General features: G+C 42.8%; 1 protein-coding gene across 8 annotated transcripts; it reads left to right on the plus strand.

The window, feature by feature from the left end:
* Positions 1–18596: 18596 nt before the first annotated feature.
* MBNL2 (muscleblind-like splicing regulator 2) lies at positions 18597–91276 on the plus strand. 8 transcript variants are annotated; one of them, XM_010578281.1, is made up of 9 exons: positions 18597–18882; positions 56095–56259; positions 59301–59501; positions 60679–60942; positions 67345–67398; positions 68043–68196; positions 71538–71573; positions 72996–73090; positions 88312–91276. In XM_010578281.1, the coding sequence occupies exons 1-9, from the start codon at positions 18709–18711 to the stop codon at positions 88324–88326; spliced, it is 1158 nt and encodes a 385-aa protein (XP_010576583.1). In that variant the 5' UTR covers positions 18597–18708; the 3' UTR covers positions 88327–91276. The 8 variants fall into 8 exon arrangements, with proteins under 8 accessions (XP_010576583.1, XP_010576585.1, XP_010576589.1 ...); XM_010578283.1 differs by lacking the exon at positions 71538–71573; XM_010578287.1 differs by lacking the exons at positions 71538–71573; positions 72996–73090 and having other exon boundaries at positions 60679–60786; positions 60862–60942.
* Positions 91277–113848: the final 22572 nt, after the last annotated feature.

The raw sequence follows: 113848 nt of genomic DNA on the forward strand, positions 1-113848 counted from the left end.
TTTTGTTTCTCCCCCCCCCCCCCCCCCAAATGCTCTGTTATATATGCTTCTAGGTCTACTAAATGGCTCAGCCCTCTGCCCCCCAATTTCCTGAACCTATCATGATTTTTGCACTTTATAGGTATTATGGGCAGTCTCCTGAACTTAGTCTAAAACCAAGCTTAAATTGCCAAGTGGCAAGGTTTCCGTTTATTTTCAAGCACTCGGATGATTTTCAATGCCGGGTTTCAGCGTGTTGGGTTTATGCCTTAACACTCTCCTCCGGCAGCTCTGTGCGGGAGACTCCTCCTGACATCGAGGTGGGGGCAGCCTTGCAGGATATCAAAGTGTAGTTTTAGTCCATTTTTATCTTTTTTTGGGTACTCCTTCCTACCTTTCAGACACTTTGGCCGTGCCTCTAGTGGGACGGGCAGGCCCATCACTGGCAGGAGCATACCTCTGCGCCCGGTTAACGAGTCCAGACTCCAGCACCGCCTTGCTTTTATTTATTTAAGAGGCTGCAATAACAGGTACGGGATTTCCCCGTCGCCTCTCTTCACCCGTGGCACAGCAGCCCCAGCTACAGCCCGTGACTGCCACGAGGAGACCCAGGCTGGCTCTCCCACCTTCGTCGCCTCTCCCCGCAGCCCAAAATCGGTGGGGACTGGGCCACCTCCTCTGGCTGGCGAGAGGCTTTTTCGGAGGAGGACGCCGGTGCGTGGGCTGCTCGTGCTAGGGATTGCAGTGCTGCAGTCCTTATTGGCATGCTGAACACGCGCCGGCAGCACGGTCTGCCACTGTCCTGGAGCTCTAGTGCTTGCGTTTAAAAACTTTTCACGTGGTTTTATTTTTTTTTTTTATTCCCCCCCCCCCCCCAATTCCTGTGTGTATTTTAGTTCCCCTCTGCTAATGCTGGGATGCACTTTGGGGCTGGATTGCTTTATTGCCATAATTCTAAACAAGGAGCAGGGGGAGCCAAAAAATCCCGAGATTTTCTTTGCCACAGTGGAGAAGGCATGAAAGGCTTTGAAAGTGGCTGCACTGATGTGTTTATAAAGGCAGTGCTTTTTTTTTTTCTGCCCCCTTTTTTTTTTAAAGACCTCATTTAATGCTCACGACTTTGTGTGGTGAGGCCACTTTCAAAGGCTTTGGTATCCACAGTAGCAGCCCTTTGAAGTGGAATCGCCAGCAGGGGACAAACCAGCAGCTTAATCCTTGGTGTAAAAGGTCCTAAGTGGTAAGAAGCCACAACATCCATCTCAAGGGGAGAAGCTGGAGAGCAAGACCTCGAACTAAATCCGTCTCCTGGACCCGGACCTCACTCGCAGAGCTGGAAATGGTTGGACACTTCTGTAGGATGTGGGGGATCAAGTCCCTCTTCTCTCTGTCTCTGGCTTCCCACTCTCTTTCTGTCCTCCCTTCTCTCTCCAGTCTCTTGAGGAGCAAGACGCAACCGCCAAAAGGCAAGGGAGCGAGGCCTGAGAACAAACATGTGTTTCTGTGAGGGTTTGTTTGCCTTCCCGAGTTGGTAAATTATCCCTCTGGAGTGCAGAGCAGGTGGCACAGTCTCCTCGTGTGGTCTGCCAGTCCTTGTGGGCGTCTGTCTGTCCGGTTAGGTCGGTGGCTTTGTGGTGGCCCCAGGAGATAAAGCTGTGCCTTCACGTTCTGAATAGTCCTTTGGAGGTGCCTGTCTCCCCTTTGGTGTGAGGATGATGGAGATTGTGCTTTTTGGTCACCCGCAATGCGCTTAAATGCCCAAAGATAGGCAGAACGAGTCCGCCATCTCTGAAACCCATTTGTTTGAAATAGGAGATGAAAGTGTTGAGTTTCTCATGGGAGGGCTCGAGGATCAGCGTGTCCCTATGGATCCGTAACCAGCCCTGGCTGCAGAATTAGGCTGCTTGTAAGGAGCTGCCATCCCGATGCGGAGAAGGCAAAAGGGTAAGCTGAGGACAGCAGTACGTACCTTGACTGCCGCATGACTCTAGCTGTTAGTCGCTGGGGTGAGAGGCTTTTTGAGGAGGACTTTCCTCCTCAACTGTTGAATTTAGTAGCCATTGGTGATTCTGACTATTTAAACAATCTGATTTTTAAGTTGAAAAGTCATTTTAAACTTGTTCGTATTTTTGACCTTCAGTACATCACCTGCCGTTTAATTTCGCACTCTAGCTGTTTGCCATATGCAAAGATAACTATCTTTTGTATGGTTTCCCAGCTGGTAAGTCACTGAGTGGCCCCTGCCTCATGGTCAAAATGTAGTGGTCCTCGTCATCATTCTGTTTGAATGTCACATTCTTCCTGTTGTCAAAAGCCTTGCTGTTGCCTCTTCGTATATGTAAGCCTTTCCATAGTGCTGATGGTGCTGTTGCTGTTCTCCCCATCTTTTCTAGCTCTGTGGTAATCTCTGAGATGGGGCGGGATGCGAACTTGATTTATCACTCAAAGTTACGTGCTCCATGACTATATGTAGTAGTGTAATTCTTTTCTGTTTTTCCTTTGATATTGCCAAATGTTCTGCTTGCTTTATACTTCATCAACTGCTATTTTGCTGAAGTTTTCATCAAATTGCCCATAATGTTCACAAGATCTTTCCTTTGTAGTAGTATCTTGTTTGAACCTAGTGTTGTGTGTGTACTGTTTTATTACTTTTCATTTTTTTTCCCCTCATCTGCATTATTTTGCCCATCTTTATGTTAAACTCTTATGTCATTTTATCATCCAGGTGTACTCATTGTCATGAGATCCTTTTGTAACTCTTCACAGTTGGCTTCAGGTATGACTTGGCAAAAATTTTGTGTTAACTGCAAACTATCTTTTATTGTTTATGGTTATGTAGCAAAGCAGAGGAGGATGACTCTGTTGGTAAACTTAATTATGAAAATTACAGTACACTATTAGAAGTAAAAGCATGATATTTAGCCATGTGAGTTTGTTGGGTTTGGGGGCTTTTGCAGAATTTGTTGACCCTGAACTTCTGTTCTGACTTCAGTCTTCATACCATCTGCAAATGCTTAGCACTTTTAGCTACCCTTTTAAATGAAATTTCTTTTAACATCCATAAGACTCATGTCATGAGAACTAGATTCCACAAAAATCATCAGGTTACAAAAGTGAGATGATTCATTTCATAGAATCATAGAGTGGTTTGGGTTGGAAGGGACCTTAAAGATCATAATTTGCTTTCATTTTGCTTAATTTTGAGCTTTTAGGATTAGTATTTTCTAGCTCTTTTCTACAGTTGTCAGAATTGTACTCTTTAATAAAAACTGACAGTTCCTTGTAAACATACTTGTAGGTGATAAGGCTTTACGAAATGCACTTGATGTTTTCAGGCTTCCAGTGAGATGGGCGAGAGGTAGCTGTGCTGCAGTAGGACTGTGTAGTGGGTCCTTAAACTTGAAGATTCTTGTCACAGGAATCAATATAGGGTTTTGGTGGGGGGTTTTTTTTGTTTTTTTTTACTTAGAGAAATGAAATTAAAACAGACTTAGTAGTAATGGTCTGCTTTGGTAAAGATATCTCAAAGATATCACCTGTATCTCAACTGTCTTGGCCTCCAGACCAAAATGTCAGCTGACCAAAATGTCAGCATACCTTTCACTTAGGGGAAAGGTAAATGTGATGGTTTTCATCTTTGGAGTGCTTCACTGGAAGGTAAAACTGATTGCCCTGAAATAGGACTTTAGAGACAGCAGGCAAGTTCTACTTTTCTAATTTAAAAATACTAAACTTTTTTCTTTGTGTGGCTGTATTGACTCCAGTGCTATGGTTATGAAATTTAGATTGCTTTGTGCCTTGTGCGGTAGGATTGTTCTTTAAATCTTTTCCTGGCAGACCTTGCTCATCTGGTGAATGTTTAGCAATAATGAAGCCAGAAAAAAATGGGACCTTAAATTGTGGATTTCCATCCAACTTTACAGAAACATAATAATTTAAATTTAAAAAATCCCAGCCCTCTTAATCTCTAAATTGAGTGAGAACTTTGTTCGTAAGAAATCCTAAAAGCATAAAACTAGAATACCACTACATCTTTTTAGTCTCTCACTTTTCTGTCTTTTCAGAGTATAATAGTGCTTTTTTTTGGTAGTGGACAGGCAGTTCTGCTCAGTTGCTATAAAGTGGCACCATGGTTACTACTATTTCAGATGATGGGCAGAGGGATAAATGTTGACAAGGGCCTTTCCAGCAGGTTTTCAAGATTTCTAGAGTCTATGCATTGTAATAAAGTGGGAATCTCTGTGAAAGCCAAATATTGGTAACGTATACTTTGCAGCCCATAAAGTTTCAGAGGATCACTGGAGGGCATAATTTTGACTGAGAGAGAGTTGGTTAATTTTTTAGGGTTTTTTTTTTTTTTTCTGGTCTGGTTTGATTTTTGTGTCTCACCTGCTTTGTCCTGGAAATATTGTATGAAATGGAAAGAAGTCCTATCAAGTGTCAGGGGCCGGTGTGTGTATATAGGCTGGAGGTTAGAAGATATAAAATCTGTTATTTACAAGCTAAGCAAATATTGCATTAAAATGAGGCACATTCAACAGAGAAATTTAAGTAATTTTTGCAAAGTTGTTTTTTGGAATAGAAGCGTGTGTAAGCATAACAGCACCAGTCCACTACTTATGTTTATACATGGACAATTTTTTACCTCTGAATATTGTTGCTGATGTTATTTATTTGACCAAATAAATATTTTTTTGTGCTGTTTATTGACTGTAACACAGAAAATTTGATATCTTCAAAAATAGTGGTTTCTGTCAAGGTGAGATATATACAGGGTTAAAGGAAGTTTTTGAATTACGATTTAGCACAGAAATTGTGCAAGGCAATACAAATTGTACAGTGCAAAACAAAATGTGGCTCTAAATACCCATTTGGGACTAAGCCTGAAGTACAACAAATGAATTAAACCTTTGAAAAGGACAAAACTGTCAAGACTTATTTTAACCAGTCCAAATTTTCCACTGCAATGTGAGCAGAAAACTCTGTCTTGCCAAATGCCAGTTGCTTGTACTCAGTGTTGCAAGCATATCCATTGCTCTGGAAGCACTGGTGAACACTGGGCTGTGCTTAGCAGTACTGCCGTCCCCAGCAGGAGGGAGAAACCTCTGTGGTTACAGGTAAGCAGACATAGTAGAAAAAGTCTGGAAAAGTGCTCTGTCAAAAGATTTCTGGGAAATGTATTCATTTTTGCACTGCAAAAATATTGCAATTCATTGTGTCAAAGGATGAAGGAACTCTTTCAACTTCTTTATTGAAACACAATTTACAATGTATTCCTGAATAATTGTGTGCTTATCCGTGATAACATTTAAGTTACGATAAAATGATTCAACCATGTGAAAATAAAGTGTCGAGGTGGAATTGTTGCAATATTGCTAAACTACTGCTACTTTCCCCCCAATATTTTTACCTTTCAGTCAGAGGAGGCATTGAGATGCTGAAATTTCCTCCAGGAAAGTTTTCAGCAAGACCTAGTGAGAGGAGGAGAAACTTTTTTTCCTGTTGCTCTCTTTCCATATTAAATAGCTGAGTTAAAATAGAGAGGAATTGTCATTTAAATATTGAGAAAATTTTTTATTTAAGGCAGAGACATGCCTGGGTCTGGGACCTAGGAGTACTGGACTAGTGCTGCCTAACCAGTGAGTATTGTTGCCTGAATCCATTCCCTTTTCAACTCTTAAGCTAACAGAAATGAAAAGGAAGGCTCTGTACATTAAAGTTGCTTTTACAAGATACTGGTGGGTTTGGTTTTTTCCTTCCAGAAATCTGAATGTAGTTTATGTCCCCTTTTACTGTTGAAGGCAACTGAACTACGCACGTGGCAGAAAAATGAGTATGAACTCATCCGATGTCCTTACTGTAGGCTAATAAACTTTCCGAGTTTGTTCCTGTGTATCTTCTCTGTGCATTAAGTACTTTGTCTCCTGTTACTTATTAAAAAAAAAAAAAAGAAGTTTATTTTCTAAAATGGAACTGGGTTAAAAAGTAACTTTCTTCAAGTGGCAACAGGTGGTGAACTTTTTGGACTGAGGGAGACGTGTTACACAAATTAAAACAACAGATCGATATGACCCATTTTTATTGGGCCAGTGCTTCTTAATAGGTGCAGAAGCAAAAAGGAAGGTCAGTAGCAGTACTGTACACCAAACCCAAAATTCATCATCCTAGAGATCAGGAATTAGTAAGTGTTTGCTCTGGTAGGCAGTATCTACAGACAGTAACTGTGTGCTCCTTCCAATTGTAACTCCATTATTTGCCTCAGGTTTAAATAGAAGTTTTCAAGATTTCCAGGAAAACAGAAATTCACCAGAACTTGCAAGTACTCTGAGAAAAGATCTTTGTTTCTCTGCCACCAGTTACAAAAACAACTTTAGAGGAAAAGCATTCTCTTTCTGAACTCATGATACCTATTTGACAACAGAATAATGGTTCACTAAATGCAAATTTATTTTATTGCAGGGAGAATAAATTTCCATTATGTATTGTCAAACACAACACAGGTAGCATCTGAAGTTTTAAATGTTGGTTGGTTGGGTTTTTTTGTTTGTTTTTGTGGACAAATAAATGGCCTGAATTTTGGAAAGAAAGTCTTTCACTGTCTTCTTCACTTTGAGCTTCATTTGATCTTTTCTTTATTTGCCTTGGAGGACCAAAGATAATCAGGCAGCAAGCAATCTCTCTGTTCAAAACACAGAAAGGCAACCTACCTTCAGAAGATACCAATAACCTGTTGTGAATACCACTCCTTTGTTTTTTCTTCCAGGGCTGTGGCAAAAAAACCCATTACTGGTTTCTCCTTGACCGGGAAGGGTCTTTGAAAAATGGCTTTTAGTGGAAGATTTCAGCTTCTGTTATATAAAACATTTGCTGTCTGAATGTTAGCATCAAAACGTTATTTTAAAAAAATTAAATTAAATTGCCTTTGAAGGTACTTGGTAACAACATGCTATTCCATAGGTGACTGTAAAATTAGGTTGCTGTTCCCTCTTTTTAACTGCTGTAAGCTACAAAGTATTCGAACATAGATGCTTGGTCTGGCTTTGCAGCAGCTCCTGTGAGAAACCTAAGAAGTAAAGCACTTGCGTGTGTTCTGCTTCATGAGGATTTCTCTAGTTTTGGAGGTAAATAAAACTGTTGTTAAAGTGCTATGTGCACACTACTAATGGAGAGAGAAAGGGGAATTGAATCCTTGCGATAAAATGGACGCTGATGAAGGTTTGCTTGGGCAGTCCTCTGAGAAGTAAAGACACTATTGAGGTTTTTGCTTTTCCTTGTTGGAAGTGCTTTCCCATTGTGATGAGTTGCTGCTTCCAAAATATGTTTGCGATGGCTGTGAAATGCTCTGGGTCTGGCAGAATGTGATTGGAGTGCCTCGCTTGGGCTCCTTTGGGCATGCTCTCGGGTTTTCCTCCTCCGTTGGATCTCTAAGAAAGCATTGCTTCTGGGAACGCTCCTGGGTGATGCAGCTTGGGGTGCGGAAGGAGGGATCTTGGTGTTTCTTCCTCTTCTGGTAGGTTTTAAAAGTGCTTTTCTCCAAGCTCCACTTTTACTGGAAGGAGAAGGTACATCCTCTCCTCTAGTTTAACCCACTCAGGGGTAATAAAAAGCCAGTAATAACACAGATTTACTTAAGGGGGTTTTGTAATCAGTCATCTCACTCCCCAGCTCCGTTTTGCTGCTTTCAAATTTTTGTAAATCTCCAAAGTCCTGAAGTGTTTCCTTCCATATCCACACTCCTCTCCTGAGAGTCCAGGCTTTTGTCAACAGTTGTGAAAACTAGTCAGGCTCCCTCTCGGTATCCTACTTTCCACGCACGTGATGAAAGACACTTCTGACAGAGCAGCGTTCAAAAAGAGAGTGGCCAAATCCATGGAAGAAAAATCTAGCGAGACCTGTTAAATGCAAAGACATCAGTTACAGGTTGCTGGGAGAAGATTCATGGAAATTATCACACTCTGTCTGCCCTGGTTTTGCACTCTCCTGTAGACATCTGGTATTGGCCATGGTTGGAGACTGGATATTGGGAGAGATGGACTTTTTGGCTGACCTGATAAAGTCATCCCTGTATACTTCGGTATCCTGTTCTCGGGTAAAATGCAAATGGAGAAAAGAGCAGAGAAATGCAGGTATTTTATTTCAGAGCAGCGATGCTGCTTGGATTTTGTGCTGGGAATCTGTTCAGCAGAATGGGTGTAGCACTTAAGAGGTGGTCGGAGTTAATAGCATTAGGTAGTGCTCTTGCTGCCCTCGCCTTGGGAGCTTTGTTTGGATGTGCCATGCAACTTCCCAGAACTGGGTAATTTGTTGGAGTATAGTATTAATAACGCTGTTGGCAGTCTTAAACATATTTTCAGCTTGTGAGTTCAACATATCTTAATTTACATGGAATCCTTGGTTTATTCAGACCTATCCTTGTCTTTCAGTGCAAAGAGATGCTGTTTGTCACATAAACAAATACCTCCGGAAGAGTTCTACCTTCTTGGCTTAGTGCGAAACCGAAGTAGAGAAAATAGAAAATTGACAACAGCCTGAGCTCTTTTAGATTGCGCTCCTGTGTAACAGCATGTTATCGGTCCTTTGGCAGGTGAGAACAGTCATTTGATCGCACATTCCCTCCATGCCAGTCTATAAAAATTTCACAGTACATAAGCACACTTTTCTATAAATATTTCTACAGTCCTAAAAAAAAATAAATACAGTGCATGTCTGCAGCTGGGTGTGAGTAGAAGCTCCTAATGCACTGGGGTACCCTTCCCTGGGGAATTGGGTTTGATTAATTGCTATTGCGTGGTGCACTCTGCCAAAAGCAAAACATTTGTGTCCGCAAGAGGCCAAGTGATAACGTCATTGCTGCCGGGGATGATTAACTCTGCTCGCAGAGGCACAGAAACAGAAATTGCTTTTGCCCTCTTGTCAAGGTGGGAGCAGAATTTTGTGTATGAAATTCATATACCTAGAGGATAAAATTGGGTTTGTTTGGACTTAGAAGCAAGAAGTGTTTAAGTTACAGACTGTGAGAGAACGTACAGACCAAGAGAGGAGCAGAAGGTTAAGTGGAGTGGGACGAATGTCATTGGGGAAGGGGGGGGAAGTTTCCTAGAAGAAGAAAAAACTATTTTCTGCAATTGCATTTTAACTGAAGCATAATGAGCATTAGTTTTATCAGCATGACTTTGAAGCACTTTGATGTTAGAAAATACTCTTGTGGGCTCCAGTCATCTACAGACTTAAAGTTCAGCAGAAATATTTCATGGTCTGTTAGCAAAGTACTGTACAGTAGATCACTGAAAAGGTCCCAGGCTGTGTCTCTTGTTTTGCAGTCAGTGATACACCTTCCTCCTCACCTGCTTGCTTGAGGACAAAGGACATTAGTGTTATTACATTGTAAAGCCACCTTCAAAGTGAACCAGCAGGTTTTAATAAGAAGCTCATTGCCGTTCTGTAAATAGTGTGGGACATACTAAAGAGCCTGAACCTGGCACATTAATGGTCTTGAAAGGGAGAATATGGCTCATTTAGCAAAACTGATACTTGGAGGTCATGCTCAGTTTAAATAAAACAGACTGGTGTTTTCTAGCCTGTCCCTGGACTTCTGTTGGCTTAACTAAAATAGTTAGGATCAACTCCGGGTAAAGTGTTCATTTGAATTACAGTTGACAAGTGTTCATCTCTGGTTGTATAACAGGCAAAGAGAGATGTTGCAATAGTTATCTATCTCCAAGTCAAGCAAATAAAATAAATAATGGTTCTTTTGTAAGTCAGAACACTTTTGACTTTGAGTTCAGTTCGAATTAATACAGGAACCGGGATTAGAATTTTAGTATCTTTGGCTCCCGGCCACCTGATCAAACTAGTGGGCTGCTTCTCTGATAGGGCAGTTCTGGCTTCTTCCTCATCTGAGCAACACTAGTTTGCTTGATGCCAAATGGAAGCTGCTTAACATATTAAAGTGGAAAAAAACCCTTAAAATGATTAAAGAAATGTTCATGAGTTTCATTTGAAATATGTAGAAGAAGATGCATTCGTCATATTCTACTATAACTGAATGTTTTTTCTTAAAAATGTTGTGGTGGCAGAAAAGTTTTTCATTCATATTTGCCATCAAAGAATGGATGGTGTTTCATGGAAGTCTGTCTTGTTTTCTCTTGTTTCTTGAATACAGGGAAATTATTTTTTGTGACTTCACAACAGTTCAGAAAAGAGCCAGAAGCCTGTTCTGGTTTTAATGCTGTAGTTTTATTGAACTATGCAAAGACATTATTAAGCTCTACTGTACATTGTCCAGTCTTACTAAACATCTAGTATTAGGTTACATGTCAAAAATATGAAAGTTAGAAATTGGTTCAAGAGAAGAATAAGAAGCTGGTGTAGTACTCACTGAGGAATGATATCTCTGTGCTGTTGCATCACTTTCTGGGCCTGTTTCCTAATCTGGTGGGATGATGGAGTGAGAAAAGCCTCTCTACCACATGAAAATCTCTTGCATGTTCTCTCTTTAAGAATGTAATTTATTCAAATGTGATTAACAAGCATGCTGACTGTCGCATTATTTTCTGTAAAACTACTACTTTTTTTTTTTATTCACGTTAGCATCTTTTGACATAAGATCCTCTCTGTATTGGTTAGCGGAGGATTTTGCACAGTGAGGCTTAAAGTAGCATGCGATGACTGAGTGTCAGCCCTGCTTTCCAGGGACAGGGAGGACCTCCCGTGGGATACAGGATTGTAATTACAGGAGCTTGCGACGAGGAGCCAGACCTGCCGCAGGTGGAGCGCAGGGGAAGGAGCGGGGCTGCAGCCTGTGCTGTCGTCCCATGTCGTGCCTGCTCTGCTCTTTACCCTTGTCAGGTGTGGGGCATGGGCAGGTGGGCGCGTCTTGGTTGAGTTGGCCAGCACGTGTGATGCGGGGTGCTTTATGCTGCTGCGTTGGCCTTATTCTGCACCTGGGGATGCAGATCGTAATGGATCCAGATTTAGCCTAGGATTAAGCTGCAGTCTTGCTTTCCTTGGCAGGGAGTCTGATGGAGGGCAAGAGAAAACAGCGTGGAGGAGTCAAGGATATGGCAGGTAGCTGGAATTGAAGGTGGTGCTGGAGTGTGCTTGTAGGGTCACTGTAGTCCTTTGGTAGGAGTTTCTTTTCGGTTTGGAGGCATTGAATGCTATTTAAAGCACAAACAATGGGGAAAAATGGCATTTAAAAGAATGTAACAGTGAGGTTTAGTTGAAAAACTGAAGCAAAGTCCCACCATCTTTTGGACTAAAGCACCTGCCAGTGTCTCCTAAACGTGTGGCTGTGTCCCGAGTGCTTTGAAAGTGGAGTCCACTGTGCAGCTGCAAACAAGAGGTACGACTTAGCAGAATTTGGATGCCTTTTCCTGGCCTTAAGGGTTGAGGGTTCAGTAGTTGTCAGTGTTTGAATATCTGTATTTCCACTGTGAATGTTCAAGATGCTTAACTTGATCTGGTTATAGAAGGATCCCTAGGTATTAGACTTACACAGGGCATCTTTCCACTAGGTTTTGGCTATGAACATAGTGAACTGCAAAGCAAGTTTCCTTTGCAAATGTGGTCAGCTGCTGAAGGAGTGGCAGCTTTCTGAAGGAACACAATGCGTGTCTGTAGTCTGAAGATGCATCTGCAGAGCGGGGCACATTGGTTAATCCTTGTGTTTGGATGTCATGGGTTGTCCTGGGACATCTGGGAATGGTTGTATTTTGTCCCACATTGCCTGACCGAGGTAAAATCACTGACTCGAAATTAGTAAGTCCAGGCTGAATGGAGTGGCTAAACCAAGGGTATTTTTTCTTATAGATTAGTTTATTTCCTGGACTAATAGGAATGTCATGAGAATGTGAGTTAAGGTTGTACATGGTTAAGACGTTGCTGGTTCATGAACTTGTATTGTGGAGCGTGAAGCCAGTGGTTAACTGTCTAAGGGTAGAGAGCCCATTTTCCACTGCTTACGACTTCCCGCCAGAGCTTAAAATTTCAACCTGAAATTCTGTGTGCCTGGTGTCTACTGCAGGGTCATTGTTTTGTTTCTTTGTTAAAAGATTACTGAAGTGAATTTAAGACTATGGAAGCAGGCAACATGAATTTGTGTTTACATGTAAGTGTACAAAAGTTGTAGCAGCAACCTGCTTTGGGGTCAACAGTTTAAAACTGGGCAGTACCATTTCCCTGGGATTAGAGATGTGGCTTTGGTCCTCTTGAAAGCGTTCCTATGTTTGGCAAAGCTAACAGTCTCTCTGCGAAGAGTTGCAGTATGTGCATGTTATGTTTGAAAACAAAGTTCTCAAGACATTCTCTTGGCATTGGAGTATCAAGCAGGTCAATTTTGGTGACTGTAGGTAGGTCCTGAAGGTGAGTTTTATCCCACCTGAGTTCAGGTGTTTAACTGAATTTGGGCAGCAATCTATTGTGACAGTCAACAGGTTTCTGCTCTGCTACTGACCTAAAGGAAGAACACCCTGCTTCCGCAGCATAGTGAGTCTTTGGGGTTTTGGTTGTTTGTTTTTCAATTCCTTATTTTTAAAACAGACCATTGTAAATGATCAAACTTGTAAAGCTAAGTATATTTAGCACATCTTTTCTGGCTTGTTGGGAAAGAAGAGTTTGTATACTTAAACCATACAATTTGTCTTAGGTACAACTGAGGGTTTTCCAACTTTTTAATTCTTGAGCTTCTGGTGTATATATAGAAGAAGTATATGGATCATGTTGATAAACTTTGGCAACAAATTGAGCCCCAGTCTTGACATTTCTTCCTGAAGATTTTAATGTGATGAATAATACAGAGTGCTTAATTCTCTAAGAGTAAAGTGAAAAACTGTTCTAATGCCTTTTGAGTTAACTTAGTGGTTCCACTAGAGATCTATGTTGGGACCATGTAGAGGACTCTGCTTCTTTACTGGAAGTCGTCACCTGTAGAGTTGGCTTTTTGAAGATGAGGTCTTTGCTCATTACTACATGTTATTGTGGTGGGTTGACGCTGGCTGAATGCCAGGTGCCCACCAAAGCTGCTCTATCACTCCCCTCCTCAGCTGGACAGGGGGGAGAAAATACAATGAAAGGCTCGTGGGTCGAGATAAGGATAGGGAGCGATCACTCACCGATTACCATCACGGGCAAAACAGATTCCACCTGGGGAAAAATTAATTTAATTTATTACCAATCAAATCAGAGTAGGGTAATGAGAAATAAGCCCAAATCTTAAAACACCTTCCCCCCATCCCTCCCTCCTTCCCGGCTCAATTTCAGTCACAATTTCTCTACCTCCTCCCTCCAGTGGTGCAGGGGGACAGGGAATGGGGGTTGGGGTCAGTCCGTCACATTTTGTCACTGCTGCTCCTTCCTCCTCAGGGCGAGGACTCCTCATTCTTCCCCTGCTCCAGTGTGGGAGTCCTCCCACGGGAGACAGTCCTCCACAAACTTCTCCAACATGGGTCCTTCCCATGGGCTGCAGTTCTTCGCAAACTGCTCCAGAATGGGTCCCTTCCACGGGCTGCAGTCCTTCAGGCACAGACTGCTCCAGCGTGGGTCCCCCGTGGGGTCACAAGTCCTGCCAGCAAACCTGCTCCAGCGTGGGCTCCTCTCTCCACAGGGCCACAGGTCCTGCCAGGAGCCTGCTCCAGTGTGGGCTTCCCACGGGGTCACAGCCTCCTTCGGGCACCCCCCTGCTCCAGCGTGGGGTCCTCCCCGGGCTGCAGGTGGAGATCTGCTCCCCCGTGGACCTCCCTGGACTGCAGGGGGACAGCCTGCCTCACCATGGTCTTCCCCACCATGGGCTGCCGGGGAATCTCTGCTCTGGCGCCTGGAGCACCTCCTCCTCTCTCTCCTTCACTGACCTGGGGGTCTGCAGGGCTGTTTCTCTCATTCTCAACTCCTCTCCGCCGGCTGCTCTTGCACAGCGGTTTTTTCCCCTTAAATCTGTTCTCCCAGAGGCACTACCACCGTCGCTGATGGGCTCAGCCTTGGCCAGCAGTGGGTCAGTCTCGGAGCCAGCTGGTGTTGGCTCTGTCAGACATGGGGGAAGCTTCCAGCAGCTTCTCACAGAAGCCACCCCTGTAACCCCCCCTGCTACCAAAACCTTGCCATACAAACCCGCTACAGTTATTTACTGAAGCATGAATACAACATGTCCAGGAAGACTCAGCTTCTCCATTAGACAGATACTACATAATCCATTGCCACATAATCTGTCTGATAAGTAAAACTACTGTACCAGAGCAGCCCATGCTTTGTATGTAGCAAGAGCTCCTATTTTCCAGCTGAGAGATCCTGGTGGTTTGTAACTGGGCAGGGCTTTGTGCTCACTTGCAACTCCTAAAGAGACTGGCTGCCTAGTGTTCCTCAGAATGAGAACCTTTTCTGAGGGCTCCTAGCACCTGTGTGCTTTGCCTTGTTTAATAATTAAAAGGATTATTTTTTTTTTACTGGGATTTTTTTTTTTTTTTTTTTTGCTTACTTGGAAAAGGAGAAATGATTTTGTGGTTTAGAACAGAAAGAAGGTCTGGAGCCTAACACAGGCTCTTTCCCGCTCTCTCAGGAGAACATGAGATTGGCAAAAGCCTCCTACTGTTCCATGCCTTGCTAGCTTCCCGCAAAAGGGAATTGATGCTTATCTGAGAAGAGGGGTCTAAAGCTAAATAGTTTTTACAAATACATGTGCATGATTTTATTTCGCTTTAGCATACAAAAAACTGCATTTGTAGATGTGTATTCTGGATCAATTCCATTGATCCAAGTGTGTGAGAGACTGAAAATAAACAGCAGTAGTTGTAAAAAACCAAACAAAATTAGTTCTTTTATACTTATTAAGTTGAGCGCTTTCTTCAGATTCCATAAGAACTTTTTTCGTCTCGGTTGTCAATGTGTAAGTTTTGGTAGTTTGTTTAGCTACAGTGGAGAGTGTAGGCTTGAGTTGGAATTGTTAATGACAATAATAAAACAACTCAACAAAACCCCCAAGCAAACTGAAAAGCAAACCTTCTGCCTGGATAAGGGACCCTGTTGGTGCTGAAGGCTCTAGGCTGGTGAGATCTGGTTGGTTTTGGCAGAACAGCTAACTTTGGCTGATACATTGCGACACAAACAGAAGTTAGAAGTAGTGGAAGTATCAGCAGAGTTCACCTTTGCTGGAGGCACTGGTGTTCTCTCCATATGGGTGGGTTTTGCAACACACAAAGTCAGGGTGGGCTGCGATGTTAGTAATGGTCTGTGGCCTGGGAGGCATTTTGTTAAGGATTATTATTATATTTTCTTCTGTAAATCCCATGTTTCTTTTCCCTCATTTACTTTCCTCTGTTTACCCAAACCACTAAATTTTCCCTTGTAACCATAGTCTCTTCTGCTTTCTGTCTAAAATTCCTTCTTGCTCTTCTCTCCCCAAGTGTTCACATCCTCCCTCCATCTTTCTTCCACACCCATCTTATTTTTTCCTCATTTCCCATGAAGCCTCTCCCTTCCTTCCTCTTCCACAACCAGCCATTTCACTTTCCTACCTTCCAGTCCCATTTTTTCCTTCTCTTCAGCTCTTTCCTCATATCTTGAACTCTACTTTCCTTGGTTCCTCCCATAATTTTTTTCCCCAGTTTGTCTTTCCTCTCCCTTCTCCCTGTATTGGTTCCCTCTCATGTTCAGGCGTTCCAGGTGGCATGTCTTCTTTCACCCTCCTGGAGCAGGTGATGGGTAGAGGAGGTATGGCAGCTGCCTAGGATGTGGCCGTGAATGCATAGGCCGTGTAAGTGGTAGGGATGAAGCACTCCAAATTCTTCTGGATCCACCATGTTTGCACCTGCCTCCTGCTGAAGGCACGGCCTCCTTCAGAACGGCTCTGTCTCTCCTAAGCCTGCACCAGTAGAAACTGCTGAAGCACTTGGTGCCTCTTGAGAAATCAGATCGTGTCATTATTTTTGAACAAGGCACAGATTTTTGAGACTATCTTTTCATGCTTCCCTTTCTTTAGAAAATCTTCATGTAGTAAGAAGGTAGGAAATAGGATGATGCTGTATTTCACTCCACTTCTACCCTTCTACCCCCAGCGCTTTTTGGTATTAATTCTTGCTGCAGTCTCATGAATCTCGTATGTGATTCTGTTGTGCATGTTTTTTTAAAACCATGGCTACTGCCATTTATATACTGTGTGCTGTTTGCTTTGCCGCCATGTGCAATGTCTGGTTTTCTTTAGTCTTAACACCTACTACTTGAGAAATGACTTTGTCAATTTTGGTAATATGCATCCCGGCAGAGTATTACTACTTGTGACTTTCAGCAGTGTGCGGTATAACATTTACCCTTTTCTTCAAATCTCCATCTGTCTCCTACATCTATTACTGAAACCCGTTACTGACATTTCTGAATTGGAATGGGTGGCTCTAGGGAGAATATTTCGTCTTTTACATTTAGCCAGCTAAATCGTCAGCCCAACAAGCTATCAGCTCAACAAGCTCTTGTGGAGAGGCCCTCCTTGTCTTTTCTCCTCTCTTTCCCTTTCATCAGTTTTGAGTATTTTCTCACCTCTTTGTACGTTTTCAGCTTAACCCTACTCTTCATAGATGCTGTGGGACAACATCGATGGAATATTTAATTTGAGGAATATTTAATTCATGTACTGTACTATACTACAATTGTACAGGATTATTTAAAAATATACTAATTCTCTTGCAACTCATTGTTCTTGATAACCAGGTAAAGCTAGCTAAGTATCATCCAGATCTATCTTACTGCATGTTGGACTTGCAACTGAATTTTTGAGCAATTAGCATTGTATTACCTTTATTCATCCTAGCAATAGCAAATTTTGGTGTAGGTATCAGTCACGTAGTAAAATCCGTTCTGGTAGCATTCCGAAGTAATAGAAAAGCCTTTTAATGTGAAGACCTGGAAGTCAGAACTGGAATCTGTTCCTGAAACTGTGTGTGAGTAATTCTTACTCACATTACTAACAATACTGACTTCAATTAAATCAGATGAATCCAAGCACAGAATGGTAATTATTCTGGCATGGGAAAGCTGACAGTGTTTTTAGAGCTATTTTTATTGATGCATTTTAAAACCTCGGTTATTCCAGTCCTTCCCCCTTTATTCTTGCACAAAAATAATCTGTCAACTGTTTCTGGCTGGTATCTGCGGAGTGAAAGCTGTGTTCCTTTGAAGCTGAATAGAAGGAAAGATCATGTCTGTGGTTTCGCTGTCTGTCTGCGTATAAAATATAGTCATTTATTAGAAAATATTTATAATATCTAACCCTTTGATTTTTCCGAGCTGTTTAGCTATAAAATATCCTAGGTATTTTATAGTCCCCAAATAGCTTAAGTTCCATATTTAAGTCTTAGATTTTGGTGCTGAACCATGTATTTGTAAAGGTACATGAAAGCTAATTTAATCAAAGGAAAATTTAGATAAAGATGTCTTCATATTAGAAAGAACTCATTAGGGGATGATGACTTAGTGCTGAGCCCTTTCATGAAGCCTTTATGAAACAGCCGTTAGCTTGACAGGGAAACTAACTCTATTTTCTGGATATGGAAGGCTTTTTCTCTCTGTAATTTTGGAATGACAATTTTTTGTTTTGTTTTTTTTTCCCTTGAGAAGCAGAGGGAGAGACAAAAAATCTGAACAGAATCCTACTGTCCTCATTTCTCAGGGAGAACAAATACCAAGTAACAGCTTATAATGTAGTAACACAATCTAAAGGGCCAAATGATAAATTAATGGAAACGGGTTCTTGTATATTGTTTTGGAGACTGAGCATATTAGATGGAATTGTTTCACAACCAGCATGCCTAATTATTGTGTCTGCCACATTCATCTATTTAAGTCATTCCCAACTGTTGGACTGTTGCCTAGAATATTACTGCAATACGTGTTTCAACTGGTTATTCCCTTGTCACGTGTAACTTCACGAAGGAGGCTGATTTTTGCCTGGAAAAAGCAACGCAAGTGAGCATTGGCAGTATGTTTATAATCTGATTAAAAGGGATGATAGGTTTCGTAATGTTGATTTGAATGAGTTGCACGTGAACTGATACTGTATTTGTTTTGTCAGGTCAGTGACTTAAAAAGTGCCTTTGTCAAGTCACTTTTATGAGCGAGGACTGCTAGGCCCGTGTTAATCCCGTCTTTGCCAGCCAGACATTGCCTTCACCCTATACCTGGCGGAAGATACCTCAGCTGTCTCCATTTGCCAATTAGTTGATGGGAAGCTGAAAGAAGAAAAAGAGGAAGAGGAATTATTATTATTGTTCCTGGGACAAGAACAAATGACTGCATTGCTTTTCTTGTGTAATCAATACCAGCAAGTAACCGTCAGAGAACTACTATTCTATCAAGGAGTGCCATTGCATTGAAGGACCTTGGCTTAAAACCAGTGCATCCGTGATACAATCAAGAAGCCCGCGTGTTTTACAGACAGAAATGCGACTGAGCATGTTTTTTCCCAGCCAAAAGTCTACAAGTGGGACTTAATGATTGATAGTGATTGCTGATAAACTTTCTCTGTTTATTCTGCTTTGCGTGCATTGGACATCAGTAATTGTCCCCCACTTTTTTAACTTTCTTTTCAGTTGGAATTGAATTTTTTTCCTGTTTTTTTTTGTGTGTGTGTGTGTTTTGGTTTTTGGGTTTTTTTTCTTTTTTTTCCCTCTCCTTTCCCTTCATCATTAGTTTTGGAAATTTCTTTGGCGTAATTCACTTGACAGAAATTTACAAATTCGAAATCAGCTTTTCATCATGGCTTTGAATGTTGCTCCCGTAAGAGATACAAAATGGCTAACGTTAGAAGTGTGCAGGCAATTTCAGAGGGGAACTTGTTCACGCTCTGATGAAGAATGCAAATTTGCACACCCCCCTAAAAGTTGCCAGGTTGAAAATGGAAGAGTTATTGCCTGCTTTGACTCCTTAAAGGTAAGAAAAAAAAAAATTTGCATGTGTAGTGAAAATGCTATTACATTGTACTGAAAGTAAAATGTGAAATGATGAGTTACAATTAAACCAGGTTGATCAGGAATTGATTTGTTCTTGGTAAGATGTATATTAATACAATTGTTATTTGTCATAACTTTTATTTATTGAAGCTTTGAAAAGACTTCTTTCTAAGGATTTTCTTTTCCAGTGTCAATATGTTGTTTAGAAAAATTGCATGTGACTGTAGGATACAGGATTGCTTACAGCTGGTGGGACAATTGTATTCTCCTGAGTACATTTTCTGATTTATCATTGTTTCATGGCAAATGAAACTACACAGTGGCACAGTACTAGGCCATTGCCAGAGTCCTGATGAAACAAATCCTATGGAAAGAGTGCAGATTCTTTCGTTTAAATCAGCAGAAGTAAGAAAAGTCTATCCATTACTTCAATTTTGACACCACAGGTTGTTTACCCTTGGTATTGGGGACTCTCAGATAAGTTAATAGCATTGATAATTACATGTATGGCTAGTGCAGATAGCAGCATTAGTTTAGAACAGACTGAAGGGATTCTCTCCTTTGAAGGATATTTAGCAATTATGTTGTTAGGCCATCAACTTCGTCTGACTTCCTAATGACATCAGGCACGCTTTAGAAAACCATTTTAAAAGTTCTGTGAAAATACTTTGTGTACTGTATAAAAGAATATTAATGACCCTGTGGGATTTGGGGAGTACACAGTGTTTTCTGTGATGATACATTTGTATTCTCATGTCAACAGAAGTAAAAAGCTTATTTCATATAAATAATTAAAGGAAAAAATTGAGCATTTCAGGTTTTGTTTTGAAAGTTTTAGTTGTGGCTTTGTCTTTTGGACATGGGAGAATGTCTTGGCTTGCTTTTTAAATTTAGCTCTGTAGATCAAAATTTCGGTTACACACCAAGAGCTCTCCTACTGTGAAAACATCAGTGTGAATGAGAAGAAAATTCAGTGTTATTTGAAAATGTTAATTCATTTGCATTATAACGGTTTTTTGGTGCAATGTGAGATACTGTACTAGGCATCTTTCTTCTAGGTTTTCTCGTTTCTTCTCTTCTTTTGAAGATTCAGAAGAAAGTAACTTGGGGAAAATGTTTGTGAGGGGGTTATGTTCTGTATATCCTGCAAGCCAGAACAGCACCTTTGGAGTCATGGCAGTTTGTCATCGAGTGCTATTAATGACCTTAATCCATGGATTACTGCACGATAAACTGTAACAGCTTCTTTGTAGATGTTCTTGTATATTGGTTGTCTGCCAATGGGATAATTTTTTTTTTTTTAAAAGGGCAGGCTAGTGTCTGCAGCAAATGGCAATAATCCTTTTACAAAAAATAAGCAAGTCAATAGAAGGTTTTTGTTTTTTTTTTTCATACAGTTTTTAACTATTGTGAAGACTCGGAGCTGTGGCTGGGAGGCTGGAGATGGGCAGCAGGGCTCGGTCACCCCTGGGCTGGCAGGGTGGTGGGTTTCCAGTGCAAGAGGTGGTGCTGCTGCTGCTGCATCCAGGCTGAAGTGGTGATGCGCCTGTCCTTGCTGCCCCAGGACAGCATTGCTCTCCCTGGCAGTGTAGGGAGCTTGCAGCAGAGGTGCCAGCTATTTGAGCTGGAGACTTTTGTGCAGGGGTGGTTATTGCCCATGAATTGAAACTGGAGTCACAGCCTAAGCTAATAATATCGTGGAGAGAAATCCCGAGGGATCGCTGTGGATAACTTACTGACAACCAGCATCATTGCTCAGGGGAGAGAAGTCCACAAACGTGTAAAAAATGTAGTTAAGGCAAGCAGGCGTGTTTTGTCCTAGTGTGGGAGGGCATCTGCTCCGAGGGGCCAGCTCACTCCAGCCCGGCTCTGGTGGCCGCTCCATCCCACTGCTCATCATCACCCTCTTCCCAGCTGGCAGAAGGGAGCATGCACCTGGGCTTCCCATCTTGCATTTTCTAGTTGAGTCTGTTGGGTTCAATTGCTGGTAAGGATGGAATTATACCAAGAAGCCAGACTGCGGCTTGAAGCAGCAGAGGTAGAGGTACGGGTTTCTTCCCCCCAACCCTGCTGCAGGCGGAGGGAGATCTGATAACGGGGCGACAACGTCTTCGATTGCAGCTCCTTGCCGCTGAGCACGAGTCGGAGCTTTCGGTGTTTCGGTGTGCCGCCTGACCCTGCAGTGCATAAAAAGCTGTTAGGGATCATTGCGAGTGCATGCCTCTTGGCTGTATCAGCCGGTATCCTCGCAGCCATTATCTCCGTTATTCAGAAGAGTGTTTGTAAATTGCCGTATGTATGGCAAGAATGTGCCTGGTTAGCTCAGTTTGTTTTTACTGCCGGCTGAGGGATTTATGTCATCAGTCGCATAAGTCCATTTGATGCGTAGCTTTCAGAAATACTGGTGTTAATCATACAGTTTCAGAATAAGGCTTTGGCACTCAACAAGCAGGATAACTTTTCATGTAAATAAACAAACAGAACAGTCTAGAATTATAGATAAAATCAGAATTTAATTAAACCAAGAGCTGTTTTCCTTGCTGAATGCTGAACTACACTTTAATGCAGGCAATTATTTAGAGTTTATTTACATAATATCTAGAGCTTTGGAGACTTAGCATTTTGACTGTCTTGCTTTGGTGTACCTGCTGTAAAAATAAATTATAGCGAGTACGTTTAGTCTCTTTCAATACACCTCTTCCTACTCAAAGACAGATAATTTTTTTTAGTCTCAGATTGAGGTATGTGTTACAGTTAGGTGGTGCCTGGTAGTTACAGCTGCTCCCTAAGAAGTCAGTCAAACACAAGATACAGCACAGGTTCTCCTTTACGTGCTGATTGATCAAAAGAACCACTGTTTCGGAAGGGACATCTACTCTCCTGCATGCCTGCCTTCTTTCCAGGGTGGACGAGGGACTGTGGTATCAGTATCTGCCAGCTGGATCAGACTGCCAAAGCACCAGTATGGAGCTATGGGAGAGAGTCCAGCAAAGGGCCACAAAGATGATGAAGGGTCTGGAGCATCTTTCTTATGAGGAGAGGCTGAGAGAGCTAGGACTGTTCAGCCTGGAGAAGAGAAAGCTTAGGGGGATCTCATCAGTGTATATAAATACCTGCAGGGAGGGTGCAAACGACAGAGCCAGGCTTTTTTCAGGGGTGCCCAGTGACAGGACCGGAGGCAATAGGCGCAAACTGAAACACGGGAGGTTCCCTCTGAACATCAGGAAACACTTTGTCACTGTGAGGGTGACTGAGCACCGGTGCAGGCTGACCAGGGAGGTTGTGGGGTCTCTGTTCCTGGAGGTGTTAAAAAGCCATCTGGACGTGATCCTTGGGCAACCAGCTCTAGGTGGCCCTGCTTGAGCAGGGGGTTGGACCAGATGACCTCCAGAGGACCCTTCCAACTTCAACCATCCTGTAACTGTGTGACCAGAAGCATCTTCGTGTTGCCTGTAGCCTCAGGGTTGTTCTAAGCTAGCAAAAGCTGGTGTTGGGACTGAAGGAAATAATGCCAGCCAGGGACACCTGCCTCCACGCAGTGCCACATCCTCCTTTGTGCTGCCACCACTGTTTTTGTGACTGTGCAGCGCACCAGGTTGGGAAATTGATTGTGGTTAAACCTAAGTCGTTGTAGTTGCTGCTGGCACAAGGGAGAGGGGCTGTGTGGCACCAGCAGAGCACTCAGTCACTTCTGCAGGTGACAGTACTGTGGCCTTAAGCCGGGCTTCTGGAGCAACATGATTGCATCAGAATCCAAATTTTCCTGTATCAAAGAAGTATATTTGTAGGTCTGTTGGTTCCAAGTAAAAGGTCAACAGAATTTAATGGACCCTGTTTGCTTTTAACTCAAAAGGGATTTTTGGCTCTGAATACCTGTCCTTGCAATACTTGACTTTAAACCCAGCGAAAGTTGCAACAGCAACCCATTGGACTGATTACAGTTTTGAGGATCCAAAATGCTCACTGTTGAAGACTGTTTGGGCTCTGAATAGCCTTCATCTGTGAGATGCTCCAGGCGAGACAGAAATAGCTGAAGACTAATGAGCCTGGTTCAGATTCAGGCCAGAAACTTGCTAATTTCAAGCCAGGTTCTGGTGCCTGGGCTTCTGAGATGTGGCTCAGCATTTTGTTTCTGGCTCTTTGGTGAAGGACAGAGCCTGGTCTGTTTTGAACAGGGCATTTTTGGGGTGTTAGGAGAATGTAGGTGGATCATTCCTGTGTACTGATGGAAGATCGATGCAGCAGTCAGCCAGATGTGTGCCCATTACCCAGTCAAAACATCGCCTCCAGTGATGGGGCTCCCTCCAGCAGAAGCTCCCCGTGACTTGGCCAGCCGGTGTGGCCACGTGGGCACACCTAAAACCCTACCGGGCAAGTGGCTTCAGTGAGCTTAATGTGAGGATGAAAGTGTCTCTGAGCTAATCTGGTTGACTGTGCCTGAGGTGAACGAAGGGATACTTGCCCTGCCGGTGGGCAGGAAAGTAGAGGATGCTGAGGAAGCACTGCCGGAGCATCGTCTGCCGCCTTAAACCCTCCTGAAACCTTTTTGGAGCCCTTACAGGCTCCCCTTTGGATGCTGCAGTATTTGTGCGATAGGAAGGGACTGTGGAGAAGCCTGTCTAACTGGGAAGTTTGAATTTCAGAACTGCCGTGTTTATATTTTTCAAGTAGCTGGGTTCAAGTAGCTTAATTTAAAAGTGAACAACCTGGATATATAACACTTAATATATCACATTTAGATCCCTCCAAGTTGGACACTATAAGCAAATCCATTTTCAAGGCTTTCTTGTCCTGCTAGTAGTAAAGAACAAAATCCTTTTAAAGGAATACTAATATATAATATAATGTCTGGGGACAAGAACAAGCCACGCTTTGCTGTACTTGAGCTGGAATTAAAAAAAAAAAAAATTAAAATGAATGGTGATGTCTAGGAGCGGTAGAGAGGGGAAAAGCTTTGCAGATAAGAAAATATGATCATGTGCATTTTGCTGGGAGTTGACTCATGTTTACAGGCAAGTCTGGGTTTTAAATTCTGGTGTTGCTTCTTGACTCAGATTTATACTCTTTCTGCAGGTCAGCTACTACTAGAAGGATATGTTGTCTAAGCTAATACAGATAACAGAGGACATATCTTGAAGATACTGTCATTGCAAGTTTTATGATGGTAACAAGAAAACGAAAGCTTCTGTAGGGCTACAGATGGCTTTTCCTGTATTTTTTTATCTATTTACTAGTGTCTAAACACTTCGAACTGCTCTGTTTATTGAGCCAGCAGACTAGTGAAACTGTTCATTTGCGTTTTCATGAAAGCCTTTTAAGAATATGCCTATCTAGTCTCATTTGGCACCACAGAATAAAAGGTAATTGAAAGCTGTACACAGAGACCTGTTTACCAAGTTAAAAGGGTTCCAGGAAAAAAAAAAAGAAATTTTAGGACCATCCACTTTGTTGAAATATCTGGAACTGTTTAAGATGGCCTTAGCAGAAAGAAAAGTCTTTGTAAAGTGAGCAGGCTGTTTGTAAGAGAGTGAGCTCAGGGTTGGGATGCAGTAGGTAGTCATTTGCCTTCCTGTGATTCTTTTGTGGGTCTCTAAATGCTTTACAAATGTCAAGAACTCAGGATCATCTCACACTTTGAAGTAGGTGATACTTGCTCTCACTTGGCAGGTGAGGCAGTCTGGATAAGCACCGTATGCAGAGGGGATTGGCTAGTTTTGTATATACTAGAAAACATTTAAATGGGTGTTTATAGTGTCCTAGCTGGCTGAATTTCTGCCCATCGCCTGGTTATGTAGTGTGACACCGTTCGAAGACAAGGTGAGTTCAAGGGCTGTGCCTACAGCTGGTGGGGAAGAATGACTGAAATGGGCAAACTCATTTATCCTGGGCGACAAGAGTGGCTTATGCCTTCTGGGCCCATGGATTTTGCCTGCTTTGCTGCACAGTGACCCAATTTCAGCAGGATGGGAGGGTATAGGCTGCCTTTCTCAGTAGTTGTGGGCTCTGGGGATGTGGAAGTTGCAGGCTGAAACCTTCCAAGTGGGGGATGCAGAATCCAGATCTCGCTCTTCCTGCAGAGCAACAAGTTCGGTCGCATCCTCTCTTTTTCGCCCACCTCTGTTTTTTCTTGTAAAAAGTCCAATAAACTACAGGTAGTCTGAGAACACCTGGCAGAAGCTTTCGTGTGTCTGAGTTGCTGCAAAGCGTGGGCATGAAGACAAAGTGTCAAATCAAGGCCAGTTTTAGATGACCGAGAATTAACTCTGCAGAGTCTGTCTGTATTCAGAACAGCAGTGGCCACCCTGGGTCAGACCAAAGCCCCATTTAGCCCAGTGACCCAATAATGGCCAGGAGTGGATATTTAGGAGGTGTTGTGCAAACGTGCAATGGCTTTCTGGAGTGCTCTCCTAGCTCCTGGTGGTGTGCTGCTCAGGGACACTGAGAGCCAGGCGTAATAGGGTTGTACTTAATGGCTCTCAGTGACAGTCTTCTGGATTTGTCACGCTGCTTTTTGAACTGTGTACACCTTCAGTACCCACAGCATGCCACAACGAGGACTTCCACAACTTCATTACGTATAGCGTGGAAACCAACTTCTGTTGTTCATTTTAAACCTCCTTGTCTCATGGATACCCCCAGTTCTTGTATTGAAAAAGCAGGAGAGAATCTCCTGTGAATTGTCCTAAGGATGAATCTGGGTGGGTTTTTCTTCCACTGAGTTCTCTCTGGAAGTGGTGTGTTTCTCCCCAGTGAGTTCAAAGGAAGTCTCATGAGAAAAGACTCATTGTTTTAAATCTACTCTGTGAAAATACTGTTCCCAGGACAGGTACAATTCTTGAAGGCACTGCTTTTTCATGCTCTTGAGATTTTTTTAGCTCAGAATAAAGTGCAGGGTGTCAGATGCTGCATGAAATTATGTCATCCTATTTCCTGAGACTATATTTCACCTTATACCTAACCCGTGCAACTGTGAGCTGCTGCTAAAAAGAGATGGTTACATCCAGTCCTGTGTCCTATCACAGCTAGCTCCCATTTTTTATTTCTGTTCAAGTGATCATGCAGCCGTGCAACTTGTTTCAATTGATCCAAAGCAAAGGGAAGAAGTGCATTAAATTTAAGATGAAACTATTAATTTAGGCAGCAACATCTAGCATAAATTGAGATACAATGGGGTTTAAAGGGAATCTCTTTCTCAAGACCCCCCCTTATCTCTGAGTTTAGGGACTCTTAGTATTCCCTGCATTGTCAATCACCTGTTTGTGTTTGTTTTCTGCAAAACCCTCTTATTTTTATTTTCAAGTGTTCTCCTGTAGTCCTCCCAGCATGCACAAGTTCCTTTAACACTTCCTTTTTCCTGTTTGCCTCTCTCCCTCTATTCGTGTAGCTGTCTCCATGCCAGCTCTTCTGGCTTAACTAAAGGTAGGGTTAAAAACCAGATAGCTAAACTGCTGGGCAGACACCCTTAAAAATCCATGAGCTTGGCTTAAATGGGTTAGGAGAGAACAGAACTGAAATAAGCCTTTAACGGTTGTGTTACGTGGTGTTTAGCTTTTATGTGAACATTTGCTTGCTGCAGAAGGGGCTGTACGGCTCTCTAGGATTTGTCCCTCTTTTGGGAGGGACATTTCTCATCTGTTTCAGAGCAAAGTCTGGAGGCACAGCTCAGCCCCGTCGCCTGCGGTGCTTAACCCGCAGGAGCTCCCGGCGGGCTGCCCCTGCAGCAGAGGGGCACTAGCCATCAAGTCAACTTGGAGGAGCAAGTCCTAACCTGCTGCCACTGTCTCTGCCCTCAAACTGAAACTAGGAAAAGCAGAGAAGTTGAACCAGTTGACATTCATTATGTAGGCTGTTAGAAAAGCAGGGTGTCTCCTTCAGGCCCTGTTTTCTTTCCTCATTTGTTTTTCTCAGCAGCAGCACTGACAGCACAAAGCTGTCCTGGCTGTCGCTAGTATCCCCTGTCACCACCTGACCTGTCAAACTTTAAACTTGTGCACCTCGATTTAAATTGATATAAGTTATTTTCTCAAAGAAGAACCCGGTTGGACACCTGATCACAGACCCTCCTTCCCTCTGAAGGTGTGGGAAGCCCCTCTTCCCAATCGCGCGGTTCGGTGGCAAAGCCTCGGGGTGGTCAGAGCAGATGCCTTTCAGAAGCAGGAGACCTGTCGCAACAGCTTATGCCTCCTTTGGCCCGTTAGGACCGTCCGATGTGAGTGAGCGGGTGTTTACCAGCAGTTTTCACTGTTTCAGTGTGGTAGAACTTGCTGAGCAGGTCACCTGGCCCCTGGCCTGGGGAGGAGGATGAGTGCTAGGAGCAGAAATGATTGAGAGAAAAAGCAGTTAAAGAACAGTCACTGAGGGACATAATACAAATATACCTTCTTGTTCACTGAATCGTGTTGTCCTGAGGGACTAAAAGAGTATTTAGTAGTTCCTGGGCAGTGGTCTTGCTGGGTTGAATTAACTCCTGGAGCTTGCTGCTTCCAGAAGCCCCAGTGGAGACTCGTGAAGAGCATTCCCAGGTAGTCTGCCATACCCCTTCATCTCCAACGCAGCTGCCACTCGGTTATCAGTCTAAGTCTCATTACATAAAGAGCAGCAGCTCGGCAGACTAGTTAGAGCTGCAGGAAACCTTGTGTGAAAGGGCACGGTGTTTGGGAGATGTTCTTCAGATTTTTGGGCACTTGGGGGTGCTTCATATACCCGTCGAGTCACTGTGTAGTTTTTGTTGCTGCACCAACCTGTGCTCCCCTAAGCTTTATAATAACCAGTCTGTGGGTGTAGTGAAGGCAAAATTCAGTCAGAGTCTCTGACTCATCCCGTCACTAGGATTTTGAACACAAGAGCAATTGCTCGCTGCCCACTCCTCCCCCACGCTCCCTATTAACTCAGGTCACTCACTGTTCCCACAGGCTTGCTCTCTCCAGGTCTCCCCACCTACTCCTTTATTTTTCTGGCAGGTGGTTCCTCTTTCATTCCAGGCTCTTTTTTTTCCCTTGGCCCTGCGTATGTAGCTTTCTCTCAGCTCAGGCATCAGCTGTTCTTCCCAAGCTGTTATACTTCAACTGCATCACCAATACAAAAGACAGGGTTGTGCTCAGATGCAGGGAGCTTCCTGATGTAAAAGCCTAGCAGAGACAAGACCCATGTTTCTATTAGTCCAGGTCATCCCCAGCACTGGAAAGATATTTTAAATCTAAAAAAAACCCAAACACAACAAGAATTGGAGAGTTTATTTGCAAGTCCGTTTGACAACCATACCCCTCTCCCAACTCGCATCTCCTCATATGAAGACTGGCACCTTGTTTTTGAGGAGGTGGATTGTATTGGAAACCCATTGCGATAAAAGGAAAGCTGTTGTGGTTTTAGAGATGTTGGAACATATCATTGAAAGCTTGCTGTGAGGTACCCGTCCCACAGCTGAAATGCAAGAGGAAATCATAAGCATCTGCTTTCTTCCGTTCCATTGATGTGTTTCTTGTGGCTGTGGGCATGCTGTGCCCCTCAGTATTAGATTCCTGCAGAGTCTCGACCACAATAAAGAAGAAAATAACAACGGGGAAAAGAAACTCTTCTCATCTGCTTTGTCAATGAGCTGTATGGCAAGGTGACTTGACTCAAGGGGCCAGCGGAGCCGTCCTGCTCCCTGTGGGCAGGTATAGCCCTGTGGGCTCACGCACTGCCCCGCAGCACGGCACTGCGTGGGGCCGTGCTCCTGGCTGAAAGATGACCTGGTGCAGCCGCCGTGGTGTAGACGTACCCTTTTTCATGAGGCATTACAAGTTCTCAGCCCGTGGTCCCTCCCGGGTTTGTCTGGCTTGAACGAGAGGGGATCTACGTTGCGTTGTGGCAGCTGCACGGATGGCCTGGGTCAGGTCCTGTCCACAGCAAATAAATACATATTAACGAGGTGGCCTAATCTAGAACGTGATCTGAGAAAAAAACCCCCAACATTATACATCTCTCGACTTTCACACGTTACATCTAGCTTAAAATGTTGCCATCTCACCTGCATGTCCCATAGGCCAGACACCTTTTAAACTTTGTAAAAATCTAATTAATTTACTTTTGTTTGAAATTCAATTTGGGCCTTGAGGGCTCTGCTGTGAAGCTGTACGTCTGACTGAACGGGTTCACGTACCATCTGGCATGTTGTCAGTAGAGGAGCTTACCAAGTGTCGGTCTGGTGGCACCTGTGAAGATACATGGTGGCTGTAAGAACAGTTCAGCTGTGATTCAGAAGCTAACTGAGCTGCTGCGACCTTCTCTGTTGGTTCACAGTGAGCCAAAAAAGAAAATCCAGCATGTCAGACGTGAGACCAAGCCCCACTGGCTGTTGTCAAACAGGCCCCTAGCCTTCGCCCCCAGCTGAGTTAAAAAAACTCAACAAAATACAACATTTTAAGCTAGATGTAACATGTGAAAGTCAAGAGATGTATAATGTTTGGTGTTTTTTTTTCCTCAGGTCACTTTCTAGATTAGGCCATCACTTTAATGTGTATTTATATGCTGTGGATAGGACCTGAATCTTTGGACCCGATTCAGTTGGCCAGAGGCATCTGATACTCTTTGAGATGCCCTAGAGTGCTCTTGATGGCTTTCTAGCGACATGTCAGAGGAGTGTGTCGTATCTGCTGGCACCATGCAGAGGTCCAGGATGTCCCAGGGTGCTCCAAATGGTCCTGCTGATTTCTCTATGGCAACGGAGTGAAGCCCTTCTCGGGAGGCAGCGTTAGCTCTTGTACTAACTGGAGACTCTGATGTCAACTGCTTTGAGTAAAAAGGTGGACAATGCATTTGCCACAGTGATGACCTGGCTCAGAGGAAAGCTGGGGTAGGGGCCAAACCCAGAAGAAACTGTCTTCTGTAGCAGAAGAATGCCCTTGCGGAGACCAAGAAGGGGATGAACATTTTCAGTGTGTACTTTGTAGTTCACCATGAGTAATGCTAACAGCTGATGTAAACTCATTAATTTGAAATAGTTGTGACCCATGTAACTGGGCTTGTCTTGCTACCTATGACAAGAAGGAAAATCTTTCTAGGCACAGGGATGCTATGACAGTGAACTTAGTCTATTTAAAAATAAAAAGATGGGCAACCTTTTGCAAATTTAAATTGAACAGCAGCCATAACTACCTCATCATGAAGATTTTAAAGCTAGAAATTAACCAGAATATGGTCTATGCATTTGAAAAACCATGAAAGTTACAACAAAGAAATCCTGTTCGCCTGAAGTATAATTCTCAATTACTTCATTTGCAGATGTGAACATATGTCAAGTGCCATCAAATATGCATGTAGTTGGTTTCTGATACAAAATGGGAAACAATATATGCTTTTCAAAGGGTATCTTAATGGTGATTTTCCTAAGGTAGTGGCTAATAATGAATGTCATGAAAATGCAGGCTACTCCCCAAACGCATTTTGCCCTACCTGTGTGCTTCCTAGCACTGGTCATACAATATATGTCAGTGTTACTAAAAATGGAGGCATGCACTTCGCATGTGCGGAGATGGAGGTGTGTGGATATAGCTATGGAGATACTGTGAGCATCTGTAAATTACAGTGTTGGTATGAAGGTGATTTTGTGCTTCATGCTGAACATGTTGATGCCGTTGAAGTTCCAGCCTGCGATAGTCCTCAGTATAAATCAATACAAATATTAATTTGCTGCAAAACTCTCATTACTTCAGTGAGAGCAGTGTTAGCTGATTAGTATGCATGAACCTGTTTGTGTTCGAAGTGCAGAAAAAGTCAACGGTTCTCTTTCTTTAATTGAACCTTCTGGCTATAATTGTTTTTAGCCTGGGTTCTTGAGGAAATAAGGCTTATGCAGTCAGGCTGCCTCTTTCCCTTCTCCCTGACTAACTTCTGAACGCACTGGCCAGTTTCAGCCAAGTTTGACAAAGAGATCATAGTCTCAAGGATAATTAAGTTCCTACAAGGTTTGTAAAAACAGGCAGCTAAATAGTAGGTTGGAGAAAGAGGGAGAGACCTATAAGCCCTCCCAAATGAAGGAGGAGGTTCTCGGAGAGCACAAGCAAGAGGAGATCCTTAAAACTCAGTTAACCACAAAGAGGCTGGGTTTGGGGATTTGCAAGCAAATGTGTAAAGCCCCTACCTTCATTTGTGTTGGTGCTTGCAGCACTACCTATCTAATGATACTGGCGGTCCTTCTGCTGAGCAGAGCTGCTGCAGAGGACTGCTTGCAATCATTCCTTCTTACCTTTAGCCTCTGCTTGCTTATTAAGTGTAGTTCTCATGATATTTTCCTTTTTCGACCTTTTCAAATAGCAGATTTATCTTACCGAGTTGTTCGTAGTTGGCTTTATTTCTTTTTCTTCAGGGAGAAAGAATTTTCCTGCATTAGGAATGCAGGTTTAGGTCTTATTTTAGATGGGTGGGCAAAGCAGTGAAAGGATCCTGGGGGATAGGTGGGGAAGGTGACACCCCTTGCTGAAGCTGACTGTTGTATAGAAAGCACCACAGAAATTGTAAAAGGCAGTAAGACAGAGCAAGAGAAGGTGTAACTCTCTAGAGTATGTGGTTAGAGCTCATCTGGAAGGAGGGAGTTTGCAGTTACCATCTCTGCTACTAGGTTTCTTGAGGCATTTTTTCTTTAGACAGCCACTTGATGAAAAAAATGAAAACTCTCCTGGCAGCAGAGGTGACTACATTTTATGTAAGAACCATATGCCATTTTGTCCTGAGCTCTTAGCATCTTATTTTGTTTTCAGGACAACAGCCCACAAGGCTCGTACTGTATTGCGGTGCGGGAATAAGCTGGTCTTTGGCATTACTCATGGCTGGCCTAAGAGATGTTTGCTCTTTCTTTTTTCCTTCCCCCAAACTTGACATTTTTGCACTGTAATTAAGTCCTCCACTGTTCCATGCATAGATGATCTTTTGAACAAGTACTACTACAAAAACCCTCACATTTAGCCAGCTTTCCCTAAAACACCAACAATACTATAAGCAGGTTTTCCTGTATTGGATATTTCAGCATGCCAGCTGTTACAATTTATGTAATGTGTTTAATGAGCAAGGGAGATTATTATTAGGTAATTGAAGAAGGCTGTTCTTTCTAATTAGTTATTTGCCTTTCACTCCTGGATGTTGCAAAAAGATCACTGTGGTCTGTGTCAGTTGTATCTTGATGTGTTTTGATTTGCTATAAAGCAGCTGTGCATCTCAGCGATGCACGTGAGAATCGGGGGGTGAAAGTAGCCAGAGAGTTTTTTATGTGAAATGAGAAATGTTATCACTGGCTAATTAAGTAGCAAGTGAAGCAATTAATTCATAACATATCTGTATACATGGCCAAATTCTACTTAGTGGGTTTACTTATTGATACAGATGTATTGGTACAGAAATATCAAATGGAAAAGTAGCGCAATAAGTTAATAATTGTGTAGCTTCTTTAGACGCCTTAAAAAAATGACGGCAAATTGGGTTTTGGTTCAGTTCAATGGAAGTTAATTAACTGATACACCTAACAGGTTTTGTTGATCCCAGCATGCGTGTGATCTCAGACTGCTTCGTCGCTTGAAACGAGATGCGAGCAGAGCAGCCCAAAGGAAGAGAGGGTGACACTGGTGAGGTAGCAGAGCCCAGTAGTAGACACCAGTGCCCTGCATCGCTGTGGTTGCCAGCAGGAGACCACAGAGAGGACAGCGCAGTTTGGGAAACGCTGCGCTGTTTTTTTCAGTGACATTTGTAAGAATAAAGCAGGCACGTAGAAAGGGGAAAGCTGCAGGCAGAACTATGTGCTGCTGTTGCACGTAACGTGAAGCAACCTTCTGTCTAAACTCACTGTTTTCTGGTATGATGATAAAAACTAGCAGGTACAGAGAGTATGGGAGTGCCAGTGTTGTTAAGAGGGTGTTTTAAATGGTATTGCATGTTCTCTGCCTTGGCTGTTTAATTCAGACTGGCTTGGAGAATGGTGTTATCAAATGGAATAAAAATTTGCTGTGCAACTATAGACAAAAGACCTTAAGTGATCTGAAGGGAGGGCTGAAACTTTCTGGTATGGCATCTGCAGGTTTGTTATTAAAATTGATTAGTTAGCTATTTTTTTGACTTTGCATTTCTTATGTGAATACTGTGTGCAGTTAAGACACCAGTTTAAACAGATAACCATAATTTATCAATATAAATATGCCCCATCCCTGGAAGCATTCAGGGCCAGGCTGGATGGGGCTTTGAGCAACCTGGTCTAGTGGAAGGTGTCCCTGCCCGTGGCAGGGGGGTTGGACTGGATGACCTTTAAGGTCCCTTCCAACCCAAACCATTCTATGATAAATACAGTAACTTTAACATGCTTTCTCTTCCCTGAAGAATGTGGAAAGAATGTGCTTAAATTTTATTTAATTACAGTTTCCTAAATGTGGTATATTTTTCTGTTTTCTTTATAAGGCTGCATTTGTCTGATGATGTAGTGCAGACCTCTTAAAAATCTGTGTAAAATTTATGGTATTTGTAAATATTTTCTTAGTTATAGATATGCTATGGGTATGGCTTTCTCTTATACCGATCTTAAAATTAGTGAGTGGTAAACCAGAAGATATCAATCTTTATATATATATTTAAGCATGCCTCTGCTTGCAAAATACTTGTATCTGCTTGTTTTGAGCTGAAATAGTAAGTCTTCAGTCTAGAAGTCATAGTAACCACTCATGTTGTAGCAGACCTCTATTGGATAACAAATAGATAACCTTGGATATTGGAAAATGTTTTTTATAAATGGTGGCTTTTGACATGATGTGCTGTGTTATTTCAAGCAAATTGTTTAATGTCTCTGTCCCTTTGTTTCCCCCTTTGTGAAAGGGATGTAAATCTGTTGGGGTTTTTTGTTTGGGTTTTTTTTTTTTTACTTATCCTCTCTTTTTCCTTTAGAAGCAGGAGAAATTAATAAGCTGTTAAAGGTTAGTAAAGAGAGACAATACTTTCTGTTAGACCTGCTGACATAGCTGGGAAAAAAAAAGACAAACTTTTGTGCTCACAAGCTCTTCTTTGGGTCATATTTATAGATAATTATAGAGTGTCTTGAAATACAGAGCATGCCTGTCAATACTTGCTTGTCAAAAAAACCCCCCATTTTAAAGTATCTGGAAGAGGCTGTGTCTGTAACACAACTTATTACTCACCTAGGAGTCCACGAATGCATAGACCACATACATAGAGAGAGACGCAGAATATTTAGCGTGTGCTGTGCACTAGAGTTGGTGGACCCAGAATGCATTGGACGTAGAGTCACTCCTGCAGTCCAATGGCAATTAGCCTGCAGGTTCCTGACACCCAAAAAATTGGTAGATCAGGGTGAAGCTGTAGAATTAAGAGGAATTAAGAGCACCGTACGTTGCTTCTGCAGCTCAGAGAAGAGATTCATACCCAAACTTACGGAGGGACATTTGTCCACCTCTAGCAGCTTGGTGGTTGAAGTGTAAGTTGGAATCCAGTGCTCAGGGGAAAAGCAGGTCATTAATTTAGGTCCCCTGGATGCAGTACCTAATGTCGGGTCTCTCCCTTTTGAGCTGTTAACTTCTGAGTGAGGAAGTGTGCTCTTTTGTCGAGGTTTTTCTCTAGTCATCAAAACTGACCTTTGAAAGGTACATGGTAACATCTGAACATACTCGTTCCTTGCCTTTTTTAATTTTTACCTGTAATGCAGCTCTTCAGTGTGAAATCGGAGGCTCAAAAATCCAGTGAGGTCGATTGTTAGTTTATTTTTAAATAGATATGATATATATGATATATATATATATATGTGGCATCTATTTTTTATATATGTATCTCTATGCTTCACCTCGCCTGCTGCTTAGCAAAGGTTTTCCCTTAAGCATCCTGCTGCAGTGTTTTACGCTCGGTGCTTTGCTGAGGCAGGAGGGACCTGAGCCCACTCAAGTGCTTCGCTTATTAGTGGTTTATTGAGCAAGGGCTTCTGAATCCCTGATACCATTCTGGTATGCTAGCAGATACCTTTTTTATTAATGACAGGTTAGAAAGATAGCTTTGAGGGGGTTGTGAAAGTCAGAGATTTCTATGCTGTTTTTTATCATGGGCAGCCACGTCACCTCCTCGCTAAAGTTATTTACTAATCTCCATACTTACCGTGGGTGGGGTTTTTTGGAAGGATTTTTTTTCTGCTTCCATCAGAAGACTTTCCTATAGCTTCACTTCTCATGTGCATTCTTCTCATTTCCAGCGTGGATTTATTCACCACCAGTTCACCTCCATTCAGCTGAATGCCACTGTTATTCTGCAGCTGAAGCAACCCCGTTCCCCCTTCCCACTACTGCTCCCTGCCACCCCAACTTCTCCTGGGACGTTCGCTGGAAACAGGCATACCCCTTCTCAGTCTTCGTTTTACTCAGCCAAAAAAACCCACCATGTTCTATTTCCCTGCTTGTAAGACAGGCTTTCCTTTCCTTGAGTCATCTTGGCAGCCCTCGCCCGTGCCTGCTCCAGGCTGAATCCGTCTTATTTGGATGTTGGTGACCAGAAGCATGCGCAGCATTGCAAGTAGAGATTCGCCGCAAGAGAAGAAGCCTTGCCGCGGCAGCTTGCTGCCTTTCCTAGACAATCCGTGCTTGATACATCCTTGGGGCTGGGATTGCCTTTTCTACGGTTTGTCACACTGGTGTCTCCGCTGTCAGTCAGTGGTTGATCAAAGCATCCCTGACGTTCTCCTCTGCCGCAGCCAGCTCCATCCCCAGGTTACAGGCGAACATCTTCCCGTCTGTCTCTGCACTGACGTGTGGGGCTAGAAATACTTTGTTCCTTCGTACTGGTCTTCGTTCTCCAGATTTCAAGGTCATCATCTTCTGTCATACCCTGATTCTTCTCTCTTCCCATTGCCACACGAGCTTGAGTCATCGGCACATTTCATCAGCTTATCTGGAGCTTCTGAGAAACACAGATCTGGTGTCCCGGAGATAGGAAGCTTAACGGTGTAATCAAAGCGGTTGGTTTCTGCATCTCTGACTTTACAGCCCCGCCAGCCTATGTCCCCATGGGTGACTTCTCCTGGGACTGATCCCATGTCCAGCTAAGCCAATTGTAAACCTCTAGTTGATCTCATGGAGCACTCCACTGTCCCGACATTTTCTGTACCTAAGTGCAGCCTATTTTGCCTGTTTCCAGTGTGGTGCCTTAATGGTTGTTCCCCTATCTGGGGAATTAAGTGCAACAGGCTTTCCCTCTGTCTGAGGTATATACTTTTTGAAGCTGTATTTATAAATCCATTCATTTAAATACTTTGGGAGCTCTCAGCTGTGATATCATGACATGAATCCCTACCTCTAGGTTTCCATGAGGACCCTTTCGCAAGAGAAAAGCCATTGACCCTCACAGTCAAGGGTTCTTAGAAATTATCTGGCCAGCAATGTGCATCGGTATGTGCTTCCACTGTTTCTGTGAATAGCAAGTGAGATTTTGGTTTTTTCTTGCTCCTGCAGGCTTCTTTTCAAAAAAAAAAAAAAAAGGAAATCTGCAAGATTTATCTTCCCCTTAGTTCTCTTTTTTATTTTGAGAGGAATGTTTCATGCTTTTGCAAAGGGGGTGTGTGTTGGACTCTTTGTTTTCTTTTGCTTTTTTCCCCTCTTCTGTCAAAATTCCATCTCTGTTTTCCATCAAGGATATGTGAAAAGTATTTTCAATATATATCATTAAATGGTTTCCTTGTTCTTATACTACTCCCAAGGCATCTGCTGCTGAATGCTTTTGGAAACAGGATACTGGGCCTGCATGGACCTTGGTCTAACACAGTACAGCTGGTTTTGTTTTCTTAAACGCTGAATCATCTGTCACAAAAAGTGATTTTTATTTATTTACTTGTATGCAGCTGCAGTGGCTCTGGAGAAGCAGAGTCTGCGGTTTGCTCTTCAGAATATGAAGACAAATTCAAAGGTGTACAACAGCTCATCTAAGTAATTACAGAAGTGTTCCTAATTGTAACCTTCTGCCGAGCACAGAGGCAGTAAGTGTGTGTTGCAATGAAGTGTGCAACTTGCAGAAAGTCTAGATGTTTGAGGAGAAGAGCCAGAGACCCCAACAGCAGGGAAAGAGGGAAGCTACCCCAGCTTGCACTCTGGAGGGGAAAAAAGTGGTGCCAGAGGGGAACAAAATCTGCCCAACTTGGTAGTTGTTGCTGCCGCTTCTCCGGAAGGGGAATCAGAGGGAATGGGGTGGGGGGCGTTCCAAATTCCATAGTACCTTATCAAAACTGTAGATGATAAATGTTTTATTAAATAGTCAGTTTAGCAAAACTTTAAGGGCCTGCAACTACAACCTTTCAAACCTTCTTTTTGAAAAGTCTGTTTTAACATTAATTTTTATACTTAAATATTTTCCCTTTTAATATGTATAATAATAAAAAGTTGCTGATTTTTTTTTAAGAAGCAGACATAGAAATGTGAGCTCTGTTGCCTTATAAAGTTTTTTTTTTTCGTATTCCTAATTCATATACCACTGAAGTCAGTAACAGGTTTGTGGTATGCTGCAGTGAGCCCAGACATGACTGGGAATCATAGAAAAGCTGTTATTAATGACACTGGACTAATAAAGATGGTCTTACAATGATAGCCTTGGAGTGAGGTCCTTTAAGATTCCTGGGCATTAATTTTACCTGTTTATGTGGCCATATGTAAAGGCAGAAGTTTTCTTGAGATTAGGATGTGTGTTCACAGAATTTCCAACCAATTTCTACATTTGGACATTGAAGTTAGACTTTTACTTTACTTTCACTGTACTTTTACCCATTTAATAATGAGAACTGATTTTGTAATTAAGTGCACTATCACCTGATTTAATTATTTTTCCCAAGGTTAGTGTTTTTCACTTACTGGTTTTTTTTAAATTTTATCGTTTGATGCATTCACTTTCTACCTGTATGTTCTTTTTTTTATATTTTTAAAAGGAGGCTAGAAATTTTGAAAACCTTGACCCTTATTTTTATGTTATAAATTGTCAGAGCATTTACACATACTGGGCTTTGTTGACTTGTTGCTCAGGGGTTAGTTAAAGTTGGCTGAATATCTGTCCTAAATACTTCCTGGCTGCGGTACTCGGAATAGCAGTTTTCGCTTCTCCGGTGGTGGTGAACTAGCCAACAGGCAATATATTTTTATCTGACTCTACTGTCCTTGAAGCACTTTCATTTTAAGGAATGCCAATGTGTATTTTTATTTTAGGTTTAAACAAAGAAAAGTTTAAGCTTCTGGAAAAGGAGTTTATTTTTTCTAACTGTAGGGCAGCTCAAGAGAGGTAGGAATATTAGTGTTAGCCCCTAATCTATTCATGAACATGAGCAAACCAAAGGACCGGGTGCAGTTTGGTTTATATGTTAAGTTACCTTTCCAAACAGAAGATGATGTTTATCTGAAGACCATTAAATAGGTGCTTATGTATAGGTAATTATTTGAACACATAAGCTTGGGCTTGCCCACCCCTTGTTTTGTGGGATCTGCCAGTGCTAAGGTGGGGGGGTTGGGTTGGCTTGGGTTGGCTTGGGTTGGATAGGGTTCTTTGTTGTCTTTTCTGCTGAATCCTCAGAGATGGGTGTTGACTCGTGGACAGCACCAGCAATCCCACACCTCCCAGTGCAGCTACCCAGAGCCATCCTGGATAATCCCTCTGTCTGTGTGGGAAGAGGCAATGGGAACTGGGGGTGCTGAATATTGCTGTGGAGTACGGCGTGGTGTCCAACAGCTGAGGGACTCCACCAGCCTCCGCAGACAGCTCGCTGCTTGGATCCATGAGCCGCGGTGCCTGCTTGGGCCATGCAGGGGCACGGAGAAATGTCGCAAAACAACTCTCTCATTCCCAGACTGGTGAATGCTCTGTTACCTGTACTCCCCTACAGCATCAGGGGGTTTGTGGGGTTTTTTTGAATGTTGGAGAGTAGTGGTAGCCATCAAGTTTCCATCATAGCAGGGTTGTCGTTGTCCTCGTAGCTGCAGAGAGATGTGAAAAATACTTCATTGTACATCTAAGGTCTAGTGTGTGTGTGAGTTTGTTTTTAATAGCAAGCATAAAAGGTAGATTTAAAGCATTAGAATTATGTCTTAGAGGTCTTCATAGGTTGTCAGCTCTTTGTGTGTCTGCAAGAAATACATGATAAATTGGCAGACAGGTGTTTGATGATATATAAATTGTTGTCTGGTACTCAAATAGCTTTAACGTTTTCCAACTGTAATCAGATGTATCTGAAATTGTTCAGCTTTACTCTGAGAGACCTTCAGTTCCTCATTAATTCTAGTACTCTGTGAGTAGTTAACAACTCTGTGTAAGGCTTTATATTTCCAAAGAGCCATGTTTAATTACCTAGTGATTGGCCTTTATGTTGGCCTTTATGTTGGGGTTTTTGTTAAATGCTGAGAAAAGTTCTTTGTATCAGACTTGCTGGTGTTTTTGCATTGTTTCCCTGTAGTCTCCAAACTGGTAATTCCACTTGTTAAACTGGGTTGGCTTTTGCAATCTCCTTTGTTGTGGGATTCTCCTTTGCTTTCCCCAGTACATTCCAGAAATTGTTTGCTTGCAGGCAACTCTATTTATAAGCTTGTTTCATTGCTGTTTGATGTTTGAAAAGGTTTTTCATAGCTCTTACCTTTTCTTTGGTTTTGCTATGATATGCTAATCAAATTTTCCTTAACTAGTTAAAACTGAACACTTTATTTGTTAAATACAACCAGCCAGCGGAATCCTTCAGGCGTGAATCCCCATTCTTTGCTGTCTCTCTATTGCATTGTTCTCAGGATTATAGCATGGGAAAACTAATAAAGCATGGCCTATAGTATGGTGGGTGGCTGTACAGATGATGAACCTTCTATTGAGGCCTCGATACCTTTAAAATGCACTTTCTTCTCAAAGCAGAGTTGACATTTAAAGCTAATTTGGCGTTCTCTATTCACTGAAACTTTGAGACTGGGACTACCGTTGCTGAGAAGAACTTGGATAAGTACTTGCTGATGAAACACTGGGCTTTCAGAGTGGGATGGCAAAGTAAAATAAATAAAAATCCCAGTGACATCTACTAGAGGAGACAATTTTTTAAAAAAATGTTAACAGCACTGCTGTAGTCTTAATGTCAATTTAAAATTCATTAAAATACGTTTTCCCCATTGGCAGTGTCTTCCTTTCTACTGAAGTTACTTGCCAAGGAAGATTAAGATTATTTACTGTATTCCACATGATGTGCTGTAGGAAGGCAAGATACTTCTAATCAGTCTGCTTTTAAGGTATCTAAAAATCTACAGAAACAAATGGAACTAAATAATTGTAAAGCTAATAATGACGTGCTTGGGGTGCATTCGTGTTTAACTCATCTCCAAAGCAATGTCTGCATCGGAGGCTGTATCTTTAGAGGTACAGAGGTGCCCTCATAAAAATCTCACATATTGTATGTGGTTGGTCTGCCTGTATGTATAATCCACATGTCCTGTAGCGTGTGGCTTGCCTACAAATGAGAGGAGATGACTGCAGTCCTTCCAACCTCCTGCATCTTTTACTTGTGTGTTTGTGATCTGTTTGGCAGCGCCTAGGGTCAGAGCTTTGCCCTCGTACGAAGATGCTCCATCTGGTTCATAGGTCTTCCAGAGGATCCCTAATGGGTTTCAGGTTCCCATACTGTGTTTGTTGGTACCCTGATACTTACCCCTACAGAGCAGCTTATGTGCCCCCAAGACTGGCCTGAAGATGTGAAAACATCTTTGAAAGTAGATCTTTCTGTTTGCTTTCATTGTTTTATTTATTTACTAAGTAGTATAGCATAGGGATTTAATAGCCTGAAGCATGAGGTTTTGTAGGCTGCCTTGTGAATGAGTGGTAGGAGGTAAATGATGGCTTGTATCAGGAGTTGTATCTTTTGGGCATGATTTTACATTACATTTGACGAAGAAAACCTAACTCTAGTCTTTGTCTTGCTAACATGGCAAAATAGCTCTTAGTGCTACATGTGCCAACCTTCATGTGGTCACTGCTGGTTGAGAGGCTCCTCTCTCTGCTGTGCTGGAAACTGATGGTAAATATTGCTAGGTACTACAGGATGGTTAAAATGTCTTAAAATGTTTTTAATATGTTAGTGTTAAATTTGTACAGTCGTCTGAACTCCCTCCTGCCCTTTCTCCATCCAGACACTGAATCCCAAATGATTAAACAAGGGAGTTGGTTAAACCCTGTCTAGATGCTGGTTAGTGACCTCATATTTTGACTATTTCTCCTGATGAATGGTACTCATCCATCACAATTTTTCTTCGCTGAAAAGCAGCAGGATAGGAAAAAACCACTGATTTGGCCATTTAAATACCTCTTTTCCAGACTGTCTGCAATTACAAAGGCTTTTTGAAAAATCTGAATCAAGATTGTTTCAATTATGATTAACGTTTCATACCAGACCACATTTTAACCTGAATGTCCTTCAGATTGAATTTGACGTGCCACAGCAATTGTAATAACTTTGATGTGCGTATCAGACAAATAAAAATAGAAACAAATACTTCATGGCTCCTGGCTGTGAAAGAGCCACTCTTGTGAAAAGCATGAGATCATTATGCATTTTTTTCTTCCATAAAACTTTGTTTTGATTTGTGGAGTTTTAGTTTAATATGTTCTTCAGCCTTGCGACATTTATAAAGAATATTTAAACCAAAGTCCTGCAATGTAGCTGTGATGAGTGATTCTCCTGGGAATGATGAAGACACGGTTCAGCCACGCTGCCAGCCCAGGTGATGAGCTGGATGCCTTCTTAAAGCCTGTGTGCAGTTTTGGGGACTTGGTGGTTGTGGTCTTCTCCTCCTTTCTGCTCCAGAGACGAAAGTTCTCAGCGCTTTTGTTCACTCCTGCTCGGGAGCAGAGAGGGAGACTGTCTGTGAAGCGCAGGTGGTGTAATCTTCACCTAGTTTCTTACTTGGTTGTTGTTACCACTTTGGCGTAAAAAGCAGTGATGGAAGCCTTGGCTGTGCCCTTGGCGTCTGACAGCATCCTGCCTCCTCCTCCTTGGCACCCCAATAAAGGGGAGCATTTGACAAAAAGACATCTGATGGGAATCGCCGTCTTGTGACTGCTGCTCAGATAAGATGCAGGCAGTGAAAACACTTTACCCACAAAAGAAAGTCATAAATTATGTGGCCCTTTGGTTCCTGTTTGGAGAACAGTATTTCAGACCCTGTGTTAGTTTCTCCGGAGAAACAGATGAGAGTGGTGCCAAACCTGTGAAGGCTTCCAGGAGACAGACACTGAAAGCAGTCAGTTTGTCACTGTTGCAGGGGAGCCTACTTGTCTCCTGTAGAAACTTTAAGGGGAAGGAAGAACAAGTCACAAAGGTACTTCCTTTATCCAAGTACGTTTGCACGTTTTACAGTAGGTCTTGTAATAGCCTGTCAATACTTGATGAACTTTCAGGGTGGGAGGGTATCACCTTCAAAATGCTGAAGAAAACAAATCAGAGAAGAAGTCCATGTTCAAGTCAAATGGTCATGACTTTTTTTCTTTCTGCATAGATCATGGGGCTTTGCTGTGACACTGGGAAGACTTGGTACACTAGTAAACGATCCCTTTCAATGCAATTTGAAGTATAACAAAGAGTTTGCCTTGAAATGACGTTTATATGCTTATAGGCGTTATTCTCCAAGATGCTGTTTGGTAACTCTTTATTCTGTCTGTGGAGTGCATCAGCTGGAACTGCTTGCATTGAAGTATTTCTGGACAAATGGTCCAGCAGATTTCATTTTTAATGTGTTACTGAATGTTTTGTTTACTGTCATTGTATTTAAATACTTTTATTTCTCTGTAAGTGCTTGGAGTTCCTGCGATCATTAGCCTTTGGTCGGGTGTGTTGATGAGGCATGCATGATTGTTTTATTACCAACAGTCTGCCATCATCATCACCTGGATTTAATCTTGCCCACCACTTTCCAAATAATATCCTCCTTTTCTGTGGTTTGTAAGCCTCTCAAAATGCAATTATCTGGGCTGAAACGTATGAGTGACTGACTTAGAGTGTTTATTTAAAGTTTCAGTGAAACACTTTAACCGTTTTTGAGAAACAGCGAGACGTAAATACCTTGGTTTTCCTTCTTAAGTGTTTCTTAGGAGTGGTTCAATAATAAACTTGATTTCTCATTGTTTACAGCTGAACCTTGAGATCTAGCAGCAGAAGGGTTGCTCTGATATCAGTAATTTCCCTTATGCTATTTTTATGAAATGTCACCCCGATTTGGTCATTTTGTAAGTGAAAACTCGCCACCTGCGCATGCCCAGCAAAGCCCATGTGCCGGCCGGCATGCCGATCAGACGGGCTACCGAGCCGGCTGCAGAGCGAGGACTCTCTCTGCCTTTGCTCCGTCTGGTGTCAGGCGTTGGTGCCGGGAGTGGGGAAGAGGCGATGCCAAAGGCGAGGAGAGGCAGAGGAAGAGGGAGAGCTGGGACAAGGTGGGAGTTCGCCCGGGTGAACTGGGTGGGAGCCAGGAGTTGAGGAAAACGCGTCGGAGATGTGCTGTCCAGGTAACGTTAGCGTGCGCTCTCTTCCAGCCTTGTATTTGACTCTGCCGGGGGGTGTGCACGTCAGAGACAGCTTTCTGGAGAGGGGATGGCATGGGGAGGGGGTCAGGTCTCCATCCAGAGGATGCTGGTGCAGCAAGCGAGGCGGGCAATGGCAGAGTTGGCAGGAGGTGGCCTCCTGGTCAGGCATTCACTGCTCCTCTGGAGACCAGCGAGTGAGTCCCCAAAACAGGCAGCTTCTCTGCTAGCCCTTAGGCGGTTGGACTCCCAAAACCCAAGAGGAGTAGGAGTCTAGTGGAGCACCTGCATGTCCCACGTGGATGCAACGGCAGAGTGGAAGGAGGGCAGAGATCTGCAGCCAAAAAATGCAGGCACTTCTCAGCTCTTTAACCATATTTGGTCTCAGTTTATTCAGTGTAGAGTGGGAGTAATGCTGTCTAGTCTCACAAGAAGACCAAGAAATCCATTAATAATTTTAATGGAGCCATTCCTAATGTGATCCTATAGAGCCAGCCCTATGGATAGGCCCCAAAGGAACTGAAGATCTTGTATTCAGGCCAGGAGATAGATGAATGTGCATTAGAGTACTACTGCCTGCTGACTGTCAGGGTTAAAAGAAGTACTATTCGACTGCCTATTTGCTGTCTGGGAAAGAAGGCTGTGTAAAATAGTAGATGCCGTCATGTAATTGAGGTTGGTATCACCGCGTCTTCTCGTGACACTGATGAACACAGCTAGCATGGACATTGGAATACACTGACAATGTCACCGCAGAGCAATAAATGGTAGGGAGTCCGATGTGTGCGCTCCCCTGAAAGTCATGGATATATGCCTTGGAAAACCCGGAGGCAGTATTTTAGTTTGAGATTAACCTAGAATTTTATTTAGTTGGTGCTGAATCTGTCTTAAGGAAGGAAATAATTATCTGCTCCTCCAACATAGTATTGAGAAGGTATAAGCACTTTCAAGACCACAATCACATATTCTAGTACTTAGACGAATATAGCATTCAAGGAACGTTATAAGACATCCTAATGTGTCTTATCTTTTCTCATAACCGTGATTTAGCTGCCTAATTCTGTAAGCTACCATTTGAGATAAATGTAACTGCGTTATACTTCTTGCTATTTTTGCTAGATCTTCTGGAAGCTTCCTAATACTGGGTGGAGGGGGACAGATAGCCCTTCGGCAAAAAGAAAAGGGTTTTTTGGAGTTACTGGGATGCCAGGGCTTCGTTCTTTCCTCTTGTTTGAATTTCTGGACCTCTTGCCACCCTTATCCCCCTGCTTTTTTTTAAGCTGATCTAGATTGTTGATTCTCTGGGTATTTCTCACTGATAACTCTCATATCCTGCTGCTTCGGGGCAGGGATCTCGCTGCCCCTCCTGCTAGTAGTGCTGGTTTCTCCGTTCCCTGAAGAGGGAAATCCGAGGTGTGTTGGACTGCAAGAAAAGATAGAAACTGAAACATCCCATTGATGTTAAAAAAACAATTCCCAGAAGAGGAGGAGTATGGAAAAGGCTAGGACAGCTTCCTGCTTACCTTTTGCTTTTCAGGTCAGGCACGCTTGGTTGCTCTCTGTAGGTGGTCCCGTAGTGATACGGTGTCTTTTCATCTCAACAATTTGTTTGCTGCTTCTCATGTGGTTATAGATAATACGAGGGATTTTACATGTGGTTCTTCTTTGGAAATGAAATATATTTTAATTTTTAGGATTTTTTTCTTTAATTTGTGCTTTTTAGTGCAGTTCCGCGTACGTGGAATTTCTAAAACACCGAGAAGTTTCTGTGTGATTTCAGCAACTTTCCAGTGAGTTGAGAGCTACTGTCAGATGCCAGCCCTCGCTGGCTCATCCTGGGAGCGAAGCCGATGATTTATTAATAACGCAGCTGCGGTTCCAGCGCTGCCACTGAGGGCGGGTGAACGCTCCTCCTCTGCAGAGGGACAAGACAGTGTACTTTTCACCTCTGCAATTACATAAGGTATCCTCAGCAATTTGAATATTTAACTCGGCCCTAGCTTTTTCCTTTTTTTTGTGACGCGATCAGCCAAGAAATCGCGAAATCCCTGACAGGGAAGAGACCCAGCAAGCCCCAGCCGGACTGGGAGCCCCGGCGCGTTGTTCGGTGCGGGCACAGGGTGGCCCGGTTGGGGTGAAAGCGTCCTTACAAAGTGTGACAGAGGGTCTCGCCGATGGCAGATCGGGTCACCCCCGTCCCGGTTCGTGGCTGCTGGGCATCCAGCTCCAGTGCTGGGAGCTGTGACACGCTGGTGGCCAAGGTGGTCGCTTGCTACCGGTCCTTTCGGTCCACCTCTCTCTGCAGCACACCAGTGGGGTACATAAGGGACTTGCTACATAGTGCTGATGACCTTTTCCATAGGGTGGGACTCTTTCAAATAATGGGCCTTTTCCAAATCTCTTTTGATTTCACCGCAACTCTCAAGTGAAGCTTCTTCTCAAGGCTCCTGTCCTGGTTTTGGCTGGGGTAGACTTGATTTTCTTTTTAGTAGCTGCTATAGTGTTTTGCAGCACTGTCCTCCCATTTCCTTCTGATCTGGTCAGCCAGGCTCCTCACTGCCAATGTATGTCTCCTGCTCCTTTTTGATGCCATGTAATTGATTTTATGGCTTTTTCTGAGGCATGTTAAGATTCACAATGTGTCGTTGAAGGAACCATTGTTAGCGTACCAGTCTATTGTCTGGTCCTTGCTGGTCTGCTCACCATTTGGGCTCATGGGCATCCCAGCAGCAAAGACCTGTCCTCACTACTCACTCTTTCTTTTCTGACCTGGTTATGGTGGAGGATGTGTGGTATGGACGTTGGAGGGTGTAGTCCATGTGCTGAGTCATGGTGGCTTTCCTTCATGGGCCACCCAGAGAGAAATAAGGTGTCTTCAGAGCTTGACTGTCAGTTCTGCAGTTATCTTTGGTTACCTTTTCACTGCAAAGTGGTGTTTCCAAGCCAAGGGAGTTTAATCTCAGTCCTGTTCATATGAGCAAGCTTGCATTAAAGTCAGCATACATCTGCTTGAAGGATTTTATGGGAACTGTAAAGGAGGTGAGGAAGGAGGTACATCAGGAAGCGATGCCGTGCCATGCCCATCTTCATGCTTGGTCTTCTGCAGTTTCTCTTGCCAGCCGACCTGGAGTCAAACAACTACCGTCCTTTACTGACATTACTTCTGGAATGGCTATTTTTGTCTGCTCTTGAGATACTGAGAAAAGTTGAAGAAAATTGCCTCTTTCCAAGCTCTTATCTTCTTTTATGGTTCAGTCAAGTTAAACTTAATGGTGGAGTATGTTGTTTACCAGCAAAAAAATCTGTGTCACCTTGAGTTACCGTGTGGTCCTACCTGCAATTTACACAGGCTGTCTTCCACAAAAACACTCGATCCTTGTGAAGAGTGGGTGCGTTAAAGCTGCCCAGCCATCAATTAAATGCGTGTAATGCTGTATTGTGAGACTCCATAAAGGTTTTAGACGTTCTTTCTGTCATGCATGAATCTGCAAATACGTTGACTTCTTTGAATGGGCAGAGTTGGAGGACTTAAATCACCACTCTGCTACCGCAACCCATCTTGAGTCGCATGGCAGGCTGCATCTGGTCCTTCCGAGGGAGGAGCTGTGTGTTTGGTAGAGCCCTGCACAAGGCGACTTCGCGTCCTGTGAAGAGTCGCACCACCCATGTAACTGAAATCAGACATTTGGGGAATTTTAACTAAACGAGGTCACGCTTCCCTCTGCTTTCTTTACGTTCGTTCCATAGGGGTCTTCCCCTATACTGTGCGTTGACTGCCTCTCGTTCCGTGAAAGTTCCCTCTGTGCATTAGAGTCAAGGTTTATTTCAAGGGTTGTCCACAGTTGCTTGTGATGTACTGATCGACGCTGGTAACCAAACATAAAGCTAAGATAAAAATAACTGAGGGGAAGAAATAAGCTTTATTTCCCTATTATTCTCAAATTATTTTCAAGGCAGTAAACACAGAAATAAAATAAATTGATATTAGTTTAAACTGTTGCTTCTTTGTCTGAATTTTCTTTGTCTTATTTGTTAGAGTAATATCGAAGATGTTTGTCAAATGACTTACAATTTCATAAGCATCTTTTTTTTTTTGGCATCTGCAATATCTGCATGAGTTCTTTCTCTTCTGAGCAATTTAATATCGAGTACACTTCCCTTGATATTGCAAGGCAAATTATTAAACCATTCTCTATAGCCATCCTTCTCAACATTTGTTTGAAAGAGCATCTTGAGAGACTTGGAGCTCTGTGTGCATTGCATATGTGCTCTCCAGTAGAACATTTTGTCTTTTTCCATTTAAATAAATATCTCCTATTAAGTCTTTAGTGTTAAGACTCTTACATCATTTAGACATTCCATCTTTTTGTAAGACCTCCATTTTTCTTCAATATTTCTCTATTTTTTCTGTCAGTTATGGGCAGTTCTTGTTCTCTAACTTTATGAATAAAATGATCATTTTTATTTTACCAGCTTTTAGTTTCTTACAAATAATTGAAATCATTAGAAGAGCAGCTGATGGCTTTCTTAGCTTGTTGGAAACAGAACCAAGCTGAAGTCACCTGAGAATTTTTTGCCTTTTCCTTTTCTACTTTAAGAAAGTGAATTTGCTTTCTACTTTTCCTTGAAACGGAAGAGTGTAGGTGCGTATAAATATGTATGCACACTCACTAACTATGGTGGGCGGACTTGCAAGGTGGCTTTGGAAATACAGAATTAATTTCTCAGTGAAGTTTCTAAGTTGGTTTTGTTGGTGTTTTTTGGGTTCTTCTCCAGGAAAACAGACCCAACAGCTGTAATATTTAAAGTGTAATAGAAGAGTTACTTGTGTTTTTTTGAAATACATTTTTTCCTTTAGGTCTTTGTGCCAGTAAGGTGTATGGGAACAAGTGAAGTTTGAGACATTTGAACTCTCCATCAAAAGCTTAATATTTCTGTTACTAGTACAGTTTGGTCCTTTTGAAATTATTTTTCTTTTCCTCAAATAGTTCAAGTATGTCTCATTTTCAAGATAAGGGATCTTATTCTGATCTCCATTTTTTTTCTATAAAATTAGATGTGATTCTGCTTAGGCTAAAGGACTCATGTTTTCATAAGCGTGCATATTTGCAAGTCAACCTACTCTGGATGTGAAATTATGCAAAATTCAAAAAAACGTTTGAAGCTTTTTTGTATACCTTAAGGAAGAAATAAAATGCTAAGTTACATTTTTAAAAATCTGTGACTAGTCATTCTTAAGGCTTAACTAAATCCCCTAAGTCCTTGCACATATGCTTAACTCTACAGGCATGTGTAGTCCTACAGATTGTGTGAGATGGTACATATTCACAGCAAGTGCAAAGGGAATACTTTAATGGAGGTGTGGTATCTGTTTTTTTACTTCCCGAGAGAAGTTAAGAAGCAGATAGGCCTGCATAGGAAAATTGAATTCCCACATTGTGATGGTAGATGGAAAATACTTTTTAACTCGGTTCAATCTGAACTCTAGTGGTTTTCCATGAGTGTTGAAAGTGCTGTTGGTGATTGAGCTCTCAAGTACTAAAATATATAGGGAAATGCATAAATGCAAGTCCTGTAGAACAAGAGGAATCATCCCTCTCTGCGTATGAATACTCAGTCAGTGTTTTCTTTAGTTTTTTTTTTCCTTTTTGGTATTTCTGCATTTGAAAATAACATTTGAACTGGATGTTTTGGGGTGGTAGAGTTAGTGTGGCTGTGTATGGACAAGAGCAGAAGCTTAAGTATCTCAAAATACCCTGCCCTCCTATTGACTGGGTCTATTTTTAGCCCCAGGGAGCTCAGGATTATTGGAATTGAGAAGTTCCTGATTTATGCATCAGTGAAATTGTTAAATTGATTGGGTGAGGCCGCACACATTCCCAACCAGAATTTTTTGAGGGGCATATGAGGAGGAATTCTAAAGCAGAAGAAAGACTTTCTGCTCTTGTCAGAAACTCTTCCAGAGGAGTATTTACGGCTTAGGTACCTCCACAGCTGCTGACACTGCTGTCTCTGTGGCTATTCTTGCTGTGTGCTGCCACAGCCCCAGACAGTGGCCTGTGCTAGCTTTTCCCCTGCCAAGGTTTGAACAGTATGTAATATCTTCAGGTATCTAATATCAATATGAAGCAGGTGATGTCTAGCTAACCAGCATGCCCACAGTTGCAAGCACATTAGTTTATTAAAATGTGATCTGATCTTTACAAGCATGTGCAAGTTTGATGGAGCTGCATGATACAGAAAATTGCAATTTTTTTTTTCCAGTAGAAGAGGTGGTTGTGGCATCAAGTCATTATTACTATTTTTAAAAAAAAATTTTTTTTTGGTGTGTCGTTTCTGACTCCAGCAAATGTTTGGATCTCAGAGTGTCTACCTGGAAACCAGAAAATCTTTTTGCCCTTGTAGAACCAGTTGCTCAGATGCCTTCTAAAACCATTTGTGTCTTGGAAGTCATATACTTTTCTTTTTTTTCCCATAAGACTGCATATTTAATCCTGAGAGATCATAGAATTTCATCTGCATTTGTTAGTTTTAGCTTGTTTTCTTAAGGAAACACGTTTTGCATAATTGCACTATCCATATTTTTGCCAGTATCATCCTCGCACTCCAGTAACTTTTGAACACCCTGGCCAATTTCAAGCTGCTAGAGGCAGACATCTCAAAGACACATCACAAAGTTCTTACCGGTTATGCAGAAATCAGTGTCTGGGTAGAACAGAGAGATTCAAATTACAACCCCGTTAAGGGAGAGCCTTGAGCTGTGCACTGAGCCGCTCGTGAGCGTGGTCTGCCAGTCACGTACACGTTTTGGCTGGTCCTTCAGGACGAGCGCGGCTTGAGCAAAATTATATTTATGGTGCGAGTTGTTTCTGGGTCTGTAGTTAGGAGAGGTGGGAGGGTGTTCTGGTGGAGAAGGAAGGAGGGAGGTGGGGGTTCAGGGAGGACAGAGGTGGTGGTGGGGAGCTGGAAGCACCCTGGGGAGCGAGGTTAGGAACAAGGGACAGACAGACGTCTGCAAGGAAGCAGGCCTCCCTGGTCCTGCTCCTCGTCGGATAACCTGTCTTTTAAAGGTGATGGGGTGTCCCGTGTCAGATGTTAGGCAGTGCTGTGAGGTGGGGGAGGCATGCTCTGTTCTTTCCCACTGGTAGTATCAATAAATGGCCTCAGTTAACTTCAGATTTGTACGCTCAGCTTCAAGCTGGACTTTACCCATTTCAGCTATTTAAGAAAAAATTAAATAATTTGGCTGGTTTGATGGTGGATAACACTGCTGCTTTGATAGGATGGCAGGTAACCATGGCTGCTGCCTTCCCAAATGTCCTGGTTTTGGCTGAGGTAGAGTTAATTTTCTTTCTAGTAGCTGCTATAGTGTTATGTTTTGGATTTAGTGTGAGAAGAATGTTGATAACACACTGATGTTTTCAGTTGTTGCTAAGTAGCGTTTAGACTAAGCCAAGGATTTTTCAGCTTCTGATGCCCAGCCAGCAAGAAGGCTGGAGGGGCACAAGAAGTTGGGAGGGGACACAGCCAGGACAGCTGACCCAAACTAGCCAAAGGGGTATTCCATACCATGGGACGTCATGTCCAGTATATAAACTGGGGGAGTTGGCCTGGGGGCAGATCACTTCTTGGGGTCAGGGAGTGGTGAGCAATTGCACTGTGCATCACTTGTTTTGTATATTCCAGTCCTTTTATTATTATTGTAATTTCCTTATTGTTATCATTATTATTTCTTCCTTTCTGTCCTGTTAAACTGTTCTTATCTCAACCCATGAGTTCTGCTTTTCTTTTCCCTGATTCTCTCCCCCATCCCACTGGGTGGAGAGAAAATGAGCGAGCAGCTGCGTGGTGCTTGGTTGCTGCCTGGGGTTAAACCACGACACCAAAGTATGAGGTAAAGCGTAGAGGGAGTCTTAATTTAGCTGGTATGGTTTAAAAAAACCTAACATGTATCCCTCAGGGCTTAAACCTGAGGCAGGCACACTAACAGAAGACAACATGACAACGTTGCATGGGGATGCTCCTCCTGTAATGGCAACCTTCGAGGACAAGGAGGTTGTCCAAAGGTGCAGCACAGCTCCTCACAGCTGTGCACGGTGGGAAGACACGAGGCAGCTGGCGTCAGCCCAAACTAGACAGGTTCAGACTGAACATAAGGAAAATCATCTTCATCATGAGGACAGCCAAGCAGTAGATCAGATTGCTCAGAGAGGTTGTGCAGGCTCCAGCCGTGGAGTTTTCCAAGACCCACCTGGAGCAACCTGGGCTGACCCCAGGGCTGACCCTGCTCTGAGCAGATTGGACTGGGAATCTCTCGAGGTCCCTTCCAACCTGAATTAGCCTCTCCTTTTGCCAAAAAAACCCCACCACATTGCGCTGCAGAGAAGTGTCTTACAACTATTTTGGATTGACTGTATAGATTGGGGCTGTTAAATTTATTAGTGGCACTTTTATGATAAGCATGCTAAGAAAGTGTATTGACCCCCATCTTAAAAGCAGAATTCAGTACCTGAGCGAAATGATTGTGGATGTGTTAGTTGATTCTCAGCTTAAGAGATAACAGATAAAAGAAACATTGTTTTGCCTTTTTTTTTTTAATTCAAACATCTTATTTGTATGAAAGATAAAGGTAATTTTAGTAAAAACTAACTCATTATTATGCATAAGCTGTTCCTAGCCTGCGCCTGGATGAATTGTTATTACTGTTGTTAATATTAGAGCAATACTAAAATACTGAAGAAAGCTGTGGATTTGTAAAATATTCAAGACAGAGATGTGGCTGTACAACTTGTAGACAGGAAATGGGTTCTTAGTATTTTAATATGCAAAGTTACGGGATGTTACTTCTGCACTCGCCTCATTTTGCTTATTTTAAAATTATAATTCTTAGCACATACCTAGCTTTTTAATGTGCTCCAGTCTGTGGGCTGTCTTGTGCTATTGATTTTAGGCAAACTACCTATTGTTCTTAACAGGGAAATCTATTGATTTAAAAAAAAAAAAAAAGTCAATGGTGTGACATGGCTTGTTAAGGGATGTGGTTTTGATATTAAGCCAGTCAGGTAGCAGCTCCCAAGACCATTGCCCTCGCGGAAGCGGAGCCACTCGTTGCTGTGCCTGGGTGATGGGCACTGGAGTCCTTTGAGTTCCCAGCTCCTTGGTGCACCCTTTCCCTCTCCCATTTCTTTACTGGAATGAAGCCTGTGGCGCACCCCCAACACGAGCCACGGCATGTTCCCAGTCTGGATAATTAGCAGTAGAAAAGTAGGTTTTCTGCTAAAACTTTCCATTACCTGCCTGAAATGTGGCCGTATGCATTAGGCTAGGCTAGTTGTAGAGGACAAAGGCAGAGAAGTGAAAGGTCAGAGGTAGGTACCATCCTTGTAGGATGAGGAGAGTAACAGTGCTGGGAATTTAATCTGATGTTTGTTTGTTGTTAGTATCTATTTCAGGTAAGGAAACAGCTTATTGAAAGTGATTTTTTCGGGTGAACTCGCATGGGAAGTGCAGAACAGCTTCTGATGTTCTTGTTGATAACCTTCGCTTCACGGGTGGCAGGAGTTTCTAGGGACCAAGTTTCAAACCAATCTGTTTGTGCCCTCAGTTTCAGGACTCTGACTCATATGTGGGAGCAGGTTAAAAATTGTATGAAGCAATTACTTTCCCCGCTGCCTGCCTCATCCTACTGACAGAGTTTGTGCTGCCATGCACTGGTGGGGACTGAATATCTGTGGAGCAGCTCCTGAACTACTGTGGTTTTAAGAGTTGTGGTGAACCCAGCCTCGCTCCAGAGGCTTGATACTGATGCATCCTAAAGTTAAAGCACTCAATTTTGTCTCTGTACGTGTTACGAGGTGGCCAGCTAGCACAGTAGTTTTTTGCAAGAATCCAAAGTGGAGTCTTATTGTAGACGTTGAGCCAACCAACGTGTTGAATACCCCTGCATGTTGTGTACAGTTGCCCGTTCTGCTGTTTGGTTGATTTGTGCTGTCATCTCAGTTGGACTTCGTATTTGGCTTTTTAATAAAGAAAATAACAGGGTCCCGTTTGATGGAGATAACACTACAAGTTTGAATTTTTGTTCTTGCAATGATTGGTAGTTGGGAATCAGCCCTGTTCCTCTCTGAAACTAATCTTTTGTCAGGAGTTCACAGGGACATGGAGCATTTGTTAAAAAAGGAATGAAAAGTTGCTTATAGGCATTTCCTTGCAACCATTCTAGGTCCAAAAAGTGGAAGCGGGTCTCAGAATTTATTTAATTTTTGTAGCTAGGGCTGGATTAATCTGCTCACTATTTTCAGTGCTCATTCCACTGCGGTTTATTTTGGGTCATTTAATTTCAACAAGGCTTGATCTGTTTACAACGCTTTCTATAGTAGCGTGACAGGGCCACACAGCTCTTTTATAGTACGTTCATTGCTAACCAGGAGCTCAAAAAACTAGTAAATGAGGCACAGACATGAATAAGTTTAGAGAGGACAGTACATTTTTGTATGGTTGGATTATTTTGGAAAGTTTTCTGAAATAACCGATCTTTTGTGCGCTGTGGGTTGCTTTGCAGAGCTTGAAGTGATGGTATATAGTAGCCGTGTGCTTTCAGAGGCGAGTGTGGAGGGCTGGCTGAAGGCACTCTTCAGGCTTAAGGTACTTCAGAAGCCACTGTGGTTGAGAGTTGCTCTCAGTCCTTATTTGAGGAGCTCTTTTGTTTCCACAGGTAGATACCTCCATCAGGTAGTTTGATTTGATTTTGCTGCTTTAATTTTCAGATTTGCTCTATGAACCGTTCATATACAAAAGAGATTAAGGTTAAATAGATCTCAGTTAAAAAGGTCTTAATCAGTTGGCCTCATCAGCTAACACAAGCGCATGCTCATTGCCCATGCTCCAATTTAACATTATGAAGGCGATGGCCTTGTTCCCCCCAAATGGAAGAGCCCGCCTTCTTCTGTGTCCATCAAATCGTGACTATTTCTGGTTCTGCTCATGCCAGCTGACGAAGTAACACCCCTTTTGTGTACTTTATTAAATGAGGCAGCATTAGTGACTCGCACAACAGAAGTCAGAAGGAAGGCGTGATGTCCTGAAAATGGCTGCATGGTTGAAACAGCACCAAGAAGTGTTCCTGAGCGCCGAGACCATTTTTTTTTTCTTAAATTTTTAGCTTTCTTGAACTCTTCTGGCCTCTGCCCTTTAGCATACTCCTGAGCAGTGGCCAGGCGCCGTTCAGGAAAGGGCTGTTCTCAATAGTTTAATAGTGTGGAAATAGCTGTTTGCATTCCTGTCAGCCTCGGTGCAGGAGAACCTTCCTGAACATGTTTAACTCACTCCTGTGTAGGTAGTTACTACATCCTTATAGTGGATTAGAGGCAGAATCAGCAGTGTTCCGCTGTCTGAGTAAAAAGTGTAGCATTAACGCTGTTGTTCTGGGCCATTGGAAGCGTATTGAAGGTTTTGTAGCAGTGTGTGTGTGTGTTGTACACTGACTCTGTCTATGCAATGTGTACTGTGTGATGTTCTTGCATAGGGATCTTAATCTTTTCTTGGCTATAGGATATTCCCGCTTGGCTACAAATCGTAAAGCCCTTATGCCAGTGACTGGAAAGTTTAAAAAGCACTTTTTAAAAACATCTCAATTTGGAAACTTACCTTTTACAAGTTGAGTGTGTCGAATGCAGTTTGACTAGTGCTCTAGGTCCTCTGGTCACAGCTTTTAAAATTTTGTGACTGTTTGTGAGCTGTGTCATCAAGGAGCTTCTGATCTCAGCAGGTCCTGCCCTGCAGCTGCACAACCTGCTGGTGCACCCCACGATTTCTCTTTCTGGGGGAAAATGTATCAGCACGTCTTACGCTGCTCTGCCTACGTTTTGGTCAGCACGCAGTGCTTGTAGAGGTGTGCTCCATGCCCACCTCCTCCAGCACAAGCCACCTCATAGGTGACTGCCCACCCATATTTTTATTGTCTCATAACTGTCTAAAAATTGCTTTCAGGTTGATCAGGAGCTCTCCTATTGCTGTGTACCTTCAGATTTAGCTCCACGCACTGCTTCTAAATTTAGGCTGCAAAAGTACCAGCTTGACTTCTGTTCTTTTATACTTGAATGGAAATAGTTCAAAGTTGTGCTGATGTAATAAAAACAGGAGGCCAGAAGGCAGTGAACTGGAATAAGGATGAATGTATGAGAGAACACAAGCAGAGGGTGGCCATTTAGATCCTTACTGCCGTGAACACACAATTATTTTTAATATAATATACTTAAAAGCTGCATTTCTCTTAAAGAAGGTTTAAATTTGGTATTCATAAAGTAATGCCATTTATAAAGAACATTTATGTTATGGTAACACCAGATACTCTAGCCAAGATAGCATGAGAGGCAGTTCAGGCAGTCTGGATAATACTCAGAGTATTAATTGTATAGCAGTGATCTGTACTTAACAGTGAAAATGCTGTTTCAAAGTCTTTCTCTTTTTTTTGTGACTAACAGCCTTAACAATCAATCAGAGGTAGTGGGATGAGGCAGAGCTCAAGGCCATCAGCTCCTCCCAGCCTGCTACATAGTTCCCAGGAACCACCCTGTATTTCATTAGTTCTTGCTTAGCTTATCATGTAATATTTTGCTTGAAGGCATTAAACTATCATCAAAAGCAGCAGACCAATTAGTGTGGCTTCTTTTTCCAGGGTCGTTGTACAAGGGAGAACTGCAAGTACCTTCATCCACCAACACATTTAAAAACTCAACTGGAAATCAATGGCAGGAACAACTTAATCCAACAAAAAACTGCAGCAGCAATGCTCGCCCAGCAAATGCAGTTCATGTTTCCAGGGACACCGCTACAGCCAGTGGTAAGTATATTTCTCTGATGGTGTTAATGGTAAGTAAAGTTGAAGACCATATTGACTTGCAAAAGTTCTCTAAACTAGTATCAATAAAAATAGTCCCCTTCTGTTGACTTAAGGAATTGCCGGGATGCTAGAGATATGTTCGTTTATATTTGCATTTGAAGATATAATGGAGTGTTGCTGTAGATTTGATATATTTTTTTTTTCCCCAAAAAATTTTCATTTTTTTTCCTTTTTTTTTTTTTTTTTAACTTTCATTCAGTTCATGTCAGGTTTAGTCTAGATTTGCAAGATTTTTACCTATAATCCTTCTGGAGGTGAAAATTTGTGTAATAAATAATTTGCTAGTAAGCTATTTGAGTAGGAATGCAAAGTTTCTCAGGAGTTTATGGGTTTGAAGGGCTTTAAATAGTGTTTAATCCCAGTACCAGGAACAAAGGTTAATGTCATTCTGGGTAGCATTTTCTTACATTCTTGAAATCTGAAGTGTCCCGGAATAAGACAGAGAATTGCTGGTGCGTGCACTTTACAAACTCAGCGTTTTATCTTAAGGTGATGCATATGGTGCCTGGGACACTTCAAATCCAGGAGGTGACATAAAACTAGAGTCTTGCATGCATGAGCAGCATCTTTGGATATGCATTAAAATGATCAGTTTGCTCTGGGCTGCCTTTGCAGTTGAGCTCATCGTTGTACCAGACTTCCAAAGCATGGTTAGGCAAGTAATCTGAATTAAACTTTTCACACATGGCTGCTAATGATGTTTTCTCAATCTGAATGCCTACTGTAAGGCATCCCACTGGAGTGGATTTCTTTCTCTAACTTGAGGCATCTGGAGCGTTGGCATCAACTTCTGCGTTGAGCTCCCAAGGTCTGTTTATAGTTTATCAATAAAGACCTGGGCACTTCTGGTTACTATTCACTTGGCTTGTTTCAGACGTCTGCATTTGGATTAGATGATTTGGTTTTTTAACTGCCTCTGCCCTTCCACGGGCTATCATAGGAGCCGAGTGTAAGCATCTCAGAGGAAGACATCTGTATTTGATCACAAGAAGCTCACCTCAGATGCCTTTTTCAAATGTGTTTTTACACTTGAAATATCTGCTGTAAGGTGGGAGGCATGAACAAAAATTGGGTGTCAGGAGTCCCTGAATTTCTGGTAGATGTTCATCAAAATGTATCTTGGTATATTGCCATAATGCGTTTTGATATTTCCTGGTTTTTTTACTGCTTGAGTGTTCACCAAAAAAAGTTTTGATGAAGTAATAGATTCTACCTCTTAGTATTATGAGAAAAATTGAAGTGGCAAAATTATACTTTTTTCTACTCACGCATTTCATCATTTGAACTTTACAATTTCATGATGTAATGCCTTCTGTACTGATTGCTCTGATAGAAGTGCCGGGTTTTATTTCTCTGTTTCACACAAATTGCCAGATTAAGATGACTCAGCCTTGACCAAATGGATGAAAAGTGAAAGAAAATTCCACAGAAGTCATTTGACATGTGGATTTATTCTTAAGATTATATCTGATACAAAGCTGTTATTTATATTTTACATAACACATATTGTCCTCAACATAATTGAACCATTGTTTCATATAAATGTTCATTACTATGCTCTAAAGAATTTAGCTCACACTTGACATATAAACTGGGCTGATCTCTGATAAAAACAGAGCATCATGCACTTTTAATTCTCTAGGGCAGGTAGATGCCATTTCCGTACAGCTGGGTATCCTGGCTAATCTGCTGTTCAAAGCATTTTCTTGGTACTAACTCACATTCATTTATAATTTAGTAACTGGTTCCAAAGACAAAAAAAACCCACAAACAACAAACCAAAACAGAAATAAACCTTCTAGCTCCTATGCTTTCTCTTGCATATTTTCTACATACTGTGCGTGGCTGGCTTCCCTTCTCCAACACAGACCGTGCAGACCACCTTGATGAGAAAGACACTCCTCCTTCGTTAAGTGTTTTTAAGTCTTTCCTTAGTGTTCTGCTGTTGTGTGGTTCATTTCTAGCTGCCGGCTTATTTGGGAACTTAATTTCTGACAAAGCTGATCTGAGATGTGTCCTGTTTTTCCGCATAGTTCTTCCTCATTTATAATTATAGTTTCACTCTCTGGGGTAAACGTCAGCTCTGCAGAACTAAACCACTTTCCGGGTCTGACCGTGGTCTGACCACGGTGATGTTCTGCCTCCATCCCCCATGGAGCTGGTGGTAACAAACCCACCATTCTGCCTTGGAAAGGCTGCGTTTTAGCATCACACAAGTGCTCTTTCTTCTGGTCATGACTTCACTGACTCGCTGTAGGAAGGCATGAAACAGATTTTTAGACGTATCGTTTCTTCCAATCAAATTTTTTCGTAAGATGAACTCTGGCTAAGCCTGAATAATCCCTTTCTAAATATTGTGTCCAGCTGAGATTATAATATTTATTCTGCTTGCCACTGGTGACAGCTGAGCACACAAACATTTGCAAAGGTGAGGTTTTTCGATGTGTGAGCCATAGCAACATATAATTGCAGGAGGTGGCAATATACAGCATGCAAACAGATGGAAGTTACATGCCAAAGAGCTCATTATATATACTCCTATTAGAAATATGGCTTTAATATAGTTAATCACGCTTCACCTATGAAATCTGGTGCTTTGAAAAATAGCCTGTTTTCCCAAGGAAAACGGGTATTGAGAAAAAGCAATAAAGTCTATGTCTATGTTATTTCTACTTTTAGATGTGTAAATAAGCCTGCAATGTAAACTGGACCTCCATAGAGATTCAGGTTCAAAGTAAGACTTCCTTTGCATCGGCAACCTCTTTTCCAATAATAGAGCTACAAAGGCGGTTCTTCGACTGTTACTGGAATGTGTTACGTGATTAAAAGAAGAGAGTATGCCGTGTGTTTTGCCAGCTGTTTGAAATTTTTTCATTAAGAAAATGAATCAGTGCCAGAAAGAACATGCAGAAGACAACTAGTAAGCTCTTGATTAAAGGGTTGGGCTTTTTTTCATCTTGGTCTGTGTTTTCCTTTTGCAGCCCACGTTTCCAGTGGGTCCCACAATAGGAACGAACACGGCTATTAGCTTTGCTCCTTACCTAACGCCAGTAACACCGGGAGTTGGCTTAGTCCCGACTGAGATCCTGCCCACGCCGCCTGTCATTGTTCCTGGAAGTCCACCGGTTTCAGTCCCCGGTTCAACTGCTACCCAGAAACTCCTCAGGACTGATAAACTGGAGGTACTGTAGACACCGTCGTGACTAGAAATACAATCCTCTGTTAGGCTGTGTGAAAGATCCTGGAGGGAGAAACTCTGTTAGAAAGGATGCTTAAATTTAGTTGCTACAAATAAAGACCTTGTAACCAGGTAGGATTTCTACACTTGCAGCCAGTGGTAACTAAACACTGTTATTTTTAAGGTAGTACTTCATTCAGATTTGATACACAGACATGGACAGGAATTTTCATGTTTTGTAAAGTTCATCTCCTCCAAAATACCTCGAGTATACATGCCTGTAAATGTATGCCTCGATGAAATATCTAACAAGCACATTCTTACTGCAGTATTAATTCTGTCCTGGTTTTTATGCACTGATGTTAGGGGAATTTTGTAGCCTTATGGATCGCTATTAGGGGAATGGTATAGCCCTTCAGGCTTGAGTTACTAATGGAGATGTCGAATTTTACCAACCCTGCAGCAGACTGAAGGGGCAAGCCCCCAGCTATGTGCAGAGCCTCCCTGGTGTTGATGGATCTCCGCCTGGCTGGGCTCGGTGGAATCTGTGTTCCAAGTACACGAGAAGGCCAAATGGCTCTTGCAGAAATGAATGGCCTTTCCCAAAAGCCTAAGCAGTAGTATCTAGAGTATGTTTCTTCCTAGGAAAATCCGCATGTTCGTTCTGCCCATTTTTGAAAATTATTTTTAAGGATGCTTTCCATTTTGTTTGTAGATTCCATAAAAACTGCAGCGCATCTGATGCATATCTTCCCCAGGTCTCAGCAAGAGCTCTTCCTTCCCTACCAGCGGAGCTGCAAGAATACAAAGTGTAGTCAGGAAGGGACTGAATATTTTGTGATTCCCAGCTAGTTTTGCAGGGGCAGTTACTTCAGTGAGGATCCTTCCCAGGTGTTTTCTAGACAGGAAAAAGGAAAGGCATTTGGGAATGCTTCTGTTGCATGTCAAGTTCCTTTAGCCGCTGTGCCGCAGAGCTACCTGAGGACCCGAGCATGTAAGGGTAAAATAGATGCATTTCCCTCTCCCAGAAGAAGACGAAGCGTTTATTAAATTGAATTGGCCGAAAAACTTGAACTGACCGGGGAAGGGGGCAGGTCTGTCTTTTGGGGGCGCAGGGCTCTCCCTGCCCTTTGGCGTTGCGCCGAGCTTTTCCCCTGCAACGCGTCTTGTTTTGCGTGTAGGTGTGCAGGGAGTTCCAGCGGGGAAACTGTGCGCGTGGAGAGACTGATTGCCGCTTTGCGCATCCAGCAGACAGCACAATGATTGACACAAACGACAACACCGTAACCGTGTGTATGGATTACATAAAAGGTCGTTGCATGAGGGAGAAATGCAAGTATTTTCACCCTCCTGCACATTTGCAGGCCAAAATCAAAGCGGCGCAACACCAAGCCAACCAGGCTGCGGTGGCAGCCCAGGCAGCTGCGGCAGCTGCGACTGTGATGGTAAGTGCTGGCATATATGGCTGCCTTTTTTTGACAGAAGCTCTTTGATGCCTATTTTGCTTCAATTTGATGCTGTTTGCTTATACTTTCTTTTCTCTTTTGCCTCTTTTTTTTTTTTTTGGTAAAAGATAAGAATTTATAAAATTATTACTATTGCTTGATGGGAGGAAGCACTTTTTTTCTTTATGCCCTTATTTTAATGCTGTATTTCTAGCCAAGAAAGTGAAGCAAATGACACTCTATACCACTTCTGTTCTCTGCCTTGATGATATGTTAAATTTGCCCCTAGTATCTTCAAACAGAAACAAAACTGATAAGCCTCAGCGTCCCCTGGAAAACAGGGGCACATACACTGTTTTAGCTCTTTGATGACAGATACCCATGTGGAAATTTGGAAGAAAAGGAAGAAAAGCAAAGAGCGAGCTCTTCCCTCAGAGATTGGTGGTAGAAAAGAAACCTATATTAAGATTCCACTCACCCCACCTTAGATTTTGGACAGCTAGATATCTGAGCCTAGCCTAGCCACCTTGGTCTCACTTTATACGTAGTGGAGAAAAACCAGCACATTCATCTGATCTACCATTAGTGCCTGTCTGAGGATGAGAAGGAACTGCCCTCTGTAGGTACACATCTTTCCCCACTGACTAAAAAGCGTTGACTATATCTTTTTGAACTTTGGTTGGATGAATCTCACACCTAGAGACTTTTCTTGCCTCTCCTACTGTCATGGGCAAGTTACTTGAATCACAGGGTTTAAAAGTAGTAAACTAAAATGGGAATCATTAAGAAAAAAACATAGTACGTACAGTCAGAAGAAGAGATTGAGAGCTTTCTATTTTCAGATATTTCAAGCTCTTACTTAAAACTGTTCAGACAAGTCAGCCTATCCATTTACCAGTATTGGATCTCTCTTACGGTTGCTACCAGGAAAGTTGATAAATTTAAATAGAGTGGTATTGATAAAGTTAAATAAATCAAGCATGCAGGATCTGACTTGGGAGACAAAATTGCTGGCAGCAAATCAAAGAATCATTGTCTTCGTTGCTGGCATTGGACGAATAATTAAGCAGATGTGGTTTGTGGACTTGTGGGCAGTGCATACAATAGTTATAGACAATACAGTTATTCTCTGGGTAAAAAGCCTACCAGAAACACAATACAGTACAGTATATAACTACCCCAAGCTATTGGATTTAGCAAATTAGCAAAGACCAGACTTTCTGAGGGACAAAGGGTAAGTTATGCAAGAAAGTAAACCTCCAAACAGAAGAACATTTCTTGAGTTTTAATATTCTTTCCCTTACAGTATCCCCAGTCTCTGTTTCAAATTGGATGACTTTTAGTTAAACTTCCCTGTGCTTGCAGAAATTGAATACCATCTGGAAATTAAAGCAAAGGAGATTATTTTTTTTTATTCTAATTAGCTTCTATTGTGCAATATTCATTGTCAGTTTAGAGAATGTAGTATTTCTAGGCAGTATACTAAAGAAGAAAGGAGAGAGATGAGGGGATTCATTTTTTGCACTTCAGTAATGGTTGAATATATATCCTGTGATTTTAAATAAGCTGTCATTGAAGTTGCATTAGCCTCAAAGCAAGATGGAGGAGCATCTTTGGAAACACAGAATTGAAATGTTAGCATTCTTATGTCCCTGGAGAAGGCGGCAGGGACCTGTAATTCAGGGTGACTTTTTGCAGAAAAATATGTACAAAATAATGTGTTTTAATGGCATATTTAGACTATTAAACAGAAAAGATTCTTTACAATCCAACTATTTTTTGTTTAATATAGATTTGAAACAATCAGGGCGAATGAAAAATCACCAGAATGGCAATAACAACAAAAAAGTGGTAGAAAAGACACATGCCTGCAAGGCCACCCAAGAACGACCAGGAATACTCAGTTGGATCTAGAGAGCAAAAGTAAGGCAGAAATACAAATGCTTACCTGTAGGGTTCACTTGCAGGTTGCTCCCAGGTTGAAATTGTGTCTGAGAGGTTTTTCTTCCTGGGGGAGCTGGCTGCATGGCTCTGGTCCAGAGGGTGCTTGTGGATAGGGTTAGAGCACTGTAGGCAAAGCTTATAAGACCATTGAAGGTCAATGAATTCTGCTGTCTGGGACCTTGCGGAAAATGCCCTGTCTGTATTTCTGTACACTGAAGTTTAGGAATTTTTACTTGGATATCTTAGGTGACCTAATCGTCTGAAGTAAAAAGAAAGGGGAAAGACACTGTGAAGGATACACTGTGTAGACCGTGTACAGCTTAAATGTAAAGTGCATTAGAAGACACTGTCATCTGTCATTGTACTTGGGGAGCTCAAAATACTTATATGGTGCATCAGAGAGCATAAAAAGTCACTGAAGGATGTACAGCCTAATTTAAAATGTGAGTTCATAGTTGGTGTTGCAAGGTACCTCCGGAGATCGTCTAGTGCAATCCCTCTGCTCAAGCAGGGTGAGCTAGAGCAGATTGCCCAGGACATGCCTGCTCCATGGTTAAATCATGCTTATAGTAAAAAAAAAAAATTTCTTATATTTAAATGGAATTTCTTGCATTTACATTTGTTCCCACTGCCTCTTGTACTGTCACTGGGCACTGCTGAGAAGAGTCTGGCTCCGTCTTTACTCCCCTGTCAGGTATTTGTATACACTGATGAGGTCCCCCTGCATCTTCTCCAGGCTGAACAGTCCCACTTCTGTCAGCCTTTCCTCATATCAGAGGTGCTCCAGTTCCTTAATGGTCTCTGGGGCCCTTTATGGGACTGTTTTCTAGTATGTCCGTGTCTTTCTTGCACTGGGTTGCCCAGACCTGGTCGTAGCGCTCCATATGCGGCCTCACCAGTGCCGAGTAGAGGGGAAGGATCACCTCCCTCAACCTGCTGGTGATGCTCTTCCTAATGCAGCCCAGGACGCTGTCGGCTGCCTTTGCTGTGAAGGCACATTGCTGGCTCATGTGCAACTTGGTGTCCACCAGGACCCTGAAGGCCTTTTCTGCCAAGCCTTGGTGGCCCCCAGCAGGTACCAGTGCCTGGGGTTGTTCCTCCCCAGGTGCAGGGCTTGGTATTTCTCTTCATTGAACTTAGTGAGGTTCCTCTGTGCCTCTTTCTCCAGCCTTTCCTGGTCCCTCTGAGCAGCAGCACATCTATTTTGTGTATCAACCACTCACCACTAGTCACTGGCTTCCAGCTGGACTTTGTGTTGCTGATCACAACCCTTTGAGCCTGGCAGTTGAGCCAATTTTCAGTCCACCTCACTGTTTCCCATTTAGCGTGTACTAAATAAGTTTGTCTATGAGGATGAAATGGGAGACAGCGTTGAAAACCTTCCTAAGTCAAGAGAAACAACACCCATTGCTCTCCCCTCACCCACTAAGCCAGTCTCATCGTAGAAGGCTGTCAGGTTGGTTAAGCACAATTTCCCCATCATAACTCTATGCTGACTACTCCCTGTCACCTTCTTGGCTTTCGTGTGTTTGGAAATGGTTTTCAGGAAGAATTACTTGATTGCTTTCCCAGGGACTGAGGTAACATTGACCAACCTGTAATTCCTCAGACTTTCCTTCCTGCCCTTTTGAAGATAGGAGTGTCATTTACTTTCTTGCAATCTTCAGGAACTTCCCTCGGTCACAGGGACCTTTCAAAGATAATTAAAAGTGGCCTTGCAGCGATATTGGCCAGCTCCCTCAGCACCCGTCGGTGCATCCTTTCAGGTCCTTTGGGTTTGTGTACATCCAGTTTGTTTAAAGGTTCCCTGGCCTGATCTTCCTGCTCCCAGGGTAAATCTTCTTCACTTCAGACTTCCCCACTGGTCTCCACTGACCTGAACACCAGTCTTACCAGTAAAGACTGAGGTGGAGAAGGTGTTCAGTACCTCAGCGTTCTCCATGTCCTCTGTCACCACGTCGCCTGCCCCATTCAGCCATGGGCCCACATTTTCCCTGGTCTTCCTTTTGTTGCTGATACACTTGGAGAAGCCCTTCTTGTTGTCCTTCACATCCCTTGCCAGATTCAACTCCAGGTGGTCTTTGGCTCTCCTAACCCATCCCTGCATGCTCAGGCTGTGTCCCTATTCCTCCTGGGCCATCCATCCCTGCTTCCACCTCTTATGTTTGAGTTTAGCCAGGAGCTCCTTGCACATCTGTGCAGGCCTCCGCTGCGTGGATCTTGCTCGTATTCCAGGAGACATTATAGCGTACCAACGTGACGTATGGCAGACAAATACTATGCCTTAGTATGCTTGATCATTTTTATTATTATCTTTATTTCCTTTCCATAGCCTTTTCGTCTCCAGTCTGTAGCTATTGATATTTTTCATAGTTAGTTATGTAGGAGATCAAATGTTGAGCAGGAGATAACCTGATGAACAGAAAAAGGCAAAGGAGGTTTTACTATCAGGACAAAATGAAAGAAAAGATGAAGGTGGGAGAGAAAAATGGTCGGTCTGAAAGCCTGAAAAGAGGGAGAGACTGCATGGAAACAAGGTTGATGAGTAGGTCTAGAAACAGATCAAGTTAAGCCTTCATGCTGGGAAGACTGTGAGACTGAACTTGCTATGGAAGATGAGGGGAAAGCCAGCAAAAAGCTTCCAAATAAGGAGGTGAGGTTAAGAAGAGCATGGAGAAGAAGTGGAGAAAGGCAATCACAAACACAGAGATAATAAGTTAACAAGTGAGATCAGATAAGATCTGCATTTGGATAATAAAGGTAATTAACTGAAACACTTTACTCTTAACGATGTTGATTTGAATTTGTGGACTTCATCATCGCGTAATGCTGAAATTAGTCGTAATGCTTCACCTCTGTGTAGACTTCCATCCGTGGTGGATGCAGAGTGGATCTGAGGCTGTGCCCTCTGCGGACAGAGTGAAGTACTCCACGGGGGTACCCATGGGGGATACCACATGTTGGCTGCACTGTGCTTGGACACAAGAAAGCTCTCCAGATCCTCACTTTGCACCGGGTATTTCTTGTTATGTCTGAGTCTTGGACCCAGGCAGATGAGCAGATCCTGTAGATCAGGGTATGTAATCCAGAAACGTGCTGAAGGAGAGATGGGGACGGTGTTGGGAAGCCTCACGCAACGTAGGTGCAACAGAGCCAGGAACAAGGAGTAGGCAAAGTGAGGGCTCTCCTGCAAAATACCCTGTTGGCACTAGGTAATCCTGTGACCATAAGCTGCTTGTAGGCATTTTGTGCCTTGTCCTCTTTGGTTTTTTCCACTTTTGTTCCTCATTTCCACATACTGATGTCAAGATAGACATAATCTGTATATCCTAAAAAGAGCTAAATATCAGCCTGTGTTTAAAAAACAAAAGTAAAAATTCTGATTTCTAAGTCAATCTTCCTTTCCTTTCTAAAGGTTTGTAAGAATTATTTGTACTATAAAACTTGGAAGTAACATTTTATATGAGAAGACTTTTTACAGAATGCCATCATATCAGCCATAAGTTCGATCTTATTATGGAAGTATACATAAATGTATATGCCTATGTACTATGCTTAAATACTTTCTTTTAAAGAAAATTAATAATGCTGGACGAGTATCGTAACTCATACGTTAATGTTCGCTTACGCACCGAGAGCAGTATTTTTACTCCCTGCTCCTGAAGCTAGAACTGAAGGTTGTAGGAAAATCTAGAAAATGTTTTAAATTCTGAAAGACTTTTTTCCCTCTCAATGTAATGTGGTAAGTTACAAGGAGAAAAAAATTCTACAAAAATGACCCAGCTGTAGGGGGAAAAATAAAAGGAATTAATGATAAGTTAGTGTAACTAGACCTATTATTTATTCTGCTTTGTATTGAAAAAGAGGAACCTCTCATTTTGAACCCCAAATCTATTGAATGATGCACTTCTCTTAATTAAAAGACCCTCACTTTGCAAGCACTGATATTAATAGCATTTGTAATGCATTACAACTTTCACTAGTGCTTTGTATTTGAAAATGCAGCCTTCCAAATTGATGTTTCCGCTTTAAAATGTGACTTAACTAACTTATCAGGAATTCTTATAGGCGTATCCTTAAACTTTCTGCATCTCTGTGAAGTGTTTATACGATGCTTAATAGTGTCTGCAAGCTGCTGTTTTACTCAACTTTCCTGAATTTCAAACATCTATATTTTACTCTCTTATATGCTTTTAACTAAGGTATAGTAGATGCATTTTTGCTTCGGTACTAATTCGAAATGTAATATTCATTTCTTTAGAAGACATTTTTGTTGTTGTGCATGCCTAGTGTTTTGTATGTTGTATATTGCATTCAGAATATTTTTTTCCTTCTCACCTATCCACAAATGCAATGCCGTTCCCATGATGCACCTCTGCTTGCTGTTTACCTGTATGTTAATTCGCTTGAATCCCATTGGCCCACTGCCATCATGTGCTCGCTGCCTGTTATTAAAAGACTCAGTCGACTGCCAAAGCAATGAAGCGACCTCTCGAAGCAACTGTAGACCTGGTACTTTGACCTTTCACCTTTTGCTTTGCATGTAGCTTTTTTTTTTTTTTCAGAGAAGCAACTAATGAAATTTGTATCGCTTTACTTTTGAACATCAACCGGAAATGATTTCACATACTCGTTAATTTACCAGAAACTCTATTTATCCATCTCATTCTCATACGTAATAAATGCAGACGATTTAGTTTGGTTCCTAACATGGTTTCATTTTTTAAATATCCTCTCATGAGAAGTCGAATTGAGATAAAACTGCTTCTGTAATTGAAAACGCTTAACGTAATCCATTAATCTGTATAATAATAGGAAACGATATTTAAATTGAAAAAAGAAAATACTTGGCAATGAAACACAAGTGGTTTTTTCTCCCTATAATATTTGAAAACCTACTTAAAGGCAATGCCATTTTCGTTGCTTTAAAGGCCTTTCTTTTCAGTAGTTGTGCTGCTACAGTTTTAGGTTAATAGTACCATGCTTTTGCTATCAATAACAAAATTTCACTCATTTTACATTGCTGTGCTTTGAGTTAATATGCATGGCGAGGCATCTTTAGCCGCTTTAAAAAATAATAAGTTTTTGTATTTATGTATATGTTACGGACAACGTCTTAAAAATGACGCCATTTTAACTAACTTATTTATTTACAGGCCTTTCCTCCCGGTGTTCTTCACCCTTTACCAAAGAGACAAGCACTTGAAAAAAGCAATGGTGCCAGTGCCGTTTTCAATCCCAGTGTCTTGCACTATCAACAGGCTCTTGCCAATGCTCAGTTGCAGCAGCATGCAGCGTTTATCCCAACAGGTATGTTGTACCCACGCTGAACTGATTTTGTGTTCCTTAGGTAGCCTCCGTGTCAGGCAGTTGCACTTAACAGAAGGTTTTATTACGCTCCCTGCCCTACTTGAGGTGAAGTCTGCACAGATATTTACACGTTATTTTAATTCTTCCTGCGAAAGTATGAGAATTCAAGCAGAAATTTCAGTGTGCTGTTAGGCTGCTTTTCACATTCATAGCCTCGTTCATCATTGTCCGGAGTTTGCCCCTTTTTTTCCCTACCTCAGATTGGCTGTATTTTGACTTTTATCTGCCAGCGCTCTCCTAGGAGACGAGAGGGCAAAGTTCCGCTAACAAAAATGCTGGGAAAAGCGTCGCCCTTCAGCGATGCCACGGGAAGCGTGCCGTGGCCGAGGCGCATCCTCCCGCTCCCTCGGCCGTGGGGATCACCCCCACCGCGCACGAGTGGGGCGAGGAGGGGAGCTCCGGCCATAACCTTCCCGTCGGTACCTCTGCGGGAGCGCTGGGAAAACACATCGCTCCCCGCAGCTGCGCTCATGGGGCTTCGAGGCATCGGGCGCCTTGTCGTGGTTTTCGTTTTGGAACGCCACCGGAACTTTTCCTAGCATTTGCGGCTAATAGCTGGGGTTATAATTCTTCGTAGGGGTGATCCGAAGACAAGGGAACGCGATTTGCATTTCAGTGCTTGGAGCTCTGTGCAAAACAGAGAGCGTTGAGAGATGGCTCGAACTGCACCGTGGCTGGTGGCTGGGCTTCTCTTTAACGCTGCGAGAGAAAGAATGTGCTAGGTGCTCGTGTAAACCATAACAACGTAACCCTCTAAATTAGGTCAGTCGCCCCTACTCCAAACTTCCCAAAGGTAAATATCCTGCCTAATGAATTCTGTGATTTCATTTGTAATTAACAAATTACGTATTTTAGTATCAGAATGTTATTGAGTGTGAGCTTCCAGAATCGTTTAAAACGACGTGTTTGCGAATGCGCTTGACATTTCAGCGATGTTATTTTAGTTTATAGAAATAATGTCGGTTAAACAAGGAATGAAACGCAACACACGATGATTTCCCAATCTATCAGCATTCCCATATGTTTTTAAAGATAAAAACAAACACAGATGGCTTTGACTTCATGGAATTTTGCTATAAGGCCTGAGTAACAACCTTGGAGCCTGCCCCTGTATTTATAATAGTAAGTTATAGCATGCCGTATTTTTAGCACATTGGAGCACCAGAATATCTGTGGCAGAAAACATGCTGACGTTTATGGGAGTGTTTGAAAAAAAAAAAAAAATTGTGAGACTGCCTATTGGGACGTGAATGGAAGACTGCCCTGTGCTTACGAACATACAGAAATTTCCACAAATTTATTTTACATTGTAACCCTGAGAATTTGCAGTATGATATGCATTGTTCCTTCCCTTAAGCACTGCCTTTCAGGGCTTACCGCTATTATTTGCAATTGCTAAGGATTTTAAATTAACTATGGAAAACACAGTAGTTTAAACCTGTTTCAGTGAAATAGCATTTGGATATTTTCCAGACTTTTGGAGTGCTCATGCTTCCTTAAGTAGCTCATTCTTGGTGCTTTTTATTGTCCATCCCTCTTTTCAACTAATGGTTGTAATTATAGTTTTATCTTACAAATTTCTGATGGTAGGAAGGGTGGATCTTAGAACCAAACCTTAAGGGCCAGGCTGTTGGCAAGCCCCAAAACAAGTGCATGAAAAAAGAAGAAATAAAGGGGTAACATAGCAGATGGAGCCCAAGCCCAGAGCAGAAAACCTTTCTCAAAGTGCTGAACCTCTTGCTCTTTGCGAACGTCATCAGCACCTAGAAAGGATGTTAGAGAGAGGAGTGGGGTGTGGGAGGAGGTTAGGAAGGGGAAACCCCCTCTATGTGAGTGGGTGTCACGAGCTTTTCGTTAAAGATGCTATGTCTGATAATCCCACGTTTCCTGGGAAGGCTGGATTTGGTGGGTGTAAGGGCTGTCATGCCACCCAGGTCTGAGGAGCAATGCATGACATTATGTGTTGGATTTTCAATGATTATGTGATATTTTCTGAACTGGTATAATTTTCAAATGTGTTCCTTGTGTGTGTGTGTGTGTGTTAAGTTAAGTTAAAATTATAGACAAGTTTTGCTGCTGGAATATATATAAAACTTAATTGTTTTATATAACTTCTCTGCTTTCTTAACCACTTGCTCCCCTAACAAAAAGTGTGGGGCTTGACTTAGCATGGCTTACCTCCAAAGTTCTGCACTTTGTTTGTTTTACATCAGTTTGATTGCTTTGTCACCTTCTCCTTATTGTTTGGTGAATGATCTTAAAAACAACAGATCTTTTCTCTCTTCCCATTGCTGTTTGTGAGTGTTTCTGTAGCCTCTAGAGGAGGAACTTTGTGTATTCTCTGGGGACTGTTCTTGGGTAAGGTCATTCATAGTTACACTGCTACTGTGATGGTCCGATAAGGGGCTGCGGTAGTAACGAAGCAGAAATACAGGAACCATATTTGACTTTGTATCAAATATGCATGTACCTGGGACTAGTCTCCTTACCTGTTCGCCTTCACCAGCTTGCTATATGCAATTTTCTACTGAAAATACACTGGTTTGTTTTCTTTTTTTTTTTTTTTTTTTTTAATTTGGTCTTCCCAGAAAGGTTAAAGGTGGACTAGGCACCAAAACTAAACTGCATGGCAGGCGAGCAGTCCTTCAGAGCATCTTTGAGGTACACTAGGAGCCTTTTGCTGGAACGTTACACGCTTTCAGGTGTTTAGCTTGGGGAATTGTCACAGTAGTGTTTTCTTCAGTCAGAAGCACCTCTCCACCTCTGGTGTTGTATTAAGAACAAGTACATTAACATCAAACGCAAATTTGGCAAAGCCCCTGCAGAACAATATCAGCTAATTCCTTTTTAACTTCTTTCTCTGCTGCATATCAAAGAGTTGGTGAATGTTGATCCGTGCAACATTGAGCTGTCTGAATTACGCAATGAGTTCTAAAATTCCCCAATAATGTGATATTTAACCAAAGATGTTTCTATAAACAAAAACCTGTTGCTGCAAAAGCACTAAGTGAAAGGATAAAAGTACTAAATAAAAAAGTTTATGAAGTAACTTGTGGATACACAGAAACGTGCCAAAAGTCACACAGTATACTCAGGAGTTTAGTAAGAACATAATCACCTTTTTTGTGTTAAAGCAAAACTATGAATGACCTTACAGTTTCATTTAACTAACTTACTTCTCTGTGGTTATGCTTGAATCTCACTTTGAATGTTAACTCTAAACGGCTAACCTGTTTCTTCCCTTTATCCACTTTTTTCACCTATCATTGCATGACACGCAGGGTCAGTTTTGTGCATGACACCCGCTACCAGTATTGGTAGGTTCCAAATTTCTTTATTGATCTCTTTTTATACTGTATATGATGTATATTCACTTGTTTCAAGAATCCTAGGCAAGATGTAGACACTGACTAGAATGAAAGGTTCGCTTGTCTTTTGGTTGACTTTGCAGAGTGTTTAGATCTGTAGATGAAAGCTGCAGTTTAGATGTGATATCACCTGCTATAACAACTACACTGCAAAAGCATAATACCATGAATTCCAGTCTGCTTTTCAGTTTTCAAAGTTTTATTTCTCTTTATATTTTATAATGTCTAGTACTATAAAATCATAAAATACTGGAAAAAGCCAGCAAATTTCATCAGTGTTTTAAAGTTTCATAGTGGTGTGCCTATTTCTCCTTTTTGCTGTGTGTTAGAAAGTTTTATCAGCGTTTCCCAGAAATGCCTACTTTGATCCACAGAGGTTCTGTTGAAACCCGTAATCTGAATCTCACTCCTCCTTCAAATATATTTGCAGCTTGGAATTAACATTTTGGGCATGCAAAATGGAAGTCCAGTGCAACAGCCTCTAAGATGGAAAAGCAATCTTTCTTTTATTCTATAGCCCTATCCCAGTGATATTTTTTTTTGTGGTACTACTCAGATAAGCAGTTAAAATATCAAGCCTTTAAAACGTCAAGTTAATAATTCTCCTCCCATGAAGATGCTGATTAAAATTCATTCTTAAAATGAGCAAAAGCAGCAACTTCCACAAAATCGACCTTGCTTTTTTGGATCAAACAAAGTAGTATTTAAATCAGGAAAATTATTATCATCCTTCTCCTGACTTTTGCCTCAAAGCAGATGGTGATTTAACTCTGATAAAGTCTAACAGTTATGCAGTGCTAGTGGAAAAAAAATGCATAAACTGGATTATAAAGGAAGCCAGCGAGTATCTGGCTTACTTCAAAATGAAGATACATGAAAATAATTCATTTTTAAATTGTGCTTAAAAATGAAGATAAACGTTTATCAGTTTCCTTCCCAGTGCAAACCACTGTATTTTTATTATTTCTTTTTTAGTAGAATTTTATTTTGGAGTGCTTTATATCAATACTGGGGGAAAACAAATTGTCCATGTAATAATTCTCAGGTTATTTTGGTGGAGACCTCGTTTGCGCAAGTAATCATCTTCTTAGAGATAACACCCATGTTTTCAATGGTCCTTGCTCTTTTTTCTGGGAATCGCCGATTGTGTTGACAACCTTCCTTTAATTGTACTTGTAATAAGCTATTTTCCCTTTTTTTTTATTTCTCCGCCACGCTTTCTCGCTTTGCACTGTGATTGCATGCCATCTGCCGGTTTAACCCATGACGATGGCTTGCCGCTCTTGATATTCACCATGCCAAAAATACCACTTCTCTTACCATAATGCTGCACCCTCCTGTTCATTGCTTCCATGGTTCCCCTCCTGAAAGTACCCATGATGCACAACGCTACGGCCGCCACTGTCTCTGCAGCAACAACTCCTGCAACAAGTGTTCCCTTCGCCGCAACAGCCACAGCAAATCAGGTTTGCTCCTTTTAAAGCTTTCTTTCACAAGATCCCGAACTCTAAATGAGTGCTGAGATTTTTATTTTAATTTTTTTTTTTTAACAAAAAAAATTCTCCCGGAGAATTTTTTTTTTTCTGTGTTTACCCCATCAAATTTTACTTTTATTTTTAAGTCGTTTATAGCAAGTGTTTGTGGGACAGGTTGCACTTATTTAGAGTTAACATTTGTTGCAAATAATGATGTAGCTGTGTTTTGTGTTGCGATGTTTGTACCTAATTATTGTGTAATTAACCCAGCTGGAGTTAGAGTCACCATAGTACTGAACTACTTACAAAAAGTCTATTATTAACTCCTAAGTTCAAGAGGAAGATCATCACAGGTTTCAAACGTTCAGGTGTGTTAATGTAGCCTTCTCCATGCCGTGTGTGGAAGTGACTAATTTGTAAGCATGGAAGCTGTCTAAAATCACAAGCGGGACCAGGCAGCTGAAAAAAGAAAAAAAATAGAGAGAAACAAAATTGAATCTTTCCTGTAAATGCTAGTGATCAAAACAGCACTTGAGATATTTATGACTATGCCTGCTTTATGTTTCAAAGTGTATCTCTAACCTGGGAATTATATTTCCCTAAGGAAGGACGTTGTTACAAAGAACCCCCAGGGTTATTGGCAGAGGCAGGCTAGGAAAGATGATGCTTTCTCCTTTTCTTCTGTGGTTTGTTATGTTAATGGCAGTTTTCATTTTGGTGGGGTTTCCCCCTCCTCCTGTAGGACTTGATTCCCAGGGAAGACGTATCTATTGCAGCTCAGAGCACGTGGCTTTGACTCCTCCACTGGGGCTGTGGAGATTCCCACCCCGATGTGCCCGGCATCCAGGAGAGGAGTTTGCCCAGCAGTTGGGTCGCTCTGGCTTTTCTGTTCCTTTGGGACCATGGTGGGGCACTTCCACCCAAGAGCTGTTTCCCCTCAGGTTTTGAGAAGTCAAACTGAGGAGGAAGCAAGCAGATTTCCTCACCAAGAGAAAGCGAAGGGCTATGTCCCCGTCACCTTTCCTTGTGTTGCTCCTGGCCAGACCAACAAGCTGTTGCAGACCTAGTAGAAACGTTTGCCCATGGATTCATTTCCCACCACCTGCCAAGGAATTACAAAGAGATCAGTGAAAATATTTTGCTTAATAACGTTATACCAGCAGATTTATCTTTTTTTAACTGTCGGTCCAAAACTATTTAAGTATCCCATGGAAAAAAAAACAGAAGTTGCCACAAGAGTTTATTTATAATAATTTAGGAAAAATATACTACCTCTGAAATACACCCTACTTTCTTAAAGAAACACAAACCAGTCCGTTTTCTATATTTTTTTTGAAAGGCTTGTTTGCCAACATTGTGGTGTTTGTGCTTCTAGTATTTTCACCAAAAGAGGGTTGTCGTTTTGTGCGTTGTTTTCTGAGAGCTAGCTTGTTTTAACGAAAAATATGCTTGGGACGAGGAGGAAACCGCAGCAGACAAATGGTGCATTCCACTGTCCTTCCCAGAACAGTGTCTGCAGCAGAAAATCGTTTGGTGGTATCCAGTGTAGTTTTGTGATCCCGAAGTGGTGACAGAGGGAGTTGAAGATGCCGAGGGACTATGAGAAAACGGGGCGGTTTGGGGAGGGGGTCAGCTGGGGACCCTCTCCAGCACGGGAACACACCCGGGGCAGCCCCACCACCCGCACTCCTGAGCACCAGAGGGGCTGACTGTAGCTGAAGCAGAATAAATACATGTACACCTACAAAAGGACCAGTAAGCAGTCTTTTTTTTTTTTTTTTTAGTTAATGGGAATATATGTGTAACTAGTGCCATTGGGGAGACAGAGGTGTGCCTTAATGCGCTTTCACATCTAGCAGGTCAGCAGGGAGAGCCCCTCCTTTCCCAGTACTGATTTTATTTGCGTTGGAGGATTAGAGCATTTTAAATATAAGAGGAGTTGTAAAAAGTGTCTGTCTGTATTTATTTAGTTTGCTATATACTTGTGTGTGTGTATACGTAAAACTCCATGCTGAAATTAAAGGGTGGTTTGACACGGGGATGGGTTTCCACTTGTTTAACTTCAGCCATTAGGGTCCTGCCTCTTTCTCTTGCCTGTGGAAGGAGCGTAGGTGCGTAACCAAAGCTCGGCACCGCTGCACGTGGAGGAGATGACTCCCACCCCAGCAGCTTTTCTCGTTGGCTTCTGTAGTGTGTGCCATCACTGTCTTTTTCTTCTCACGCCTGTCTTTGTTTTAGTCATCGCGAATCTTTAAAAGCTGCTGTAGAAAACTGTGTATTTGAAAGTAAGGAAAGTAGTAGTAGCTACTTCTTTTTAAGAGGCAAATCTCTAAGTTTGCTATTCATTTCCAACCTCTTAAGAGTCGGAGACAAAGGTACAACACTGGGAAAGGTCCCATAGTAACTCTGTGGTCCTAAGTCTCAGTATTTCTTTAGCCCAAGAAACACAGAAGAAGCAGGTAATTAACTTGGGTTCATGGTCATAACGTCCTTTGTTTGTGTCCTCTTCTATGGATTTAAACTCTCCTGTGTATTTCAGAAAAGGACTTTTTTATTCCCATGTAGATAAAATTTCCTTTCCTGGTCTGTGCCACACTGCTTTACATATCTGTGGGATACGGTTTCCTCTTTCCAGTGTCTCTACTGCACTTTTTTAATCAACCTGCAGCCTTCAGCCCATCCCATTTTGGCTCCTATGGCTTCTCCTTACAATGCCAGGCATGAAAAGACAATTGGAGCAGGGCTTAATCATTCAGCTCAATATCATTTGGCTTAATATTCTGGCCTGGGGAAAGATTGCTGGACTTCCATGGGTTGAATGTGATGATCCTGGTGTCCTTGAAGCACCAGTGGAAGGAAAAGTCAACATCCCAAAAGTTACAGAGTCTCAGCTGACGGCTAAAAAAACCTAACAACTCTGTTGGGTCCAGTAAATTATTTAGTATGTGCTGTCAGCTTGTATTTTGGAAAAAGATGAACTATGTCTCATGTCTTCTGTATGTCCTTTCTTTCTGCCAATAACATGAGTAACAGCTCAAAATGTGCCTGCATTGACGCGTGCACAGCTGGTCATGCTTGGCCAGCAACTCTGCACCTTGTGTGTTCAATGTATGGCACGAAGCATGTGAGAAGATTGTGTAGGGTTAAGGGCTATACCACAGGACCTCCATGCAGGGTGACACCAGTTAAGAATATATGGAAACTTGGAAGTCTCTTGCTTTTCCTGACTTACAGAAGTTAGGTTTTAAAACGAAAATAATTTTCTGGCAGTGTACTTCAGAGGGGAGAAGAATCGCTTTTGCTCAGTGCAATGAAAACAGGATGCAGCAAAAGTGCTTTAGCAAACCCTGTTTTACAAATCCCGATTAAAAAGTGACTCGGCCAATACAAGAGCTGGTGGCGTTGCCATTTGTTCACTGCGTGTGGACATCTTGTGAGGGGCTGTCCCCACTGACCCTAGCTGCCAGGCTGTGATGAGAGGGTATGGAGGTGGGCACTTCAGCTTGGGATTGCCAGTGAAAGGCAGGTGGACTTCCAAAGGTACGTGAGGAGTCCAGGAGCGTGACGGGTCAGAGGTGAGAGGTCCTTCCCCTTCTCCTCTTCCCCCCTTCACAACTGCTCCAGCCGTTCCACCAGAGCGGGGCTGGAAGCTGCAGCTGCTTAACCTCGCTTCAGGGTTAGATCCTTCATGAACTTAGGTTCAGTCGTCTGGGAATGCTGACAACGTTTTCTTGGAGGTTGGAACCAGCAAAATTCCAAGTAGTGTGAAATGACGGTGAGAAGCAGCGTTAAGGGATGTATACGGAGGGCTTGGTCCTAGCTCCCTCTAGTGCATGCATGTGGGCAGAGGTATGTAAAACATCTTATTTAAAATATTAATATGGTAACTGTGTGTAAATATATACTTCAGAGATCTTTAACAAAGCTTTTAATTACCACTCCTGTAGCTAGTGGACTAGCAGTACTCGACCAAGCAAGGAAACTGTTACCTGCTCAGCTTCACTCAGAGGCAGCCAGAGGATTTCACAGAGGATGATCTATCTTAACGTTATTTTAGAGAGGTGTTATTCTGAATTCTGGGACTGAGTTTTGATTTGGAACAATGCCAACACCTGCTTTGGGGGGCTTTAAATTTCTAATTACTAAATGTCTTTAAATTTTCTTCTCACTTCTTTGAATTTCTTCTTACTACTGCTTCATTTACATATATGCATTGGTGAGTCCTACAAGGATTAAAAGGACTCAGCCTGAAATTAAGACACCTAAGTGTTGGTGTCTGAGTGTGGGTGCCTACATGCAAGCTAGCAGTTGAAGTACCCATTGTAGACCGTGAAGGTTATTAGCACAGTCAGATGAAGTCTGGAGAATAGTCTGATTCATCCTTCAAAAGTCACGCAGGGCTTGGTTCAGTTGCCTAAACATGTGTCTACTGACGTTTAAGATTGCCCTAAGATAACCTTGGATGTCTAGGTTATCCGAGACATTTTGACGAGCTTGGTAGATGCAATACAGGACCTACAGACAAATCTGCACACTTCTGAACTGGCAGCTGGATGACGGGCAGGAGACCTTAGCCCAAATGGTCCTACAAGCCTGGTGAGCAAATGACCTGAGCCTGCAGTGGGTGATCACATGAAGGCTCCGTTGGCTTCCTCACTAGGTTGTATCACCCCACTGACTGCGACGGGAGGTTGAGACACCGGGATTTCTGTGTCTTAATCTGTGTCCTCAAGCTCAGTGGGTGCTTCCTTAGTTCTTGGTTATTACAGGGCAATTACCAAATTCCAAATGATTTTAAAGAAAATAGTCTTGCTCACATTACTTCAGTACAGAACAGTACATGGCTTTATTTTCTCTAGCGGTGAAAATGGGCCGAAGACTGACAGTATAAAAATAGCATTACAGAGAATGCTGCTTAAAGATGTTATTTAGTGGCAACATTATTCTACTGGTTATATGACCTTTAACCAAGAAGGAAAAATTAAAAGGCATGTCAGAAAAATGAAATACTCATAGGCCATGTCTGAAAAGAAGCATAAGATCAACAGGCTGTCTCATGCTAAGGCTTGTGATTATCTAGCACAGCTGTCTGAAGTTATGCATCAGTGTTCGCACTAAATTAGGTGGCAATTATGCAGATATTAATTAAGAAATCATTCAGTAGCCTTCAGTTTTGTCAAAATCTGTAAAAATACAATGAAGTGAAAATAAAAATAGTTATGTTACATTTGAGTGCCACAAACAAAAGGACAATTAAAACGTTTGCCCCAGAATTCAAAAAGTAGTTGACATTAACGTAAAATACAAACGTGCCAAATGTTCAACGGGGATTTGAGACTCCGTGCGTGGCAGCTCCCTCGGGAGGGAGCGGAGCCGGGACGTGCAGCAACAGAGCGCTTCTCCTTGCCAAGGCGCCCGCAAAGGCAGCCGCCGCTCCCAAAGGAGGCAGATTCTCCTTAGACCGAAATGTCCTGTGGCACCTACTCGAGCTAATTTCTCCTTCTGCAGAAAGCAGAAGCACCAGTTGCTCCCTCTTGCAAATATTCCTTGGTGTCCTCAAAAAGGGCTTCCTCTCCAGTCTACCCATCTAAGCCCGGGAAGCCGAGGGCTGAACTCAGTGCTGCTGACCAGACTTCTTCTGTCTCACGTTCCCTGTCTTCCTTGTGGAAACCTTCCGGATTTGTAAACGGGGAGAAAAGTAGCAATATACCAAGAAAATTAATTGAAAAATCTGGAAGGTAATAGGAAACGGCCTTTTTTGTTGGTTGAAAGCAAGCTTTTGAGAAGGAAGGTGGGAAGGGGAAACAAATGTTATTTACATCTTTAGTGCCAGAATACAACAATGTTACAAATAAAAGCCTATCCAAAATTCTTGTTAGTGATTTGAAAAGCTTTAGTTGCAGTTTCTAAGGGAATGGAGGAACAGGTAGGAAAGCGCTTCTGCTGTGAATAATAAGTATCTAAACAATTTCTGTGGGGTTTTTTGACTGAAAGTCTTGGTCTAAAAATTCCATAAAGTCCCAAGTTAAATACTGCTGTAGGAAATTCTGTTCTAACAACAGAAAGGGCGATTTGAATCTGACATGAAAAAAATCAAAAAAAGGGGACAGAGGAACAGTTTCTTTTTTCAGACACGTCATCAGAGGGGATGCTTGCAGGGAGCGAGCCCTGAGCAGAACAGTGTTGGGCATCTAGCGAGCCCACGTACGGTGCCACGCTGCTCCACGTAGAGGTGCCGGCGAGCCTTGGCATCTGGGATTGCAGGACTGGGCATCTCGCCTTGTACCTGCACCAGGCTGGAAAAACTAACCTAAACGATCCTTGATCATAAAGAGTCATTTCTCTAGAGAAGGTATTTGAATAGCAACAGCTTGTCACTGTAGGAAAGGCAAACTTAAACCACTTGCTGCCTCTTTCATGCTAGACACCCAAGAATCGCAAACCTCAATTCAGTCAAGTTACCGTGTCTGAAGACACCGAGTTACATATAAGTAGCTGTAACTTTCAGAATTAACAGTTTACAGGCTCAAGAAGTGAGAGTTTCCAATGTTAAAGCCCACAACAAATCTCAAGCAGTGTCAAGAAAAGACCCTTTGAATTGCCTTGAAACAACTGACGTTACAGAAGACATGGCAAAACTTCTTTTTCTTAAACCGTAAGGCAGCAAGGAAGCAGAGCCAAAAGATTACCCTGGGAAATGTAAAGGAACTCTATCTCATGCAAACTTTAACCAAGTCTTTGTTTTACTTTTAGTAACATCTTTTGGTCTCTTAAGATAGCGTGTTGTTTCTGTGTAGATGATGAAGACTTCTGGCAGGCTTGCATACAGAGTTTTAGAAGAAGCGGAAAATCTGTGTTTTGGGGTTTTTTGGGTTTTTTTTAGAAATTCTCCCCTCACACCCCCCTGCCCCTGTAGAGGACTGAAACCTGACTTCCTCCGATAGCCGGCTAGATGGCACTATCACATAATGTGAGCAGTAAGCAAAGGCAAACGCTCTATTTCTTTTATATAACAAAAATCAAGACATATTTCCTTTCCTGTTATAGACAGGTTGAGCTTTCATGTCATTGCAATTAAAAAAATATATTTATGTTTGATATGATAACTTCCTTTTGTGTTCTTGCTTTTAATTATTCAACAAATTATACTTTGACAAGTTGAGTAAAAGTCTTTTGGGGCATATATTTATTATTTAAACATAGGAAAATTTTTCTGAGGTCAGCTCATATTGTAGGCATTTGGGGAAAAATGAGTTTGTTTCATTGTGCTTAGCATGTACGCACAGCTCATGTGAGTCTGGTTTTTTCCGTCATAAAATTTTAACAACACATTGCAGTGCAGAGCAGAGCTGCAGATGTACTTGTTTGGGATTCTGTTCTTTGAAATAATTGCATCTGGACATCCCTAGCTGCTCCAACTGTTTTCCCTTGAATTAAACGAATATCATATTTTTATCTCAGTGTATGATTTATTGCCCACCAGAAATGCCAGTCTTCGGCTTTGAGCGTGCAGGAGGCTGCCCACGTAACAGCAGTGGAAACATCTATTTATTTATTTATTTGTTTGCTTGTTGTACCTGTCGTGACTTTCAGCTTGAGGCAGAGATTTGTTAACTTTGACTGACTTCATTTTTAGCGCAATATTATCTGCAGTGACACACGATAGTATGTATGTCTGTTTATGTGAGAGTATTCAGACAAGAAGAAAATTAAGGAAGCGGTAAGCAGTCAAAAGTCAGGAACATTAAGATTTCCTCAGAGAAGTTGGAAGTATAGTGAGTTTTATAACACTGACCCAAGTGTTGTAAGTGTGGTGTCTGATGAGTAACCTCGATGAACGTAAGTTTGGTACCTTTCCTGGTTTGAGTTTAGTTCTGGGTGTTGCAGTGGACCATCTCTTGCTTGGAAGGGAGTCTGAACTAGAGCGCCAGGTTTTGGGAGAGGAGGGGTTTCAGAGCGTGGTCGCAGCGTAAGCGCTAGCCGTGCTCTGCGTGCAGTGGCCGTGTTTGCCTAAGAGGGATGCCATGCGCGTAGTGGCAGCCTCGTCTTGCATGATTTGGGCATGCATGATGTGTAAGAGGAAAATATAAAGCAGGTTTTGTTAAAAAAAAAAAAAGCTAGGTGAGGACCTAAGAAAATGCAGGGTTGGAGAAGTAACACCCCTACAAGAGGAATATGGGCACTTTCACAGGTAATGCACAACTTGCGCTTGGCCTTTCACTCCTTTGTGCTCTCAGTTCCTCTGCATAAGCCTATTCTGGCGGTTTCTAAAATTCAAGAAGAGAAGGAAAATGACCTGAAAGTAGGAAGCGAAAAACACAGATGATTGCAGTAGCTCAGACCTGCTAAAAGGTAAAATTGAGTGGCTATTCAAAACAATTGCTGTATGATTGCTCCTAAAATACTACAGCAGTGGTTTTCTCATTTCTCTGTAGTCTGTCTGCTGCCTGTGCAATTAGTTAAAAATAGGTTTTGGTAGAATGTATTAGAGTATGTTATGATAAATTTTTAGTACTGCATTATTTATTACTTTAAAGAGGAATAAATAAAGGTGGATGGCTTTCATTTTTAAAACAACTACTCCTGTTTCTTCAGAGTGAGTAAATACCTATTAAGTTGAACTTAAATATTATACATTATTACTTGAGTAAATACCTATTGAAGCTCATAAGCATGCTAAGGAGTTGGCAGCACAAGTGGCTTTGGACTCTCTTTCAGGACCTTGTGAATATTAAATGAGAAGAATGATGCTGTTGAACCCTTGAGCCCTTTGGGATGCAGTAGTTGCCTTGATCTTTTCTTTAGATCATCAGGAAGAGCTGGATCCAGACAAAGTCTTTGTCAGCTTTATGACACCCTGATGGCCAACAGCTTGTGCCTGATGGAATGAAAATGTGCTAGCAGATGTGTCCACATCAGCATGGACATTCCGACCCTCAGCCATTTCCAGAGGCGTATTATCAACATATGGGACAGGCAGAACTGCGCACGCTCAGATTTAGGGAAGAAAAGAGAGGATGGAGCATGGCACCAAAATTACCACGTCAGGGGATGGGCTGTGAGAAAGCCAAGCTAGTAGGACCTCCACCCCTCAGGAAACACCTGATGCCCCCGGTATTAGTCACCGTATGGGCAGGCAACCAAGGAGATCATCTGTGGCCTAGACATCTCACCCTTTGTATGCAAATCAGGGGTCATCTTATCAATGAGCAAAGTAGGCAAATGTATTGGGGAAGCATTGGGTTAATGGAGAAGCAATAAGATAAAAATCCTCCTTCACCCCTGAATTGAGGAGAGGTCCACAGTTAGTGAGAAAAACGAAGCACATATACATTAAATCATAATATGCTGGAAATGAGAATGAGGTTTCTGGCCATGAAGGGAGGAGGAGTAGCAAAGGGAAGAAGCCAGCGACGCAAGGTGGAGCTCCGTGTGTTTGTGAGAAGTGATGAAGTGTTCGGCAGTGGTAGCAGAGGTAACAAATTGCTTTCAGCAGGTCCCTCCAACCCTATTGGTAGTTCCTTCAGGTTTTGTCTGGGGATACGTTTATTCTTTTTTTTTTTCTTTTCAGTGTTTGCAGACGGCCCTGTAGAAAGATGCTAGTCTGACACTAGTTCTACAGGGGTACCAACTGGTGACCGTGAATTTTGAAAGCGGAAAGGGACAAATGAGGGAGGCAGGCAAACTTACTCGGTAGAGACGAAGAAGGGAGGCTCTTGCAGCCGTGACGAGACCTGCGATGTAGCGCAGACAGTAGGTCAGGAGGGACTTCCAGCGGGGGATTACAGCCGGGGCAGGACCAGGAAAGAGGGCAGGACCACAGCTAAGGTGGGAGAGATGAGGCGTGGGTACCCGAGCATCTTTCCGCCCTGGGCGCTGGGAGTGGGCAGGCGGCTTTTAATGCAAGTGAGAGGTGGAGCTGGCTCAGCTGTTAGCCAGCTGAGGACAGGGGCAAATCCCATCCCTTGGGGGAATGTCGGCGGGAGTCCTGGGGTGGGGGACTGGAAAGCTCAGGTTGGTGCTCCGGGGAGGTGCTGCTGCCGAAGCCGTGGAGAAATAGGAGGTGAAATAGTCCATCTGTAAGGCTGTGTAAAAATTAAGTAAGACCAAGCGCAACTGATGTGATAGTGATTACTCTCAGTAAATGTCTGAATATTTACTCATCCTTTTCCACTTCTGATTAAAAAAAAAAAAAAGACTGTTTCATTTTGAAGAAAAAGAACAAGGTGCATGCCACAGAAGAGCATTCTAAGAGAAAATGAAAAATAAAGAGATGGAGGCATTTCCCAAAGGCATGGAGAAATATAAATAGTCTTGGGTTTCATGTCAAAGGGAAGAAATACTTGGTGTTAGTGTTATTTTTAGAAAACAGGCGAAGTTATGAGACAGCCTGATATGAGTTGGCTGTCTGAAAATATCTGTCGTTTTTAATGTATACCCTAGATGTATCTGACCAGTCTGCTACTCGTGTGAAAAACATTAAAACAGAAAATGTCACTGTGGTAGGATTCATCTGTCCTGACACAGGTGTCTAAAAGTTAAATACCTCAGTGTGAACTATTTGCCACAGACTCTTACATTTGGTGGAGGCGAAAAAAGCATCATGAGTTGATAATCAGTCTCATGCTAAAATAAGTTGCCAGAGGTAGGCTAGTAAGATGTAAAATAGGGTGACCAGCTGAGGTGTACGTGTCTGAAATCATCTGAGATGAATCTTGCCTACAAGAAACTCCTATTTCTACATTGCTTTTAAAATGAAAGGCTGAGCGGTCTAAAATGTTTACTGCGTATGAGTTCATGTTTGGAGGGATAAGTGCTTTGCAATGGGGAGGTCAAATATGATCTTAATGCCCCCTTAAAATGTATTAATGCTTATAGAGCAAAGTGTGGTTTGGAGAAATAATTTCAAAACTTCTGAAAGAGAAAAATGTCAGACGTAGATGCAAAGTCATGTTTTCCAGCTGATCCACTGTGACAGGTCTTTAGTTGAACAAGAGTTCATGTACACTGAATTCATGCAGAATGGTAAATTTTCTGTATTCATCGTTGTATAATAAATCTGGGACTGGAAACAGAATTTGACACAGAGAGAATAAAGAAGCTTTATGAGTTGTAGCTTCAAAACAGAAAAACTCAAGCCAAACGGTGTTCTTGAAATTCCTAGTACCCAGTCATGGTTCTAGGTAATTTGGTTAATTCTGTGAACTCTGTCAGGTAAAGCAGTGCACATAGTAACCTGGGTGTCAGTGAAGAGTTCACAAAGGTGGAATTTCCACCTCAATTTAAAAGAGATTCTCAATTTTACTTTTTAAGTCTTGAGACAATAACCGAGCACAGCTGCCTTTGCTGGGTCTGAGGAAATCCCAGGCTGATGTCGATTTGTCTGCTGCGTACCACGCGTTGGTAGTTCGGTGAGAAGCTGAAACCATTGGCAGTAACGTCTCTCTTGGTTGTCATTCCTGTGGATGACGCTGCAGAACGGTATCACCATTAGGAGCAACTCTGGCTGAATTTAGGGATATTCTATGTTGCACGGGGCCCTTAATGACCACTGTGGTCAGTCAGAGGTCCTGAAGGTAAAGGTCTAAAAGAGCCGTGCTCTGATAGAAAAGAGAGACAGTCTTGGCATTTGGGAGCTGAAAATGTCACCTCTAGAGAGCTGGAAAATTTGGAAAAGCAAATGCTTCTTGGCGGTTAGAACGTAGTTTGCAGAAATTTAGGTTCACTGTGTATTACTAATTTCAGTGAGGTCTAGTAACTAACATTGGCACAATTTCAGTGATTTTAGTCTGAAAGGTAGCCAGCTTTCTGGCACTTCAAACGGGTACCAAGGAAGAAGGCAATGGAGAGGGTACCTCTGTCTGTGATTGCCTCCAAAAAACCACCCTTTGCTGTTATTAAATCTTCCGTGCATTACTACCCCAGACTGTAAGTGCCAGGCCATTCTGGTTATGCTAGAAATAGTGTTCGTATTAGATCTCTTACTGCAGCAGCAGCAGGTGTGTGTTCTGGCACGTCTGTATCCACACCTGTGGATCTTACCCACGCAGAGCATGAGAAAGCGCTTTCCCGTGCTTGACCTGTAGACCTTTGTACGTGGGACAATGCACACTCATTGTAGAGTCTTATTTTTCAGGTTTTTTATGCTTATATATACACTACCGTAAAAGCGTCAGTACATTGTATCAAGTTGCTGCGAAGTATAACGATGTAATAGTACCACTGCAAATACGAGAAGTCATATATACGTACACTTGAGATGTAATTCTTCAAACAGTAGTGAACATGAAGGTTGTTGGACCTATGTACAAGTAACGAGGGAGCGCAGACTCTGTCGTAAGTGTTTGCAGGGATGTTCCTTCGTCGGTATGTTCTGCACAGCTGCTCCTTTTTCAGCATGCAGGCCATGGAGCAATTAGCAGCGATGCAGACTTAGATAGCCTCCGTCTTCCATCACAGTTTATTACTTTGTTTGTAGATTAAACAGAAGAGCTTCACAGTGTGTTTTCCATGCAAAGTAGTTCAGCATTTTATGTTTCTCTCTGTCAGACACAGTGAAACAAACAGTTGCAGAAGCTGGTACATGTGTATGTAGCTATGGCAGAGTTGTGATATCTTTTGAGAAATAGGGTGTGAACATATAATTAAAGACTACGGGATATGTTTTGCACTTTGTGGCTAAGGTTAAAAAAAAAAACGTAGCTCCTCAGTTCTGCATCTTCGCACTGGAGAAGCTTGTTCTGAAGGAGAGACTTGAGAGTTTGGGTTTTTTTTTTCCTTAGAAGGACCCCTACGTGTACTAGAAATAGCCGGGGTGCCACATGCCCTAGTTGCGTGCCTGGCACGAGTGGCGGCGCGGCGAGGACGACGTGGTGGGCGCAGTCCGGCTCCGCGGCCGCCGGCAGCGGGAGAAGCGTAAACAGGACGTGCTGGTGCACAAAAGGAAAGCGTTCGCATTGTCTTCGCCTTCCTGAGTTGCGAGAGGAGGGGAAAAACGAGAGGAGAAACAGCAGGAACGGGGCCGGGGCGGTGGAGGTCCTCACCTGGGCTCTGCTGCTCGCCGGAGCGGGACAAAGAAGGGGTCCCTGCTCTTCCACGCCGCCCAGGACCCCTCCATCCTGCCTGGCCGGCGGCAGGGTGACTTGCCCTTGGGTTAGTCGAAGCACTGGGGATAGTCCTACCCTTTTGCCAAGAAGCAGCCTGAGATTAGGCCGCCTGCCTTCTCTGTCGCACGTTTTGGGGGAATTGGGAGCATCAGTCTTGTAGGGCTGTCTGACCTTTTAGGATGTCTCGGCATGAGGGGCAGTGATCCGTCTCCCTGTACGGGGAGAAGAAAGCTACAGGAGAATGCAAGTTTATCCCCTCAAAAGTTGGCAGGCGATGTAGGCAGCTGCAGTGTCTGAAATTCTGGTTTTCTTACACTGAGTAGATTTCAGGTTGTGTCCCATTAAATCAGACCTTAGGAACCCTTAAATACACTTCCGTGATTATGGCTAACGCAGTATAGCTAAAGCTGCTTTATTAATTACATTGACATGTTGGGTTGTAACATGCTAAATATATCAGTGCTGATAATCTCGGTCACTTCTTATTTTCAGCCCAGCTACATTCTTCATATGTACTGTCAAGTCACCGTGCTGTAGATGGACCAGGGTTATCACAGGCAGGGCTTTATAACTTCAGCAAAGGTATTTCTTTGTTATTTCAATAGGAAACAGAAGATAGGCGATAAGCTAACAAACTCACAATGGGTGGAAGTTCATTAAAAATATATGTCCTTGTTGTATGTATGATGTATTTAGATGTTAAGCCCTTTGGAGCAGCAGGTGTTTGTACAGTGTCGTTACAATGGGGCCTCGCGTGTCACCAGATTTTCAGTGCTGATGGTAGTCAAAGGTGACTTTTTGGCACGCTGGCAAGTGAGGTGGGGTCAGGGAGCTGGTCGGTGCATGCAGAGAGCAAGGCAGGTACGGTTGTGAGGTGTGTTAAAATGGGACTGGGCAGGGGACTAGAACAAGCGCCTTCCACGCAGAGGCGAGCGTGTTTCTTTTTGGCAATCTGTATGTCAGAGGTAGTATGTTGCTGAAGTTATTTTCAAAACACTTTTTTTTCTTCTCCTTTTAAAATAAATATTGCATTAAGCAGCAGTCTAGTAATACACAAGTAGGTCAATGTGCTGTCATGACTGTCTTGCATACCACCCAAAAATACAGTTTAAAAATACGTCAAGTGCCAAATTAAGCAGGAAGAACAGGCGATGCACTCTAATTCCTTGACTTGTGCTCAAGTCTGGTGCACAGATTAGCAGTGGCGTGATAAAATATCACACCCCTAGCTTTTGACATCGCTTCCACTGACAGCCATTTCAGGCAGGGGATGGAAATCTGGACTGTTTTCCAATACTGTGAGCAGGTTGAGTCGGTTGCTGGGCACGTGGTGCATTTAACCTTCACCGTATTGGAAGCGCGAGAGTTTGCATCTGTAAAACGGTTGCTTCACCCTCAGTTTGAGACAGCGCGGAGGTAAAGCAGCAAGGTTAGTGAGTAGCTAGGCACGCAGAGGTACCATTATCATCATCCCCCTGGATCTCCTGACATAAGGAAGCGTGAAAAAACCTCTCAAGTTCGCTGACCTGCAGATAATTTTTTTTAGGAAACAAGCAGCTGCTAGAAGCGCATTTAAAAGACACTTGAGCTTCTTGAAAACACCCAGCCCACTACATCTTTTTGCTTGTTAGTGGCGAGGGGCCCTGCCTCCACCGTTTCCCCTGGTCGTTCCTGATTTTGTGGGAACAGGGTGGGAGCTGGAGCATCGCACCAGGCACCGATGCGCTTTTGAGCTTCCTCGGGAGGTGCGAGGCTGCTTCCCCCTCCGCTGACAGCCCCCCGGGGCGATGAGGGTGCTTACCCCGCCGACGGCCAGGCCCTTCCTTCGTGGCTTCGGTGCCATCTCCGGTATTTTAACACATAAAATACCCCCCCTCTGCATGTTCTCATGCACGTGAGGACGTGTGTGCGGGAGGAAGACCACCAGGTTTGTGAAATGCAAACGCCTCCCGGGGCAGCGTGGGGATATACGGGATGCTGTCCCCTACGGGATGCTGTCCCCTACGAGCTGCACCGGAGCTTAGTTAGTCCAGCGCCGGCCGCCTGGGCAAACTGCTCTCCCCGCGTCACCTAAAAGCGCGATCACGCTTTCCTTTCTCTTAACAGATAATCCTGAAATAGCCGGCAGGAGCGGAACGGAGTGTCACGAAGCCTCCCTGCGGACGGCCAAGCACGGCTACTGTACATACTACCCCGTCTCCTCCTCTCTAGAGTTGCCACAAACTGCATGCTAAGTCAAGAATTTGTTCTTACGGACAAATCACAAACTCGAAAAAGCTAGTGCTGCTATGTCATATATGAATATTAAATATGGTATGCTTACTATACTCCAACCTAAAATAGTTAACTACCTGATACCAGCTGTGATGTTTCAAGACATAAAGGGTAACATTTAGTTTTAAAGATTTTCTAAGCATAGTTTAATTCTTGCAAATATTGTCTTTTCTCCATAACTATACCTAACGGAAATGGTCCAGTTAAGTTAGTCTCATGAGATTCAGTGTTTATGAATCTTTCGAGCTCAGCAATAATTAAGTTGTATTGGCTAAAAACTTATCCCAGTTGCAGGTTTAATTTTCACCCAAACTATGATTGGGGTTTTTCTTCTCGGTTAAAAAAAAAAAAAAAAAAATCTTGGTTTTGCTCCCCTAGAGAGTTGATTCCAAGAGAGAGGAAGTGAAACGCAGCCCAGTGTCCTGCACATCACCCTGCCAATCTGAATATTTTTAGCCAGAAGTCCAAAGTAAAGCACAAATTCTTTAGATGCACATGGTTGGTGTTTGACTTGTATGGAGAAGTTGCATTTGAATCATAGCAGAATAGCAGAAGAAAATTTTAAAATTTTGCACAGTATGAACTTCATACCCCTTTCAATCCCCAAAAGAACAAAGTCTTGAGAATATTATTTTACGAGTATATTTATAATGTTTTTAAAAAAAGACTTTGCAGAAGTGCCTAAATTTTGTCACATCAGACTTGATGAAAGTGAGCCTGATGCCAACCATCAAATCTCACCGGAAGCAAATAATCTTTCAAACTCATAGTCAGGTTACCAAAAAGATCCAAGCTGTTAAGAAGTAAGTTCTAGAAGTGTAAAATCAAACAAACAAACAAAAAAGACCAAACTAACAAAAGACAAGGTGAAAAAGAAGGCTGTAGATGAAGAGATTTGTATGATACTCTTAATTTAATTAAAATTCAGTTGAGTCACTGAAACTTCATAGGTGACTTTAATCTAGACTATTAACTGAACGCTAAGAATGTAGAATGAGATTCAGTTTAATAAATCATTACTGTATTTGCATTTTTTTAATTGGATTGTAAGATTGTAACCAGATTAGAGTGGAGAAAAAAATTAGTTCTTTTAATTGTTTTTCTTTAAAAACATATTTTATGTCACAAAAGTATGAAGATATCTTTAATACAATTATATACATGTTATATATACATACATGCATATATATGGATGAAGCAGATTTTAATGTTGTTTACTTTTTTAAATACTTTGTTGATTTACAAGGTAATTATATATGTATAATTAAAATTTCATTTGTTTGATTTGAGATTTGTTTCAAGCACTATTGTACCAAATATTTCATATTTCACATTTTATATGTTGCACATGTATCACATAAATGACATAGTTTTTAAATTATTGTTTAAAAAAACAAGACAGCTGTTATAAGTGGATATTATGTATAATTGTTTGCAGCATAAGTTTTCTATGTGGACATTATTAGTGATTGCAGTATTTTAACTTAACCTCTTCAGATTGATTGTAAACTATTTTAAACTTTGGCAGCACTGCCTGTTCTGAACGACTGAAGGCACTAACCATATAATTATTTGTCTAGGAAATTATTTTCCAGGCTAAATCTTGTTTGTCCGATGTCTAATTACTATCTATTTATATATAAAGCTGGAGATTTGATCATCCGAAAGAAAAAAAAAATCACGATTCGATTGTAAAATTAACATAGTGCTTGTAACGTTGCGTTAGTTTTAATTTGTGGAAAAATAATGTATCTTAACTTGTTACTTAGCAGTTAAGGTATCACCATTATATACTATTAAAACACTAATATTTGTAGACTTTCTCAGTCATTATAACTAGGTAGTTGACACTGCAACTTGCCTATATCTGTCAAAGTTGTTTTTATTTTTTTATAATAGTTAATTTAGGCATTTGGGTAGCTTATTGTATAATACTAAATGGTAAATTATCCATGTTGTTTAAATATTTTATGTAGATAACTCTTCAAGACATTGTTCTGTGTGAACTTTTTATGTTTCGAAATAACTGTTATTCTATGTTTTTTACAATTAATCCAATACTACTATTTTTTGCCCATGGATGACGAAGCTTCAGATACATCAGGTCTTTCATCCAGATAAACTGACAGACAAAAAGAGAAAATGTATTTTTAATAAGAGATCCACTTTCCGACTTTATGACTTTGTAATATTCCTGAAAACTGTACAAGTACAAACCTATGCTAACAGTAAGGAGGCAATTACAGAGATGTGCAAATACGTGTACAACAGATTCTGCATTTTATTTATTTATAAAGTAATTTTATAGACTATTTCAAAATTTGGGAAGATCTAAAACTATTTTTCTGTATAAATATTATTTGCCAAAACTTTGTTTATATTTTAAAAAAGAAAAAAGGTCTAATGAAAATGATTAAATTTTAAATGCTTTGTTTAATTAAAAAAAACCCAACAAATAAACCCCCCTAAAAGAACCATGAGATGGGCCAACACAGAGACAGTGAATACTGTAGCCGAGACATGGTTTCAAGTGACTTGAGATGTCTCAGTGTTTATTTTCTTCAAAGGATACAGCACTTCACCAAAATACCTTTTTGTTTGCCTCTCTCATCCAGCATAATTGACGACGCGTACGATGAATATTTCGGTAACAGTTAAAAGAAACCCCTCCATTCACTCTTTTTCCGCATATAACGACTAGTGGTCTGTTAAATAGCCATTCTATTTCTGTTGTGACGTTAAATTCATTCACCCAATGTACAACCACTGAAATAAAAAGAAGCATTTTAAAATGAGAGCGGAGTCGGGGCGATCCTTTCTTGTGGCGCGGCTCTGGGGAGAGGGGCCTAGGGTAACAAAAACAGCCAAAAGGAAGCGGAGGAGTCTTTAAAAAGTATATGTTTTGTTTTGGTGTTTTGTTTTGTTTTTTCCTTAATTGCGTGTTCAAGTAACAAACCCTTCAGTGCAACCCCCGGGTGCGGGACGCACGCAGCTCTGAGGTTTCTTCACACCATCTTCTCCGATCTGTTTTTTTAAATGCTTTAATGAAAGGAAATAGAATTCCTGCAGGTCCGAGGTCACGAGTGACGTGGAAAACCACCCAGTCAACCAGTCGATTTGGATGCGTCACAAACGTACTGGGGCAGGAGCCCGCCGAGAGCGAGCGTGTGGGATGGAGAGGAGATACGGGGATGACTTGCAGGGAGAGAGAAGGTCCAGAACGTTAGAGGGCTGCGAAGGCATCGTAGAGCAGAAGCAGCAAACAATTCAAATTAAACTAATGCTTCGGGAGCAGAAACCCTCTCTGTTCGCACTTTCTCGTGTTAAACCCTACCCTGGACAGTTGTCAGCTGCCAAGAAGGGTCGGGACGCGTCGATGTTCGTGCCTGGAAGGTGCTTTGTTTCTTGTCAACTTTGGCACTTTCTCGGCAGCGGAGAAGCGCTCGTGGGAGCCATGAGCTTTCGGGAGCCGCACCAAACCCATGATCCTCCTATGCCTCTGCACGGGGCGTACCCCTGTCAGGTCCTGTCAGTGCTTCCAAAACGAAGTGAGATACTTGTAGAGAAGTGGCTTTGGAAACCTTTGGTATTCCCACCGCCACATGTGTCCTGAGGGACGGACAGTGTCCCCCCGCAGGGAGCAAGCGTATCTCTTCTGGCCCCCACATGGTGTAGCCCATGACCATAAGGCGTCATTATTATTATTTTCGGTATGTTTTGCTTGGTTTTCAGTTCAAAGGTCTGAAGTAATCTGAGGGCTGGGGTTTTTTTGCAGCCCACTGGAATTAATAGCATGAAACAAAAGGGGATGTGACATTTGAGGGGTTAGAGCCTGCTGGGATAGCTTTGCGTGTTTGTATACAGTGAAGGAAGCCAAAACTGGTTCAGCCTTGTCTGTGCTGTATTTTGGGAGTGTCTGTTGAGCAAATTACTGAAACAGCAGCTGGGTTTTGTTTGAGGAAGAGTTGTTTCACTCCAGAAGAGAGCCTAGGAGCAAGCCAACGTTTCTGTACTGTGGGTGATGATGGAAAAAAGGACTTGTGGGCAAGGCTGCTTGACGGTGTGGGCATTGAGTCTTCGGCTAGTGGCATTTATTGTATGAATTCGTGGGACCCTCAAAAACGCCTTGCCTGGAATTGCTGAAAACCTTCCTTCGCATCTGATCATACACAGACCACGCTTTTCATGCCTGCGATCATTTCTTTAGCCAAGGCTTTTGTCAAGTAACCTGCCTTTTTAATGTCATCTTATTGACAGTTCTGGAGGGTTTTTTCTCGGGACAAAATGATTTTTATTGCTGGAGTGGGTGGGTGTGTGAGGGCAATACCGTCTCAGCTGTTGCATTAAAGCAGTTAATATTGCTGGTATATAATGCATGCGAGCAAATAGTGATAGGTATAGAAGAAATAGTTAGATTATCTGTGAAAAAAAGAAATTGCAGAAGCATCTTTTAAATTCTTATTCTTCTAATTCTGTAATTCTAGAAACCTTAGAAATTGTAGAAAATGAATTATGTGTGTCATTACACAAAAATACCTTCTCCTGTAGCAGGGGAAAAAACCCACCAAGAAATGTGAAAGGAAGATAATGGTGTGAGCTGTTTATGCAATGTTGTGTTGCAGTTGCATTATTTCCACCAAAGCTCCTTACAGAGTGAGGAAAATACACTTGGGCTTTATGATTTAGGAAAATCACTACAGGAACGACGCCCTGCTCCTCTCATCTTCAAAGCGCTGGATCTGGATGCTACTTTTAAGGAAAACAAATTCTGGTGAGTGTCCTCCTTAGCCTAATCGTCAGAAAACAGTCCGGGTGTAGCCGGCGTGGTGGGTGGTTCCTCAGTGGGTCACCGGACCAGAGGTGCCGGGACGTGGTGGTGACGAGGGTGACCGCAACAGTGTAAGGTTCACCTTGTAGGAACAGCCACGAACGCCTCTCCTTTTCACGGAGGGGTAGAGGGAGGAAATGCTTTTATTTCCTTGTTTTATGGTTGTAGTCGCCACACTTGAATGCCAGCGGAGTGCATTTGGAGATGCTAAAGCTGGTAGCTGACGGCACGGCTCAGGACTGCGAGCAAGCAAGTTTTTCACACTTGGAAAGCTGTTAGGGTGGGATTCTGCTTTCTCTCTCTGTAGCTGTCAAGTATCATTTCAGACACTGCAGGGTACCCGCTTGGCCTAAAGCTGCTGCTGTGGAGGAGGACAGGTCTGGATGGATATCCGAAGTCTGCCAGCCCCATGCAGGTGTCTCAGATACTCTACAACACCTCAGATGAGTTCAGTCCATGAATCCCACCTGTTTTCACAAGGGACTGTCAATCGTAACAGTGGTTTTCGTGGGTTTTAAAACACCGTCACGCACAAGAAATCACAAAATCGTGAGATTGGTTTAAATGGCCTGATAGTTAAAAATCCTTGTTGTTCTCTGTAGGTATTTGAAGTACATTCAGCTTGCATATTTAAGCTTTTTCTTTCCTACCATGATGCCTAGAAATGTTTTTCATGTCACCTAACGTGCCCATGTGATCATGGAGGTAAAGAGCAGCTCATAAAATTTGTGAGAAAGTAATGAAAATTGACAACACAAATTTTGCAGATTTGGTGAACTCAAGATGTTCTTGTCTCTTACCGTGTTATAGGGAGGAATGAAGAACTATGGTAACCCTTTGGCATGTAATATAATTTCTTCAGGCTTAATCTTCACATGGGCTTTATTCAATTATTATTATGCCAGTGAAGGAGTGATGTTATAACTTGGTCTGAATGCAATTGCAAGGGGAGATGGACTGTCCCTGTATGCAAATATATCATTGTTTAAATGTTTCATATGAAGCAATTATACCCTACTCTATCCTATGTAGTTACATTGCTTCAATTTCTCTGTCTGTAAGGCTTGATAACAAGCTGTCCTCGGACAGCTGTTAGGTAGAGCCTGCACATTCATTTCCAGGTTTAAGATAAATGGTGAAAGGCAAGAGTCCTGTTCTGTGTCCTTCCTCAAGCCAAATGTGCTCAAAAGAAAAGCTACGTAAGCAAGTACAAGTAAACGAGGACTCACATGGAAAAAAAGCGGTCAGCATTGAGAAGGTATCAGTAGGCTTTCTAACTACAGGATGTGATAGGAAGCATTTTCCCTCTCTATTGACCTTAAAAGTGATTACTTTATACCCATTCTAGAGGCAATAAATGAGGTTGAACTCTTCTAATAGAGAATCAGTGCCCTCCTCCATGAGCGTGAACTTTCCATGACCAGTCGCTGGAGAAGTCCCTGGGCTGGCGGCACTGCCCATTCCTCAGCTGTCGTCTCGGAGTCCATGGTAAGTGCTTGTGGGCGGCAGTAGAAGCACACTGGCAACTCCTCCTGTGGCCTGTGGACTTTTCGTTTTATTTCCTTTTAATTGGATGATGGGAGAAGCTGAACTTCAAGTCTAATTTTATTTGGAGCTGCAGGTAGGTGTGGGATTTTTGTTTGGTGTTTTTCTCCCCGACTTACTTGTTAGTTTGATCATGCGTCCTTTGTAGCTTTCAAGGGCCAGGCTACTTATATTTCAAGTTTGCTTCAGTCATCTTTAAATGCACATTTCAGATGTGCTCGTTTGTCATCTAGATCAGTTCCTCTTATTCTTCACAGAACTTGCTCTGCAGCAAGGTATTTCAAATATTCTGCTTAATGAAGTACAATCTAAAAAATAATTTATAACAACATACAGATCCTCCTAGAATCTATACTAAGGCACATGGAGGACAGGGAGGTGATTCGAGACAGCCAGCATGGCTTCACCAAGGGCAAGTCTTGCCTGACCAACCTAGTGACCTTCTGTGATGGAGTGACTGCATCACTGGACAAGGGAAGAGCTACAGATGTCATCTATCTGGACTTCTGTAAGGCCTTTGACATGGTCCCCCAAAACATCCTTCTCTCCAAATTGGAGAGAGAGAGAGATTTGATGGGTGAACTGTTTGATGGACGAGGAATTGGTTGGATGGTTGCATCCAGAGAGTAGTGGTCAATGGCTCGATGTCCGGATGGAGATTGGTGGCAAGTGGTGTCCCTCAGGGGTCCGTATTGGGACCAGTATTGTTTAATATCTTCATCGGTGACATAGTGGGATTGAGTGCACCCTCAGCAAGTTTGCAGATGACACCAAGCTGAGTGGTGCGGTTGACACATCTGAGGGACAGGATGCCATCCAGAGGGACCTGGACAAGTTTCAGAAGTGGGCCTACGTGAATCTCATGAGGTTCAACAAGGCCAAGTGCGAGGTCCTGCACCTGGGTTCGAGCAGCCTCCAGTATCTATACAGGATTGGGGATGAGGAGATTGAGAGCAGCCCTGCAGAGAAGGACTTGGGGGTACTGGTGGATGAAAAGCTGGACATGAGCCGGCAGTGTGTGCTCGCAGCCCAGAAAGCCAACCGTATCCTGGGCTGCATCAAAAGCAGCGTGGCCAGCAGGTTGAGGGAGGGGATTCTGCCCCTCTACTCCGCTCTGGCGAGACCCCACCTGCAGTACTGTGTCCAGCTCTGGGGTCCTCAGTATGGGAGAGACATGGACCTGTTGGAGCGGGTCCAGAGGAAGGGCATAAAAATGGTCAGAGGGCTGGAACACCTCTGCTGTGAGGACAGGCTGAGAGAGTTGGGGTTGTTCAGCCTGCAGAGGAGAAGGCTCCAGGGAGACCTTATAGCAGCCTTTCCATACGTAAAAGGGGCTTAGAAGAAAGATGGGGACAGACCTTTTAGTAGGGCCTGTAGCAATGGAACAAGGGGGTGATGGTTTTAAACTAAACGAGGGTAGATTCAGACTAGATATAAGGAAGAAATTTTTTTACGATGAAGGTGGTGAGGGACAGGCACAGGTCGCCCAGAGAGGTGGTCGATGCCCCATCCCTGGAAACATTCAAGGCCAGGTTGGACGGAGCTCTGAGCAACCTGATCTAGTTGAAGATGTCCCTGCTCATTGCAGGATGGTTGGACTAGATGACCTTTAAAAGTCCCTTCCAACCCAAACCATTCTATGATTCTATACAGAGAGCCTATAAGGCAAATGAAACCGAATTACATCAAATTGTCAGCCAACTCTGCACTTTCTTACTTGCAGCCACTTTATTTGCCAGATGTAGCACAGTATTTATATGGATTGCCTAAACAGTGGCAATAGTTTTCTTCTGAGCATCCTTTTCTGTGTGCAGGCAGAACAGAACAGAAGTATGCTTTTACCACACAAAATTCAGGCCTTCTGCATTCAGCCCCAGGCTTCCTGTATGAGCAAATGGCGAGAGATCGACCGAGGCTTTGCCAGAGGGCAACAACATTCCACTTGTAGGCAGGATTCCTCTTCTGCAGCCTTCCCAGCCTGGCTGCCTGCGCAGATGCCGAGGGTGACCCCCTCCTCCTTCGAGCTGGGGCACACGGCGAGGTGCTGGGCACCCCGCTCCTGTCCCCAGAGAGCCGTATCCTTCTTGCTGTGGCTTTCAGCCGAGCTTCTCTTCTGAGCATCCGTCCACCACAGGAACACCATGCTGCCTGCCAGCTTCTGCGCCTTTATTTTTGTCTGACGGTGGTTGCTTTTTTAAGGCGTCTTGTTCCTCTTTTCTTCCTTTCATTCTAGAAATGACGTAGGCTTTTCTACCGTCATGTGGTTGAGGAGCACGTTTTGGTTCTTGCACCATCGCAGCACTTTCAGAGGTCATTTAGGCCCATTAGTTGCAATGAATTGATTTCTCATGCCAGCACAGATTGAGCATGCTGCCTGAAAGGCAAGGAGATGGTTTGTAAATGAGTGACCAGTTCTGCAGCAATCAAATACCTTTCCCCACTGCTACGCATGCACATTATTACGAATCCTTTACTGCTTAGAGAAGCTTCAGGAGGAAAATGTTCTCTTGCTACTTTTGAGAAGTATTAGCCACTCCTGTTTTAATCCATGCACGGAGGCTTTTATCTTCACCCACTTGATTCTGCTGGCCTGCCTTAGGAGACCCTTGGATCCAAATTAAAAGCCACGCTGCTCTTGACCACACAGAGAAGTTTCTTGCAAGCTCACAAAAGCCCACATGAAAGTCACTTCCAGTAGCACTGACCAGTCTTCATTTTCATAACTAAAGCGGGAAACCACAACAGCCTGAGCATTTAAAGTGTCGTTTAATTACGTATTTGCTCTGTGTGGAAGGTAGAGTGGTCTAAACCTCCCTGGAGAGGATCCGACTTTCATGCAGGCAGTGCCTCACCTGCTCCGTCCAATGTTTTAAGGTCAGGGAGAAGATGGAGAGGACAGGCTGCAATCCAGGCTGGCTGCAAACAGACCCTGCTTCAGCAGCAGAAGCAGCTCTCTGCTTGGAATTAGCTGGCCAGAGAAATTTTCCAGTCTTCCACAGCGGATGCTGTCCACAAGAAAGGTTTTGATGAGAGCTCGTGGGTGTGGTGGAAACCCAGTGGAAAGCAGAAGCTGTAGAGCAGTGTGGGGACATCATACGGCGAGGAGCCAGTAGGGATTCCTTTTCAAGTGGAAACCAAGTGCAGCATAATTATTCTCTTACTTGCCTCTCGCCACCGTCTACATTAGATGTTTGCTCTAAAAGACATTTTGCCACTTCTTGGTGGAAAGGACTTCTTTTGGACCTGACATTTGGGAGTTTTATGTCCTTTCTTGTTGTTCGCTCTCCCTTTGCTTTAATTTTAGCCGTAATGCAGATGATCCTCTGTGATATGAGACCAGCCTTCAGGCTTTGGTGAATGCAGCAGATACATTCCTCTTCAGGAGTAATTATCAGAGGAACTGCTTTCAAATCCAGGTTTCCTGTGCAATATAGTTATTCCTATTTAAATAAAGGACTCCGGCAGTGCTACTCAGCAGCACCTCTCTATACAAAGTGAGGGTTGTTTCCTCTTGACACAGATTTCCTTCTGCTGTTCTCAGAAAATGACTTTGTTAGAATCAAACGTTAGTCCGTCAAAGTGCCTAAAATAAATGATCATTTTATATTCAATTGAATCCTTACTTTTTAAAAAATATCACAATGAAACTGCTGTATTTTACTTCCCTTTATTGTTACTATTATTACCTTACAAATACTGCAGAACGAAACAGCTGCCTCTCCTTTATTTTTCAGTTTCTTTCTAAGACGTAGCTGGATGTGGCTTCATGCTCCAGGAGTCCATACACTTGAGCCAATTTGCAATAAAACTGATAAAGAAAACAGACCTGATAACACGTGGTATTTGTAGAACTCGCATTTAGCCTGCTCAGCGATGGAAACATGTCACAATATGAATTTTATCTAGAAACGCGTGCCGCAGGGTCGTGGTGTCAGGAGCTGCCGTTCGTGGGGCTGATGCTCATTGAACCAGATGGAGCTTGTGGTGGGGCTCCTCAGCAGCAAGACCTGCAGTGGCTGGGCTTTGCCGGGATTAGAAACTTGTAACTGGAGCTGGATGCGCAGCTGAAACGAGTAAACTTGGGCTGGGTTACTCGAGCAGGGTTTTAGGACATGCTGGTGCATGGATTTTTTTTTTGGAGGCTGCCCGTGTGCTCGTGCTCTGCAGGAGCTGTGGGTTGCTGCTCTGCGGTGAAAAGTGCCCTGGCTGTTGGAACTGGAAGCGAGTATCTCATCTTTCTAAGTGTAATGTTTTTTTTCAGGATCTCAAGGTGCCTGTCTGTGGCAGTCAGCACATGGATAACCAGGTGGGCTGTGAACAAGCCATAGGAGGTCTCCTCGGGTGCCTGAGGAAAAAAGCAGCTTTTTCCACCAGCCCGATTACTAGATTTACTAGAGGAATGTCCTCCAGCCTCCTGGCAGGGTTGGAGTCAATGGGCTGGCCCAGAGTAGAGGACTCAGGGGCACAGCCCAGGGGATGTGTCTTCATCCCGAGCAGCCTGGCACATCCCCGTGGCAGAATCCTAACGGCCTCACCAGCTCCCCTGTTCCTGCACACGCAAAATAATATCAATGTTTAAAATAAAACCCAAAGTCCCCTAACCCTTGGTGTCAGCAGTGGCACGACCCCTCTAAGAAGCTAGTAAGCATGAAGAAGGAAAGTCTGTGGCCTCTGCAGTAAGTCCTGTGGCTTCTCCTCATTGAGATTTCTTCTGCCAAATCTCTGGTGGATGCCAGCGCTGGCTGCCCTGGAGCCATCCCCTTCTGCCGTGTTTCCTTCTTGCAAACCATGGGGCAATTGGAGCACATGCAAAGACAGAAACGTAGAAATGTCTATCTCTACCACACTTGGAAAATGCCCTTGTTGGGGAGCGGGTGGATTTTACAGGACCCGTTCAGCCAGCCGAGTTATGAGGGAGTCTCCTCAGCTGCAGCCCCTTAAGGAGCCTGAGACTATTTTTATATCAGTAAAATTAAGAAGGTTGGGGGCCTGGGGGGTTTGTTAGCTCCCATGGGGCACCTACAGACCTTGGAGGCAGCTGAGGTGAGATGATTCTTGCCTACAACGCTCCTGCCTGTTCCTGCCCTGAACGTCCCTCGGCTGTTGATGGCATCTCCTCCGCTACCGTCACTGGCAGCCAAGGGGCTGCCGAAGCTCCGGCCCCTTCAGGAGAGAGACCTGGCTAGATTTATGCACCTTAGGCCCTCAACCCTACAACCGTCCCACTAACTTAATGTAGTGACACAGATTCACGTCTTCAGCTCCTCACCCAGCTCCAACCGAGCCCCCCAGCAAAACCCCCCCAGTCCTTCCCGGCGTCCCTCCACACGGGGCTTGGCTCGCCGCGTCTTTCCCGTGTTAGAAAAAGCCCAAGACCCTTTTAGAGCATTTTCTACCCGTTTAGGGGTGAACTTTGCATCTGTTTTGATGACATGAAAGTAGCTGAAGGTTGCCCGGCAAGCCCGCTGCGCCCGCCGCAGGGAGGCATTGCTCTCTGCTCCGCTCCCTGGCACCGCACGGACTGCTGCCGTCTTCCTCTGGATAAAGCTTGGATTGGCACCTTTTGCCAATCCTCAGCTCCCAAGGTTTGGGTTCATCGCTGCCTCTTTTATCTCAGGGGAAAAACAAAATAAATACCCCCCACACACACTCCTCAGGCATTTACGCTGCTAACAGCTGAGCTTGCCCACTTTTGTCCCTCTACCCACCCACTGCAGATGGGCTCGACTGCACAGGTAGGGCTGGTGCGGACCTACCTTTTAATTTGGTTTGCCCTCACACAAACGAAGCGTCTGTGTGGGCGCAAGAGGAGCGCTGTGGCACTGCAAAAGCAGCACCTCGCCCCTTCAGTTTTAGCTTCTGGAGGACATGAACCTCGTTGCTGTCGTTCCTCTTTTTTCCACCTACTTCCATGTCACTCCAGTGGAAAGTGAGGGGCTTGGAGGAGCAAAGGTGTCGTGGTTTAACCCCAGCCGGCAACTAAGCACCACACAGTCGCTCACTCACTCCCCCCCACCCAGTGGGATGGGGGAGAAAATCGAGAAAAGAAGTAAAACTCATGGGTTGAGATAAGAACGGTTTAATAGAACAGGAAAGAAGAAACTAATAATGATAATAACAACAATAATAAACTGACAATAATAATAGTAATAAAAGGATTGGAATATACAAAACAAGTGATGCACAATGCCATTGCTCACCACTTGCCGACCGATGCCCAGTTAGTTCCCGAGCAGCGATCCCCCCTGGCCAACTCCCCCCCCAGTTTATATACTGGACATGACGTCCCATGGTATGGAATACCCCTTTGGCCGATTTGGGTCACCTGCCCTGGCTGTGTCCCCTCCCAACTTCTTGTGCCCCTCCAGCCTTCTTGCTGGCTGGGCATCAGAAGCTGAAAAATCCTTGACTTTAGACTAAACACTACTGAGCAACAACTGAAAACATCAGTGTGTTATCAATGTTCTTCTCCTACTGAACTCAAAACACAGCACTATACCAGCTGCTAGGAAGACAATTAGCTCTATCCCAGCTGAAACCAGGACAAAAGTTTTCTTGCCCTGCCTCTTTCAGCTACTAAAAAAGTGCTTTTTTTTTTTTTTTTTTTTTAGCATGGCAATAAGGAGGCTGCTTCTCTCTTTATGAGTTTCCTCATCTGCAAGATGAAAATGGCAACCTCCTGGTAGGGTTTTGCTGGGGAAAAGCACAGAGCTGCTGAAGGCTCCCTTCTCCCCTCTGCTGCTGAAATCAAGGAGCGACACATAAGCATGGAGCCAGGACTGGACCAAAAGCATTATTTATTTTGACCCTGGCAGGCTGAAAGCTCTGGTATTTATACAGTGGTCCCACAAATCCCAGCGGTCATCTCCTCGGGTCACACAAACCAACGCAGTTTTAAGATATTGGAGTTTATGCCAATTTATAGTAGCTGAGACTCTGGCTGAAGGTTTTCAAGGCTATGGAAAATACTTCAGCTAAGACTGTTCTTGCTCTTTAATTTCCTTTACATGTAGTTAAATAGATGTTTCTTTCTCTAAGCAAATGGCTGTGTAACAATATATCAGCATCAGAGACAATCCATTTCTTAGGCACTAGCTAAAATGCCAAAAAAAAGGCAATAAAAAAGTGCAAAGAGAGTTGTAAATAGTCTGTTGAATCAAAACACGCTGCTTTGTCTTTTCTTTGTAAATAAGGGGGTTTGTGTGTGTTAACTATATTGTCATCATTTTTATCTAGAGAGCTATCTCATTTAGAACATAAGGAAATATTATTTCCTGCTCAAACAGGCAAGAATTAACCACTCTCTAAAAAATTCTTCACCATGACCGGCTTTAAAGAAAACTCAGTGGGGTTTGAGCCTGTTTACATACAGACACACACACAGGGAAAGAATACGCTTACGTGTATGCACACACACACAGGTAATTAGATAATATATGCAAATTGAATTACCACTTTTTAAAATACAACACCAACTTTTTTTTTCCAGCATGCTTTTAATGATTTCAAAATTTTGCTTGGAAGAGTATTTTATGAAAAGCTAGTCCTTAACTAGACATGCGGTGGCTGACGACTTTGGTTAAGAGAATATTTCAGGGCCACAGTGACCAGTATCTTTTGCTGCTCATACCTCCCTCTGTGTAAAGAAAAATACAAAGTTATCTGATAGAAATGTTATTTTCTCTAAAGCAGGCATGGGGCATGCCAGCACAGTGGTTACACATATAGCCACAGCTAACATACATAGGTACCCACCTCACTTTCAAACGAGATGGAGCTCCAGTACCCACTGAGTGTAGCTCTGTGAGGAGCGGAGTAGGGGGACGTATTTATCCCCCCGGGCACACAAACACGCCAGGCTGCATCCCCACGGTCCCCACACGTGCAATTAGCCCTAATATGAACTGCAGCCATACCTACACCACAGCGGAGACATACAGGTCCAGTGCTGTTCTGGATATATCACCACCTGACACATAGCACATTCGTTCGTGGCTGCTCTGGAGCTACTACTGGCTTGGTTTCTCTTCCTCCCACGTTAAACTGCAGCTATTTTGTCTTGTAAATAATTATTTTGGAGACCTAAATTGTTAGTTTTCTGGTTTTTGTTCCAAACAACTTTTAAATTACTTCAGGGACACAAATTCCCTGCTGTATCCTATTAGAGACTGTAGCCAAAAAGCTATATAGGATAAGGTTTCCAAACACCTGAGTGACTCAGGGGCTCCTGAACCCCCTTCACAGGTGATGTAGGCACTGAAGGCCAAGAGCGGCGGGGTGGTACTGCAGGAGACCCCCTCCACACCAGGGCTGCGTGGAAAGAAATGACCCTTACCCTGTGCTCTCCCAGCTCAAATTTGCATTGATTTACTGCCAGCTCTCATCCAACAAGCAGATCTCATTTGCTGGGTGCTACACGTGTGACAATCTCTCTGGACCACCACTTTCCACGATTCCTCCCTGGATACTTAGGCGCTCTCCAGGTTATCTGCCGCTTGCGTATTATCTGATGCCTTCCCAGCTGAAACTACCGAGAACGGCCCATTAAAATGTTTTTAACTTAAAGGAATGACTGACATAAAGCAACGGATGAGCTGAGCAGCCTCCAGCAGGTACTGCCCGCAGACTTCTCCCTGCCTTCAGGCATCCTTGCGTCCCACTGGCGCGAGGAGCACCGACGGGCGCCTGGACCAGCGGGAAGCCCGACGGAAAAGCACCGTGCCCGTGTGGCACCAGACCTCCACAAACCCACTTACTCCTTTAGCACGGCTCCAGGCCCCGAACCAGCAGATTTGGAGCGAGGGCAGGGGTCCGAATACCGCGGTCCCGGGTCTTCACTCTCCAGGTGGGTCTCCCACGGGGCTCCCATAGGTCTCTGTGGCCTCCATGTATTACACAGGACTCCTGCATCTTTATCCAAAGGCGGCGGTAGACACGATTCTGGACTTTTTCAGGATCTTCTTTTCACAGATGTAAATCAGGAATTTGATTTGTAAGCAATCAGTAGCTTTGATGCAAAAGTACATCTGATGACACAGCGACAAAAGTTTTAGGAAGCAAAAGCAAAGATAAGAAAGTTATATGGTGACACGTATTATTAATTAGGCTTTTTTATTGAACAATTAGATTTTACTAACAGCTGCCTGGATGGGATGCGGCTGTTGAGGTGAATTATGTCCCACGCCATGAAAAAGCTGAGCCATCACAATTTTTACCTAAATGATGATATTTTTTTCAGTGGGGGCACAATCAGTGGTACAGCCATACCTAAACAGGCAGCAAGTTTTTGCAGATATGAGCTTCTCAGGGGGGAAAAAACCAAACCAACCACTACCTAAAGAATTAGGCGAAGCAGTGCAAATTATGCTACTCATTACTATTTCAAGTTTAGTGAGTATTTCTGTGCTATCTATGCTAGCTGGCTGAGGTCTCTGTACTCTGCACTGCTGTCACTTTTGTGGTCACAGAGCAGATACCTCTCAGCTGTATCTGATACACACTGCTGCTGAACTTGCTAAAATCTAGTTTCTTATGTAACAACAGTAAAGGTAATAAATACTTATTGGATTAGGGAACAGTCCAGCAACCAGTCACTTATTGGTGTATTACATTTGTTGAAACAGATGATGCTTATTAGATCCGATGATACAAAGCTGAGAAGGGCCTGCCAAGTACACTGAAGGATGAAATTAGAGTTAAAAATTGTCTTGACAAATTGGGAAAAAATAGTATGAAAACCATGATGTAATTCAGTGAAGACAAGTGCACGGTACTTCACTTCGATAAGAATAATCAGCTTCAAAAAATCAGGATGAGATGCAATAAGCTGAGCAAAAGCTCTTCATGAAGGAGCTGGATGGGAGAGGTTAATTACAGATCACAAGCTTAACACAAATTAACTCTACCATTGTTCTGTTGTAAAAAGAAGTTCTGGGTTATACCAGAAAGTACAAAGAGAAGCGTACCCTCCCAAGAAGGTGAGCGAGTCCTACCTACTCAGCTCTGGGAAGGCCTCAGCTGAGGTACTGTGTCCAGTTCAGGGTGCTCTGCTTCAGGAAAAGGACGCTCTAGTCAGAAAACTCCAGTGAAGATGCAAATTTGATCAGAGGTCTAGACAGTATTGCCCATGGGGCTTTTATCCTGGAGAAGACCGAGGGGAAAATCTGATTTTTTATTAAGGTTCCTAAAATTCTGCTGAAAAGGGGACACGCAGCTTCATAACCCACGTGAATGGAACACGGTGTAACAGGGTTAAACTACAGAAAGGGCAATTCAAGTTGACTAACTTGACTCAAACTAACACAGTTCAGACAGCAACGTGCGGGAATAGGTTGCTTAGGGCTGTCATGGCCCATCCATCGCATGAGGTCTTTAGGAAAGAGCTGTGCAGATGTCCGTCAGGACTGACCCTGATGCACTTAGACTGCCTCACAGGAGAGCATGATCTCTTGAATCCACTCAACAGCCTATTTTTTCTGTGGCTCTAAAGAAATTCCAGTATTGTAGCTGCTTATAGCAGTGATCTTGACATTTCTCAGTAAGACGCTTCGGTGCTGTCACCCTGCAGGGGTGGAAGTAACCCCCCTTCATGGGTGATTTCAGGAACTGAGAGCTATACCAACCAGTCAATGTTTATAGGGCTGTGATATCAGGATGTGATACAGCCAAAGAATTTGCAAATGCTGAAGTTCTAATCAAAGCGTTGGTGTGGTTTTTTGTACCAAGAGGTAAAAAATACCAATCACACAAATGCAATCACAATGAAAAACCAAAATAGTGCTATTTCCTTCCTACAACTCCTCAAAATGCAGCAATAACCCCGCAGGCAGTGACTGAAAAAAGAGAAGCAATAGTGTGTTGGAGCCCAAAGACTCTGTATGAGCTGGATGAGAGACTGGGGGGATGACATGGTGAGTAGCTAGGGGGGAGAATAGGAATTTGGTCACCTAGTTTCCCTGTCAGAGCTAACACACATTAAGAAAGCGTGGCCTTGGGAAAGAGGAGTTGTGAGGACAGTACATTAAAAAAAGAAGGAAGCCAAGAAGAAGCCACATGAGGAAGAGAAGTTTGCAGCAAGTGTAGAACCAAGAATTATGACACCATGAAAAAAATGACCAAGAGATAACCCCCTTGCTGCACTGCTGCATCAGGCTCTTTCCTTAAGTAAATACAGTGTTATGTATTTTTTTCCCCCATTGCTGAATAACTGGAGAAGAGATCCACGTGTGAGAAAAATATTGCCTTGGAAGATGACAGAACCAGAAAGAAGAGAGAAACTAGCAGACAGTGACCACCTTGAGAAGACTGTCATGGAGCAGTTCTGGCAGATTCATCAGCCATCTAATATGCCCACTACATTCATCCCAAACCCATGAGGAAATCTGGTTGGAATCTGCCCCAGAAAAGCTATCCTGATAAAGTTGAGCTCTGTGCAGTGGGACCAGATCTATATGAAAGCTCCTGAATAATTCTGGAAAATCTAGTATTATGGATTTGTTTGGTGTGTTCCGAGTTGCTCCCAAATTATTTTGCAAGAATCTACGTGCAATTGTATCAGCGCTCACTGAAGTCCCAAGAGGAAATGCAAAGAGAGGCTACAGTCAATTCTTTGTGTTATTTTCCTCAAGCAAATGAGCTATGGTTCTTCTTTAAAGTAGCATATGCATATCTCGTGCTTGTAGGATAGGCCTCCCACTACAACACAGCTCTGAAAGTTTGCTCGAAAGCAGTAGTCACAGGGTTCCATTCATGTACAGCACTGAAGACCTAAAGAAGAGTATGAGAGCTTTGTACACCTCACAAACTCGGTTCCTTTTTGGTCTTCCCTTGCATGAATCTTTTATTCAGGCTCAGAATGATTACTGAGCTATTTTTACTCCACCCATAGTCACTGTTGCCAAAACTGCCAATTTTATCACAAATTTATGATATTGGGTCTTCCTAAAGCACCAGCTACTGAAATCAAGAACATGAGACTCCTAGCTTCTGTTAAAAATCCCCAAATGTTTAATGTACGAGGAAGAAGCAAAAAGAAGCAACAATATCTAAAGACTAAAAGGCAAATCCAATAGTCAATGTTGGGACACAAACCCTCATAATTTTCAGGCCTTTAATGTTTATCTTTGAGGGCCAGTGGTTAGCAACTCCTACGTTGATAAAGATCACACATAAAACAGTCGATTCTGAAGCATTTAATTAAAACTTCCTGTTCCGCTAATTAGAGGCTGGGCTCAACAAGCTCCCAGAAGTGGGAACTCCAGAAGACGACCTTCAGGTGGAAAGAGACAAGTTACTCTACAGGTGAGACCTGCCTCCCCACACCCACATCCCCAAATTACCTCCCATCTACATCTGTGCATTCACTGAGGGAGGGAGTCTGGGCCCATGCTTGAGCTGGGCACGCTTGTCCAGCTATTTGCGGATGGAGACGGGGTCAGCGTTTGCTGACAAATTGGCTGCCGAGTCTTTTTCGGGGAATCTCATGTCCCCCAGGCAGTGGCCAGCCCCCTTAAAACCTACCTCTCTGTGGTCTGCCCTTGAAACCTGCCTCTCTTCAGGGATCTTTCAGGGGTCTTTTGCTGTTTGATCTGGATACTCTGTGGAGCAATCAGCTTCACTGCCTAGAACAGATGATGTAAATCCAAACATCCAGAACGAATGCATCTATTCAGACATGCACCAAAATGACCTACTCAGTTTTAGGACACGTGATTGAACTGATTTAAGTTATGATTTGATTACAGGAGAGGAAGATTAACTGCCCCCGCTTCTAAGAAAAGGCATATATACGAAATAAACATGTGAAAAGTGTATTGGAAATCTTATTTTAATTTACAATGTAACTCATAGCAATTAAGGCATCTTACGACTTCATTCAGTTCTGAATATTTGCTCAAAATAACCATGTAAAAAGAAAATATTACTGTAACTGTAATACTAAATTTTTATTGACACCTATGAAATCTAATGCTTGTGAAATACAAGTTCCTGATGCTTATACTCTGGTTATTAAGATGGAGGAGTTAGTTAAACTTATTTCCTTTCAAGTCTGACTCAGAAAAAAAATGGCTATGTGACTTGTGACAGATATTGCAAGACTTTTGTACCTTAATAAAAACAGACTATCATTATCTTCACTTTCTCTTAAGTCTTGTGATTGAATTGCTTTATTTTTGAACTTCATAAGGAGAAAGAAAGAGTCAAATGGAACAATAAATTAGCTAGTTTTAGTTTATTTTACTGTGTTTTTTTACATCCTGAAACTGACTTGCCCTGTTTTGAACCTACATCTGAACAACAGCTATTTACCTTAACTTTATTGGCAGATGAGTATTTCTTACAAAACTTAGATATGCAATGGAAGTTTTTCATTAGAATTAATAACATCACCAGGGTTTCCCGTTTGCTTTTATGGGAAGCAAAGAAAACTTTGTTGTGAAATGCCATAATACATTAGCAGAAGTCTACCAAAACTCTACTAAAACCAATAAAAATCAGGTCACAAGCTAAATCATAATATTTTCACTTAGATTTCTTGGTGCTTTGGGGAATGGTTCGATCAAATTTTCACTCTTAATAAAAAGAGGGGCCAGGAGCAATTATTCTTTTTAAATTTAACCACCATCTTCAATTAAACACAATGACCTTATTACGTGACAGGGATGGCTATCTGACTGCATAAAGTAGTTAAAAAAAACATCAGTCCTACCCCTCAACAAGTGATCCCCTTCCTTTGAACAGTTAATCTGCAATGTCAGGAAATAACATTAATGAGATGATAACAACAGAAAGCTGTCCCGATGTGCAGCACTACCAAACTGGCCACCCTCAGAAATAAACCCATGGGACTGAAGCCTTAATGTTCCTTTCTGGTTAGAAAATTAAATTATGACTGAGAGAAGACTTTGGCATGCCTACTCCTATTGTCTTCATCTCTTTCAAACTGTAAAAAACAAAAAAACCCCAAACCCTGGGGACTGAAGCACACAATTGAAGTGGCAGGTATGGCAATTTAATGAGTATCTATTGGTGGAGCCACAGTAATTGTGTTCACACCTGTCCTCTCTAGTTGTAAGGTAAAACGCATTAATTGAATCTTGTTCTGCGGGAATGTGATCTAGTTTGTTTTCCTTCACAACACAAAACAGTCTCCTGGGAAGCAATAGGTGGGGGTTTAAACTGTTTCAAGCTGAGGACGGCATTAACTCTGTTCCTCTTTCATGGTTGAGTCCCTGGCAGCTAGCAATTATAAAATAATTTGCATTTCTAATCTGGATTCACTTTCTGCAAATTCAGTGAGCTGAAATGGCCCAGCACAGCTGTAAGAGGGAAAAAGGCGGTGTGGGTCTGGGCAGAGTGGGGGAGCTAACCCAGCAAGCAGGCAGGGTCTGCTTACACCCCTACAGAGTTGCAGAAAGTACAAGGGACCATTTCAGATTTTGGCTCCCTGACTCTAAATATGTTTAAATGAAGGCTATAAGCAATTTAAACTGAGGAGCAAAGAGCTGTCCATGCAACATTTCCGATCAGCTGGTTTAAGATCTCCCCACTCAGCATGCTCGACTTCTGGGAATACAAGTGCTAAAGTGTCAATTTTACCAAGAATTTCCTAGCGCTTACTTCAGCTTTGTGAATTGCCTTCTCAAAACCAGGTACCAGAACTAAAGCATGGCAATGCTGATCACCATCACGCTTACTACACTTGGTGGATCAGCTGAGCTTCAGTCCCCATGCACCCTAGTTTACCAGCTTAGGCTGCTAAGCCTGGGATGGTACACGGGCAACTCCCTAAACTTAGAGAACTGTTAACCCCAACTAATGCTGACACTGATGACTGCAATTCATCACTGCAAATTTGGCTCTGATCTTACAATGTCTATGGAGAACTGCTATCTCATCTTTGCACGGAGTACCCCTGATTTCAGTACGGTTCCACACAGACACAAAAGTCTCACTCAGAGCTCACACTAGGCTTCACCACTACAAAACAAAAGCAGACCTACTATACCTTCAAAAACAAGCACTTAGATTTCCTTAAGAAGAAAAACCCCAGCAAACCCAAACTGGCCTACAAGCAGTGAAGTTAATGAAACCTAGCTTCCATAACATGCTCTTCCAGTGCAGTAAGTAAAATCCCACTCCACGCCCTTCACCAGACTGGAGACGGCGCTTGCTGCCACTGGTCGAACTCTTGGGCAATCGGAGCTGCCACCCGACCGCTGCCAAATAGGACAGAGGAGGTCCAACTTCTTTTCCCTTTACAAGTGCACTCAGACGGCTCCTGCTCTCCTCTAGAAAGCTGCTGTTTCCATGAACAAAGCTGTCAAACACCTACAATTTTGCAGTCAGTAAAAAAAAAAAAGGGACAATATTACTGCTGGGATGAAAGGGAAATTAACAGTGCGATCCCCTGAAAATGCTAGGCACAGGGCACTCCAGTTAGTTGCATCCTGAATTTGATAACAACTTTATGGACAGTTCTAACAAGATAATTAATTTAGCAAGAAATATTAAAGACTAAACACAATTTCGATCCTTAACACTGGCTACAGTGTAATGACACATGGTTAGAAGCAATCCACGTGATGACAGCACTGCATTCATCGACAGCCTGAATGTAAAAATATGACAGTAAGCAAGGACAGGAAATTACTGTTGTTCTTACTAACATGAACTTAAAAGAGCTCTTGACCATGCAAAACAAATATATACTAGAACAATTTGCAGAGTAGACAGGCTCTATTTCACACGTTCTCTTGTGCTTTGGTGTCAGGAGACCATCATCAGCTCTCAGAGGGAGGGGTATATGGATTTCCCCATTTTTCGTATTGCTCCAGTTTACATCTTGCCATTGATACCGTTACTACTGAAGAATTAGCAAACCCTGGCTTTGGAATGAAAATAGATGTTAGAGGCCTTGTTCCTCTTTCATACACACACCCTAACATGTAGTCAGAGGCTACAATAGCTAGCAAAAACCTCATGAAACAGTATGTTGGTTTCTGCATAAGATAAAAATTCAGTATTTATTGAGAAACTCCAGCTTATCATAAAAGCGTGGTTAGCCGCAGGCTGCTGAAGTCTGAAATAAGATAGTTCGATATCAGACATAAAAAGACTTGAGAAGTAAGCAATAAAACTGAAGCTTCTATATCCTAGGAAGCCAGCAAAAACCCAGCTGTACAGCACAGAGGGACTAGATGACTCCCAAGTCTCCTGTGAGAAGCTGCAAAGGAAGTCACACTGGGAAAGCATGCTGTGGGCTGAGATATTTGCCCGGCAAGCCTTGCCCAGTTCAATCTTTTCTGGCAGGAAGTTTCTCTTCTCCCAAAATGTACTTCTTTCCACCCCCCCTCACTGTTTGGTGAAGAATAGCAGAAGTATAAGCAACATGCATAAAAGAAAGACTGGCAGCACCTAAACGGCCCCATGTGCTCCACCTCACTATAAATAACCCCACATAACTGATACTGTATTTGTTTTTAGGGCTGAGCCGCCGGCGCCTATTAGCTGAACTTTCAACGTTGTTGTTCTCCCCAGATGAATCAAAATCAGCCAAGGGTGAAGGCTAGAAAAACAGGGCAATGGTAAGGTGTTCAGCCTCGCAAGCGAAGTGGCTGAGACAGACCCCTGGGATCAGTCATCCATTCAAGGAATCCAGCATCTCCTCCAGTTGACCATCCTGCCTTTTCCACCCTCCATGCTCTGTCCCTCTATATTTCAGTTTTATACATGTTTCTTTAGTCCAGGAACACATCACCCCACTATCATTAAGTGGAAAAAACGCTTTGCTGCCCATCAAACTCAGTAATCTATGAGACTGAACACCTGGTGTAAACCTTTCCAGTGGGAGTGTTCCTGTTACCTCTTTCTGAACCATTGCCTTCTCACTCTCATCATCATCCTCACCACGGAGCAGCAGTCGACAGCTTCTTTCTGAGAAGTATTGAACATCAGGAAATTGTTCCAGTCTCAGGATGAGTAAGAAGGGAGGCCCAAATCTCCTCCTTTCAACACAGATCACTTAAATCTATTTTGTATGATCGCACATCATCTTCCTGTTCTGAAGCGCAATACGTTTTAAAGCCTGTTAGACATGTTCGCCTCTCACTGTTCTTAACAGAAGGTGAAACCCTCAGTCCTCTGAGCTAGCTCTTAGTTTTCTATCTAGAGTATAATCAGTTTAGATACATGCTCTTCTACCAATATTGTTCATTAGCTTAAATGCCTACTCGCTTGAGCTTGACTCTACCCTGCCTTATTGGTTACTCATAACCCTCCTCTGCATTTGCTTTTCCTGGGTTAATCAGACAAATATTCCTAGCGTACTCTTGTAGATAAGCTTTTTTCTTTTCCAGTAATCCTCCCGGGTATATTTCTGTACAAGTTTGTCTTTCCTGGCCACAGTTTATCAGAACTGGACACAGTAATGTCTCACTAGTCACCCAGAAGTTTGACTGTGTGCACACCACAGTCACATTTGTTTTTTCACAACTGTGTTAAATTGGCAGCTTCCTTTCATCGTTGACTAATAAACCCAGGTATTTTCCCATTACTCTGCTGGAGGGTTCCTGGATTTATACTATAAATACTTACTAATCCATACATGTAGTATCTTGCATTTTGTGCTATTACATGTTCTTGTAGGTTCATTTCTATTACTTGAAGGTCTCAAGTCACCAACAGAAATGAGATTATTCATCGAAATTATTACTCAGTTCTGACTAGACTAACCAGGCTCTGCAACATTTACAAACGGATTCTGACAGTCCGTAAAAAATTCTGTGTATCTCTTTGGTATTGAATATGTTTACATCATACAGACGCGTGGGGTTTGGGTTTTGCTTTGGTGTTTTTTGACTACATGGGCATTGCGAGAAGCCAGCAAATAATCTTCTTTCTTCTAGACAGAAGCAGCTATGGGCATCCTACTAAGATAAATTTGTTTTGAAGCTTTGCGGTTCAAAAAAAACCACAAACCAAACCCAAAAACACAGAGGGAAAAAGCCAAAGAGAAGGCCCAAGCAAAACACCAGAAAGATTAAAACACTGCACACTGCAAGCATTTAACCAAAAGACTCAGACAGAGGAGTGCAAATGTGCTCCAAAACACCAGAAACACATCTGCCACTGAAAAATTCCCAGCTAGGTTTGGAAACATGAAAACAAGTCAACAAGGAAGCAAAACTGGACTTGCCTGGAGAGCAGGCTGACACCTTAGGCCTTACTTAAGATGAAGACGTGAGAATGCAAAGGAAAGAACAGCACAGTAAGAAATGCAACCCCAGGAGCGAGCTCCTTTTCTGACAGCTTTCGGAAAGTATGCGAACAGCAGACTAATGGCTCTGGCTGAACCTTAAGCCTCTAAAGGAAATAAAGTGTTCTCTCCCTGTATCATATCATTCCAACCAGTGACGTTTGAGAAAAAAAATGAAGGGTTAAGGAGTCTGTCTCATAGCCGAAAGACAAGCATACAAATGTGAGCATCTTTCCAGAGTGATACTGGTTCCCATGAGAAACTGTTGATGTCATCTCATCAAGCACCTTCATTTTTGTTGCTGTTTAGATGGGAGTATTTTTTGCAAACTGTACCACCATCTTTCCCGGCCCTCTATCGCTATCAGAAGGGGATGAGGAGGTAGGCGCTCATTAGCAACAAACACCTAACAGCATCCCTTGCCAGCACAGGCCAGCGTGGCAATCACAGTGCATTCAAAGGGAGCGCTCACAGGGTCGGTGCGTTAGGCTTTACGCATCCCATTTACTTCTGTATACACGACTGGGGTTAACACGGTGGCCTCGGGCCCACCGCAGACACCTTCAGCCTCCGGACAACTGTCAGGTTTAAAACAGCAAGAACTTACCACGCCAGAGCCCCCTCCCCCAGCAACACCGGGAAGCGGAACCGGAGAGCCTACGCGGGATTTTCCCCTCGGGCGGCTCGGAAAGGCCTCTCCCGCCCACCTACCGGGACGCGAGGGGGGGGGGGGCAGCGCA

Source organism: Haliaeetus leucocephalus, unplaced genomic scaffold (assembly GCF_000737465.1).
Source record: "Haliaeetus leucocephalus isolate CR32 unplaced genomic scaffold, Haliaeetus_leucocephalus-4.0 Scaffold626, whole genome shotgun sequence".
Taxonomy (NCBI): domain Eukaryota; kingdom Metazoa; phylum Chordata; class Aves; order Accipitriformes; family Accipitridae; genus Haliaeetus; species Haliaeetus leucocephalus.

Coding starts and splice junctions, on each gene's coding strand:
- MBNL2 (XM_010578281.1), top strand. CDS start 18,709: ATGGCTTTGAATGTTGCTCCCGTAAGAGATACAAAATGGCTAACGTTA. Junction 68,197..71,537: donor TGCAGCGTTTATCCCAACAG/GTATGTTGTACC, acceptor CATGACACGCAG/GGTCAGTTTTGTGCATGACA. Junction 71,574..72,995: donor GACACCCGCTACCAGTATTG/GTAGGTTCCAAA, acceptor CCCTCCTGAAAG/TACCCATGATGCACAACGCT.